At 43.3% G+C, this 144179-nt stretch overlaps 1 protein-coding gene and 2 non-coding genes across 3 annotated transcripts; 1 reads left to right on the top strand and 2 right to left on the bottom strand.

The window, feature by feature from the left end:
- Positions 1 to 9767: 9767 nt before the first annotated feature.
- LOC126235482 (nuclear receptor subfamily 2 group E member 1) lies at positions 9768 to 95039 on the bottom strand. The gene is made up of 7 exons (XM_049944203.1): positions 94619 to 95039; positions 58155 to 58236; positions 55416 to 55570; positions 48986 to 49095; positions 45858 to 45986; positions 43610 to 43835; positions 9768 to 10069 (listed from the first exon to the last, which is right to left on the bottom strand). Exons 1-7 carry the CDS (start codon positions 95037 to 95039, stop codon positions 9768 to 9770), a joined length of 1425 nt encoding a protein of 474 aa, XP_049800160.1.
- On the bottom strand, positions 69832 to 69903 carry Trnah-gug (transfer RNA histidin (anticodon GUG)). The gene has a single exon. It is a non-coding gene; the product is annotated as a tRNA-His (tRNA).
- A 41096-nt stretch (positions 95040 to 136135) lies between the features above and the next one.
- Positions 136136 to 136207, top strand: Trnah-gug (transfer RNA histidin (anticodon GUG)). Its single transcript has one exon. It is a non-coding gene; the product is annotated as a tRNA-His (tRNA).
- The last annotated feature ends 7972 nt before the right edge of the window (positions 136208 to 144179 follow it).

A 144179-nucleotide genomic window follows, 5' to 3' on the forward strand; every position in this document is an offset into this window, starting at 1 on the left:
GTGTACATTCAGTTCGGTATCCCGTGGTAGACAGTCGTAGGCCGACAGCTCATCACCCCTGGCTGGCCGCACTACCTTGGTAACAGATCTCCCTAAAACAAACGCACTTCATTTCCATTATTATCGCACAGAGTCACTGGCAATCTACTGACTTTTTTTCATGCTGATAAATGTATTACTTACTTAGAACAACCGTCGCACGGAGTGGCCGCGCAGTTTGAGGCGTCATGTCACGGTTCACGCGGCTCCCTCCGGCGGAGATTCGATTCCTCCCTCGGGCATGGGTGTGTGTGTGTGTGTTTGTTCTTAGCATAAGTTAGTTTAAGTAGTGTGTAAGTCGTGTGTAAGTCTAGGGACCGATGACCACAGCGGTTTGATCCCTTAGGAATTCACACACATCTGAACATTTAGAACAACCAAAGCATATTACACAAATATAAGGCTAATTGAATGGATGTTATTTTTATGTTCTTGGGTGGTGTTGAAATCTCTACGTTAAGATGTGCTCACCGGTGGGAAAGAACTGATCAGTAGGCTCGAGTCTATCCTGTTACCTGAGTGACTGGCGAGTTTGACTGCCACGCAATGCTCCCGGGTACGATTACCGGCCGCTCGGGGTAGCCGTGCAGTCTGATCGCCTTGTCACGGTTCGCGCGGCTCCCCTCGTCGGAGGTTCGAGTCGTCCCTCGGGCATGGGTGTGTGTGTTCCCCTTAGCGTAAGTTAGTTTAATTAGGGACCGATGACCTCAGCAGTTTGGTCCTTACCCCTAATTTACGATTACCGGCAGCGTCTGAAATTTTCTCCAACCGGAAGCTGGGTGTTGTGCTGTCCTGGTGATCATTACATCATCATCGACAAGCAAGTTGTCCAGTGTGCCTTCAACTGAAAAGACTCGCAACTCAGCAGCCGTACTTCCCCATCTCGTGGCTCCGGCCTACAGTGCCATACGATCATTTCATTTCATGTCAGTCCCCGGTAGCTGCGTGGTCAGCGCGACAGAATGTCAGTCCTAAGGGATTGCCGACACGGTAACTCAACGTGTTCGCTCAGAGGGTTAGCTGCCCTCTGTAATAAAAAAAAGCTGGGTTAATGCGTCAACGACGAAGTGAAACGCATGTCTTGCGACGTCCGCCACGAGCAGATACAACGAACGAAAACGAACAAAATGAGATTAAAAAAATATGGGGGGGGGGGGCGGATTCGATTCCCGGCTGGGTCGGAGATTTTCTCTGCTCAGGGACTGGGTGTTGTGTTGTCGTAATCATCATCATTTCATCCCCATCGACGCTCATGTCGCCGAAGTGGCGTCAAATCGAAAGACTTGCATCCGGCGAACGGTCTAACCGATGGGAGGCCCCAGTCACACGACATTTACATATCATTTCATTACGCCTCGACCTCATTTTTTAAACGAAAGACGTCGGAGAGGAGCTTCACTCTAATTCAGCTGAAGCATCCTGTGATCCTTTTAGCCTTCTATTTTAATGTCACTCACTAAAAGTGTGACTTGTGGTTGTTACTTGGCCAACGGAACCAAGCTCTATTATGTCTAGTGTTAGGCAGTTGCGCCCCAAGGAGCAATACTTAAAAAACTAACTTTCATTCCTTTATCTTAAAGAACAGAATGAACGTGCCAGGACATATTCGTAGCTGAGAATTTTCAGGTTTTGGAGGAATATTGTTAAAAACGCACTACATTTGTAAATTCTCTCTGTGTTATGTATTTAATTTTCGACTGCCCTTATTTGTGGATAGAACTGTGAATTGTGGATTCTGCATAGAATACATCTACAGTGATGTCAGATTTGGTACTAACAGCTTATAAAACCAACTGTGCTAACGAGCCCAGGTTTATAAATGTACCTTTAGTGAAAAGTTGATTTATCATTTTTCACATACCACAACATTCTCTTTCATCAACGACCTCGCCGTCCAACAGGCTTTAAAATGTGTAGAATGGAAATCACGTAAGACCACCAGCTGCTGCGAGTAGTCCACTGTACTCTCGGTGGTTAGTTATGTCAGGTAATTGCACCGCAAGAAACAACCACAACAACAATAATAATAATAAAAGGTCTCAATGGCATCCAGATTCTGTAAAAAAAAACAAAAAACAAAAAATCCATGTCTTCGCTTGTAAGAGCTGCATAGCCGCTGTGGTCTAGCGGTTCTAGGCGCGCAGTCCGGAACCGCGCGACTGCTACGGTCGCAGGTTCGAATCCTGCCTTGGGCATGGATGTGTGTGATGTCCTTAGGTTAGTTAGGTTTAAGTAGTTCTTAGTTCTAGGGGACTGATGACCACAGATGTTAAATCCCATAGTGCTCAGAGCCATTTGAACCATTTTTGAAGAGCTGCATACCATGCCCGCGGAGAGTTTTCATTGCAGAAATCCTATGATGCTTTTACTTCTACAACAAGAGTGCGATATCTTTAGTTTCATTAGCCGCTACTGTAGCAGAACAGCATATCCGATTATGTTTTCCTCTGCATTATGGACCATGTGTCATATGGAAAAAATGCATTGGAAATGAATTTTGGAATTCGCAATTCTAAGATTATCTGAATAAAATCACATGTTATGACGAAATAGATATAAGATGATGTTGAAATAGTTTTCAATAGTTTTCAAACAAGGTACTGGTATTGTGACTACATGGTGTTCGATGGCCTTGTATACTGCTTCAGCTGCTCAATGCTACTTCGACACCTAACATTAAACTACAAGGTGTTTATAAAGTCTCTTACCATTTCTGTCTCAACGTCAAAGTTTTTCTAAATTTTTGAAGATAATATAAAAGAATATGCACAGTAGAAAGAAAAACAGCTGTTACTGACCGATTGCGTCCAGGACTACATTTCCTGGGAGACGGATTGGCCGTGCATATCCAACTCTTTGGGCTTTTCTCTCTCCCCATTTGACCCCAAGGAACTTTTTCGTCTCGGAATTTATCGAGTCCGAGGTGTATCGAGTGAAAATAGATAAATTTTCAACAACAGAAAAAGCGCAGTTTTCCCTATGTGGAACAAATAACACTACTTATGTTAGAGAGAGTGTTTCGGGCTACACTGCAATGATGGGACTTGGTGCTTAGGCCCTTCATCTGCAGGGACATAACACTGAAATTTAGTAATTTGCATCAAGACGTGTCTCAAAGTATGCTCATGTTTTTAATTATCCATAACAAGTTCAAGCGGAAAATTTAAGTGACTTTGGAAATACATTGTATTTCCGTGACTAACATACACCCTTGTCTGTCCTATATCTCACCAATTCGTTAATTAAGACATACGTTACTTGGATGATTCATCTAGATTATTTTTGTTGTTTAGAGTGGCGAGTACAATATGATTTTCACTTCGACATTCTAGTCCCACAAAGTTAATGAAACTAATTCACGATATCGTTCCATTTTAATGTCCCTTCGTATTTGTCCCTGTCAGTAATTACTATCTGACTTAATTTCTCATGATTCTGGTTCAGATTTCGCGTTGAATTTGAGCTCCACCTGTAACTGGCAGGATGGACAAGTACTCAGGTGAGGGGTAGACAAGGGCATACCTTACCTGCAAAAGGAGCATGTTTAATAAGGATCTGTGCTGTCGATGACAGCTTACCTAATTACTAATTTATTTAGTACATTGTACGCATAGTTCTTTCCAGACATTCATATGACATTACTCACAGAGCAAAACAAATGAATCCTAAGAAAAATGATAAAAATCAGCCTCAATTCTGGACATAATGATGCATTACTCGCGATAATATCAATGGAACAATCCGAGGCACAGCAGGTTATAAATGGAACTATTGATTCATTTCGTTTCAGGGCTGTAAAATGCTGTTAGTTTTACCTCTTGACATCTCTCATAAATTACGTAATCACTTACTAGTATATTTAGTCATGATGTGATCCCTGAACGCAGGAGATTACCTTTCCTTCTGTGTTTAAAGAACGTCAGTTGGTATTGCCTACAGCATGACTGTTCTGTTTAGGCTAGTTGATTTTTCAAATTTTATAAAGGCAAGTCCCTTCTTAAAGTACTCAAGAATTTGCTACCTCACCAAAACTACTTTAGGTTTATTTGGGGAAAGAAAGTTGTTGCCACAGATTAACGTAGAAAAAAGTATCAATACTTTATTTAAAAATTTACGTAATATTATTTACAAAATAGAGATCCATATAAAATATATATTTATGTGTGTATATGTGCCAAATATAGTATTTTCTTACATCAGTGATACTAAACATTAAAATCTGTAGGTAGTGCATATTGTATATAAGAAGGCACATTGCATTTATCACACAAAACTGCGGTGCACAATAACTTACAAAAAATATAGTGGCTTCTTATTTGTGCTGACACATTACGTTCAAATACAGTAATATACATAATTACACAAAATATAATATTTCTATTCCTATCGGTTCTGAGGTTGAAGGAGTTCTTAGCGAGCTACTTGTATGAATAGCAGATCTTTGTAGAAATTCATTATTACAAATACTGCATTAAGAAACTTTTGAAGGCGACATGATCACTTCGGGAACATTCATTTCATGTGTGAAGGAGGAACGAAAGCGAATTTGTTATTCGATACTACTAACTCGCAAACTTTTCTCAGAACATGGGATACTACGCAGGAGATCAAAGCGAACTATCGGTGTACACTCCATGGATGCTGACAAAACGAAAGTGTAATTTTGGTTGGAGGAACACTTGGGCGTTTTAAGATCACCTGCTACTCTTAACTGTGTGAAAATGTGAATCTTTTTCACTTTAACTTAAGTCAAATCCGCCCTTTACTACTTATTGTTAGCGGTAGAAATAACTGATACTACTAGTGTCAAACATAAGGCAACAGAATCCTCTATGGCCTATTTCTCAATGGTAAACGTGACGTAGCAACGAAATAAGTTACGGCTCAATCGTGGAACTGAACTTCAAAATTAAATTTAGCACCATTTGATCTCTCCATTAGCTTACACATATAAGTTTGAGTGGCCTAAATTTTTCGCCTCAAATAATTCTAATTTATTTCTATCGGTACGAATACTGACGGAGTCTAGAAACAAAGACCAAAACGCTTTCGCAGCTTCATTTATCACTGAGATACGGACAGCAGTATTAAAGTTATTATTATTATTATTATTATTATTATTATTATTATTATTCACTGCAAGGTTTAGGTAGACTTCCTATTCCGACTTCAGTTTTAAGACCGTTTTTATTATTATTATTATTATTATTATTATTAAATGGAACTATGGTATATTTTGGGCCAGAACAGTGGAACTGTATGAGACAAATTTGTTCGCTCCTTTAGCTAAGTAGGAGGTGTGTCTGACTTCTATGCGGAGGACCCAGGTTCAATTCCCTGTAATGCCAGAAATTTTCTAATTTTTCCTCGTTGGGAGGATTGGTACAATGTGCACTCAGGCTCGTGATTTCAATTGAGGAGCTACTGAAGCGAACAGTAGCAGTTGGAAAGTGTGGGAAGTTGCAACGGCGGGATGAGCAGTGTGCTGGCCCACTTCATAGCTATTTGAGTGATGTCATTGCAGAGGATGACATGGCGGCCAGTCGGTCCTCAGTGAATCATCGGGGCTAGTACGTGGTGTAATATGAGTATTTTTTACGGAGTAAAATAAACTGAATGTGAGGTTTCCTGTACTGTCATAGCGGCCGTCGAGTGACGCGCCACCATTACGTCACTGTCCATGCAAATTATGGCAAGTGCTACGTGATATTTACGCCACTCAGAATGGAAGGAAGATTAGGTTTCAAAGTCCAGTTGCCGACAAGGCCATTAGTACGTGGTAGAAGAGGGAAGGAAGCGATTCAGACAAAATATCTGTATGTTGGGAAAAGTGACAATTGACCCTAAATAATGAAAAGCCATCCACGCGAGTACTAAAAAGAGACCGTTAAATTTCGGTTACACGATAAATCACACAAATCTAACAGCTGTCAATTCAACCAAATACCTAAGGATAACAGTTACAATTAATTTCAAATGGAACGATGATGTAGATGATGATGTAGTGAAGGCGAACCAAAGACTGCCTTTTATTGGCAGAACACCTAGACGATGCAACAGGCCCAGAATATTGACGTGCGTTATGTGATCCTCTACCATATAGGACTGACGGAGGACATCGAAGACGTGCAGTACGTTTTGTGTTATCGCGATATAGGGAAGAAAAGATTTGAAAACAAATAAATCACCGGGTCCCAGTTCGATTTTACAAAGAGTATTCTACGGCAGTGACCCCTTACCTAGCTTGCATTTATTGTGAATCTCTCCTAGCATAAAGTCCCAAGCCACGGGAAAAGAAGCGCAGGTGACTCCAGTACAGAACAAAGGTAAAAAAACGAACCCGCAAAATTACAGACCAATATCCCTAACTTCTGTTTGCTGCAGAATCTTTGAACATATTCTCATTTCGAATATAATAAACTCTTTTGAGACTAAGAAGCTGATGTCCACGAATCAGCATGGTTTTAAAACACATCACTCGTGCTCAACTCAGTTTGTCCTTTTCTCACGTGATATACTAAAACTATGGATGAATGGCAACAGGTAAATTTCATATTTATAGATTTCGGAAAACATTTGACACGATTCCCCATTACAAGCTGTTAACGAAGGTACGAGCATATGGAATAAGTTCACAGATATGTGAGTGGCCCGAAGACTTCTTAAATAACAGAACCCAGTATGTTGTCCTGGGGTATCATCAGGAGTGTCCCAGGGAAGTGTGACAGGACCACTGTTGTTCTCCATATACATAAATGATTTAGCGAACAGGATGGGCAGCAATCTGCGGTCATTTGCTGATGATGCTGTGGTGTAGGGTAAGGTGTCAAAGTTGAGTGACTGTACGAAGATACAAGACGACTCGGCTGGTCCCGGTGGAGGTTCAACTCCTCCCTCGGGCATGGTTGTGTGTGTTTGTCCTTAGGATAATTTGGGTTAAGTAGTGTGTAAGCATAGGGACTGATGACTTTAGCTGTTAAGTCCCATAAGATTTCACACACATTTGAACAAGACGACTTAGACAAAATATCCGGTTGGTGCGGTGAATGGCAGCTAGCTCTAAATGCGGAAAAATATAAGTTAATGCGGATGAGTAGGAAGAAAAATCCTGTAACGTTCGGATACGGTATTACCAGTATACTGCTTGACACAGTCAAGTCGGTTAAATATCTGGCCGTAACGTTGCAAAGCGATAAGAAGTGGAACGAGCATGCGAAAGCTTTGACAGGGAAACAAACGGTCAAGGAAGTGTAGTCCATCTGTAAGGGAGACTGCAAATAGGACGCTGGTGGACCTATTCTTTAGTTCTAGTTGAGTGTTTGGGATCCGTACCTGGTCGGATTGAAGGGTGACTTCGAAGCAATTCAGAGGCGGGCTGCTAGAGTTGTTACCAGTGCGTTCGAACTACACACAAATGTTACGGAGATGCTTCGGGAACTAAAATGGGAATCCCCCCGGAGGGAAGGCGACGTTCTTTCCGGAAAACGCTATTGAGAAAATTTGGAGAACCGGCTTATGACACTGACTGCCGCCAACACACGAAGATAAGATATGAGAAATTAGGGTTAATACGGAGGCGTACAGACAGTCGTTTTTCCCCCGCTCTATTTTCGAGTGAAGCAGGAAGGGAAATGACAAGTAGTGGAAAAATGTATCCTCCGCCACGCATCGGACGGTGGCTTCCGGAATATCTATATACATGTGGATGTAGATGTAGAAAATGTTTCTGATATGGACGGCCAATAGTTAAAACAAAGGCGTTTTTCGTTGCGATGAGATTTTTTAACGAAATTTCAATCTCGAATTTTCTCCTTCGGATGCCAAAATATTTTGTTGATCCCCACATAAGCGGGGAGAAATCATCGTCTTAGTAAGAGTTATCAGAGCTCGCACACAAATACTGAAGTGTTCGATTTCTCCGCATGATGTTTGAAAGTCGAGTGGCAGAGAAATAGTATGAGACATGTTTCGGTGAAATTAGAATTATGTTAATACCTGCAGCTGTTGACGGGCTTTGATATATATCAGCGGGGACAGGTGAAAATGTGTGCCCCGACCAGGACTCGAACCCGGGATCTCCTACCTGCATGGCAGACGCTCTATCCATCTGAGCCACCGAGGGCACAGAAGATAGTGCTACTGCAGGAACTATCTCGCGCACGCCTCCAGCGACACCCACATTCTCACCTTGTATGTCCACACACTACATTCGTAGTGTCCCACACCAACACACTCATTACTCGTGGAAGACATTCTTCCAAGTCCTGTAAGAGTTCGGGGAATATGTGTGCAACCGCACAGAAGAAGAAGGTCATGGCCTGTATTGCCAGAACTATATACTTATATGGATACGGTTTCTGTTCTTTCAGAAGTATATGTTTCGGTGAATCCTGTGCCAGGCACTAAAGTGGGAAATGCAAAGTAGTCATATAGATACAAACGTAGAAACCGGCCGTGATCTTTCAAAGGAACCACTCTAGAGATTTAGGAAAATCACAAGGAAATTAAGTCTGGAAGGTTGAACGGGTAGTTTTCTTTTTCTTTGGCGTTTGGTTTTGAGTCTGAAGGCCATTTTAGGAACTGTCTACAATTCTACAGTGTAAGGCTGCAAGAACCAAGAGGCAGTAATAAAAAAGGAAGACGAAGAGCGAAGTGGTCACATTAAAAAGGATGTAAGACAGGGGTAGTGTCTTTCACTCCTATTGTCCGATACATTGAATGACACACAAAAATTAGCTTCCAGTGTGAGACACTCATGCTGAAAGGATATCAATGATAACATTCGTTAATGACGCAGCTATCATCAGTGAAAGTGAAGAATAATTACAGGGCGCAGTGACTGGAACGAACAATCTTACGAGTACAGAATAAAGATTGAGAGTAAATCGAAGAAAGACGAAAGCTGTGAGGAGTAGCAAAACTGAGATTAGCGACCAACCTAACGTCAAAACTGGGGACCACAAACCAGACAAAGTTTAGGATTTCCACCACGTTGGAAGCCAAATGATGCACAACCGGACGAAACATGCAGGACAGTTAAGCCCCAAAGTGCTCAGAGCCATTTGAACGATGCAGGACATAACAAGCAGAGTGGTTTTACGCCGCTCTGGACGGAGAGAAATCGCGATCTTTAAAGAGCATTTTTTGAAATAAATTTCCGCCATTTGATTGTAAATTACAATTCATTTATTTCACACAACCATAACATCGTCTTTACGGCTAATTTCAGGTGCAATTTGAAATGTTACACAATATCCGACCTGTCCAAATGACATGTCGTCGTCAAATTTAACGATTCAAAATTTACTTGATGCGAATAATTTAGGCGCCTCACTCTGTCTAAAGGAGAGCGTTAATCGGACGGTATGAGTTTTTCTTTGTAGTAGTATAAGATGTAAAGACAAAATTTTTTCATTAAGTAGTTCTTGGAAGGCACTATCTTCAGAAATATATTGTTCGGCTTATACTTTCTTGGAGCTTCGATTGCAATGCACATCCGCGTAACATCAGTAGTTTGATGACCGCGTGAGGAAAGTTTACACATTATATCGAGTAGCGGTGGTAAAGTGCACCTGGGTCAACTGTTTACGCACGAAGCACATCCTGTAGTATCGTGGTCCACAGGACCGATCCATTTACAGTCTTGGGATGGAGGCGAGATGCTAGCCTCTAGCGCCATGGTGGCGTCGCTGCAAGTGGTACGGGATTCCCCACTGCGGCGGCTGACGTCAGAGCTCCGGAGAGGCTGCGGGCAGAGTGTGTGGGACGGCGGGGTCGGCGCCGGTGCGGTACATGTCGCAGATGATGCGGTGGATGGGGATGTTGCCGATGGTGGAGCGGAAGAAAAGTTCCTCGATGGTGTCGGGCGCCACCTGGCGGACGGCGGGCAGCAGCAGCAGTAGCTTCCCCAGCCGGAAGGGCTGCTGCGGCCTGGCAAGGGCGGTGTAGCGGCCCAGCGCGCGCTGCTGCGCCTCCTGCTGCGCGCACACCGCCTCTGGAGCCTCCAGCCGCCGGCCCGGGGTCTCCAGCACTGCAACACACACGCGGACCACTGCTTACACTCACAATCGACTACTGGTGGCTTATGTCTAAACTGACAAGGGCATAGCGGTGTCGTAGATCGGCATCGCAGAACGAATTGAAAGATGCAAGGTCTCTGACCCTAAAGTCTCTGAACCTAAAACTTGTCACCGCGGTGGACTTTTATTGAGGAGGTATTGTGACGCTACAACTCAGTCCTTGCTATGAATTTTTTCGCTTACTTAACACATGAAACTGTTTGTATACGATGTATTGTCTAGTGTAAATATGTATTGTAAATACTATATTTAACACTGGCAAGTCAGGGCATATTTAGTTAACGTTGAAGTCAGAGAGATTGTTTTATCGTGCCTCTGGGCGCGGGAGCGCGCCAGCGGGTAGTACTAGCAGTAACGCCGTGCTCGGAGTAAGACGTGCAGTCGAGTGCTGCTAGTCCTAGCTGTGTTACATCTACCGTCTAGTGTGTGGATCTAAGTACGACGGGAAAGTAAAGGTCGCCATATCTGGAAGCATGGCCGGGCAAGATATTATGGGTTAATGGGCATAGTGCTGAAGAAACGAGGACTTAAATGTGAAGCGCACTGTGGGCCCAAGTCGCAACAGTAAAAGCCCGATGCCACATTGTGTCGCTGCCGTGGACTTCCGTCGATCCACCGACAACGAGGGAAGTAAGATCTACGTAATTTACGTAGGATAAAATTGTAGAAGGCTTGCCAGTGACTGTGCTTTTCTCTGAAGTTGAACAATGAATAACAAGCACTTTATAATCGAAGTGTTGCAGTTACATTCCACCTGACAATAACACCAAGTAGGTTCCTTCCAATCCTTACCTTATTGAACCGAGTGTGTCACGCCATTATCAAGAGAAAATATGTTAATTATCAAATTATTTGCATAGACGGTGAAGAGTAAATTTCAGACTGGTTATCGTAGTTAGTTGTTGCACTTAATAAGCATACGCCAACCGTAGTTACTTAATAATAGACCGAAGTAATAAATTTGATTATTAAGATTTATTTCAATGCATATTCAGCTGAAGTTAATTCAAGGATATTTCATGAAACTATAAAGCTTATTCCACCTGACAATCCCCCATTTAATGACTTATTATCATTCAAAACATAGTTAATCAATTATTGGCAATATATTTCATTATCAGTAGATTAAACTGTGCAAAGTACCTAATTTTAAAGACAGAATGACAGTCCATTATTCAAAATCTCGATAGATAATTATCTGTGTTGTCAGCATAGCACTTGGCTGACAAATTATGAACAAAATAAGTGTAGTTAGATTGTTATGACATTGTTTTATATGACTACTGAGCCTGACACAGCACTTACGTAAAAGTTCCCGTTCCACTTGCTACGCTACAAACAGGTAAACTTTATTTTTGACACAATTATTCACGTACTTAACAGTACTGTCGCTCACCTGTTGAGCTGGCGACCGATTTTTTAATTGCTTTTACAACTTAATCATTTCTTTCGGCAAAATTTGCACTGGCAAAATTTATTTCCAAATTATTTCTGTGGTGTCACCGCTAGACACCACACTTGCTAGGTGGTAACTTAAATCGGCCGCGGTCCTGTAGTACATGTCGGACCCGCGTGTCGCCACTGTGTATTCGCAAACGTAGCGCCACCACAGGGCAGGTCACAAGACACGGACATGACCTCGCCCCAGTTGTACGGACGACATAGCTTGCGACTAGACCTACCAAGTATTCCTCTCATTTGCCGAGAGACAGATTAAATAGCCTTCAGCTAGTCCATCGCTACTACCTAGCAAGGCGCCATGTGTATCATTGCTAATTGCTTACTACTATGCAAGAGATGTATTTCAACAAGAACAAGACTACATTAAAGTTAAGTATATTAAAATCTCTCTTCTTTTCTTTATAGTTTTCATCCAGTCTCCTGTTTCAGAATTTACGCCCGTCTGCGTTAGTTTCGCGTGCACCTAGCCACTCATTGTGTCGAGACCTTAGGGAATCGACACAACAATTTCATTTACCGATCGTTATTGAATGAAATTACTCATTCAATAACGATCAAGTTATAACGTCTCCTGTTTCCCGCGGAATAATCATTATTTACTTCGGATTCGAATGCCTTATCCCGACGCGGGTCAAAATTCATAATTCACGGTCCCTGTCAACTTGTAATTTCGCAAATCCCGGGAAGCAGGGGGGTGTTATAGTATCATCCTTGGGAAGCACTGGAATCGGAGAAAGGACTGGGTGGTGACGTAGCTTAAAGTGGGAGGTATCTCTCTGGGATGGGGTTTCTTTCGGGAATAGACTGAATGGTGATGTAGTGTAATGTGCCAGGGATCACACCCTAAAGCGGTACACACTTCGTTCAGGAGATATCGTTCTTTGTGTTGTGTAGTGAACAGACGTAGCACTGGCGAGTACTGTCGACACCGTGAAGATGGTTCTTGCTGTCGGAGCATCGCTGGCTACACCAATGCGACGGAAGTAACAACACACGCCTACAGAAGTTGTCCGCGCCACCGTCGGCGGCCTGTCGAGAATTTGTCCGACACACAGACACGAGATGTCGGTTCTGCACCAGGCTACGTTCTAGTCACCGCCTACTCCACAGCAAGTAGAGAGAAACGTACCGCGTCCGGCGGCAACAGAGTTACAGAAAACCAGTTAGACTCTTCAAGTTGATCTGCAAGTCCTTGCATATGTCAGTGAACTTTGTCTTTGAACAGTGCTACGAGATAGAGTTTCTATTGAGCAGTGCTTCGACGTGTATTCTCTATGACAGTCTTTTTCGTCAGAAGTGCTTGACTGGCTCTATCAATGTACCGGGTGATCAAAAAGTCAGTCTAAATTTGAAAACTGAATAAATCACGGAATAATGCAGATAGATAGGTACAAATTGACACACAGGCTTGGAATGACATGGGGTTTCATTAGAACCAAACAAATACAAAACTTCAAACAATGTTCGACAGATGGCGCTTCATCTGATCAGAATAGCAATAATTAGCATAACAAAGTAAGACAAAGCAAAGATGATGTTCTTTACAGGAAATGCTCAATATGTCCACCATCATTCCTCAACAATAGCTGTAGTCGAGGAATAATGTTGTGAACAGCACTGTAAAGCATGTCCTGAGTTATGGTGAGGCATTGGCGTCGGATGTTGTCTTTCAACATCCCTACAGATGTTGGTCGATCACGACACACTTGCGACTTCAGGTAACCCCAAAGCCAATAATCGCAAGGACTGAGGTCTGGGACCTGGAAGGCCAAGCATGATGAAATGGCGGCTGAGCACACGATCATCACCAAACGACGCGCGCAAGAGATCTTTCACGCGTCTAGCAATATGGGGTATTTTTTTTGTTCTAAAAAAACCCCATGTCATTCCAAGCATGTGTATCAATTTTTACCTCTCTATCTACATTATTTCGTGGTTTATTAAGTTTTCAAATTTATACTGACTTTTTGATCACCCGGTATATAAATGTATCTAAGCTCTGACCCACTGTCACAACAAAGAAGTTGTATCACAAAAGATAGCCGTTGACTGTAAATACATTGCAATTCTTACATTTTGCGTGTGCAGTAATCATATCATTTATCACCTGCTGAGAAGTCCATTTGTGACAACCTGTCACAATACTTGGGCACTGAAAGCGAAGAATGACAGTTGAGATGCAGTTCCAGCCGTGACACTCTGTCTGTTCACCCTAGTGGTTCATTCAGGAGATGTCGTCCACGGGAAGCGCGGGGCTCAACCAACTGATTGACTGACAACATAATTTGAGGTGGCTGATATCTCTGCTCGCAGCCGTTTACACTTGTGTGCGTTCATCAAGAGCATACTGTGGTAAATAAATGGTGATGAAGTTTACCGTGCATGGTTTCTCATCCTTGATAAGTTCACGCTGATATGTCTTTCTTTGGCAGATATCGTCCTTGGACAGTTCTTACCGGACCTAAATGCGACATAGTTCAAGGTGCCAGATATCTCAGTGAGCTTTCTGCAACAGATATCCCCCTCGGAAAATGGACGGAATGAATTAATCGTCCACCGAAATTTTATCGATTTTCGTGGTGGTGACACGTCCTTCCTATATGGTGATAGACTGGAAAACTTAGCCTTCGGTTCCATACATTTCGTGTGCTTCTTCTGTTTATTTTTGTCGGTGTGAAAATGCGTTTGCGTATACGTCCAAAAATAGTGGAGAATTTCAGCTACAGACTACAAAATTAACAGATGAAAAACCACTGTTAACCAAATATTATTTTACTGTATAAAAAAAGCACTCCGTCTTCAGGCTACGAGTGGCCTACCGGGACCATCCGACCGCCGTGTCATCCTCAGGGGAGGATGCGAATAGGAGGGGCGTGGCGTCAGCACACCGCTCTCCCAGTCGTTATGATGGTATTTTTGACCGAAGCCGCTACTATTCGGTCGAGTAGCTCCTCAATTGGCATTACAAGGCTGAGTGCACCCCGAAAAATGGCAACAGCTCATGGCGGCCTGGATGGTCACCCACCCAAGTGCCGGCCACGCCCGACAGCGCTTAACTTCGGTGATCGAACTTGAACCCGTTAGCCACTGCGGCAAGGCATTTTTTTGCTGTACAGGAAATTAAATGTCAACGTGTTCAAACAACCGTCATTCAACTTGGTGAAACAACAATTTATGGTGTGGGTGACAATGATAGTTCATATAAAGCACTGATGATAGCTGCTCTGTTAGCTGAAATCTACACTACTGGCCATTAAAATTGCTACACCAAGAAGAAATGCAGATGATAAACGGGTATTCATCGACAAATATATTATACTAGAACTGACATGTGATTACATTTTCACGCAATTTGGGTGCATAGATCCTGAGAAATCAGTACCCAGAACAACCACCTCTGGCCGTAATAACGGCGTTGATACGCCTGGGCATTGAGTCAAACAGAGCCAGGATGGCGTGTACAGGTACAGTTGCACATGCAGCTTCAACACGATACCACAGTTCATCAAGAGTAGTGACTGGCGTATTATGACGAGCCAGTTGATCGGCCACCATTGACCAGACGTTTTCAATTGGTGAGAGATCTGAAGAATGTGCTGGCCAGGGCAGCAGTCGAACATTTTCTGTATCCAAAAAGGCCCGTACAGGACCTGCAACATGCGGTCGTGCATTATCCTGCTGAAATGTAGGGTTTCGTAGGGATCGAATGAAGGGTAGAGCCACAGGTCGTAACACATCTGAAATGTAACGTCCACTGTTCAAAGTGCCATCAATGCAAACAAGAGGTGACCGAGACGTGTAACCAATGGCACCCCATAGCATCACGCCAGGTGATACGCCAGTATGGTGATGACGAATACACGCTTCCCATGTGCATTCACCGCGATGTCGCCAAACACGGATGCGACCATCATGATGCTGTAAACAGAACCTGGATTCATCCGAGTAAATGATGTTTTGCCATTCATGCACCCAGGTTCGTCGTTGAGTACACTATCGCAGGCGCTCCTGTCTGTGATGCAGCGTCAAGGGTAAGCGCAGCCATGGTCTTCGAGCTGATAGTCCATGCTGCTGCAAACGTCATCGAACTGTTCGTGCAGATGGTTGTTGTCTGTTGACGCAGGGATCGAGATATGGCTGCACGATCCGTTACAGCCATGCAGATAAGATGCCTATCATCTCGACTGCTAGTGAGGTCTGTAATAAAACACAGCTGATACTACGACCAACACCGACCACCTTTCTGTCCTCGATTACATCACGGTCGTGGAGTACAGTTATTCGGATGGAATAATTTGCACGGAATCAATCCTCATGAATTCTGGATTCGTTAAGGTGATTACTGATAACTGGAATGACAGTCCACCATTGGGGGTGTATCGGGGCGGAGGAAACTTCCACTTAATGTGTCCTGTAACTGAAAAACTTTCGTGATCATGTCTCAATTGGCAAAAGATTCCGATTAGTCCAACATTCCGATCTCCGTTAGCAGACATGGAAAAAAGATTGAAAAGCCGATGAAAGGGTGACATTCAATGAATCGAAGGGCAGAGTGTGGTAGCGAATCTAGGAAAGCAGGAAAGGGAAATGCAAAGGCTCAATCTGGACATAGTATGGGGCACTGAAATGTAATGGAAGGAAGTTAAGGACTTCTGGTTAGATTTAAACAGGCTAATATCAGCAGTAGGACAAAGTGATAAAACGGAAGTAGGGTTCGTTATGAATAGGGCGGCACGGTTGAGAACGACATAATGTGAACCGTTTAGTGACTGGGTTGTTCTCGTTCGATTCGACAGCAAATGAACGCCAACAACAATAGTTCAGGTATACATTACAACACCGGAAGCAGAACAAGCAGGATGGAAAATATGACATTAAACGAGTAATTCAAGAGATATAAAAGGAGATGGTAATCTAGTAACTGTGGGGGTTGGAACGCGGATGGTAGTAGGGGAAGGAAAAGAAAAAAAAGATATGGGAGAATATGGGCTTGGTACTAGGGATGAGAAAAGAGGACGAGTAATTGTGTTATGCAATAAATTTGAGCTGTTCAGAACTTGTTGGCGGAGGAGGAGGGGGAGGAAGAGGAGATATACTTGTAAGAGTCCTGGAGACACAGGAAGATTGCAGCTGATTACATCTTGGTCAGATACAGGTTTCGAAATAAAATAGGCCGTACTCGATTGTAAGGCGTACCCAGGATTTGATAAACACTCAGATCACAGTTTAGTAATAAAGCCATGGCCACAATGATGTAAGTTACTGTGTATTCTAAAGAGAACCGGAGTAGACGCGACTGTGATTTGGCACTGTTCAAAAAAGAAAAAAAAATTATTGCCGAGGAATGCTGAAGACCAAAGACTGAAAGGTGCTTAGTTCAAAAGAGGATTATTGTGGAGCTCCGGATGACGCTGGCTTAAAAAGAATGTCGGACTGACTCAGCCTTAGAAGAGGACGATAAAGTAAGAGAAGTTGAATTTCTAAAAGCGCAAGGGGAGATCAAAAAGTTTCCGTTTGAGGGTGTTGCTGCACCGTATATGCAACGTAGCGAGAGTACGATGCGCGTATATAAGCACCTACATATAGGTAAGGGATCAGTACGCCATTCGTGCGGATACGTCAACTAAGGGGAAGTTATTACCAAATGCGTCGATACAGGACGAACGTGCTCTGCTGAAGTACAGACACCCGTAGACTTTGAGCGGAGAATGAAGATTCAGCATGTCTATCGAAAACCATCGGTGTGGAATGGTACGCCTGTTTCCGTGCTGGTCACGATTCGACACAAGACGCCGGTCAGTGTAGGAGCGTAGCCTCATCCACTGAAGAAACCTGCAGTCTCCATCACTGGCGAACGACAACGCGCAACTCTGCACACAATTAAGGCGAAATGTTCGAGAAAACTGCATAAGGGATGCTGCTGCTTCATGATAACGCACTTCCCATATCGCGAATGTCGTAACACAGAAGTTACGTAAACTCGATTAGGTGACACTCGAGTACCCGGCCTGTAGTGCTGACCTCCCCCCCATGCGACTGTCAAGCCTTCGGTTCCTTAAAAAGGGTCTTGAAGGATTGGCGATTCCTGTCGGACGAGGGTGTCTAGCAGGCAGTTCGGTCTTCTTCACACAGAAGGGCATGGTGCTCTACCAAGCAGGTATCTCCAGCGTGAGGTGTTGACGGGATGATTGCCTCAACGCTCACGGCTATTTTGCCAGATTGGCTTACTGACTGTAGACTGCAAGTCCTTTGAATTAAAACTTTTTGCTCGTCCGTTACACAGTGTGGCCGGAAATAGTCTGCAAAGCTTGTACGGGTGCCTTAGGATACGTTGTGCGCAGAAATAACTCTTAAGAAAAACAGTCGATACTTTCAGCCGTTTCGGAGCTTAGCTTTGAAGTTAGACAATCATGTCGTTGCGCGCGCAAATTCAATCGGCTCGCCAGATACAATAATCAGTGTCAGTTATTCTCTTAGCGTTGATGATAGCACACGAGACTGTTCAGCCTTTGGCTCGAGTTCGATCCTTAGTGCCATCCCATGACCAATTTTTCCATCGCTCTCTCGTTCGGTTTTAGGAAACCGAACGAAGAACAAGTTTGGCGACACTGTCTCTGGAGGCCAGACGAATTTTTGCGCGCAGCGACTTGGCGGGCTAACTTCAATGCTGATTAACTCTGAAACAGCGCAGCGCATCAGATGTCTTTCTTAAGAATTACATATTAGCAAAATCAAAGCCGCAACACCCTTAGAAGTTTACTGTTTCTGACCACCCTGTATATCCCCAGTGTGTTCTATCTCTGGAGGGGAGGGGGGGGGGGGCAAGTTGTGGAGCTCGAACAGGAAGAGTTAATGCATCTTTCCTCGACATTTTCTAGGCGCAAATTTCACAGGGCGTGGTTTGCAGGACGCCGTTTTGGTCACATCGCTGTGTTAGTGTGTTGAGCAAGTAAAAATCGCGGAGGTGGTGTGAGGCGGGAGGTCGTAAGATGGTAGCCCGCATCGCGTCACGTCCCACTTGTGCCCTCCTGGAGTAGCTCCGGGCGCGGTGCTTGTCGGCCGACGGTGAGGACCCTCACTGGCACAGAGCAGGCAGCTGGTGAGCTGGTGGGCTCTCAGGGCGAGGAAACAAGCCGCCTCGGGCTGTAGCGAGTAACGGTCCCCTGAGACAAGTGCCCGCCGCCAGCAAACACAATGGGCCACACTCACGCTCTGCTACACTGTGCACTGCCCGCCTAACGATATCTGCTTCGAACGACGCGCCACAGGTCTGCCTGCCGTGCAAGTGATTTAATCGGTCAGCAGCCGCATGAGTGAGTCGAAACTGCAGATCACATTAGAGTTGCTATAGCCCTACGACTTACCTTGGACAATAGACTGAAAGAGGTCAGACCTACATTTACTGCACTTGTAAATTTAGACAAACCATTTGACAGTGTCGACTGGAATACAGTCTTTGAAATTCTGAAGGTAGAAGACATAAAACAAATAGCAAAAAGCTTCTTGTAGAAATAGTAAACAGCCAATCACTTGCAAATTCGAAGATTTTAATAAACATCCCCCCCCCCCCCCCGACTATTCGTAATTCAAATCTCCGAAACATACACTACTGGCCATTAAAATTGCTACACCACAAAGATGACGTGCTGCAGACGCGAATTTTAACAGACAGGAAGAAGTGTGATATGCAAATGATTAGCTTTTCAGAGCATTCATACAAGGTTGGCTCCGGTGGCGACATCTACAACGTGCTGACACGAGGAAAGTTTCCAACCGACTTCTCATACTCAAACACCAGTTGGCCGGCGTTACCTGGTGAAACGTTGTTGTGACGCCTCGTGTAAGGAGGAAAAATGCGTAGCATCACGTTTCCGACTTTGATAAAGGTCAGATTGTAGCCTATCGCGATTGCGGTTTATCGTATCGCGACATTGCTTCTCGCGTTGGTCGAGATCCAATGACTGTTAGCAGAATATGGAATCGGTGGGTTCAGGAGGGTAATACGGAAGGCCGTACTGGATCGCAACGGCCTCGTATGACTAGCAGTCGAGATGACAGGCATCTTATCCGCATGGCTGTAACGGATCGTGCAGCCACGTCTCGATCCCTGAGTCAACAAATGGGTACGTTTGCAAGACAAAAACCATCTACACGAACAGTTCGACGACGTTTGCAGCAGCATGGACTATCAGCTCGGAGACCATGGCTGCGGTTACCCTTGACAGACAGGACCACCTGCGATAGTGTACTCAACGACGAACCTGGGTGCACGAATGGCAAATGTCATTTTTTCGGATGAATCCAGATTCTGTTTACAGCATCATGATGGTCGCACCCGTGTTTGGCGACATCGTTGTGAATGCACATTGGAAGCGTGTATTCGTCATCGCCATACTGGCGTATCACCCGGCGTGATGGTATTGGGTGCCATTGGTTACGCGTCTCGGTCACCTCTTGTTCGCATTGTTGGCAGTTTGAACAGTACACGTTACATTTCAGATGTGTTACGACCCGTGGTTCTACCCTTCATTCGATCCCTACGAAACCCTACATTTCAGCAGGATAATGCATGACCGCATGTTGCAGGTCCTGTACGGGCCTTTGTGGATACAGAAAATGTTCGACTGCTGCGCTGGCCAGCACATTCTTCAGATCTCTCACCAATTGAAAACGTCTGGTCAATGGTGGCTGAGCAGCTGGTTCGTCACAATACGCCAGTCACTACTGTTGATGAACTGTGGTATAGTGTTGGAAGCTGCATTGGCAGCTGTACCTGTACACGCCATCCTTGCTCCGTTTGACTCAATGCCCAGGCGTATCAACGCAGTTATTGCGGCCAGAGGTGGTTGTTCTGGGTACTGATTTCTCGGGATCTATGCGCCCAAATTGCTTGAAAATGTAATCACATGTCAGTTCTAGTACAATATATTTGTTCAATGAATACCCGTTTATCATTTGCATTTCTTCTTGGTGTAGTAATTTCAATGGCCAGTAGTATATAAATATTCTGGCCTCAAAACTGTACTGTAGAGTCCTATCTTGGCTGCATTGCTCACCGACTTTACCATATATTACTGTACTTTTATGTCTGAATATTTATCTCTGTTGAAAATGACGTGCTCTGTTTTACGAGTAGCTACCCTTCCCTGCACTCATGAAGCTCGTATTACTTAATAAACGAGCCGCGTTTAATAAGTAGTCCAACACATTTTTTTTCTAAAATCAGATTGGTATTATTTAGGATCCCAACACCCCATATTATTCCCCATTCTTTTCGGTATAAGACCCCATTTTTGGTCATAATCCCCGTTCAAAGCGAGGCGTTACTGGAAGGGCCTGTATGCCGGTATGATACCACTCTATATGGCTACGTCTGAGGGAACGTCTCGGTCCATCAGTAACCTCCCCATCGTCAACGGGGAGTGCATCTTCCGTTGGGCCAAACAGATGGAAATCGGAAAGTGCGAGATCCAGGCTGTAGGGTGGATGAGGAGGAATAGTCCAATGAAGTTTTGTGAGCTTTTCTCGGTCACGCAGGCTTCTGTGGGGCCTAGCGTTGTCATGGAAAGGGAAAAGTTCGTTTGCATCTTTGTGGCGACCAAGAGGCTGAATTCGTTTCTTCAATTTGCAAATTTCCTGAGGATAGCACAATAGACTTGAGAAGTGATTGTTGTACCATGAGGGACGATATCAAACAGAACAACCCTTTCAGACTCCCAAGAAACCATAGCCATGAATTTACCGGCAGAGGGTGCGACTGTGAACTACTTCTTCGGATGAGAAGTGATACGGCGCCGCTTCATAGCTTGCTGTTTTGTTTCCGGTTCTAATTAATGAACCGAGGTATTTGATAGTGATCCGTCGATCACCTCGAATGAGAGTGTCCACACGTTCGAGCATTGCAGGAGTCACAGGAGTGTGCGGCCGGCCAGCGCGCTACAACGACTCAACGTGCTTTTGTTCACTGCCAGACATTCTGAAAGGGCCTATGAATATCTGCTGTGCTCTGGTTTTCCGATGAAAGAAACTCAGTGACAAGTCTGTGCTTGGAACGCACCTGCATTGCAGACGCCATTTAGCAGGCTACTTATAGCACCCACACCCACGTGAACTTCATGAAACCATAGGGGCTGAAGCGGGAATATTCCGCCACATCTTACAACCAATTCTGCCTTTTTTAAAACTGTAACTCGCCGGAAAAAAGGTGTTGGATTACTTATCGAACGCTCCCGATGTATACCCATAGCCGGCCGCGGTGGTCTAGCGGTTCTGGCGCTGCAGTCCGGAACCGCGGGACTGCTACGGTCGCAGGTTCGAATCCTGCCTCGGGCATGGGTGTGTGTGCTGTCCTTAGGTTAGTTAGGTTTAAGTAGTTCTAAGTTCTAGGGGACTTATGACCTAAGATGTTGAGTCCCATAGTGCTCAGAGCCACTTTGTATACCCATATATCGCCAATAGCAGCGGAACGATCAAAGTACCCTGAAGCGACGAGTCGTCGGTTGGAGGAGTATTTTTGTATTCGTGTGTGTGTGTGTGTGTGTGTGCGTGTGCAGACCCCCTGTGACGTGGAGGCACGGAGTTGCTGCAGAGCAGACGGCCCGAGTTGGCGGCGAGGCGGCAGGTAGGGGCCTGGCTGGCCATTAGCGAGAGCGGCAATCGGGCAGATCTGTCGGCCGCGGCCTTGGGCGGGGCTTTGACCACCGACGCGTCTGCTAATCCGACCCGCAGCAAAAGGCGCGCCGACGCTGTTTTTCGCAAACAAGCAGCGCCGGCAGCGGGCCCTGGAATTCCCTCGACGGACCCGCGTCTGGCTGGCTGGCTCTCAGCTCCTACTTGCGCCGACACTCGGCTAGCTTTGTGAACGCGTGTGTCAGGGTCCGCAGGGGGCAGGCCGGCCTCCTCGCGGTCAGGACAATGCCGAGTGTCAAAATAAGCTGGCGCGCGATGACGGCTCCGCGCGGTCGCACAGCGGTTGTCCACTGAACCAACGCGAGGACCAAGTCTGGCAAGGTCTGATCATCTGCGCTGCTATAAAAAAAATCGCAACACTAAAAAAATTAATGTAGAGTAATGAAATTTTCTCAATACATTAGTCTAGGTAAAATATGCACGTGGTTAACACTGCAAGATCACAGGTTAATTTAAGTCCGACATAAGTCACTGTAAATGTGAAATTCTGGTAAATTAATAACCGGTGTAACAGTGAGACTGTTGAATGCCAGCATGCAAACGTGTATGCATTGTGCTGTAAGGTTTCGGTTGTCAGTTTGTGGGATAGTGTTCCATGCCTGCAGCACATGGTGGCCAGTACAGGGACGGTCAACGCTGTTCGTCGATGACCCAGGAGTTGTCGTTTGATAGTGTCAAATGGTTCAAATGGCTCTTAGCATTATGGGACTTAACATCTATGGTCATCAGTCCCTAGAACTTAGAACTACTTAAACCTAACTAACCTAAGGACATCACACACATCCATGCCCGAGGCAGGATTCGAACCTGCGACCGTAGCGGTCACGCGGTTCCAGACTGAAGCGCCTAGAACCGCACGGCCACACCGGCCGGCCATTGATGGTCTCGCATATGTGCTCGATTGTAAACAGATCTGGTGACCGAGCAGGCCAATGTATCATGTCGACACTCTCTACAGCACGATGGGTTCAAAAATGGCTCTGAGCACTATGGGACTTAACATCTTTGGTCATGAGCCCCCTAGAACTTAGAACTACTTAAACCTAACTAACCTAAGGACAGCACACAACACCCAGCCATCACGAGGCAGAGAAAATCCCTGACCCCGCCGGGAATCGAACCCGGGAACACGGGCGTGGGAAGCGAGAACGCTACCGCACGACCACGAGATGCGGGCAGCACGATGGGTTATAACAGTGGCTTGTGAGCCGGCGTCGGCCAGAGTGGCCGAGCGGTTATAGGCGCTACAGTCTGGAACCGGGCGACTGCTACGGTCGCAGGTTCGAATCCTGCCTCGGGCATGGATGTGTGTGATGTCCTTAGGTTAGTTAGGTTTAAGTAGTTCTAAGTTCTAGGGGACTGATGACCTCAGAAGTTAAGTCCCATAGTGCTCAGAGCCATTTTGTGAGCCGGCGTTATCTTTTTGGGAAACACCCCCGGAAGGCTGTTCATGAATGGCAGCACAACAGGTCCGATACACTGTCGTACAGTTTTGCTGTCAGGGTGCGTAGGGTAACAACGAAAGTATTGCTACTGTCAGACGAAATTGTACCCCAGACCGTAGCTGAAGGGGGAGGTCTAGCGTGTCTAGCACACAGACAGGTTGGTTGGAGGCCTTCAGCCGGCTGCCTCCTAGCCAACACACGGCCGTCAGCTTTCACCAGAAAGCACCAACAGACCTCCACCATGCCCTCTAGTGATCTCGCGATTGACATCATCGAAGTCGAAGTGGCTGTCGTTTGGGGTCAGTAGAATGCACGCTACAGGGCGTCTGTCTCGGAGCTGTTCTTGAAGTAATCGATTTGTAACAGTCCGTTTTGTTACTGTGGTGCCAACTGCTGCTCAAATTGCTGCTGCAGATGCTCTACTATGCGTCAGAGCCACACGCCGAACAATACGGTCTACCCTCTCGGTAGTGCCACGTGCCCGTCCGGGGTCACGCGATCTTGTGACCATACATTCTCATGACCACCGCTGCCAGCAGTCATCTACAGTGACTCATTCCTGCCAAGTCCTTTTCCAGTATCGGACAAGGAACATCTAACATTTCGTAACCCTATTAAACGACCTCGTTCAAACTCAGTGATGTGTTGGTATGGCGTCTTTGTGGCCTTAAAGACATTCTTAAAAACTTTCAAAACCTTTACAGCGTGTATTTAAAGAACACCTGATATGCATCCTCATAGTGGCGCTACTAGCACCATTCTTATTCGACTAGGCCGGCCGCTGTGGCCGAGTGGTTCTAGCCGCTTCAGTCTGGAACCGCGCGACCGCTACGGTCGAAGGTTCGAATCCTGCCTCGGGCATGGATGTGTCTGGTGTCCTTATGTTAGTTAGGTTTAAGTAGTTCTAAGTTCTAGGGGACTGATGACCTCAGAGGGTAAGTCCCACAGTGCTCAGAGCCATTGGAACCAGTTTTGAAGTCTTGGAAGCGAAAGCTGATACTCTTTTTCCCATTCGTTTAATTTGCAGCTATACGAATGTTTGGTTTGAGTACTTAGGTAAAGAAGTTTACATCTAGATGACTACTCTGCAATTCACGCATTAGTGCCTGGGAAGGGGTTCATAGAATCAGTTTCATATCATTTCTCGACCGTTCCACTCTCCAATAGCAAATGGGATAAATGAACGTGTGAATCTTTCCAAGTGAGAGCCAGTCTCTGTTATTTTGTTACGACGGTGATTTCTCCAGGACTCAAGAAAATATTTTGCATTCGGAGAAGCAAACTGATGAGTGCACTGTCATGAAAAGATATCATCCGCAACGAAAAACGCCTTTGTTTTGAAGATTTTCATCCTAACTCGCTTATCGCTTGCATAACACTCTCTCCGTTATTTGGTGATAATACAAAAGGAGCCGACCTTCTTTGAAATTTTTCGATGTCCTTTGTCGATCTTATCCGTTAAGGATCACTCACGGCGAAGCCATAGTCCAGAAGAGGACTATGTAGGCCGCCTCTTCCGTAGACTTTTTATATCTTCTAAATGTTCTTCCAGTAAAGCGCAGTCTTTGGTTCGTCTTCCCCACAGCATTTTCTATGCGACTATTCCAGCTTAAGTTGCCGCTCGGAGTAGCCGCGCTGTCTACGGCGTTTTGTCACGGTCCGCGTGGCTCCCCCAGTCGGAGGTTCGAGTCCTCCATCGGGCATGGGTGTGTGTCTTGTCCTTAGCGTAAGTTAGATTAAGTTAGATCAAGTAGTGTGTAAGCTTAGGGAACGATGACCTCAGCAGTTTGGTCCCATAAGACATTACCACAAATTTCCAAAAATTCCACTTTAAGTTGTTCGTAATCGTAATACCGATTTTTTCGTAATCGTGTGTTGCATTGCATATGTTTTTGTATTTCAAGGACAATCGCCATTTTTCATACCATATAGATATTTCGCCTAAACCAGTTTGAATTCGTTTTCATCTTCGGATAACTTTATTGGACCCCAAACGACGGTATCATCTGCAGACAGTCTAAGAGAGCTGCTCAGATGGTCTCGTAAATAATTTTCATTAATTAAGAACAAAAGAGGACCAATAACACTTCCCTGGAAAAACCTACATATTGCTTCGGTTTCACTAGAAGGATTCCCGTCAGTTACTGCGAACTGCTACGATTCTCACAGAGTATCACGAATTCATAGAAGAACTGAGTCGGTGTTCCATAGGAACGCAGATTCATTAGAAGCACGTGTCAGGAAATGTGTCAAATGCCTCCTGGAAACCTAGAAATATGGAATCAATTAGAGATGGCCTGTGAATAAAGAGCGAGTTATGCTCGACAAGAACGATATTTTCTGAATCCGCGCTACTTATGTTTCAGTACAACATTTTCTTCGACGTGTTTGGTAATTTTGGGCGTGTCTGTTTACTTTTCGCATTTAGATGGAGCAGTGGTAAATACTCCGAAACCGTATTCGAAAGAAAAAAAAAAAAAAAAAAATTGGCTCTGAGCACTATGGGACTCAACATCTGAGGTCATCAGTCCCCTAGAACTTAGAACTACTTAAACCTAACTAACCTAAGGACATCACACACATCCATGCCCGAGGCAGGATTCGAACCTGCGACCGTAGCGGTCACGCGGTTCCAGACTGAAGCGCCTAGAACCGCTCGGTCACACAGCGGCCGGCTATTCGAAAGCAATGAGGCTCAGTATCCACCTTGGTAATCTGATTTAAAAACTGAATTTAAAACAGTCTATATCGCTTTATATTTTCATTTCTTCAATGGTTTCAAGTGTACAGTTCCTTATATGTTCCCAGTTGGCGTAAAAGAATTCCAACGCAGACATTAGCTGTAAACAATAATCTTTATTTAAAATGTGACCGTTCCTTTACGCTTACAGAAAGTCATATACACACGATTTCTTACAACAAAGGTTACATATTTTACTTCACTTTGAACAAGATCGTTTTTCTCCGGTTCATCACCGGCAATTAGCAATCCAACATAAAATGGATTAGTACCTTGAAATAATTTGTTTTTGCATTTACATTGATTTTCCAATTCACCCCAATTTCTGACCTTAGTTATGTCTGCACTTGTTTCAGGTTTTGAATATGTTACAAACTTAAAGTGACTACGTCTACTATATTACTTTCTGTAAGCGTAAAGGAACGGTCACATTTTAAATAAAGATTATTGTTTACAGCTAATGTCTGCGTTGGAATAAGTTGGGACCTTTTAGTTTGAAGCCCGATAAATCATCTGGCGTACCGTGGAGGAAATATAGTAGACGTAGTCACTTTAAGTTTGTAACATATTCAAAACCTGAAACAAGTGCAGACATAACTAAGGGCAGAAATTGGGGTGAATTGGAAAATCAATGTAAATGCAAAAACAAATTATTTCAAGGTACTAATCCATTTTATGTTGGATTGCTAATTGCCGGTGATGAACCGGAGAAAAACGATCTTGTTCAAAGTGAAGTAAAATATGTAACCTTTGTTGTAAGAAATCGTGTGTATATGACTTTCTGTACGCGTAAAGGAACGGTCACATTTTAAATAAAGATTATTGTTTACAGCTAATGTCTGCGTTGGAATTCGTTTACGCCAACTGGGAACATATAAGGAACTATCCCGACGACCTGCTGTAAGACGACATCTCACCCACCAATACGGTTCAATGCGGATGGATCTATTAGTGCTTGTACTTCGGCTTGCAGGATCATCTGAACCTAATTCTTGATTAATCTATTTCTAATCATTCCTCAGGGAAGGTGTACAGCATTCCCGTCGAAACGGTTAAATAACTGGAGTAGCGAATTATCCGGTTCTTTCAAGATTAGGACGTGACACGGTTGTGTTTCAAAAAATTCGTAACTTGCTACAGACACGACGGTAGTATTGCGTCAAAATACGAGGACCACACGTGGAACATTTTAATATGTACCTGTGTGCAGTAAATCGTACCTTGTAACTTGTTGACGCAGTAGTGTACTCCTTTTTAACCGCGGACATGGGTAATATTTGATCCTAATTAGAAGGGGATGTGATTAAAAAGTTTACATTTCAAATACATTTGCACCAACTACGATTATATTTCATACTGACGTCTTTGGTTGAATACACTTCTCGTATTTCTCCTTAACGGCTCGTTTGTTAGTGCATATTTAAGGGGCTCCGGAACGCCCTATACTTGCAATGTTAAAATAACGCTTATAAATTACATATTTCCTCACAAAGTATTTGAGGTAGGGAGTTGAACTTTTTACAGATTATTTATTGGAATATGGGCTACAACTTAACACAGGGATTTTACAAAATTTTAGTTCAGTTATTAAAGATGATTTTTTTCAATTGTAATGAAAATTTACAACATTTTTTTGCAATTTTTTAATTATACACTCCTGGAAATTGAAATAAGAACACCGTGAATTCATTGTCCCAGGAAGGGGAAACTTTATTGACACATTCCTGGGGTCAGATACATCACATGATCACACTGACAGAACCACAGGCACATAGACACAGGCAACAGAGCATGCACAATATCGGCACTAGTACAGTGTATATCCACCTTTCGCAGCAATGCAGGCTGCTATTCTCCCATGGAGACGATCGTAGAGATGCTGGATGTAGTCCTGTGGAACGGTTTGCCATGCCATTTCCACCTGGCGCCTCAGTTGGACCAGCGTTCGTGCTGGACGTGCAGACCGCGTGAGACGACGCTTCATCCAGTCCCAAACATGCTCAATGGGGGACAGATCCGGAGATCTTGCTGGCCAGGGTAGTTGACTTACACCTTCTAGAGCACGTTGGGTGGCACGGGATACATGCGGACGTGCATTGTCCTGTTAGAACAGCAAGTTCCCTTGCCGGTCTAGGAATGGTAGAACGATGGGTTCGATGACGGTTTGGATGTACCGTGCACTATTCAGTGTCCCCTCGACGATCACCAGTGGTGTACGGCCAGTGTAGGAGATCGCTCCCCACACCATGATGCCGGGTGTTGGCCCTGTGTGCCTCGGTCGTATGCAGTCCTGATTGTGGCGCTCACCTGCACGGCGCCAAACACGCATACGACCATCATTGGCACCAAGGCAGAAGCGACTCTCATCGCTGAAGACGACACGTCTCCATTCGTCCCTCCATTCACGCTTGTCGCGACACCACTGGAGGCGGGCTGCACGATGTTGGGGCGTGAGCGGAAGACGGCCTAACGGTGTGCGGGACCGTAGCCCAGCTTCATGGAGACGGTTGCGAATGGTCCTCGCCGATACCCCAGGAGCAACAGTGTCCCTAATTTGCTGGGAAGTGGCGGTGCGGTCCCCTACGGCACTGCGTACGATCCTACGGTCTTGGCGTGCATCCGTGCGTCGCTGCGGTCCGGTCCCAGGTCGACGGGTACGTGCACCTTCCGCCGACCACTGGCGACAACATCGATGTACTGTGGAGACCTCACGCCCCACGTGTTGAGCAATTCGGCGGTACGTCCACCCGGCCTCCCGCATGCCCACTATACGCCCTCGCTCAAAGTCCGTCAACTGCACATACGGTTCACGTCCACGCTGTCGCGGCATGCTACCAGTGTTAAAGACTGCTTTGGAGCGCCGTATGCCACGGCAAACTGGCTGACACCGACGGCGGCGGTGCACAAACGCTGCGCAGCTAGCGCCATTCGACGGCCAACACCGCGGTTCCTGGTGTGTCCGCTGTGCCGTGCGTGTGATCATTGCTTGTACAGCCCTCTCGCAGTGTCCGGAGCAAGTATGGTGGGTCTGACACACCGGTGTCAATGTGTTCTTTTTTCCATTTCCAGGAGTGTATATTCAAAAATATACAGTTTTTTGGAAAAAGGCTGTGTTAAATTATGCAGAAGGTACTGTGTAACATTTACTGAAAGTTTGAAACAAATATGTTTGGAAGATCCTTAGAAAACATGTAATTAGTATGAGAAAATAAAAGTTTTGGGAATCGAGCGACAAAGATTGGATTAACTTTTTAGTGCATTCCAGGTCCATAGGATGGATTATCTTCATCCTCTGCAAACTCCTCCTCCAGCTTCCTCTTGTTCCTCCTCCTGTTTACTCTTGCTTGTATTTCTAGACTCTTTACAGCCCTGTCTGCAGCCCGAAGGCGTTCCTTGTCTAAAGCAAGCATCGCTCGTACCATGTTAGAACCTATCTTCATTCCCATATTTCTAAATACCTTGCACCTTACAATGTTGCCATCATTGAAAGTCGCAACAGCATCATCCACACCAAAGTGAAGTGTTTCTATTCCAACAAATACAGTCTTGGGGATTCTCGAGCATATAACACTATTTACACTTTCATTGGGGTTTTGAGTTTTTCCTTGAATACACTTTTTCAACAGTTCAGGTGCTGGTAAGTCTCTGAAAATAGGTTTTATCACCTCATTGAACCAAGCTTCTTCTGTGAAGTATTTTCTTTCCCACTTTGACTGCTATGGGCAGGTGTACTTGGGAGGTTAGGTTCACTCACTTGGTTATCGTCTCTATTGTTTACAGTAATAACACATACCTTTGGCTTTCCAACATTTCTCCTTTTCTTAAAAGCCTTCAGAGGATTTCTAATAACTTTACTTTTACTCATTATTATACTTCAACAAAACAGAGACTCAAGAAACAGAATTAATTACGAATATTTTCGAGATAACGACAGAGTAAATAAACATGAAACAATCGACAATCACACCAGCGATATATATTGAACCATCACAGGTTAGCCACAACACATACTTTATCTCACATCACTAAAATGTACCTGATGAACACGGACGTTAATAACAACACTATTTGACAGCAGTTTAACAGCGCCACAGTGGGTCACGCCCATGTAGAACACATTTCAAAAAAAATTTAAAAATAGTTGTAGTCTTCGGAATTGAATAAATTATATATCTATTAAAAGGTAATAGTCTGCAGATTCAGAAAACGCAAAAAAGTAAAAATTGAACTTTTCATGATTTTGAGCCTTTCTGGAGCCCCTTAATGGAAGGCCTTTGCTTATGTTATCGTATACTTTTACCTGCATCAGTTTTCGCTGTTAATTACTGTAAACTCTGTATAACCATGTTAAAAGGCACCAGTGTAGGCACCATTAATGATAGTGACTTCCTATACAATTTACTGATACATAGTACACAGTGTCAAAAATGGTATGGTTCAAAAATGGCTCTGAGCACTATGGGACTCAACTTCTGAGGTCATTAGTCCCCTAGAACTTAGAACTAGTTAAACCTAACTAACCTAAGGACATCACACACATCCATGCCCGAGGCAGGATTCGAACCTTCGACCGTAGCGGTCGCGCGGTTCCAGACTGTAGCGCCTAGAACCACTTGGCCACACTGGCCGGCAGTAGTTTAAGAGAAAATGTGCAACGTGCATAGATACAATGAATTAACGCTGTTTCTAGAATGTCTTTCTGCTCATCAAATGTTTTTATTACATACATATGAAAACAAAAGTTGCAGAAATACTCTAAAATTAACCATTTGGTAACTGTTTTAGTATGCAAGCAATAATAATCGCTTGGTGAGCAGCAACACATTCTGGAAAGGTATAATATCATGTTAAATGAATATTGTGACTGGCAGCGTTAAAAAATAAACAACTTTCTGCTGCAGTCACTGCACCAACACATAATCACAATGGCCACAGTCAATTTTAGGTACAGCTTCCGTAAATCTGTCACTGCAGCTTATTAGACGGCAAGTCTCAAATAACTAATCCGATTTAAATTCTCTGTTCTTTTCCTAAGCCATTTGACCTGAAAGTTGGTTTGGTTCCTTCCGTAACACCACAGTTTCCTACTAGGTTTTTGCGCTTTTGTTTTATGCCTAATGAACACAATGTTGACTCAATTGTTAAGGCATTCGTGGCCACTTGTTGACAAACTGCCTATTGGCTTCTGTCTCGGGTTCTTCGGCCGACGTTCATCTAATGATTTTTCTGACGTTTCGCCAGCACGAGTGGATGGCATTGTCAAAGCTGCCGGTGGTGAACTGGAGGCGAGCTCGCGGCCGCAGACTACATGTACCTGGCGCGCCAACGTCCGAGGGCTTCTCCGCGGTCATTTCCGGTGCGGTTCTCCTCTTGCTACCTGCGACGGTCGTTCGCTGCAGTACGGGAAGCCAGGATCCGTTTACCTTAAGGCTTTCCTCTTTCTTGTTGAAACTGTTCGCGTGTTTTTGGATTTCTACAGCTTCTCTGAACAAGCGCATGTGATAGTGCTTCTCTACAGCCAGAACTTCCGTGTCGGCGAATTTTATTACGTGGTCGGTCTCATTCAGTGCGTGCTCTGCCACGGCCGATTTCTCCACCTGCCCCAACCTGCAATGTCGCTTACGCTCTTTGGTCCTGGTGTTAATTGATCGTCCCGTCATTCCGACATAAACTTTTCCGCATGTGCATGGTATACGGTATATTCCCGACATTGCAAGTGAGTCTCTTTTCTCCTTCGCCGATCTAAGACACTCTTTGATCTTCCTTGTCGGTTTGAAAATCGTCTTTACTCCGTGTTTGCGCAATATACGGCCGATTCTGTCTGTCACTCTGGGAATGTATGGCAGAAAGGCCGTACCCGACATTTCTTTTTCAGGTTCCTTACTTCGCCGAGTGTTTAGCTCTGTTACACTTCTAATGTAATTTGTGGAGTACCCATTGCTCCTCAGAACAGTTTCCAGGTGTTGCATTTCTCGTTTGAGGTGTTGAGGCTCACATATTCGTCCTGCTCTCGTTACGAGCGTACTAATCATGCCTCTTTTCTGGCTCGAGTGGTGGTTTGACAGTTTGTGCAGGCATCAGTCCGTGTGTGTCGGTTTTTGATACACACTGTGTCCCAGGTTTTCGCCGTCCCTTGTGACCAGCACATCTAGAAATGGCAGTTTCTTGTCCTTTTCTACTTCCATGGTAAATGTTATGTTTTCATGGAGACTGTTCAAGTGTCTCAGGAATTCACCGAGCTGTTCTTCACCATGGCTCCACACCACGAAAGTATCATCGACGTATCTGTACCACACCTTAGGTTTGCAAGTCGCCGAGTCCAGTGCCTGTGCTTCGAATTGTTCCATGAAGAAGTTGGCCACCACTGGACTGAGAGGACTACCCATGGCGACGCCTTCCAGCTGTTCGTAGAAATCGCCATTCCACGTGAAATAGCTCGTGGTGAGACATGCATGGAAGAGCTTTTTGATGTCTTGCGGGAACATGGAATCGATGTGCTCAGGAGCGTCACTGAGTGGCACTTTCGTAAATAACGAAACAACATCAAAATTGACCAGGATGTCGTTTGGCGCAAGTTTCAGTTTCTTCAGCTTCTCAATGAAATGTCCCGAGTCCTTAATGTATGTGTCGGTCTTCCCCACGTGTGGCTGGAGCAGAGAGGCCAAGTGTTTCGCCAGTTTATACGTTGGTAAGCCAGGAGCGCTAACGATCGGTCTCAGTGGAACATTGTTCTTATGGATCTTGGGTAATCCATACAGCCGAGGTGGTAGATCTTCTGTGTTGCGCAGGTTTCTCTGTGTGTCCGCCGGCAGAGAAGACGCCTTGATTAATCGATTCGTATTCCGAGTGATACGCTGCGTAGGATCTGCGCTTAGTTTTCGGTACGTCGTCGGATCTAATAGGTCTCGGATCTTTTGCTCATAATCTTCGGTCTTCATTACGACGGTCGCATTCCCCTTATCGGCAGGCAGTACCAATATACTCTTGTCGGCGTTGAGATTCTTAATGGCTTGTACCTCTTCTTTCTTCAGGTTGCAAGCTGGTGGTTTTGCTCGGCGCAGTATCCTGGCTGTTTCGGTGCGTATTTCCTCTGCCCTTTCACAAGGAAGGGTCCGAATGGCTGCTTCGGTGTTGGCAATGATGTCCTCCATAGGTAAAGTTCTCGGGATGATAGCGAAATTCCCTCCTTTCTGAAGAACAGACACTTCCTCTTCGGTCAATTGTCGTTCAGTGAGGTTGACCACTGTGTGTGACATGTCGGGAATCGCCTTGTCGGTCTGCTTCCGGCATCTTTCAAACTTTTTCTTTTGCCGCTCGGTGCAGCGCTCAAGTTCGTTCTGCATGCTCCTGTGAGTGATGCTGTCGATCTTGCCCCAGTCGTCCGGATGCATTCTGCTACTTAGTTGATAGAAAATGTCCAGAAGTTCCTGATCCGTTCTTGCCAAGTCTCTCCGTGTTGTATGTATTCGCTCACGAAGAAAAGCTCGTTCCATTCTGTCGTAGATACGATGTGCTTGGGCGGTGGTGAATAGGCGCTTGCATCTCAAGAACTTCGGTGTAGCACATTCATCTCGGCACCGTGACAGAAAGGCGAGAGAGGACATCAGTCGCGCTTTCTTCTTCCGTCGTTGGTCAAGGCGTCGGTACAATCTGCAAATCTCCTCCCCGTAGAGGCGTAATACAGAATTGTTAAGGCTATCGTGGCCACTTGTTGACAAACTGCCTATTGGCTTCTGTCTCGGGTTCTTCGGCCGACGTTCAGCTAATGATTTTTCTGACGTTTCGCCAGCACGAGTGGCTGGCATTGCAAAGCTTCACCCTCCATTGCCGGTGGTGAACTGGAGGCGAGCTCGCGGCCGCAGACTATACGTACCTGGCGCGCCAACGTCCGAGGGCTTCTCCGCGGTCATTTCCGGTGCGGTTCTCCTCTTGCTACCTGCGACGGTCGTTCGCTGCAGTACGGGAAGCCAGGATCCGTTTACCTTAAGGCTTTCCTCTTTCTTGTTGAAACTGTTCGCGTGTTTTTGGATTTCTACAGCTTCTCTGAACAAGCGCATGTGATAGTGCTTCTCTACAGCCAGAACTTCCGTGTCGGCGAATTTTATTACGTGGTCGGTCTCATTCAGTGCGTGCTCTGCCACGGCCGATTTCTCCACCTGCCCCAACCTGCAATGTCGCTTACGCTCTTTGGTCCTGGTGTTAATTGATCGTCCCGTCATTCCGACATAAACTTTTCCGCATGTGCATGGTGTAAGGTATATTCCCGACATTGCAAGTGGGTCTCTTTTCTCCTTCGCCGATCTAAGATACTCTTTGACCTTCCTTGTCGGTTTGAAGATCGTCTTTACTCCGTGTTTGCGCAATATACGGCCGATTCTGTCTGTCACTCTGGGAATGTATGGCAGAAAGGCCGTACCCGACATTTCTTTTTCAGGTTCCTTACTTCGCCGAGTGTTTGGCTCTGTTACACTTCTAATGTAATTTGTGGAGTACCCATTGCTCCTCAGAACAGTTTCCAGGTGTTGCATTTCTCGTTTGAGGTGTTGAGGCTCTCGTTACGAGCGTACTAATCATGCCTCTTTTCTGGCTCGGGTGGTGGTTTGACAGTTTGTGCAGGTATCGGTCCGTGTGTGTCGGTTTTCGATACAAGAAAAAAAAAATCATTAGATGAACGTCGGCCGAAGAACCCGAGACAGAATCCAATAGGCAGATTGTCACAATGTTGACTGTATTCTGAAATCAAATTATCCCTTTCTCTACGTCCTCTTTAGTTGCTGCTCCAAATCAGAACTTTTCACGTCAAGGGAATTGATTGTGCGATGTATCCGGCTCGGATCCCGCCGTCTGCCGGCCTTGTCGCTTCTGGAAACAAACATTCCACTGGGCTTCTTCCGCGATAAATCATAACTACCGCTAGCCGAAACACGAACTCCCGAAACATCTGGCGCAGCTGCTGCAACCGCACAAGAATGAGACGAATGCGTTCAGAATGAACTGAAAAGTTGTGCCGAACAACAACCTGGTCAGTTCAGATGTTTCGCTATTTATAAGGCTACACTACCAAGGGTGCATTCGTCCTCTTTTCGCAGATGAAGTAATCAAGTTGTTCCCATGCATGGAGCATGTCAGGTTACTTTTATGTGAAATGGTAATTTCTAGGAACAGCTGCAAGGAACTGCGTAGCAAGTCTGTCAAATCCAGTGACTGCCAATTTTTTTAAGGAGTAATTCGATAAGCGGACACTATATTCAGTACTCCGTAAAACGACAGTCGCTAAGGTACATGGATCACACCCTCGTCGTATGGAACCATGGTAACAGGTAAGCGCCTTCCTAAGACATCCGCACGGTCTCCATGCCAACATCAAATTTTCTAGAAAAAATATCTGATAATGAGGATGAGGAGAACCTGGACCACAGCTTGTATTGAAAATCGACACAAGGGGAAATAATTGTACAATTCCTCAAATCATTTCCAAGAAACACAAGAAAATGAATAAATGTCTCAGATCGGTAAGGGACGAAATGAACCCACTCGCAATGTCGGGAATACACCGCATACCGCGTACGCGTGGAAAAGTCTGTGGGCGAATGACCGAATGCTCCATCAGTACCAGGATCATAGATATAAAGATTTTTGCAGTCTGGGACAGAATTAAGACGTGACGGAGCATGCCCATTGTGAGGCAGACCACGTAGTAATATTCGCTCTTATGCAGGTTTTCGCTGTGGATGAGAGCTATCGCTCCCGTTTGTTCCGGGAAGGCACACAAATTCATTAACATGACAATAGTTTCAACGAGAAAGAAGAAAAGTTCATGGTAAACGGATCCTGAATTCCCGTATCGCAAGAAACGATCGTTGCAGGTAACAAGGGGAGAATCACAGCGGTAATGACAATGGAAAATCCCTGAGACTTTGGTGCTACAGGCAGATACACTCTCAGCCCGGGGACTCGACTGCAGTCCGTCACCAGCAATTGAGAGGGAATCTTCAACAATGCCAGCCAGCTGTGCTGGTGGAATGCCACAAAAATCAATAAACGTCCGCCGAACATCTTGGGACAATAGCCGGCAGGTAATATGTCAACAAATGGCTACGATGTCCTCAGCGCCTTTGTATAAAGTTGGCCGAAATCCCCGTTCTATCTGCGGAAAGGGCTCACCACAATCGTTCGTTCTGAGAAGCCGTGTAGATCTACAAGTGCGATAACCTCTCGAACAAGACAGAGGAATGCCTGAGGCTGAACGGTAGCTGGATTCATGTCTTACGGAGAACAACGGCCGCAGGTAGCGTGCTATTAGGCTAGCGGCTAACGGCAGTGGAAAACCCCTGTGTCAAGGTCGCTGCGAGTACATAATGACGACCGCCGGTTTGCACAACTTTTGTCCACAGGGAGCTACGGAGGGGAACGTTTAGACCACTGGCCATCAGTTAAACGGTCTTCTGCTCAGGTGTGGATCCAGGATTCGCTTCAGTGCGGGGGTTACCCTTTGCTGCTTCCCTCCCCCCCCCCCCCCAAGCCCTCCTTCCCCCAAACACGCTAATATAACTTCCTGTGAGGCACTCTTATAGCTGCTCCAGATTCTCCGATTTTAATAATAATAAGAACAACAACAAAATATATTAAATATTTAATATGACAATAATAATAATAATTTTTTCATGACTGGTTACTACATCGCTTTACCATAATGTCGAAGAAACTGTTTCCGGAAAACACATCATTTGACAGGCATTCTGCCGAAAATTTGAGAGAAGCGTGTCATGCTATTGATTTAAGAACTATAATAGTAAAAACACTCTCACAACATTGACATTAGTATGATTTACAACATATAAAATCGAAGTATCGTATAACCGTCATCGCCCACTAAGCACTAGGAGTGAACACAGCCGTGCAGACAGTAACTATGCGAGCCTGTAAATGATGGGAACGCTGTTTCCTTCAGTCGTTTCCTCCTGGGTTTGATAAACTCAGCTTTCATTTTTCTTGTTGGAGGTTCATTCCCTTCTGTCTTCTCTGACACAACTTCCTCTGGTTTGCCGGTTACACCTGTGGACTCACGAACTGTGCCGTACTGGTTATTGATAACAGATACGCTAGGGAGACGTGGGGTTCACAGCGGTGATATGATCTGTACGTGCCCAGTTCCGAGCGTTATGATGTCAGTTGACTTTAGTGGTCATATAGAGTCTGAGGGCAACGAGCCTCCCACGTAACGAAGCTCACATCACGTATAATTGCTGCCGTGAATTAATGATACTTAGAAATATTGTGACTGGTTGTTGTATAAAACATTCTTGGACTTCTTCCCGCGTCATTTCAGGGTAAAACCTAGAAACTTTCGACGATTACCTCCATCATCTTCGTCAGGAGCAACTGACGGTCAAAACTTTTGCTGTGGTGGCCTTATGTAGCCCATAGACGGTTTCTGATTGGTCGGTAATTACGTACAGCTGCATTTAGGAACAAGGATGGTGATGAAAAGTGAAGGAAGCTTAGAATACCCCATCGATATCGCGGACATTAGGAACTGAGCGTCATCTCAGTTTGGAAATGGTGATTAAGGACATCGGAAGGGCTGTTTCTGAAAGTAGAGAACGAATGATGTAGTTTGTAGAATCCTAAACGGCGTCTCTAATCTATTTTTTCTGGTTAGCGGCGTCTGAGTAGCAATGCGAGCATGAGAAACGAGGTGAATGTCTCGTGTTGGAACTTCCTGGCACTGCTCTGATTAACACCGAAACGTTGGCTACATCCATAATGTTATCTAGGGTGCAAAACGAGTGCAAGTCAGGAATTGACAACGTTACAGAAGCTCGTGTGGTCTGTGAGCTAGGAGAGAGATACACTATGCAGACAAGAAGCTCCTGAGGCCTCAAAGAACGGGTTTTGTTGCCATTGGCCTATGTAGCCGCCAGCGGTACGCATCTCCTGTTCGCCAGCATTTTGTAGCTGTCTCCTGTATGGATCAAAGGTGAGAACTGAGTTGAAACGGGCCGTAGTTGGTCCCAGGTTCGAGCATTCCGCAACAGACACTGCGCTGGAGCTACATTTAGAACACACACGATATTTGTGAATAAGGAACGATACGGAAGCTCTGCACGCATACATCGCCCTGGAGGATGTACATACATATTTGATAGGTTCCAGAAACTTTAAAGCGTACTCCACGTACATCCTCGACAACTGTCGCATAGGATTTCCAACGTAATTCAGATGAAGAGGTCTGTGATAAAACGGTTCATCGAGGGGCAATCACGCTTATTTCTTTATGGCCAAAATGCTGCCCAGAATTCGATGATCACAAAAAAGTAATGTCGGTTAGAGTGGTACAAAGAAAGTCGCCGTTGATTATTTCCCTGCGAAACATCCCAACCGATTTCCTTTTCCATTACATTTATAATAGCCTCAGTGTCGATGGAGCATTAAATATTAACCTTCCATCCTTCTGCCTAATACTCCTTGTTTGTGAACTTCAAGTTTATATCATGTATATCCTATCACAAGGTTATCATCGTGCCCAGACTCACAACCAATTAAGCTCCGGACACAAAAAACCACTGGCACGAACAACTACGGGCTTGTTATCGCATAACGCAGCACCAGCACTGAAGAGTGAAAGTAAACAAGTGGAAGGTAGTTACAGATTATGCATCTTTCCTCAAGGAATAATTAGTAAACGACTTTTGATTACTTGCTTCGTGAAATCATCGTAGGGAACATTTATTTCTAGTTTAGAACTTCGGGTCTTTGTTATGAGACGTGCTGCTCACGAGACGTGCTGATATGCGCAAAGTAATTCCAACTGATATTAGGAAATGAACATGTACAACAAATGTTAAGGGAAGGTAACAGTTTTACAATATCGAAATAACATTAAAAAATTATACAAGTTTCTGAACTTGCCTTTATCCACTTTTCGGGCGCAACAAATAGGATAAGCAAAAACTGCCAATCGTGAATCAAAAAATGGTTCAAATGGCTCTGAGCACTATGGGACTCAACTGCTGAGGTCATAAGTCCCCTAGAACTAAGAACTACTTAAAGCTAACTAACCTAAGGACATCACACACATCCATGCCCGAGGCAGGATTCGAACCTGCGACCGTAGCGGTCGCGCGGTTCCAGACTGTAGCGCCTAGAACCGCTCGGCAATCGTGAATATCAACTGGTGTTGGCGTTTAGAGTCTTTTTAATAAGCTTAGAAAAATCACTATTACAAAACTAACAGTAAGCACATTGATTTTATTAGTGCACATTGACCAACATGGCTGCGAAAAAGATTCAGATTTATTTCAGGTACGTTATCAAGAGACATTTCGTCATATACTGTCCCTGAGTGTAGTACTAGGCTAACTCTTGCCTTCAGTCTTGTATTTTATTTATCTGTCTGAGTTGAACGCGTTTCCCACTTTCAAAGACCACATTGGCGTTTTTGACTGTTACATCTACTTTAATATGCCACTATCATTTGGTCACAGATGTTATACACGGATGAAAAGTTTTCACATGTGATCATACACTTCGTATGTATAGTACCCATTTCCAGTACCCCTTCTTCCTACTTGAACCGAAGTATTGCTTGAATTGCAAGATGACAGTCTTTGCTTTCCATTCTCACACAGATTGTAATAGGAAGCTTGGAAAGAACAGACACAGGATGTGTTATCAAGTTTTGCGGCAGCTGATGTAAGGTAGGAAATTTTCGTAAGGACTCTATCTGTACGATGTTCTTTAACTCCCAAGGACATCTATTTTTATAGCGTGCGGTGCTGATGTCACACATTTAGTAATAAACACTTCCGTAGTGAAGCGAACACTTTTCGACAATAGTAAATAATGTGTCGTTATCTGATTTTAACGTATCGCTCCCTTTTATTAAACGCGTTCATTCAACTGTACGGTAAGTCACAACCGTTGAATGCAAACTATCGAAGCAGAAATCAGTAAGGAAATAATTCAGTATTTTTAGTGTGAACAATGTGCGACTCCCGTCACCGAGACAGTCCACCTGAAGAGAGAACTGCAATGCAAAATAGTTTGAATCAAAAATTGAAGAGCTCAGTTTCGTGATTTATTCTGCATGTATATGGCGGGTGGATGTGTTCTTTGTTTCAGAAGCTACAAACGTAATTCCCATGTGTTTTGTTTTTGGTGGTGGAAAATGTTGAGGAACAAAGCTCTCTCGTACTCTGAGAGGTCGTACAATGCCCTAACCGTGGCAGACACGCGATTCCTCGCCCCTCTCGGTGTAGCGCGGCTCTGCTACGAAGGTTCGGTCGTCTCATGAATTTCAAACCAGACCATTAGTTCGGCGAAGACCTTCGGCCTGGCCGGTAGTGGTTCTTTGAAATTGCCGGACCGCATCGTTGTGTGGCCGCGCATTAATTCTTCCCGGACCCTCGTTCTGGTTGTCGGAACACGCACGGAAAATTTACTTTTAATCAATTTGCGTCCTTACTCTTAGCAGTTACCGGGAAAATGGCGTTATAATCGGTACGTTTCCGAGGAAAACGGTAACCGCTATGTATTTTTATAGTCACTGAGTCAGAACGTGTTAGGTGTGGCACTTACGTGATTCTTTCCCTGCGTAGGTTAAGTGATCGGTATTCCACTTAAAAAACCGCAGTATCTATGGAAAAATGTTGATTGTCAGATTCGTTGTATTTCGTGAAATGGCGGAAAAGTCGAAGAGCTCGAAATTATATCTTACGGGATCTGTGTATTGAAAGGAGTCGGGCATTTCATTTCCTGCTCCTGACGTCCATAGTAAATAGTCTGTGTAAGTGAGTTCAGTTAATGGACTTACGGGTACTATAAGCCGAAAGCATTTCGACAGCCTGAGGGCGAACGGCAAAACTAACAGTGGAAACATCCCACATTTGCCCCACCAAAGAAATACTAAGTTATTTCACAAGTTCCGGTAAGGGCACATTGACATCCTTCGACTACAGGGGCGCGCGCGCCTAGAGCATGGAGCCGCAATCAGTGCACAGCGCTATGAAGACACTTTGCAGAATCTGCGACGCACCACAAAGTGAAAACGCCTGGTATTGCTGTCTGGCGGAATCATTATACAGCACGATCACGCCCTCACCACCCTGCCAATCGAACAAAGGCTGCGCTTCAGCCATTGGGTTAGGGAACACTGCAGCAAGCCCCGTACACCCGGGATCTTGCACCGTGAGATTTTCAAATCTTTCGTGATCTGCAGAAAGATATGCATGGAGGTCGGTCTCACTCGGGAGGAAGTACAATTGTGGGTGCGATTGTGGATCCGTCAGTGGCCTGCCACATTCTACGAAACAGGAATTGATCGTCTCTTGTCCCAGTGAGACAAATGTCTTAACGCCCCTTGACAACCAAACACCCACCAAAACTTACACTAATGTCAAGTTAAAACACTAGGCTCACATTGGCAAAGACAGTGATTCCATCCCCGTCTGGCAATCCAGATGTAGGTTTCCATTTTCTTCCAAAATATACACTACTGGCCATTAAAATTGCTACACCAAGTAGAAATGCAGATGATAAATGGATATTCATTGGTCAAATATATTATACTAGAACTAACATGTGATTACATTTTTACGCAATTTGGGTGCATAGATCCTTTGAAAACAGTACCCTGAACAACCACCTCTGGCCATAATAACGGCCTTGATACGCCTGGGCATTCCGTCCAACAGAGCTTGGATGGCGTGTACAGGTACAGCTGCCCATGCAGCTTCAACACGATACCACAGTTCATAAAGAGTAGTGACTGGCGTATTGTGACGAGCCAGTTGCTGGGCCACAATTGACAAGACGTTTTAAATTGGTGAGAGATCTGGAGAATGTGCTGGCCAGGGCAGCAGTCGAACATTTTCTGTATCCAGAATGGCCCGTACAGGAACTTCAACATGCGGTCGTGCATTATCCTGCTGAAATGTGGGGTTTCGCGGGGATCAATGAAGGGTAGAGCCACGGGTCGTAACATATCTGAAATGTAACGTCCACTGTTCAAAGTGCCGTCAATGCGAACAAGAGATGACCGAGACGGGTAACCGATGGCCGAGTGATACGCCAGTATGGCGATGAGAATACACGCTTCCAATGTGCGTTCACCGCGATGTCGCCAAACACGGATGCGACCATCATGATGCTGTGAACAGAACCTGGATTCATTCAAAAAAATGACGTTTTGCCATTCGTGCACCCAGGTTCGTCGTCGAGTACACCATCGCAGGCGCTCCTGTCTGTGATGCAGCGTCAAGGGTAACCGCAGCCATGGTCTCCGAGTTGATAGCCCATGCTGCTGCAAGCGTCGTCGAACTGTTCGTGCATATGGTTGTTGTCTTGCAAACGTCTCCATCTGTTGACTCAGGAATCGAGACGTGGCTGCACGATCCGTTACAGCAATGCGGATAAGATGACTGTCATCTCGACTGCTAGTGATACGAGGCCGCTGGGATCCAGCACGGTGTTCCGTATTGCCCTCCTGAACCCACCGATTCCATATTCTGCTAACAGTCATTGGATCTTGACCAACGCGAGCAGCAATGTCGCGATATGATAAACCGCAATCGCGATAGGCTGCAATCCGACGTTTACCAAAGTCGGAAACGTGATGGTACGCATTTGTCCTCCTTACACGAGGCATCACAACAACGTTTCATCAGGCAACGCCGGTCAACTGCTGTTTGTGTATGAGAAATCGGTTGGAAACGTTCCTCATGTTAGCACGTTGTAGGTGTCGCCACCGGCGCCAACCTTCTGTGAATGCTCTGAAAAGCTAATCATTTGCATATCTCAGCATCTTTTTCTGTCGGTTAAATTTCGCGTCTGTAGCACGTCATCTTCGTGGTGTAGCAATTTTAATGGCCAGTAGTGTACCAAGGCAATCGTCGGGATTGTCCATTTCAGGAAGACGTGGCAGATTTCCTTCTCGATCCTTCCCCAATCCGAGCTATGGCTCCATGAGCATCGATGTGACGTTAAACCCAATCTTCATTCTTTCCTTCTTTCTCAGTCTATATATGATTGACCCTGTACCCGAGGTTCGAACCCGTCCTCGAAAGGGTAATGTTGCATTCAGGGCGGAAGCCGGACTGGACACAACAACAGTATCGACTAATTTATTATGACCGCGGGAGTGTCAAGTGGCTGACCTGTCTTGAAGAGTACGATGGCCCTGAGGCAGGCGTACTCGTGCGCGTCGACAGCCATGTGGGCGAACCTGAGGAGAGCCTCCTGGAAGAGCCTGAGCTGGTGCAGCAGCGCCAGGGACCTGCTGGAGCCCAGTAGCGCCGCGAGCTGCGACACGTCCAGTGGCAGCATGAGCTGCGCCGCGCCCACCACGAACAGGTCTCGCCAGCTCTCCTCCAGCAGCAGCAGCTGTCGACACACCACAGAACGCGTCTCAGAACTACTGCCCGCCTCGCCGCCTTTTTGGTCGCCATCTAGTGAACCCTTCAGTCCAAAGGGTCAAGAGCCCAGGTTACATCCAAATATCTAGGTTCTCGAGAGAAGAGTGACGTCTATGGAAGTAATGATGTGCGAGCAAAGGTCAAAGCGACCTGGATGAGATTCAGAGGCACCACTGGCGTTCTTCGTGGTCAGAAGATGCCTATCCACCTGAAATCGAAGACATACCACATAATGGTAAGGGCAGTTGCATTATATGGTACCGAGTGCTGGCCCATACCTGAACACTCACTACATGCCATGGAAATGCTTATGCTGAGAAGATCATTGGGCTTTTCCCTGCTCGACCATATCAACAATATAAGGATCTGACAATGAGAATGAAGACTTTGACAGTATGGACACTCCATATGGTTACCACCTACTTCATTCATCAGCTCAGCCTACCAATCTGTTGAAGGCCAGAGACACCACAGAAGATCACGATGGCGTGACTCACTGAAAGAGTTAGAGTGTAAGAAATGGTGTGCACTGACCGAAAAGCGCACCTACGCCAGTGAGAATGTGCTATTAATAATAATAATAATAAGAAGAAGAAGAAGAAGAAGAAACTGCTACCATTCTTATGAGTTACTGTTCTTCAGTCATAACCACTGGACCTGCCACAGTATTCACTCATCTAAAGAACAGTGACACTTGAGGAAAATACCAGCACTGGACCTGAAACTGTTCAGTCCTGTAATCGGCATTTTCCTGGGGAATCGCTATTATTGATATGGATAACCCAGAACCTATAGCATTATTTAGCCATTTGGAGAATGATGGCTCCTGAGGAAATCCCCAGCACTTGATCTGAAACGTTTCAGATCTGGTATCATCGGTCCACAGATAGATAAATGCTAGGCCCATCAAACACCGAGCCATTTGAGTAGCATCACGAAAATGATCCCAAGACTGAACCAGAAATACAAGTTTTCTTTAATTTACGTGTATGGCCACAAACTTTTTGTCAACAGATTAGCGGTTTCGGTCTATAATGACCATCAGATCTGTTTTGTAATAACAAAGTCCTAAAATTTACAAAACATATCTGATGATGGACATTATACAGCGAAACCGGGAAACCGGTAATCTCTTAACAAAACGTTTGTGCCCATAGACGTAAATTAAACGAAACTTATTGTATATACGGGTCACTGTTTTATTCGCGTCAATGTCGCAGCTTGTGGAACCAGAAATAATTCACTCGTGAGGTTGGTATTTTGTTGACAGTCACTTCTTCACTGAAAGAAGCACTGGGCTATCACAACATCCATCCATGTGAAGAAATGTGATTGCTGAGGAATATCACAAAACTGGACCTAAATGTGGCACTTCCTCAAGCGATGTCTTCTTCTGGAGTTGATGTTCTTCAGGCTGATAAGCGTAGCACCAGACACAGTTTCAGCCATTTGAAGACTGGTGATTCCTGAGGAAGCTCTCTACTACGAACCTCTTTGTATTATCCTCAGGCGTCGCTGTTCTTCAGAGGGTTAAGCACTGTGTTCAGCCACCTGAAGAATAGTGAATTCCGAGGAAGGTCACAAAACATTTCACTTTCAAGTCAGTAACTTCTTCAGGAGCCACTGCTCTTCAGACGCAGTATCGCTGGACTTATCAGTGTTCAGCCGTCCAAAGAATAGTGACTCTTGTGGAAGCACTGGACCTGAAACTTTGAGTGTCTCAAGATGGCGCGCAGCTACGTGTATTATTAAGGTTTACCGGCAATATAAGCCTCCAGAACTTCTTAAATAACTTAAAGAACCTTTCATTTTCATCATTTTATTATACTCACAAGACTATTGATAAGTACAGGTATAATGGAGAACCCATAAAAACCGTGTGAATAATATAGGACTTTCAAATCTGCAGTGTTGTTGACGCAGTCTTCAGTCCCAACATGGGTGGGCCGAGCAGTGTACTGGCTGGGAGACCACCAGCTGTGTCTCTTACCTGGTCATTCATGGGCAGCGCAGTGAAGCCGGTGACGCTCTTGGCCCACTGAACGTTCATGAAGAGCAGACGCGCCGCGGACTCGCAGACAGCCTCCACAGAGCGCAGGGGGAACGTCGGCGGCAGCAGCTGAGCAACACACAAGGAAAAGGGGCGTCTCACTGGTCTGGAGATCACGAGACTAACGGGATCAATTCTAGCGGTAGAGGAAGATGGTGAACGGATATGTAGCTTCAGCATCTATCTCAGAATATAGGCTAACCTCTCAAAAATATGGACTGGGACCGGAATATTGGCATTGTTTATATTAATAGACGGCTAAAATATTGGAAGTTTGTGGCAAGTTCCTATGGGACCAAACTGCTGAGGCCATTGGTCCCTAGGTTTACACACTACTTAATCTAAGTTAAACTAACTTACGCTAAGGACAACACAAACACCCATGCCCGAGGGAGGACTCGAACCTCCAACGGGGAGGGGGCGGGGGGGGGGGGGGGGGAATTGCGTGAACCGTGGCAAGGCGCTTGAGACCGCGCGGCACACAGCGCAGCCAGACGGCTATAACGAGATACTTTCCAGTGGCAGCAGATTATCTACCCAACGGCTTTCAGATGCAACAGAAATCTGATTTTAAATAATTCATATAATTATCGACTGAATTTGAAAATTTAAAATACTGTCATAATATACTCATTAAGAGCTATAACCTTACACTGATAATTCATCAGAATAATCTGGTCTATAAAGACAGGTTTTTAACATTGTTACCAAAATTCTGCAGAAGTACCTGACCCACTTATTTCAAATTTTGACACCATACTCTTATCAGCTCAGCAGCACGTGGTCTTGCGGTAGTGTTCTCGCTTCCCGCGCACGGGGTCCGGATTCAATTCCCGACGGGGTCAGGGATTTTTCCCTGCCTCGTGATGACTGGGTGTTGTGTCGTCTTCATCATCATTCATCCCCATTACGGTCGGAGAAAGGCAACGGTAAACCACCTCCGCTAGGACCTCGCCTAATCAGCGGTGCGGGTCTCCCGGAGTATGGGGTCTCATCATCATCACCCGTATCATCATTACAAAGGACATAGGCTACATATTTTTTTAATATGTAAAATACGAGGGACCTTCAATAAGTAATGCAACACCTCTTCTCCTCAGCCAATTTCAGCTTTAAAAAAAACGCAGAATTTGTTGTAATACTTTCATGAAGTTCTAATATGTGGCGTAGGTCTCTCAGTGATTTTCTTTTGGAACAAAACCAGAGTAGCACAGATATTCATAGGCGCTCGCAGAATGTCTACGGAGGTCTGGCAGTGAACAAAAGCACGGTGAGTCCGTTATCTTCGCACGAGGTCGCGCAAACCTGTCCCATCTCCCGCGTACCGGCCGGCCGCACACAACTGTTACTCTTGGAGTGCTGGAACGTGCGGACGCACTCATTCGCGGTGATCGGCGGATCACAATCAGACACCTCGCTGCTCAACTGGACGTCTCTGTTGGTAGTGCCGACAAACGCGTCCACCTGTTCGGATACTCAAATGCTTTTGCCCGCTGGGTTCCTGGCAGCCTAACAGAAGAGCAGCGAAGAACCGTCTGTGTGGAGTTGCTCTGCGGGAACTAGTACGCTAATAAAGCAACAGGGCAGATCTCCTAAAAAAAATTTGCAATACACGGCGTCTGAGATGTACGAGGCCTGTTCAGAAGGTAAGCTCCGATTGATTGCCAAACTGAAACCACAGTGAACATCAGAAATGTTTTACTTGTAACAATTAGCTACACCTTTCAGCTACTTCTCTACGTAGTCGCCGTTCTGACTTAGACTTTTGTCATAGCGTTGTACCAACTTTTCAATAGCCTCATCATAGAAGGCAGCCGCCAGTGCTTTCCGCCAATTCTCCACGCTGGCCTACACCTCGTTGTCTGTGTCAAAATGTTGTCTTCAAAGACAGCGGTTCATGTGACCAGAGATGAAACTCAGGGGGAGACAATTGCGGACTGTATTGTGGGTAATGTCACATTTCCATTTGAAAACGATGCAGGAGCATCTTCATTGCCCCTGCAGAATGCGGCTGAGAATTGTCTTGAAGAAGAAACAGCACGACAGTTATGTAATGTTAGCTGCATAGCTTCAGGCGAAATTTCTCACCAGGCCCTCGTACTTGGCGGCAGACACTATTTTCTGGACATCTTTACGCACTCACTGCGAGCTCAGAAATGAGAAGAGCGACGTGATGCTAACTGGGGTTATACTAGAGGCACTACCCAACACATCTGTGCAAAGCTTTATCGGATTTTCATAGTCGTTTCCATTTCGCGACCGATCGGAGCTTACTTTCTGAACGCCCCTCGTATAAGCGCTGATTTTTGATCATCGGTTTCTTAATATGTACGCATTTCAGTGTATTAGTTTAATGGCTAAATGTAATCCAGTCAGATTTAGCCTGAAGATGTGATTCGTTATCGCGAAACTATTTGTAACTGAATTCGGCAATAAACGAAAATTATCAACTACAAGCAGACTCTACAATCTTTTTGAAGATTTTAACACAACATTTTTAAGTTTTTTGAAGTGATCCATGAATGTAGATGATGCTGACGATAATGCCGATAATGATGGCAATAATAAAGGCGGTTAAGTATTTCTCTTAGACAAATTGACCCGGTGAGCGGCCAAAGCGGCAGGTTTAGGAAGCCGTAGGCCGGCGAGGCGCGAGAACGCGACCGGATTAGCGTGGTCTCGCGAGCCGACGGGGGTGTTCTGTATACCGTATGGTGCGGGCTGCGAGACACGGAGTGGTTGGCTACAACCAGCACCGGGCACGACTACAGCCACGCGCAGTTGGTGTGGACAGGGAATCGCTCGTGTAAAAAGAGCTTCACGAAGGCGGTGTCTACGGTATGCTGGACTGTGTAAATGGGTGCAAGGGGGAAGTGGGTGAGAAAGAGTAAGATACGTTAGCAATCAAAGAAGCTGGCAGTTACTTTACAAGGGCGCCGTGCGGCAGCCAGTCAGCACCTCACCTTCATGGGCGCGACGTGGGAGGAATGGAGGGCAGCGGCGGTGGCGGCGGCTGCGGCCGCAGCGGCGGCGGCGGCCATGTCTGCGTGGGCGGCTGCCGGCATGGCGGGAGGCGGGGGCGGCGGGGGCGAGCACTGCCCCTGGGCCGGCTCCTTGAGGTAGAGCGCCAGCTGGCGCCGCAGCGTCGAGTTGCGCGGCCCGCGCTCGTGCTGCACAGCTGCGGGCAGACACAACAGATTCACACTCAGCTTTCTGTCAGCTCAGCATCGTCTCGGGCTGGTACGTGCGCAAAAATGGAAACTTCTCCGGCCGACCAGTGAATGTCTCCGGCCGAGACCTGCTCGTGTAGCTTAAGGGGGGTAGGACGCGAAACGGGCCGACTAGGAACAGGAGAGGCACCACAGGACATTTTATTTTCTACTGTCTATACGTTTACAAATAAATTCATAAAACTTTGTCAGCATGACCAGGAAGGATTCAGGATTCACACTCATAGCAGTGAAAGTGCGAAAACATAACCAAATAATTTTTATGTCCGAAAGTAGGTAAATTCCGGGCTATTTCATTATTTTAAGGTCATGTAACTATTTCGAACATTTGGCTGGAATTAAAATTTTCGAAAATTATCTAATGTGTAGCAAATAAACAGTTTTCTTTTGGAGCCACTGCAAATAGTGAAATGCTAGTAAGAAAATTTGAATATGATTAGTAACAAGGAATATACTGTCAGGGTCAACGATTCTTTAGCAAATTGCTTTCCTTAATGCAACACTCAAACGGTGCTCCGAATTCTCAAGATTACTAGTCCTTTTATCTTCGGTTTCTGTAAAATAAATGACGATGGTATTAAACGAGACACTTAAACGACTGTTTACAGTCATCTGAAATTGTCCCGGCTTAAGTGAGTGATATTGCATCATGTAGCAGATTGGGGAGGGGACTGTCAAGGGGGAGGTTACCATGAGAAAAAGATTGAATAATCTACGAAAGGATAACGTTCTACGAGTCGGGGCGTGGAATGTCAGAAACTTGAACGTGGTAGGGAAACTAGAAAATCTGAAAAGGGAAATGCAAATGCTCAATCTAGATATAGTAGGGGTCAGTGAAGTGAAGTGGAAGGAAGACAAGGATTTCTGGTCAGATGAGTATCGGGTAATATCAACAGCAGCAGAAAATGGTATAACAGGTGTAGGATTCGTTATGAATAGGAAGGTAGGGCAGAGGGTGTGTTACTGTGAACAGTTCAGTGACCGGGTTGTTCTAATCAGAATCGACAGCAGACCAACACCGACAACGATAGTTCAGGTATACATGCCGACGTCGAAGCTGAAGATGAACAGATAGAGAAAGTGTATGAGGATATTGAAAGGGTAATGCAGTATGTAAAAGGGGACGAAAATCTAATAGTCATGGGCGACTGGAATGCAGTTGTAGGGGAAGGAGTAGAAGAAAAGGTTACAGGAGAATATGGGCTTCGGACAAGGAATGAAAGAGGAGAAAGACTAATTTAGTTCTGTAACAAGTTTCAGCTAGTAATAGCGAATACGCTGTTCAAGAATCACAAGAGGAGGATGTATACTTGGAAAATGCCGGGAGATACGGGAAGATTTCAATTAGATTACATCATGGTCAGACAGAGATTCCGAAATCAGATACTGGATTGTAAGGCGTACCCAGGAGCACATATAGACTCAGATCACAATATAGTAGTCGTGAAGAGTAGGCTGAAGTTCAAGACATTAGTCAGGAAGAATCAGTACGCAAAGAAGTGGGATACGGAAGTACTAAGGAATGACGAGATACGTTTGAAGTTCTCTAACGCTATAGATACAGCAATAAGGAATAGCGCAGTAGGCAGTACAGTTGAAGAGGAATGGTCATCTCTAAAAAGGGCCATCACAGAAGTTGGGAAGGAAAACATAGGTACAAAGAAGGTAGCTGCGAAGAAACCATGGGTAACAGAAGAAATACTTCAGTTGATTGATGAAAGGAGGAAGTACAAACATGTTCCGGGAAAATCAGGAATACAGAAATACAAGTCGCTGAGGAATGAAATAAATAGGAAGTGCAGGGAAGCTAAGACGAAATGGCTGAAGGAAAAATGTGAAGACATCGAAAAAGATATGATTGTCGGAAGGACAGACTCAGCATACAGGAAAGTCAAAACAACCTTTGGTGACATTAAAAGCAACGGTGGTAACATTAAGAGTGCAACGGAAATTCCACTGTCAAATGCAGAGGAGAGAGCAGATAGGTGGAAAGAATACATTGAAAGCCTCTATGGGCGTGAAGATTTGTCTGATGTGATAGAAGGGAAACAGGAGTCGATTTAGAAGAGATAGGGGATCCAGTATTAGAATCGGAATTTAAAAGAGCTTTGGAGGACTTACGGTCAAATAAGGCAGAAGGGATAAATAACATTCCATCAGAATTTCTAAAATAATTGGGGGAAGTGGCAACAAAACGACTATACACGTTGGTGTGTAGAATATATGAGTCTGGCGATATACCATCTGACTTTCGGAAAAGCATCATCCACGCAATTCCAAAGACGGCATGAGCTGACAAGTGCGAGAATTATCGCACAATCAGCTTAACAGCTCATGCATCGAAGCTGCTTACAAGAATAATATACAGAAGAATGGAAAAGAAAATTGAGAATGCGCTAGGTGACGATCAGTTTGGCTTTAGGAAAAGTAAAGGGACGAGAGAGGCAATTCTGACGTTACGGCTAATAATGGAAGCAAGGCTAAAGAAAAATCAAGACACTTTCATAGGATTTGTCGACCTGGAAAAAGCGTTCGACAATATAAAATGGTGCAAGCTGTTCGAGATTCTGAAAAAAGTAGGGGTAAGCTATAGGGAGAGACGGGTCATATACAATATGTACATTAACCAAGAGAGAATAATAAGAGTGGACGATCAAGAACGAAGTGCTCGTATTAAGAAGGGTGTAAGACAAGGCTGTAGCCTTTCGCCCCTACTCTTCAATCTGTACATCGAAGAAGCAATGATGGAAATAAAAGAAAGGTTCAGGAGTGGAATTAAAATACAAGGTGAAAGGATATCAATGATACGATTCGCTGATGACATTGCTATCCTGAGTGAAAGTGAAGAAGAATTAAATGATCTGCTGAACGGAATGAACAGTCTAATGAGTACACAGTATGGTTTGAGAGTAAATCGGAGAAAGACGAAGATAATGAGAAGTAGTAGAAATGAGAACAGCGAGAAACTTAACATCAGGATTGATGGTCACGAAGTCAATGAAGTTAAGGAATTCTGCTACCTAGGCTGTAAAATAACCAATGACGGACGGAGCAAAGAGGACATCAAAAGCAGACTCGCTATGGCAAAAAAGGCATTTCTGGCCAAGAGAAGTCTACTAATATCAAATACCGGCCTTAATTTGAGGAAGAAATTTCTGAGGATGTACGTCTGGAGTACAGCATTGTATGGTAGTGAAACATGGACTGTGGGAAAACCGGAACAGAAGAGAATCTAAGCATTTGATATGTGGTGCTATAGACGAATGTTGAAAATTAGGTGGACTGATAAGGTAAGGAATGAGGAGGTTCTACGCAGAATCGGAGAGGAAAGGAATATGTGGAAAACACTGTTAAGGAGAAGGGACAGGATGATAGGACATCTGCTAAGACATGAGGGAATGACTTCCATGGTACTAGAGGGAGCTGTAGAGGGCAAAAACTGTAGAGGAAGACAGAGATTGGAATACGTCAAGCAAATAATTGAGGACGTAGGTTGCAAGTGCTACTCTGAGATGAAGGGGTTAGCACAGGAAAGGAATTCGTGGCGGGCCGCATCAAACCAGTCAGTAGACGGATGACTAAAAAAAAAAAGCAGATTGCATCTGGTTTTTCCCGAAACTGTCACAGAAAAACCATCAGTAACATTGCAATGATAGCGACATACTAACTTGGAAGAGGTGCTGCTTAAGGCAACGTGTATAAGCGTGCGTGAGCGGCCTTCGCAGCGAATGGAGAACAGGGTTGTCTACCAGGGGGGAGTGGATCGTCCTTTTGTCCGAATTGCCTCCGCCAGCCAGCAGCCGCCGAGGTGTTGTCTGGTTACCCCGTGAGCCACAGGGGGCACGCAAAGTACTACCCAGCTGCCACCGGAATCTCGTTAAGTATCTCTCACCACTGTCTACGTGGTGTCCCACACTTTGGTGCCACGTGCTGTCGGCTGTCATCCTTTTCGAGGAATACGTGCACATTCAGTGGCCTATGCAGCAGTATGAAAGTGTCGTGTGTGACTGAGGATACGTCAGCAGACATCAGCACCGCATGGCGTCTGCAGCAGTCAGCTAACGCTGTACGAGTGATAACTTTTAGCCCAAGCGCGCAGGGACTACAGAGTCAGTCGAAAAATTTTGGCACACTTTTTTTGTTTTTTGGAATATCAGTTTGTTAACGCGATGGTGCGACCGTCTTTTGACAGTCTGGTCTGCTATTTTAGGCCACTCATCTATACAGGTTCTGTCTAGACGCCCACAGGATATTCACTATGGAGATGGTATCCTGAACAGCAAATCTTCGATTAAGAGAAATATTGGATATTAAACAAACTGCCACGATGAATTTCAGTGTCAACGAATTGTAAATTAATATTTATGATTTGTTGTTTTAATTTCTTCTTCTTCTTCTTCTTCTTCTTCTTCTTCTTCTTCAAGTACCTCTTCCCCCAAAACATTGACGATCAGTAGCATGGTCTCCTGTTTGTTCATGATTTTCTGAAGAATGATTCCGTGCTCAGTTCAAACCACTGGCTAAATATTTTTAGGCAGGGCAACATTCTACGTGCTAGATCACATCCTCTGTCAGTCTTTCATCGGAAGTATTTTTCGTTGCGCATTCTGTGGCCAAATTGTTCTAGTTTTATAATGTTGGTGGTATTGACAATTTCTAAATCTTTGTTCGTACTCCACAATACCGTTACATTTGTGACTATCTGTCCATGGTATCCTTTGTTTTAAGGTCTACCTAAAGTGGTTCAAACAGCAGTGTAAATGGTGGACATAAGTTTCAGTTTCATATTGAGCTTTGAAAAGGCGAAAAGTGTTTCACTATCTAGAATGTAAATGAGTAGCACATCTGGCGCATTCACTGTCTCATCTGAATGAAGTTGTAATCCGCATTACTTACAATTAATAGTTACACAATGATTTGAAAGAAATTTAGCTTTTCTTTCCAAATTTTTAAATAGTGTCAGCTATGGTTATTATTCCCGAAAGATATTACAACTTAATTATATTGTTGTAGTACCGTTCCTTCTAAGAGCAGCTATGCAGATGCTCCCTACAGTCTGAATAAAGTGAAGCAATACAGTTTTACACGGAAGTAACATTTCAGGAAAGCAATTGTCTACGGGTTACCGATATAGTCTTATCAGCGTACTGTACTAGAGCTAGAAGTATACCTATCGAATGTTCTTCCGTGGGAGTGTGATCTGCCATGTAATATCCCATTCCGAAGAAAAATTCTTCTCAGTTCGCGGAGTCACGAAGACAGAAATAAATAGGTTTCAAATTTCATATGACAAAAATTAAAAGTAATCTGGAATGTACAAAAAAAGAAAGTTTTGGTAAGGCGATATCACTCAACAGACAAAGGGAGTTGGTTATCAGTGTCATCGGACCGCTATGATAAACTGTTCATGCTAGTTTATAACGTTTTGTAACGAAGAGGAGCTAAGGCATCCTCAAGACAGTACTCCTCCGGATCGGAAAAGATGTTGTCTAGACGAATACTTTCGGCTGTTTCGTACTACGCCACCCTTGTTAGAAAAATCCTGAAATATATTCCGTATTTTTCTTAAAGAGTAAATTCTATTAAGTAATTACAATGCAACTAATATAAGGAAACACAATTGCATCTAATATGCTTTGGTGAACAGGTGAAAGTCGGACTCGTAGGTTTAGCCGTAACAACGTAAGGAAGTGAGTCACCCTCAGACGCTTCAATCCATGACTCAGAGCTCCGGACTGATAATTCCTCTCTTTTCGTTTCCAGATGCCGTAAAAGCCAGATCAGGAAATGAGTGACTGAAAGTAACATTCGAGTTTCGTTGTTTGGGCAGCAAAGTAACTGACATTGAAAGAAGTAAGTAGGATATAAAATGAGTACCGTTAACAGCAAGGAAGGCTTTTATGTATCCATAAGAAATCGTAGAAGCAGTTGAAATGTAGTGTCACGACACAATGCAGGAGATTAGATGCGTAGATCGTATGACTTAGTAACCAATACGGCGAAAAAATTTGGCACGGCGGAGGGGTGGAGTAATTTTACGCATCTTGAGAGATCCAATAACAGTTGTTTCAATAAACTGACCGCGAAGAGGGGTTGGGGGGTGGGGAGGAGGGTGGTTAAATACAGGCTTGAATATAACATCAGGAACAAGTGGGCGTGGGTGACACTGAAAGTAGTTATGGAGATATGGGGAACCTTACGCAAGACAGATGACTAAGACAACAGTAAGTACAGCTTCCATGTTGAGGTGCGTGTTGCGGAAACTTACCGTCCTTGTTCATGCCGGCCTGGAGACACTTGTGGAGTCGGCAGGCGCGGCACTGGTTGCGGCGCGTCTTATCCACGACGCAGGAACCTTCCGCCTTTGCCTTGCAGACGTACTGCCGCGCGCGCCGGATCGACCGCTTGAAGAAACCGGCGCACCTGCACACGCACACACAAATACATAAATACATACTTAAAATACTGCGGTGGCCCAGCTTGCGTCCTAAGCTCATGTCTTGCCGCCTCTGGTGATAGCGACCGCTTTTAATAACAAGCTCCGTTTGTTACACTAACTCCCCTCCTTTTGAACCCGAATACCAGTGGCAACCAAACATAAAGTTACACGATCCACTTCCTGTACGCCAACAGTCTGGCCATCACAGCTCAAGGAAAGAGTTTTTAGGAAGTAGAACAAAATCTGTAACGTGCTCTAAGCACCATGTCAGAATACTACCGGGGAAACTCCCGTCAATCAGATCCCTCAAACACACAAGTCAGTACCTTCGACTTTGCTCAAAACAGATCGAATGCTGAATGTAACCTGGAATGGCGTCACCATGGAACTCACAGTAAAACTTACATAACTGGGAGCCACGCTGGACGAGTCACTCACGAAGAAATATCACCGTGAGAAGATCCACCATAAACTCACAGCAGGGAATAATTACTGAGAAAATTAGCTATAGCAAATGGGGAGCTAGTTCAAAAAAATCTGAGAGCCATAGCCCAGACACTGTGCTTCTCGGTGGCAGACCGCTTAATCATACTTTCCATGAACGTCATAATTTATTTGCAGATTTCTGTGGAAGGCTCAAAGAACTCACAGAGCGTCCACACGACTACCCTCTAGTACAGAAGATACTCACCTGTGACAACTCTGGGAGGCCTGAACCGCATCGGAACGGGCGCAGCACCAGTTAAGGCAAGCCTGATATTATGAGTATGTAAACATAGTCCGAGTAGACTGTGATTTGTTTATTATGTGTGCAATTAGCCAGTTTCAGCCGTGGGTAATTTTCGAGCACATATTTTAAGCGCCACACTTCATTTCAAGCTTAAAATACGTTCTTGACAACAACCCATAGTTGAAACTGTCTAATCGGACAGATAAACTGATTACAACCTACTTGTAGCATGTTACCACTCTTAAAACACACTTTTAAAAACATGATAAAATCGTGCCTTGCAGATGACCGCGGCGACAGACGTGATTGTGATGAATTTCAGATATGGAGCATCTCTCTACATGTCACAACTGTCCCAGTAATGTGTGGCTGCGAAGCAAGGAAATGTTTGACGTAGCCCAGGTTTGCAATGAAAAACTATGATCTCCTCACAAGAAAATGTAATGCAGAGTATCTCTAGAGAATGTGATTAGGTTATTATAAGGCTGAAGTATAAAAAAAAAAAGAATAAGTGTACCACGGATGAGTCATCCACCGTTTCGGATTTCTTCATGACTACATACATTATGTAAAGTAAAACTGCCCTCACACCGACTGCTAGTTGGAATACCAAAGCACTCTACTAGGTATGGCTCTATTGGGGTGATACAGCCTTTCCTTTCTCCGACATTTAAGTGGAGTTAAAAACCAGCTGATAGAGGAGTAGTCGAAGTTTTAGCTATCACTTGAAAAAGACAATTACGTAATTATATATTCAAATTTCCCATTGTTGATGAAACTTGGGAACGCAGTCGTATTAAGATTAGGAATCAATTTACATCTGACTGGAAAAATGACAGTAGCTGTCATCACCGGCCAACAGTAGCGTGGACGGTAAAACTTGTGGCCACAGCACCACTCGGGAAGCGACCATCTTAGTGGTCGGCAGCAGATTACGTTTGCAGAAAGGCGATTTATGTTACTGTACCATCCTAAAGACTCTAGGGTCTTTAACTCAGAGCGTACGAACGGACTGAAAAAGGCTGTTGGTCTTCTTGTGCTTTGTTGAAGAATTTCAGGCTGAAAGTGTACCAGTCAGCCGGCTACGGTTCGCTAAAGTGCTAGATCAGTAGACGAATATTAAGGAATCTGTGTGAATACTGTACAAATTATTCTTCAAGAGGCAGCTATTTGTGAAAAGGAGGAAGCAATGAAGGACTTACCCAGAAAGAAGCTGAGAATCAATTTCAGCGGTAACGCAACACGCTTTTTAAAAATAGACATGTAAGGGAAATTTATTAGGAATATGGGCAGCAAAAGTTGTGAGAATTTATGTGATACGCCAGACGATAGCTAACGGTGTTAGGGAGGAAGGTGTGATGACTCAAACACCAAGTCTCAGACTGCAAAACCAAATCCATGGGTTCTATGACCTGTATGTTTTATGTGTGTGTAATGTGTGAAGCTCATCTGTGATTGGAATTCCGTGTTAAAATATTTGTGGACCCCGTAATTGGCGTGGTGAACCGAATAGAGTCTTATCTTTACGAGAACCGTACACTGTAGTGTTCAAAGCAACGTTTCGTTTTCGCAGCTGCTATTCTTAGGTTCCTTTGCTTTCAAAACTATCGTTCAGGTCGAGAAATAAAGACTGAAGGAATACACGTTTTTCCTATATCTGGTGGTGGCTCTAAACAGCAAAACAGGAATTAGTTGGGATCACTATTTGCTACCGGTTAAATCTTAGGTTTTAGCATTAGATTTTCTAGATATTTTATAGGAATAAAATTTTGCACTATCTTCTTCCTGGCAACAGTGAGGCAGTGAGAGAATGAAAACGTAATACACGAGCAACTCACCCATCACAGGCGAAGATCCCGTAGTGTTTTCCCGACGAGTGGTCCTGGCACACCTTGCAAGGAATGTCGTACAGAATGCGGCCTGCAACATAAATAGAGTTAACTGTTACTGATGACTGAATGTCACGGGCGAAAGAAGAAACGAAGAAGGGGTGAATATGCTAACGTATTTATGGTGTTATCAGCGAAGCTTGTTGACAGATTTCTGTAAAACATATCTCCATACAACTTACACTGTCTGGAAAGCAGTTTGGAATCAAATATTTTCCCGATACTACCGTATCATTTGCATTCTAGAATTTTTTTTACTCCTCTGAACACACATCAAACAGAAGTTGTCCCCGTAGCTGTTACTAGTGCTATGCCGCCTTTCGCAGGGGATGCTACGAGCATAAGCAGATGATCCCATCCTAGCTCATGAGCTGCTGCCGGGGAGGAGACGTGTAGAGGAAACAAGTCACGCCTCTTTCTCGCAGTGCGAGCAGCATACTAGAATCAGAATGCTATTCACGACAACCACACTGCATATTACTTTTATCACAAATGTAAGGCATTCATGTTTACGCCAACATTAAAAAATCAGTCAAAATTTAAAGACATCTGTTTAGTCAGTCTACTTCCACTTCTAGTGCAAAAGTAATCGGTAAAATCATTTGGCACTTCCTTCACTGACTGTCCAGTTGTGTATGTTTACGGTTCCATTGGTACATCTGTTTCGATTCATCTGTTTTTGCACCGTTCTCCTTTTCGACACATTTATTTTCGTACCGGTACAGAGGACAGAAATCCAGCACAGGTTTCAAATGGTTCAAATGGCTCTGAGCACTATGGGAACTAACACCTGAGGTCATCAGACCCATAGACTTAGAACTATTTAAACCTAACTAATCTAAGGACATCACACACATCCATGCCCGAGGCACAATTCGAACCTGCGACCGCATCAGCAGCGCGGTTCCGGACTGATGCGCCTAGAACCACTCGGCCACAGCGGCCGGCCGCAAAAGTTTCAGTTAGACTTAGAGCAACTGGCAATTTCGGCCAGTAATTGCAGAAACTGTATCCACAAACTTCTGGAAGTCAGTTCTGGGAGTTCAAGAAATTTGTGGATGTTTCCACATCAAAGAAATTGCAGAAGTAGCTTCCATAGGAAACTTGCGGAAGTTTATTAGCTAGTATTATTTAATAACAAAGAATGGATAAAATTTTTAAAGACAAATTATGTAAAAGTAAAAAAATGTGTATAAATGTAAATGTTACATATAATATTATAGAGCTATGAAATTTTGGACCAAAAGCTGGCCACATTAGCGCATTTGGGGCAGTCTTCAAGAGCTCAACAGTGCAGATGCTTGGACATGGCTCACACTGCATAAGGTGGGCAGTAGTCTGCTCTTGTCCTCAGCTGCACAGAATCGGTACATCTGATAATTTACATGTGCTCCTGTTACTTTTGGTTCTTGCTACTCCGGAGCGTAATCTGTTCAAAGATCTCCGTAAGTCTAACTTCTCTGTGTCTCTCGAGGGAAGTTGTTCCCTTGGTATAGACCAATCTCGGAGATGGATGTTCTTTTCTACACTGGTTTGCTGCGGTGTATTAACGAGATTTTCTGATGTGTAATATAATCCTGACGAGGACAATTTGAAGGCGGTCTGCAATGTATGGCAACTGAAGAAGCCTTCACAAGCTGAGATCGCTAAATATAGCTAAAAAAGCATTTTACTGGATGACTGGTTTCAATAGAGCTATGCTGTCATCGTAAGATCCGACGATGACACCATAACTGGTCGAAACCGGTCATCCAGTAAAATGATTTTTTAGCGATTTTTATCCATCTCGGCTTGTGAAGGCTTCTAAAGTTGCCATGTGTTAGAAACTACTTGCCGAGTTAAGTGGGCGGCGGGCTGGTCGATATATAAGGTCTTGGGACGTAGATGTAAGAGATGCAGTTTTTTTCCTTCTTGGCTGCCATTTCGGGTTTGATGCTAGGGGTAACGACACCTGATAGGCATTGTAGCTCATCAGTCAGTGTCGGCCTCAAACAGCCTGCGATGATATACCATGATCCCATGAGCGGTATGTGCAGTATATAAACATGGCTGGAGTTACACGACACGAGACATGCGTACTCCGCAGCTGAGTAATGTGGCACAAGACTGTCCTGGGCTGTTCGCCCAATTTAGTACCTGCTGATTCGCACACAGTGTTGTTCCTAGCAGTTACTTTATGCTTCGTGTAATATTTTCTGTAACTCAGTACTCTGTCAAATGTGACACTCAATGATTTAGCGGTATTCCATTGCGTGGTACTTGTTTCTTTGATACCTTCGAGGGGTTAGGTTCGAGCTGGTTTTTCTTGTAGTAGGGAGCCAGTTGTTCAAGCAAGCGCTTCTGGTAGTTTATTTTAAACGGTGTCAAAGTTATTTGCTTGGGATATAACAGTACAGTCATCTACGGGTATATAACTTAGGACCTTTTGGGAGTCGCTGGTCACTGGTATATACTGAAAATCAGAGGAGCCAGCACACTATCTTCCGCGTTTTTAAATAGTTTTTTCGACCTTGAAAACAGACAACGCATCTTTCGCTTCGGGGGAGATCAGCAATCGTTTGCGTCATACAATGATCTTTACTACACAACTGGCCATTAAAATTGCTACACCACAAAGATGACGTGCTACAGACGCGAAATTTAACCGACAGGAAGAAGATGCTGTGATATGCAAATGATAAGCTTTTCAGAGCATTCACACAAGGTTGGCGCCGGTGGCGACACCTACAACGTCCTGACATGAGGAACGTTTCCAGCCGATTTCTCATACACAAACAGCAGTTGACCGGCGTTGCCTGGTGAAACGTTGTTGTGATGCCTCGTGTAAGGAAGAGAAATGCGTACCATCACGATTCCGACCTTGATAAAGGTCGGATTGTAGCCTGTCGCGATTGCGGTTTATCGTATCGCGACATTGCTGCTCGCGTTGGTCGAGATCCAATGACTGTTAGCAGAATATGAAATCGGTGGGTTCAGGAGGGTAATACGGAACACCGTACTGGATCCGAACGGCCTCGTATCACTAGCAGTAAAGATGACAGGCATCTTATCCGCATGGCTGTAACGGATCGTGGAGCCACGTCTCGATCTCTGAGTCAACAGATGGGGATGTTTGCACGACAAAAACCATCTGCACGAACTGTTCGACGAAGTTTACAGCAGCATGGACTATCAGCTCGGAGACCATGGTTGCGGTAACTCTTGACGCTGCATCACAGACAGGAGCGCCTGCGATGGTGTACTCAACGACGAACCTGGGTACACGAATAGAAAAACGACATTTTTTCGGATGAATCCAGGTTCTGTTTACATCATCAAGATGGTCGCATCCGTGTTTGGCGACAGCGCGGTGAACGCACATTGGAAGCGTGTATTTGTCATCGCCATACTGGCGTATCACCCGGCGTGATGGTATGGGGTGCTATTGTTTACACGTCTCGGTCACCTCTTGTTCGCATTGACGGCACTTTGAACAGTGGACGTTACATTTCAGATGTGTTACGACCCGTGGCTCTACTATTCATTCGATCGCTGTGAAACCCTACATTTCAGCAGGATAATGCACGACCGCGTGTTGCAGGTCCTGTACGGGCCTTTCTGGATAAAGTAAGTGCTCGACTGCTGCCCTGGCCAGCACATTCTCCAGATCGCTCACCAATTGAAAACGTGCCGGCCGAAGTGGCCGCGCGGTTCTGGCGCTGCAGTCTGGAACGGCGAGATCGCTACGGTCGCCGGTTCGAATCCTGCCTCGGGCATGGATGTGTGTGATGTCCTTAGGTTAGTTAGGTTTAACTAGTTCTAAGTTCTAGGGGACTAATGACCTCAGCAGTTGAGTCCCATAGTGCTCAGAGCCATTTGAATTGAAAACGTCTGGTCAATGGTGGCCGAGCAACTGGCTCGTTGCAATACGTCAGTCACTACTGTTGATGAACTGTGGTATCGTGTTGAAGCTGTACGGGCAGCTGTACCTGTACACGCCATCCAAGCTCTGTTTGAGTCAATGCCCAGGTGTATCAAGGTCGTTATTACGGCCAGAGGTGGTTGTTCTGGGTACTGATTTCTCAGGATCTATGCATCCAAACTGCGTGAAAATCATGTCAGTTCTAGTATAATATATTAGTCCAATGAATACCCGTCTATCATCTGCATTTCTTCTTGGTGTAGCAATTTTAATGGTCAGTAGTGTAAGTCACATACTCTCCGTTATTGCAGCCTGTGGTTGGCTGTGCTGTCAACAGATGATAATTCTATGAACACATCCCCAATGATTCTTCTTGCCTCGAATCCATCCTCAATGTGTCAGTTTGAGAATCTGCGATGTGCACTATTTGTCTGCTCTGCAGTACGCTTTTGTGGAATCAGGAGAGGTTTGCTACTGCACTCACGCCTTTGGGCCTTTGGGTAGCAGAGCGCCTGGCGAGGGCGTTGCAGGTAGCTGGGAGGGTCATGAGGCTCCCCTGCCAGCCGAAGGGCGAGCAGCAACAAGTGGGCGCGGCCGGCCCGCGCTCCGTGTCTGGGTGGGCGTAGCCGCCGCTACGAAATGGCGAGCGGCGCGCTGCCGCGAGGCGGTCCATTATGGCACTTCCTGCTGCCTGCCTACCCGCGCCTCAATGGGCTGCGAGAGGCGCGCGGCTACCGACAGCAAAGTCCTCGCTTCCGGGACGCAAGAGGGAAGCGGAAGGTGCCATTGTGGGCCGGAAGCTGCAGGTCCACCCAGGGAGCGCCGCGCCGTTTAAAGACTACTCGCTCGTCGCTCGGGGTCCGCGGCTCCACTTACGTAGCCGCCGGTGGGACACGCAGCGGTCCGTGACAGCGCTCTCTTTCCGGTGCCAGCGGAATCCGATCGGGATGCGGTAGCGGTAGACGTGCTACGGAAACATATCACGTTACTCTGGACTGCGATAACATTTTGCACAGCGTAAACAACGCCCTGAGTGGCAGAGATGTTTCCTGGCGGAAGGAAATCTTGTACCGAATCGGAGGCATAGTCTCTGCTCTGGGTCAACCGGTTTTCACTTAGCTCATCCGCAAAACAAAGATTTATAACTATGCTGATTCCGTTACAGTTGTACGGAAGCCAGAGTTGGATAATTAAAAAGAAACATGACAGTAAAGTATAAGCAGTGCAGACGATACTCTGCAGGAAAGAGAAGGGATGTTACTAAAAATAGAAATTTTGGGAATGAGCAAAATGTACACGCTGTTCGTTAATGAGGATATAACTGAACACAGAGAAACAACATCGCAATTGAAAGAGCGACTATTCAGTGAAATTCTTGACACTAAAATGTAGACTTTCACGGCCGGAAATGTCATGTCCATTATGATTATCCAGGCTGTTATGGCGTGGTCAGTTGATGAATTTTGTCTCCATTCCCAACGTTTCGTCCCCGTCTGCGGGAGACATCTTCAAGGGGGTCTGCAGCTCGATGGAAGGTCCAACACACCCGCTGGCTCGCTAGTCAGTAGCGAGAAAATTATAAAGGAGAAAATGAACAAGTGATAAAATTCTGTTTATAAATGTAATATTCACTTTTTGGAAGTAGTCGCACTGTGTTTCAAACACATATTTTCTGTTTGTACAGCCTTCAGCATACAGCCGTCTCTCTAGCACATACCTGCTCGGAACAGCGCAGTAATGGGGGGAAGCGCGATTGCGGTATGGGAGCACGAATTTTGGCTTAGTCTGGTTTAAAGTGAGTCATTCCACTGTGCCGTCGATTTTGTAGTGGACCTTTCAAATAAATGTATCATACTAAATCTGGATAGAGTCCAGCAAGGAAAACTCTGAAAAATAAAGCAAGTACGTCGGTGTCTTTTCATCAGCACGTACTAAGTAGTGGTTAAGTTGAGTCACTTCTAATATCATGTGAAACTGAGTGAAAGGCAGTGACGCAACGGGCAGGAGAATTGTCGCCGTGTGGCTCCACCACGCCCCTTTCCGCCTCCACCACGTTTCGCCGCCCCCGCGCTCGTGGTCCAGCTACAGGGGTGCCCCCTGACCTGGGAGCTCACGGACGCCGGGGTGGCCGGCCACACATGTCGGCGGCGCACATCCTGTGGGAACCCACCGGCGCCCGTGGGAATGCCGCGCATCTGTCGCGTGGCACGGCGTCGGTACGCCCGCACACCACATCCGTCCGCCGCCGAGATAACAGCGCCACTGCTGCTGCTGTTTGTTACTGCTGGCCCACCTCCGCCTCGTTAATCAGTCCGCCGCGCTTCCCCTGCTATTGTTCTCTAATGAACGCCTTGAGCTGCCGCCTACGCAGCGTTACGCTGATGCGTGTCGATTGCGTGATATTGGTTAAAGTGGGGTAAGCGACAGAAAACTTTTTTCCGGAGCACTGGGTATCTCCACACGTCATAGCTGATTGTCTGTGGATGAGAGTGCGTTTTTTTTTTTTTTTCTCCTTCGTCTCTCGGGGAGTACAGCGTTCAGTTGAGCGCATTAAATAGAGGGGTTATTTTCATGATGGGGCTTTCAAATGGCTCTAAGCACTACGGGACTTAACAGCTGAGGTCATCAGTCCCCTAAACTTAGAACTACTTAAACCTAGCTAACCTAAGGACATCACACACATCCATATCCGAGGCAGGATTCGAACCTACGATCGTAGCAGCCGCATGGTTCCGGACTGAAGCGCCTAGAACCGCTCGTCCACTGCGGCCGGCTCATGATGGGACACACTACTATGATTATGTCACTTTAATTTCCACCTCGTTGCTTCCTCGATGAATATTTGACTAATAGAACGCTGCGCTGGACGACGAACGTTCTGCAGAAACGAAAGTAACATCGGATTAGTCCCAAAGAATATTAATAGGACCTGTAATGTTCTCAACTGTGTAATACGGAATTGACCACTAACTGTAACGACAGGCGGAGTCGCCAAGATAAAAGGAGGCAGGTAGAGAAGCGGATCCGTCAGGAGAGCTCAGTCACTTCCAACGTGGACTAGTCATTGGATGTCACGTGAGTAACAAATCCAGCTGAGACATTTAGAAACCCCTGAAACTGGCCAGTTCGACTGTTTGTGAAGTGACTATGAAGTGGAAGCGTGAAGAAACTACAGCTGAACCAAGACCAGACAGAACTCATGTACTGACAGAAAGGAACCGTCCAGCATTGCGTCGGGTCGTTGTTACACGTAGAAATCCCGAGTGCTGCCAGCAGTCTAGTTAGCACAATGCCTCAGGGTAGGGAGTTAAAAAATTGGTCGAGCAGTTGCTTATAAGCCACGTATTTCTGTAGTTAGTGCTCAGCGACGACCCTGGACATTGGACGACTGGAAACAGGTTATGTGGAGTGGCGAATCATGCTATACCACGTGGCAATCCGATGGATGCGTTTGGGGTTGGCGAATGTCTCGAGACAGTTGCCTGTCATCATGTATAGTGTCTACATGTAGATCGATACTCCGGAAGCCACCGTACGGTGCGTGGTGGAGTGTCAGCAGTGAAGTAAGGAGGAGATCGTCTTTTTCTTTCGGGAGGGGGAGCGTGTTCTTCGTGGTTAGGGTGTGGTCCTGTTATTGTGGCTAAGAAAACACTAAATACGAAAACCTATGAATACATTTTACGGGCCAGCCGTTGTGGCCGAGCGGTTCTAGGCGCTTCAGTCCGGAACCACGCTGCTGCTACGGTCGCAGACTCGAATCCTGCCTCGGGCATGAATGCGTGTGATGTCCTAAGGTTAGTTAGGTTGAAGTAGTTCTAAGTCTAGGAGACGGATGACCTCGGATGTTAAGTCCCATAGCGCTCAGAGCCATTTGAACATTTTACGGCATTGTGTATTCCAAAGAGCAGACGAACAGTTCCAAGATGATGATTATGTGAGCATGGCAATACATCCTGTGAAGAAAGCAGCATCTTTAATACAATGGCTTTTGGAGAATAACATTTGTGAAATGGCCCGATCTGAACCTATTGGAACATCTTTGTTATGAGTTGGGCGCTAGAAAGTAGACTTCGCTCCAGAACCCAGTGGCTAACATTACTACCTTCTCCAGTTTTGGCTCTTGAGGGAGAATGGGCAGACAAACCTCCACACACATTCAGACACGTCATTGAAACCGTCACTAGCAGAGTTCAAGTCCTCACAAAGGCGAAGTATGGACACACCATCACATTAATGTCCAGTAATAGATGTCCGGATACATTTGATGAGCTAGTGTAGGATTAGCAACAGTGACCATATACAGAATGAGTTGGTCAAAATTTGCGTTTGGTGTGACAAATGACAGCTCTCTGTAACTGTAAGTCCACTACAATGTCTATAACAATGAGAGAGAACACGATAGTAATATTAACAGTCCGCAGCTCGTGGTCGTGCGGTAGCGTCCCGCTTCCCACGCCCGGGTTCCCGGGTTCGATTCCCGGCGGGGTCAGGGACTTTCTGTGCCTCGTGATGACTGGGTGTTGTGTGCTGTCCTTAGGTTAGTTAGGTTTAAGTAGTTCTAAGTCCTAGGGGACTAATGACCATAGCTGTTAAGTCCCATAGTGCTCAGAGCCATTTGACCCAAGTAATATTAACAAGTGGTATGACACGGGACCATCACGGAAAATCAATATTAGGTATCCGTATGAAAGACGCATTTGTTAGAATGAATCTGCGAAATTGGAATGCGTCTGTATATTAAATCGCGAACAAGACACAAGCGTGACAAATTCTGTTTTTCCATTTTTTGGGGGCCTCATTAAGCAGGCGTGACCAGAAGCATCTATTACATGAACGCTGAAAAAAACAGACACCACGCGTTCATGTAATTGATCCACCTCGATGGGCTATGAATCCACCACCTTCATTGCGAATGGACAATCAAATTCGACCTCCTGAGCGAATTTCAAAATAGCGAGCGACGGGGACATGGGCGGAAACTGTGTGGCTAGGTGGGAATGTGGTTTGGTCGAGATGGGTACCGAGATGGTCCGCGCAATTGCGGTAAACACTTGCAGGTGGTAGAATGGTTAACGCAACTGCCTAGTAAGTGGGAGATCCCAGGTTCGAATTCTAGTCCGGCAGACATTTTCACTCGTCGCCGCTGACTCCGCATAAAATCCCAGTGCAGCTGACGTCATGAATCCCTTTTCCTCCTTAGTTCCCGTCCACAAACAATCAATTTTCATTAAATCGTCTAATTCAGAGATCCGCCACTGGATTTAATAGAGGTCGGACTAGCGCATGGTAATGTCTAATAGAAGTGCTCTGGGAACTTGAATAGGAATCCTTGTAAGAAAGACGATGTAGCTCTTGTGAAAACCTTTTGGGTAAATTCAGAAAACCTATATCGGAAGAAGAATGTAAGACCGTTGTTATGTTGCTATCATCGCATACCTCGTGTAGGCATTATGATGATAATGTGAGAGAGATTAGGGTGCATATTGAGGCATATAGTCCGTCACTTTTTCTGACTCAATACACGGAAGGAATAGGAAAGAGTATCGATAATACTGGAGCGATGTACGCCACGCCATGCACTGTGCAGTGGCTTACGAAGTATTTGTATAGATGATGATCAGAAGCTTACAGAGGACAGCAGAGCTTAGACGTTATTAAAAGTGATTGCAACAAGTTCCTGAATCTCAAATTCGGTAAATACTTTGGATCGAGCGTAGTACCGCAGTGTTTAATCTCCTTTCGACCGAAGTTTCAAACCTGATCTGACCCTCAGAAGAAGACGTGCGCTTATTGTGCTAATTAAGAGTTCTCTCAAGAGGAGATTTCCTAAAACATTAATGGAATACCTTCAATGCATAATGTTAATTTGCGTGATGGAATGTACAAGGGCATGCCGAAAAATAATCCCTCCAAATTTTTTATCTGAAAATTCTTAAAACATTTTAAATAAAACAAACGTTATTAACATTGTACGTCTTTATTCTTCGTGTCTATATATTGGCAGCAATTTGCGGCTAGACGATTCCGAATTGTAGCTTGTAACATGGCGGCGAATAACCGAAATGTCAGTGCGTGAGACTCATCGTGCTGTAATCGAGTTTCGAATTCAAAGAGTTCATCCACAAATGGAATACCTTCTCCTTCAGAATGACAACATCAAATCACAAACGACCGCTGCGACTTCTGCAACAATCCGACGCTTTGGATTCGCTGACATCGATCACCCTGCATGCAGTCCCGACTTGGCCTCATCCCATTTTCATCTCTTCTCAAAACTTAAAACCACCTTCGAGGATTTCACTTTGCTAGGGATGGAGCGTTGCAAGCAGATGTGAGGTTGTGCCCCGTCAACAAAGTCAAACATTCTACAGTGATGGTATCGACCAACTGGTATCTCGTTGGAAGACATTCATCGCCAGCATGATGACTAAATTGAGAAATAAATGTATACAGATGAAGAATGAAGAAAAATTTGGAAATTTGTGGTAAGGACTACGGGACCAAATTGCTGAGGCCATCGGTCGCTAGGATTACGCACTACTTAACCTATCTTACACTAAGGACAACACACATTTAAACTAAATTATGCTAAGAACACACAAACACACACACACACACACACACCCGTGCCCGAGGGAGTACTCGAACCTCCCACGGGGGGAGCCGCGCGAACCGTGACCAGACGCCTAGACCGCACGGCTACCCCGCGCGGCTCAACAATGAAGATTTATGATGCTAACAACGTTTGTTTTATTTAAAAAGCTGTAAGAGTTTTCACATAAAAAAAATCCGAAGCATTATTTTTCACTACGCCTTCGTAGATTGGTTTGCAGTCGAAAGATATCACAACTACCTAAGTCGTTATTCGATTAAAATGCAATTGGATGAAGTATACTTCGCCCGCATCTTTACAGTTCCAAAGACGGACAACCACCATTCCGTTTCTACTCTTTTGTCACTGCTATCCAACACGCATCTTCCTCATACCCGAAGACAAACAACTCTGCTAAGAGACTGGTAGAAATGTCGCAGTAAGCTTAGGCTGGCGTTGCATCAGGACTGCAGTCGCCAGATAAAACCAGATTTAAATCCAGGTACCCTTCATGGAAAACTGGTGACAAACTCATCAAATGATGTTATCGGGACTGATTAGACCTGGGATGAAGAACGGACGTCTGCAAATCCCGATTACCTAAATTTAATTCAAGCAGACATCGGCCAGGCTTTAATTTACCAAGAAACGAATGGGTACCATAAACAGAACTAGGACAAATCGTGGAAGACGTAGATCATGGCCTCATCAGTGGCGAAAAACTGAAAACTTGTTCTGGTACTGTGATAAATGTGCCACAGACCATCCAGAACGTGGCCACGGAGTGTCCAGGGAGGAGATTGGGGAAGTTTGCGAGATGTAGAAAGAGCCACCCGTGCCGTAGCGAATTGGCTGAAAACATTGGGCCTTGCATTTTAACTTACCGATATGTTAGCTACAATGTATTCTGTAAATACTGTGTACACATTTTTGTAAAATATTCATATTTACAATACACTCTTTTGTACAGTTGGCGCCAGTACGATAGAAAAATTTTGCATATACCTCTAAATACATTGGTGACCTCTTCTGTACAAATTTTGTTCTATATCCTACTACGCTCTGCACATGAAAACAATGCAGAATCGGCGGTAAGCATTGCTTTCTGCCGCATGACATAAAAAATTTCCGCTTGCCGTGACCAGGATTCGAACCTGGGTTCTTGCGGCCACAACGCAATGTCCTAACCACTATACTATCACGGCTGGTGTCAGAAATCGCGGCAGAAAGCCAAGAAGTGTTCTGCCCGGTAAGAGCTGCTGACTCACGACGCGCTATCGCTGCTGTAATCGCCGCGGCACGGCCTTTCGCCGTGGCAACGCCGGGAGTCCGGTGTCGCGTGGAGTAGCCGGCGGCGGCATAACAACAGCACGCGGTGCGCTTTCAGGAAATCCCCGTCCCCGCCGCATCACAAAGGATAATGGGTTCGAAGGGGAAACATCTATACCCAGACTGTGGCAGTATAAAGGGAAGGGTGGGAGGCGGACAGCATTTCAGAGAAGGCAGGCCGTGGAATACGGTTTGTGTCTTTGATGCCAATGTTCGTCCCGTCTTCAGTTCACGGAAATGCTGTGTTGTTGCGGTGTCAATTTCTCGTCGCCAATAAATTGACCAATGTGAACAAGATGACGGAAGGACTCGGTATCTGCCGCACAGGAAACACTCCGCAGCGTTCGTACTGTGGCATAAAAAAAAAAAAAAAAAAAAAAAGGATAAGCGCAATCGGTTTTGGTTTATAGCTACAATTTGTCATACTAGCCCAGCTATATTGCTTCCTAAGGGCATCGTCACTTGTAACACGAAACTGGCACACAGATTTTTCCGAAAAAAAAAACAGAAAAATTAAATGGCGCAATTTCTGTTTTATTCACACTAGAAAAGGAAACATTGCCCGTTGCAGACTGTGAAAGCTATCGTTTATTTGTTGCACTATTGGCCAGTTTCCACTGTGAAGTCATTTTCCAGCACAACTGGCCAATAATACAACAAATAAATCAATTTTACAGCCTACAACGAACAACTATTTTTTTTTTTTTCGAATTACATCGAAGCTGTGGGACCGCACGTTATATAAACTGCTTACAACACAGCCTTGCTAAGAAATTCTATTGAGCAAGTAATATCTCAAATTTATTGCGTCTAAGGAATTTCTCTACGCATCTGCGGGCTTTCGTTACTTCGCGAGTCTCTTTGCTCATGAAATAACACTGCCTTTTTGTGATGCCTAGCCGGCCGCTGTGGCCGAGCGGTTCTAGGCGGTTCAGCCCGGAACCACGCTGCTGCTACGGTTGCAGGTTCGAATCCTGCCTCGGGCATGGATGTGTGTGATGTCCTTAGGTTAGTTAGGTTTAAGTTCTAAGTTCTAGGAGACTGATGACCTCAGAAGTTAAGTCCCATAGTGCTCAGAACCATCTGAATCATTTTTTGTCATTAAGCTATTACAGGGATCACACCAAGTACAAACACCAGGAAATCGGGTATTTTTCTCTGGCTTCAAAATAAAAATATTTCTTTCAGTATAAACTAGACTCGTGCCGAAGTCCTGTAGCTCGATAGTTTTTTACAACAGTTTTTTCTACCAGTATGTTTTTTTCCGCAGAATAATCACAACGACAGTCAAACACGCCCCAGTCTAGGGTACTGATGACCTCAGATCTTAACTCCCATAGTGCTTAGAGCCATATGAACCACTTGTGATGCCTATGTGAACATTCACCTGGCCTAAGTAGAACCAGTCTGCTAAGGGAATCACTGACCTAACGAGTGCACCTCTGTGGTGGACAAGCTGCTCTATCACGATGTGTTTCTCAAGTGTTTTCGAGCTTGCTGAGTACCATACTAGGGCGCCATTCTTTGAATGCAGAACGTCCGCACTGGAGCTACTTTCACCCGTTGTAAAAACAGCTCAAAAAGTATCCGGAGCAAAAATGGCTCAAATGGCTCTGAGCACTATGGGACTTAACATCTATGGTCATCAGTCCCCTAGAACTTAGAACTACTTAAACCTAACTAACCTAAGGACATCACACAACACCCAGTCATCACGAGGCATAGAAAATCCCTGACCCCGCCGGGAATCGAACCCGGGCGTAGGAAGCAAGAACGGTACCGCACGACCACGAGCTGCGGACTATCCGGAGCACTTTTTCAGACATTTCTATAAGTCGCAACATTACCGAGCGAGAAATAGTTCAACTTATAAAGATTCGGGCCAGTACTAGTAATGAAATTTCTGCGGTAGAGAAGTAGGCAGAGATAACACTTCGTCAGGTTTTCTGCACGTCTCCCCTGTATACTAGAGCTCGCATGCAGATTTTCGCCTTGATATTTTGCCGATTATAAATGATAATTCGTGAAAGAAAATTTCTGAAACTTATCCAGTAGTGATCTGTATGACATTGGTACCAGCTATTTGCGTAATTACGTTGAAACAGGTGCCTGTTGAAAATTGCCGCTTGTAGCTACCTGTCTTGAAATTATTTCCTAAGCCCACAACTTATCATTAGTGGCTGCGTATGGCGATTTTCTTGATACGATACTGAAAAAATGGAGTGACTGTAAGAAGTAGACTATTTACAAAACACGCGTGTTACGCACCCTGTTGCTCAAGAAGGTGGATACCGCATGAAAATATCAGCGGACAAAATGGTTCTGAGCACTATGGGACTCAACTGCTGAGGTCATAAGTCCCCTAGAACTTAGAACTACTTAAACCTAACTAACCTAAGGACAACACAAACATCCATGCCCGAAGCAGGATTCGAACCTGCGACCGTAGCGGTCGCGCGGTTCTAGACTGTAGCGCCAGAACCGCTCGGCCACCAGCGGCCGGCTATCAGCGGACATTGAACGTTTACAAAGAAGGGTCGCACGAAGAGTCACAGCTTCGTTTGATCCACGGTCAACGGCAGAGCATCACGAAAACGCTGAAAAACGTCAACTGGCAGACGTCTGAAGACAGACGCTAACCATCTCGCGCTCCATAATCAAATGTACCGGGAGAAACCCTAGCACGTTGTACAATGGGAAGAACCTTCTGCCATAAAAGTTACTGTAGTTTGCAGTGTATGGATGTAGATGTAGGTGTAAGGCGTTCAAGAAATCGCGCAAACGAGGAGCAGCCCTTTAAAAAATAGCGCCGATGTAGCGACCTTAAAGCAGGCAACCGCAGCTAAAGTTTCAGGACGCACGGCGCTGCTCCAAACACAAAGCAACTTCATATCCTCGCCTGACGAGGATCGTAGCGAGCAGTAACTCTGCAGGCTAAATGCTCCGGGTAAGACCCAGTAGGTCATGGCGGTTACGTACTAGCAGGGATACTGCAGCACAAACGAGCCCTAAGTTATCGAAACCCAGTACCACTTTATTCTACGGCTGTTAAACAAGTTGTAGAGTGCCAGTCGGGGGGTTGTGTGGGGTGGGAGTGGCTATCGCCGCGGAAGCGCCAGACGGGCGCGGGTCACGGACCAGCGGATGGATACACGGGGAGTCTGCGAACATCGCACCAGCCACGGCCATATGGCGCGCTCCGGTCCACCCGCATATGCCACCGCGGGCCCAGAATTCCCACGCACAGCATATGGTACAGCTATAGGGCCTTACAGGTGCGGCGGAAGCTCACACCGGCGGATTATTCGCGGTGCCTTACCGTCTGGCGTTCTCCGAGCATCCGGCCCTCTGGCGAAGGGCTCGCTACGGCGCATTCTTTATAAGCTATCACGCGCGACGAGCTACAATTAGCGCGACTCTAACCGGTTGAACGATCATTCATGAATGCGGCACCAAAGGTACACGTATTTTATTCGAATATTTTTTGAAAAAGATTTTTATTGCAGTCTACCGCCACATTCGTCTTCACAATGATTACCAATATTGAACGTCCTCAGATCTGTAAAAAAAAAAACACGAGAGACAGAGAGATGCGAAATTTGATCTAACATTGTTAATATGAAACACAAATATAAATCCAGGTTGATTCACCTGCCCCCAGCTATGGGTTTTACGCAACACACGACGCCTTCGCATACCTCACACATGATTTTCATATCCTCTCACTCACTACGCGTAAATTATTAGTCCTACAAAAGAAAATGAATAGGATCTTTTTGTAGGAAATTGAATGCAATTTAATTTAGTACTGGGATACGTTTCCGCTAGAGGCCGTAATTTTCGAATTATTTAAGAATAACGTACAAAAGTGAGCTTCAAACGCGTTCGTCTTGAATAACTCGAAAACCGTGGCCTCCAGCAAAAACGTATCAGTATACAAAATTTAACTCCTTTAAATTTCCTACCAGAAGGTCATGTTCGTTTTTTCCTGCAGGAATAGTAGTTTTCGCTTAGCGAGCGAGAGAATATGAAAATCTCGCACGTGGTTTTTGAAGGCGTTGCGGGTTCCATAAAACGCAATTGGAGTGGCAGCTGGATCGTCCTGTATAGTACACAATACCCACTGTCGGTGCATAGCAACCCGTCAGTTTTATACGCTGTGCGCAACCTGAACAAATCCTTAATGTACGTAAATTACAATGTCAGTAATTACAAAGGTCCCTAAACACGTACTAATTTATCGGCTGACCGACCAACTTAGACACGTCCCTCCCGACTGCACTGAGTAATTACAGCGCCGCCTTGTCGAGTCACCAAGTTAATGTCCTACGAGATACCGCTTGGTTTTACACAGAAACAAAGATGGGGGTTTGGCTTGACTGTTTTAGAGGTAACAGAAGAAAAATGCCGAAAGAAAGCTTTGAGCAAAGAAGTGGCAATGCAAGGAAAGAAATTTGGTAAATTTCTGTTACTCAAGCGATTAGGAGCTGATAATTTTCCAAATTTTACTAATTACCTAAGAGTTGATGAATCATTTATTTCGGAGCTGCTGAACATCATCAAACTATTCTTAGCGAAAAAAATAAATATATAGTCTTGAGAGAGGTTGTAAGCCTCGAGGAAAGGCTGTTACTTACATTACGATTTCTAGCAACTGAGAGAATTTTAAGTGGACCTCAAATTCAGTGCTATTGTACCCCACAGCAATTAACTAAAATGAATCCTGAAACCAGCAACGTGATTTATAGCTGACTGAGGAAATACATCATAGTAAACCAAATTAAATAAAACAAACGACGTCATTGTAAACGCTATTAATTTATTTATACGAGGGTAATCCGAAAAGTAAGGTCTCCTATTTTTTTATAAGTTCATAGACCTGTTTATTTTTACAATGGTTTACATCAGTTTACAGCTTGAACATTTAGCTATTTTTTAAAACATAATCACCATTTCTGTCGACGCATTTTTGTAGACGCTGTGGCAGTTTTTGTATGCCCATGTCATACCATCTCGCCGCCATGCTGTTCAGAAAGTTGCGAACCTCTTCTTTCGTCTCGTCGTCGGAGCTGCATCGCTGGGACAACAGTTAACGCTGACAGGTACCGTGAGAGTCTGGAAAAACTCAAACGGGCAATTCAAAACCGGAGAAGAGGAATGTTGAGCAAGGGCGTACACATTCTCCATGACAACGCTCGCCCACACATCGCTCGGCAAACCGTTGCTCTCCTGTAACAGTTTCAGTGGAACATAATCACCCACCCACCCTATAGTCCTGACTTGGCGCCCAGTGACTATCACCTGTTCCATAGATTAAAAGAACATTTGGCCGGAAAGCGATTCAGCTCCGACGACGAGGTGAAAGAAGAGGTTCATAACTTTCTGAACAGCATGCCGGCGAGCTAGTATGACATGGGCATACAAAAACTGCCACAGCGTCTACAAAAATGCATCGACATAAATGGTGATTATGTCGAAGAATAGCTAAATGTTCAAGCTGTAAACTGATGTAAACCATTGTAGAAATTAATAGATCTATGTACTTATAAAAAATAGGAGACTTTACTTTTCGGATTACCATCGTATATGTAACATAGAAGAGGACCTGTAAGTTTAAGAAACTAATTTAAAATTCGAAGAAGAAAGGCTAGGCATGGTGGTGTTGCACATCATGTAATAGATACCATAGATACCTAAAAAAATGAAGCATTTAATGACTGTTAGAACCATAAAAAGTCACCCACTTTGCTCTCCATAAGCAAACCTATAACCATAGGCTGGACTTTCTTAAGGCTTATAAGAATGAAGCAAGTGTATTTTATCAGCTGACGTCCATTTAATTTCAGTTTTTCGGTTTTTAGATTTCATTTCCGGTAAGTATCGGAAATAAACTCTAAAAACAGATCTACAGAAGAGCAGAGGATTTTTATTCGGTCTATGTGCCACATGGATCTATTACGGAATCGTAAAACAATTAAAAAAAGTGCTTCATTTCTTGCATCTACTCGTATATTGATGTACCCCTCGCACCACGTGCCAAAAACATACGAAGTCTATATATTTCTCCAGAGTCCGCCCCTGGTAGCTGAGTGTTCAGCGGGACGGAATGTCATACCTAACGGCCCGGGTTCGATTCCTGGCTGGGTCGGACATTTTCTCCGCTCAGGGACTGGGTGTTGTGTTGTCCTAGTCATCATCATTTCATCCCCTTCGACACGCAAGTCACCGAAGTAGCGTCAACTCGAAAAATTTGGACCAGGCGAACGGTTCAAATGGTTCTGAGCACTATGGGACTTAACATCTATGGTCATCAGTCCCCTAGAACTTAAAACTACTTAAACCTAACTAACCTAAGGACAGCACACAACACCCAGTCACCACGAGCCAGAGAAAATCCCTGACCCCGCCGGGAATCGAACCCGGGAACCCGGGGGTAGGAAGCGAGAACGCTACCGCACGACCACGAGCTGCGGACAGGCGAACGGTCTGCCGGCCGGGAGGCCCTAGCCACAACGCATTTCCATTTCTCCAGAAACTCTGTCCTTGAAGTTTCGCCCGTCTCGCACACTGTCATGTGTATTAGAACAGCATTTAATCCTGTGAGCAGTGTGAAAAGACGAACATTTGTCAGGCGGTTGGCATTTGTTTATCCTTAGTTCACCGAGTCACCGAATTAATGTTCTACGAGATCATGCATGGTTTTACACAGATCCAAACATTAGGATTTGCCTTGGCTGTTCTAGAGGTAATAAGTTCTTGGCCTCGTGGCTGGGGTTGGTTGTTGAATTGTCCTAGCCGCCCGACGTACCGACAAGGAACGATCGCCGTTCGGTCGGTCAAAAGGTCTGAACTCGTCCAATTTGTCGGTCGGTCGGTCGGTGCGTTTGTAGAGCCCTTAAAGTGGAGAGGGTAAGTTTCATAGGGCGTGTCGCACTCTACACGTAGTACAGCAAAATGATAAAGTCATTGTGTTGAAACAAAACAGTTACGAAGGCAAACTAAAATTCTGGCCAGTGTCTGCACCTGATATCCAACGGAAGGGATTCCCGCAGTTCGCACCTCGAACAGCCGGCCGCGGTGGTCTAGCGGTTGTGGCGCTGCAGTCCGGAACCGCGGGACTGCTACGGTCGGAGGTTCGAATCCTGCCTCGGGCATGGGTGTGTGTGATGTCCTTAGGTTAGTTAGGTTTAAGTAGTTCTAAGTTCTAGGGGACTTATGACCTAAGATGTTGAGTCCCATAGTGCTCAGAGCCATTTGAACCATTTTTTTTGCACCTCGAACATATTGTCTTCAGTCTTGCACACCGGGTGGTTCTTTTTGCGAGCATTCCAAGAGAGGGTGTTATTTTCCGTTGCTCGCTACGCATAGCGAGCAGTTTGCTTCCACTCCTAGGCTGGTCTCGTCGGCTGGCGCAAACGTTTTAGCGGCCAACCCTTTCAGTGCGTATGTTGCGGTACGTGCCTCTGGAAGTGTCTTTGGAAAGTTCAAACAAACTATGCATCTGTTAATTGTTTTGTTTTTTGAGCAGTTTGTGTGACTGCTTCAAGTGATGTGCGAAAATTACAAGTGCCTCCAGTAGATTAAGGAAACGACTCAGTGGGCCTGTATGCGTTACGTCCAAGTGCTGGGCCTTGCGTTTCGTATGATGTGTGCATGTGCGTGTGTATCGAACGCTGTTTTGATATTTATACCTGTGAGTTCCTTGAGTGAAGTATGGAAACTGCGTCTCGTCTGTCCCACGTAGAACTTATCAGACCTTGCGCATTTTCCTTTATACAAACTTACTCCTGATCTAAATTTCCTTGCAGAGTCGTCGACCTTGCCTCGTAGACGTATTTATTCTCTCTTTGCTCGACGACTGGCAAATTGTATGTATACACTTCTGTTCTGGCTGATACAATTTATACAAAGGCTTTAAAATATGGTTCAAAAATGGCTCTGAGCACTATGGGACTCAACATCTTAGGTCATAAGTCCCCTAGAACTTAGAACTACTTAAACCTAACTAACCTAAGGACATCACACACACCCATGCCCGAGGCAGGATTCGAACCTGCGACCGTAGCAGTCCCGCGGTTAAAATATGGTAATTTAGGTGTTAGGCCCTACTCTTTCGTATATTCACCAACAAGACCCAAATGTAACTTGAACCAACAACGACTTAGTAAATAAATGTCAGATTTGATTGAAACTGCGGAGATGTTAGAAGGTTCGATTTTCTGTTTCTTTTCCAGTGAACTCGTATACAGTTAGATAACCGACTTTTCTGAAAAGCCAACCAAATTTATTAACGCAGTTGTTGTAAGAAAGCTGGTTTTTAAATTCTTACAAAGAAAAGAAAAATTTTTCGGCAAAGTACACTTACGGTGTCTGCGACTCTTCCATTCAATTCCACTGTTGCCAATTCGTTAACTTTGCTCGTAGCCTGTCTGATGATCTACACGTTAGCCAACGAGAATAGCTGAATATGATATCTTTTGGTGGAAGGTACGAAGTTATTACTTTTCTTTACAATATGGAAGCAATTTGCAAAGTTTCTTTTTTGTTCCACTTTCTTCCTTCTAGTTACTACTTCACCAACACCTGTTTATATCAGTTTATTGACATTCACAATCATTTTTTTCCGAATACGTGACGATCGATACCCGAGGTTGTGCCTAGGGTGGGACCTAATACCACAGCTGAAATTATTTTGTGTGAAACAAAATAGCAGCCAACTCCTTTTACGATGCACAGTAAATTACGGAGTAATGTGATGCTATACTAAAATTTATGACTTGACGCTTCACCACCGATCACTCGAACCATTACTAACTGCAGCAGCCAACGGAAAAGACGCCGGTACTGCAAGTGCTTTTTTACCTTAAAAATTGGTTTTGACAGTTTTCTACCGCGTGGTAACATAGGAGAGACGACATCTAAATACAGGAGTATGATATATGCACAGTTTAAAGTAGTGTTAGAACACGCAATCTGAAAATGTAATTTCCCCTCGTTTCAGACAATATACGTAGTTACTTGTACGTCATATAATCGTCCTATTAAATTTTCCTTCAACACTGTACTATTTATTTGGGTTCAGCCCCCAAAAGCATTTATGCGTGCAGCATAATAAAAATCTGTTAACGACCAATGAACATTCCCGACGAAATAAGTTACCGTATTTGTTTAAATGATAAGTTTGTGTTATCTCCCGGCAACAGTAGGCTTCACCGTGAAACTATCTTTCAAACAAATCACTTCAAGAAATTTTTTTTCTGACGCAACGAGTTTGGTGTAGTGGTTATGACACTGAGTTAATATTGGGGACCGGCCGCAGTGGTCGAGCAGTTCTAGGCGCTACAGTCCGGAACCGCGCGACCGTTAAGGTCACAGGTTCGAATCCTTCCTCGGGCATGGATGTGTGTGATGTCCTTAGGTTAGTTAGGTTTAAGTAGTTCTAAGTTCTAGGGGACTGATGACCTTAGAAGTTACGTCCCATAGTGCTCAGAGCCATTTGAATTTTAAAATTGGGGAGGAATGGACTTTACGTCTGCTCCGAGTGCGATTTAGGTTTCCAGTGGTTTCCGTGAATGTGAATAAATATTTTCATCAGGTGTCAAGATACACTGGTCGACTCCTTGCGGTAAACCTGTCCAGGCTGAACTAATGCTGCGTCTCAAATGAGCACAATTTTGACGGGGCCTATATAGGATAGCTTTGTATTCGAGGTTTTCCTTCCTCTAGGGGTGTCCCTAATTATTACCTACTTATCCTGGTGTAAGAATCATTGCGACATTATTTGTTATGATAATATGCCGAGAATATTTCTCCCAGATTTTTATCTGTGTTCCCCATTAATACGACTATTATTTTCTACAAACGCCTTGTTAGATTTAACGACAGTAACCACCAACATTGTCTGCTCAGAGCAGCTCAGTGGCTGGTCTGTCACTAGACACGATTGATTCTAGACAGTTTGATCTCACTACAGTTTCGGCGTTACAAGAGTCCGTTACCTGTGAAGCTGAGCGTTTTATTCTATCTATCACAAACGGAGATGGAAGTTAGGATCTCTCCCTCTGTTTCATTTGACTGACTTCAGTAAGCTAAGGCCGTCCATGCGTCTAAGATGGCTGAACATCTGGCTTTAAAACGAAAGAAATGGTAACGTCTCGACAACCCCAACATCAGTGTGGTGCTGTATTGGTAGTCTCCTTTGTAACTTCCGAAAGAATGCAGCAAAAATACAAGTGTACGAAGTAACGTAAACTGTGCTGAGTTTGGTAACATTTCAAATATGCCAGCTTAACCTACATGAAAAATTCTTTGAGACTGTGATAATCTAAGGATTTTGCTGCACAGCTAAAGGAAAGGAAATTTGCTGCCCATTTCCGAGAGCCTTAATACCTATTTTTTCGTAATTTTAGCCCAAAAAAGCTGCTGACTTTTTTTCCTGTACCTTTGATTCGTACCACGTAGAGAGAACGAGACGCTTTAACCTTAAATGCGTTCAGACCATCGTCTTGCGAGATCTGTACATACTATGGAAATTCAAAAGCTTAGTCACTGGACCAGTAGAGAAACTAGAGGAGGAAAACTGTAATTTAACAGCATAGAGAAATTACTAAAGTTGCACCAGCTCTGTCGGCTAAGACAGCGGAAAATGAGTCAGTCGCGGTTTTGTTCGCGGTGACGTCAGCCAGGAGCTGAAGTAATTTAGGAAAACTATGGGACGCCTGTGGGGAATTGAACCCCGGCCACTCCCAAGATGAGACTAGCCCTTAAATTCCGTACCATATTGCCCAGCAGACAGAAACTGAACTCTAATTAAATATTATGCTGTATCGTTCGCCAGCGAAACTTTTCGTTTCCGCCCACACCACCTCAATGCAGCTCACTTACTCTACGTATTTCATTATCAGAGATTCGTCTTTTTATTGGTTTTATGTAGGTGTATATGTTCGGCCAGTTGAAGAAAGAGTGGTGTACAGACAGAGAGGAGTGCCATGTTACAGCTTTTGGGGACGGAATTTTTTCCTTGAGGGACGTCCGCAGTCGATTAAAATTTTTTCAATATCTTGTTGTCAGCTTAAATGGTAAAATTGGTTTTTAAAACACACAACTGAAATTTCCGCTATCATCTTCAAATGGAACACTGAGAAGATTACTTGCTTTAGCACACAGAAGAACTTTAAAATACTAGCCATGTGATAATGACATATACGCCCGCATGTCTAATATTTTTAAGTTTTCACATGTGCTACAGCACAAAAATGGATGGAGATCGAAATAGCAACTGCGGATATTAAAAATAAATAATTTTCATGCTAAGGTTGACAATATCTTTTTAAAAGTTTTACAAAATAAACCACGACAAAGAGGTGTCACAAGTCACTTTTATTGATGTGGACATCACAATTTTTTCAAGAGTTCGAACATCAACTCTCCATGTTATGCACGAAACCAATATAAAAATAAATTTCTGAGATATACATAGATAAAATTCATGGATTTATGTGCCAGCGAACACATAATTTTGATAGGCGAAGAACCACGACTTCTTTGATTAAAGATTAGTAAGTTCCGTTAGCCGTAATGGCCGCGGTCAGGCCTAAGGCAAAATGATAGGATTGAAAGTTAATATTTGGAAGCTGACATGCCTGTCAAGCAAAGATACTAATATACCTTAATGAGTAATTTATCTAACAATGTTATACTGAACATTGGGAAATGTGGAACGCTCAGTGAACCTGATAATACCAGCGGAGTAGGAGTGAAGAATAACTCCTTGTTCTTCTTACCGACGCCATAATTCGAATGAAACGTTCCCATGCCCTAGGCGAACTTCACAAACATGGAACACACCCACGTCATCTTCAAGAGCTCTAAAAAGTATTTATCAAGACAACGTTCTCTCTTTTGTATATTATGTAGCTATGTAGAGTAATAAGCAGAATTTCTTTATTGGCGGCAAGAAGTTAATTTTTATCTACGTATGGATTCAATTTCACTGTTCTGGTTAGCTGGTCTGAAAACATAGAAGCTGTTAGCACAATTTCTTATCCATGGTTACTGAATTCATTAACGATCAGTGTAGTCTACTTGTACAGATATTAGATAAAATTTAGCTCTGAGTGCATCATGCGGAAAAGTAGCAGCTGATGTCAGAGAACCAGTACCTCAAGTTTACAACGCAAAGGTTTATGGAGAACATAAATCAGTATTAATGAAATACAGGTGAATGCATAATGCAGAACATTTAAAAAGAACTGTTACTTGTGTAAGGTGATGCAGAAACTGAAAACTGCAAGTGCGTATTGCTATTTCGTTTGTTTATAAATAACTTATGAGGTACCAGCCACAATTTTCTTTTATTCCCATTTTACAGGACGCGTTTCGTGAAATGATTCCCATTTTCAAGTGTGCATTTCTCGAAACGAGTTGTGTAAAATATGAATAAAAGAAAATCGTAACTGGTTGCAAAAAATTGTATGTAAACAAATCCACCTATCTTCACAGCTGCAGGTTTTCAAACAGACCATTTATGATGGAGAAAATAATCGAATTATTATTATTATTATCATCATCTGCTACTATTTTCTTAAAGGGATATTACGCAATTTTGCACGCTAACCTTGCCAATTAGCTGCATAAACTCATGAGAGAATAAAATACTCGTTCAAGACACACGTTTACAGCCCGAGTGTGTGTTTTATTTTAATTAACAATTACGGGATTAGTCCCAGAGACAGACTCATCTCTGAATTCCTGTGTCGATTCTGACAACGTGTTTTGACTGCAGGACTAGTCTCATACACAACTTAATCCCGACTGAATTCTCCTTTGGTCTCTTTGAGAACGTGTGTGGTAACTGATGATCATCAATAAGGTAAAAATTTGAAGATAAACAACGAATAGAAAAGTAATTTTATCAGTCTCAATTCGATATCTGCTCCGCAACTAGTCGCTGGAAGTTGTGCCTGTTTTTCGAACCAAAAGGCGTCAAATTGAATCTTGCAAAAATGTTGTGAAATCTTTGTATCAGGCCCATTACAAAAGCTATTTCGAACGCTATGAATAGCAATGGGTGACAACATAAGGTTTTTCTGAAGATTGTAGAAACTTTTATGAGTGTTTAATTGCCCAACAGTGTCACAATCAGAAATTATCATACCCCCAATGTGAGAATAATTGGAAAATAAATCTGAATCGTGGTTTCAGAGTGTTTAGAAGATACACGCGAAGTGTACATCTGCATGAGTCTCCAAAAACCGTGTTTTTAGACGTCGGCTATTGATCCAAAGCACAGCTACAATGAGTCATGTTTGAGGCACAACAGTCGTTTCTGGATCCCGTATAGCTTTGATTGTTTGACGTTGGAGAAATTAAGCAGGTTATTGAGGCCGTGGAATGCGAGGTGAGCGAAAAGGATGTAGCGAAAAGTTTCAGGGTTCTGTCAACAGTGATCAACGTAGTAGAAAATCCTGAAGCGTAAAGAGAAGGTTGCTGAAAATGTCGGGTATTCAGGGAACAAGCGTACCTGGGAGGTGAGGTTCGGTGTCTTGCAGAATGCTTACTGAAATGTCAAATGTCAAAAATAAACACTTCTGAGCAAAGTAACCGGACACCGACACGTAATGCGGAGTTGACCACGATAAGCGGACCCGCCAGTATAAAAGGAGGCGGTGAGTATATGCGTTGTCAGCACAGAGGCAGTAACTGCGGAATGGGTCGTTAGGGAGCGCTCAGTGATTTCGTACGTGAGCTAACCATTGGATGTTACCCGAATAAAAAATGTCAGCAACATTTCAACACTTCTAAAGCTGCCCAAGTCGACCGTTAGTGATGTGATTGTGAACTGTAAACGCGAACAGCCGCCTCAGCCAAAAGAAGACCAGGTAGACCTTAGGTGCTGATGACCAGGGACCATCGAGCAGGCCGGCCGGTGTGGCCCAACGGTACTAGGCGCTTGAGTCTGGAGCCGCGCGACTGCTCCGGTCGCAGGTTCGAATCCTGCCTCGGGCATGGATGTGTGTGATGTCCTTAGGTTAGTTAGGTTTAAGTAGTTCTAGGGGTCTGATGACCTCAGATGTTAAGTCCCATAGTGCTCAGAGTCATTTGAACCATTTGAACCGTTGAGCACCGCGGAGGGTGAATGTACAAAAATAAAAAATAAAGAAAAACATGAAATCAGCGGAAGGAATCACTCTCTATTGAGTTTCAAAGTAATACCAGCACGCTAGGTAGCACAAATATTGTGCGTAGGGAGTTACAAAGAATGGGTACAATGACTGAGCAGCTCCTCATAAGCTGCACATTTCCGTAGTCAATAATAAGCGACACTCGACGTACTGTAAATAGCGACGCCACCGCACAGATGATGACTGGAAACTACGGTTTTGAACTGATCAGTCACGCTGAACCTTATGGATGTCCGTGTCGTCCCCTTATTGTGCCTGATAAACAGGTAACTGATGAAGGATATGAACACATTTTACAGTTAAAATTTTTAATATGGCTGCGTTTCAGCAACGGTGCACTTGGAAACCTGATAGGATTGGAACTAATAGCCATCCTGTTGCAGAATTAAAGATTTATTAGCCCTTTACTGTAGTTTCGACAAATATAAATTCGTCTTCTTCAGAAAGAAAATGGACTAGTAAAATCACATACTAACAAAAACGGATGTTGAAGCCATAAGGCCTAGTAAAACGTACATATTTCTGGGTGGCACACACATTGTACTAGACAAAAAGCATTACAGTTTCAACATCCGTTTACGTCAGTTTCTGATTTTACGAGTTCATTTTCCTTCCGAAAAAGGGCTAATAAACCTTTAATTTGGCAGTTATTACCAATCCTATCAAGTTTCACCTTTAACAGGATTGTGTACGCCGCGCGGGATTAGCCGAGCGGTCTCAGGCGCTGCAGTCATGGACTGAGCGGCTGGTCCCGGCGAAGGTTCGAGTCCTCCCTCGGGCATGGGTGTGTGGGTTTGTCCTTAGGATAATTTAGGTTAAGTAGTGTGTAAGCTTAGGGATTGATGACCTTAGCAGTTAAGTCCCATAAGACTTCACACACATTTGAACATTTTTTGGATTGTGTACTGCGTATCGTGACTTACGTTGGGAGACGATGGCTGTTTTTATCGGCACCTTATCATAAAGCAGTGTATGTGAGTCAACGGTTTGTGGGCAATAACATTCCTGAAATGGACTGGCCTGCCCAGACTCCCGGTGTGAGCCACGTGGAACACCTTTGGGATGAGTCAGAACGCAGACTTCGCTTCAGATCCCAACTCCCCAACACCATTGTCTATGGTTTCCGATCTTAAAGAATTGACTGCCATTCCTCCACGGACACAGACACCTCATTGAATACCCCCAGGACAGTTCAAGACGTCATAAAGGCGAAGTGTGGCCACACCCATATTAATGTCCACTAATAAGTGTCCAGATACTACTGATAAAATAGTGTACGTGTCCCTGTTGGTCTTGGCATAGAAAATAAGGCTAATTTAATAAAAAAAATATAACTCCGTTTTTGGGAAGAAAAAATGCGTATGTTGACAGATTTTTTCGTTGTTTTTATGGTCTTCAGTCCAGAGACTGGTTTGATGCAGCTCTCCATGCTACTCTATCCCGTGCAAGGTCCTTCATTTCCCAGTACCTATTGCAACATACATCCTTCTGAATCTGTTTACTGTATTCATCTCTTGGCCTCCCTCTACGATTTTTACCCTCCATGCTGCCCTCCAATACTAAATTGGTGATCCCTTGATGCCTCAGAATATGCCCTACCAACCGATCCCTTCTTCTCTCCAATTCTGTTCAATACCTCCTCATTATTTATGTGATCTACCCATCTAATTTTCAGCATTCTTCTGTAGCACCACATTTCGAAAGCTTCTATTCTCTTCTTGTCTAAACTATTTATCGTCCATGTTTCACTTCCATACATGGCTACACTCCATACAAATACTTTCAGAAACGACTTCCTAACACTTAGACCGAGCGAGGTGGCGCAGTGGTTAGACACTGGACTCGCATTCGGGTGGACGACGGTTCAATCCCGCGTCCCGCCATCCTGATTTAGGTTTTCCGTGATTTCCCTAAATCGCTCCAGGCAAATGCCGGGATGGTTCCTTTCAAAGGGCACGGCCGACTTCCTTCCCCGTCCTTCCCTAATCCGATGAGACCGATGACCTCGCTGTCTGGTCTCCTTCCCCGAAACAACCAACCAACCAACACTTAAATCTACACTCGATGTTAACAAATTTCTCTTCTTCAGGAACGCTTTCCTTGCCATTGCCAGTCTACATTTTATATCCTCTTATCTTCGACCATCATAAGTTATTTTGCTCCCCAAATAGCAAAACTCATTTACTACTTTAAGCATTTTTAAGATTTTGTTCAACATGCAAAATGAATAAAAGTGAAATTTTCTTATGCATTCTCGGATGCTTTTATATTTAGTTTGTTAAATAAATAAAAACAAGTAGGCAAAGAATTAAATTTGAGATCTGATTGTTATTTTCTGCCTACTTTTGTAAAGAAATACTTATGTTGTTGAAAGTAGAATACCATTTCTTGACCTAGGGCCTGCTCGTATTTCGACTTTTTCCTGATTCTGTCTTGATCAGTCGATCTTCCGTAGATTCGAAGTCTCAGTTATTCGAACTTTTTGTTACGTCCCTTGAAGTTCGAATTATTGAGAGTATGCATATATATTACATTTTCTATTTTTTAGCTGGATAAGGGTTGGTCCTCTGTCCGATGTTGTAGGCGAATGTGGAAGCACAAAAATTGCAAACGGTTCCCACGGAACCGTTGGTCGGCCATCCGGAAGCGACCACTGCTGTGCGTCGTGAATCTTCCCCGTGGATCGATGCCGGGCTGCGGTTTGCTGTTGGGGCGACGCGCTTGTGCGTGAATCACGCCGACAACATGGAGGGCGCTTGCCGGCTGCGTCATGGCGGACTCCAGAGCGGCGTTGTCGACTCCAGCTCCAGCGATACGCGCGCTGCCGAAACCTACCCCACTGCGGTTAAAGCATTCATCACAGGCGACCGGCACTCCCTTCCGATTATGCCGTCCGTAAAACAGCACATCAAAGGCGTATCAACATTTGTCTTGGGCAAACAGGTATTATTCTGGCGGAGGCCACGACAACTTAATAATAGTGTTGTCAAGAAGCTCTGTATCATGGATTCCATTGCGCACATTAAATTATAAGCTGTCAAATGGCGGCATTACAGCACGTACGGAAGGAGAACCTATCACATTCTTCGCCCATGATACCAGAAGACTTCATAGATGAAACACTATATGCAAACCAGTTACTGATCGCTGTTGGGCATTAAACTTTCGTCACTTCGCCTCAAAGTTACGTTATACTTAGCGTGATGGTAGCAGTCAAGATATTCTGACGAACAGTTGTCATACAACGAACATTCAAAGGCAAAGGCATTAAAATTGCGCGATCTCGTTGCTTCACTAGCTACGTATAAAGCAAACAACGTACCTGACGCTAGAGGCAGGTCAACAGTTTCTGACTTCCTGTCAGTCTTATATTTTAGAGGCCTATAAACCATTTTTCCCGTTCCTCTCGCTACATTAATGTATTTTCTCCATACTAAATCCATATACAAAGACAGAAAGGCAGCACACGGGCCACAATGGAGAGTGCCTTTTACCATTGCTAATCGTTGACTTTCCTGTTCCAGTCGCGCATGGAGCGACGGAAAAACGACTATTTATATATCTCTTTATGGGCCCTAATTTGACTTGTCTTCCCATTCTTTACACAAGATGCACGTCGGTGTCAGTAAAATCATTCTGCAGTGTGTCAAATGGCGGTTCTCTAAACTTCTGAACAGTTGCGGAAAAAGAAAATAGTCTTCCCTTCAGCGACTCCTATTTGAGTTTGCGGAGTGTTACCGTAACACGTGCGTGTCGGTCGAACCCACCGGTAACAAATCTAACAGCACGCCTCTGAATTGCTTCGATGTCTACTTTCCATCTGATCTGGTGAGTATCCCGAACACTGGAGCACTACTCAAGAATAGATCGCACAAGTGTTCTGTTACCCCTATCCTATTTTGTCGAGCCACAGATGAAGTTAAAAGTATTTTATCTGCGGTCAGAACAACAGAAGCAGCAGTTCTTTTACCTCGTTTAATTATTCGTACAATAATAAACCATATCTATAATGGAAATGTTTGGATATTGTGGCCAAGTCGACTCGTTGCGATTTATAGTGAATGTGAAGACAAAATGAAGGGAGATAAAGTATTGTTTGCTTAACGGAATCCAACATGGCGGACGCTCGTTTATCTTTGTAAAAACTTTTGGAACATTGATGTCTTCGAGTGAGTGCTGGGATATCCCGATGAATTTGCTTGCTGACGGTTCCTCCTCCACCATAACTGTTAATCAGTGCAAGCGGAGACGCTTAAGTGAGAAACAGCTAAAGTGTTGGATTGTGGATCAAAGACCGATTGCGAAATATCAGTACGGTGCACAGCATTACTGCCCATAGATAATGCTAAGACCTCAACGAAGATTTAGCCGACATGTCTCACGGTTGGTTCCGATGAAAGTAAGGAAATAACATTTCAGACATTGGGTGCTAATAGCTCGTCGTTGAAAAGAGCGATTTCTGTTAACGTAACAAATTCTATATCTGGACTAGTATTTAGGTAATTCAAGTTTTAAGTGAACTTTGTACAGTCAGAATTTAAGTCCTCCGTGTGTTCCCTAAAATCATTCCCGTCGTGTGATGCGATGGTTCCTCTGCAAGGCTTGTTGATCCACACCGTCAAACCTGAGCTTGCGCTCCGTCTATAACAACTTTGTCATTGACTACACGATAAACCTTAAACTTCCTTCCTTTTTCCATCATTCTCTTCTAGTGCACACGTTGATTCCTTCGAAGGGACTGAAGCAATGAATTTAAGTCAGCATTCTGACCAACGCATAACGTCACTGTGTGTGGGACCACTAAATGGTATGACAGATGGTAGTGTATCAGAAGGTTGCCAAAAGCATCTGCTGAGAGCACGAGGTGTGATATAAACTTATTGATTTTGCGTTTGCGAATTGAACAGAAACTCGTAGCTGACTCAGCTTCCTTCATAAGAACGCGGAACGTAAATGATCAATATGGAAGGGGAGAAAATGATGAATGCATGGATTGGCCGAGTTGTTGGAGGTAGAGGAGTAACCGAGAGGGTGTTGCAATATAGGTGACCTACAGTGCGAAGTTCTCGCCCGCTTCCCCTGTGGTAATCCTCCGCTCTGCTTTAACCTTCGTCGTACACAGATGCAGACACTACAGAACTGCATAACGATCTATTACGTAGAATGTCTTTTTCTTGTCTTAAGCTTAAATGCTACATGATAGAAAAGATCGTCCATAGAAACTTCTATTTGTTTATATATTGTATTGCCAATTCATTAAACAGACAGTATTATCTAATGGACTATTCTTTTTAGATACGTGTTGCTTATTGACGCAGTCAGCTCACGCGTTCTAGGGATTAATATATACCATAGTATTAACGCTGTAACTCATTTCAGTGACGCTGTTTTTAAGTATGAGAGGAAATAATTTCTCCTTCTATTGCAAATTTCTGGTCGCGTTGCATAAAAAAACATCTTTTCATTGTGTGACGTTATGATTCCCTAAGAATATGTGAAACACCTTGTTACGAACAGTATCCTGGCTCATGGCGTACGTTTACTGTGAAATTAAAATCGTTTAGGAGCAGCGTGGTAAAAGGGTTGGTTGTAATAGTAAGTGCACCTTCCAGTTGAATATTTTGGGGGTCTTTTGGATGCTGTATCATTACCTCACGACAAGCGTATGTGTGCACATTAGTGTAGTGCATGACTGAGCCATAAGCTGCGCGTTGTCGCAAACGATCGGAACTGCTGCAGTTTTGACATCTGTTACAGAGAAATTAACTTTTCGGTTTCCCGATTTTTGTTTCATTTTTTTATTTTAGCAAGTAACTACTGCACCACTACTAGTTATTGCCTGGAGAGTTTAAGGCGAAACAATAACAATGAACGCTAGGGTCGATATGCTGCGAATGTAGGCTTTCTGTGCTAATATCGATGATTAAATATTTCCGATTATCAGCTGAGTAGAAACAGATTTGTCCTGATGGTACGATTCGAAATTTTCCAACGCAGTAACGATATATTTGCAGTAAATGACACGTCAGAACATGTCACTTCAAAACATATAATTCAAACGGCAGCGAAACATCAGTTATTGCCGTTCTAGAAATACATATCCCATGTGGGATTCTCTCTGAAAATTGTTTGAAACTAGGAGACGGCGGTGTCAAATGGCCTTCTGATCCATTTCCGACGCTATCTGAAGTTATTTTTACACGTATTCTTGCCGTGGTTATTTATGTTGATAAATGTGTCCTTCTGTTAGCGTATGTTTCTCTTGCTGCTTACGATGGTTACGTCGGAAGTTAAGTTTTTCCTCGAGAGCGTGAAGCAGTGCACGAAAGGATATTTTGTGCCTTTTAGAATACATGGACCACGAGAACATTCAACTATAATACGGAAGCAGAACTTTTTTGAACATATTTAACAATTAGGAAGTAGATAACACAAAGAGCAAAGCAAAAGTTCTTTTTCTTGGGGTACTTTGTATATAATCTTCTTCCGACAGGTACTTGCAGTGTTTATTGTTTGCGATTCCAGTTTTAGCACGGGGATCCACGATAAATTTTTGTTTTTGCTTTTTATCTAATTTCGTTGCAAGTTGTTTAGTAACGAGGCTATTCTTGCAAAGCGGACGAACTCTCGTAATACGACTTCGCCGTTCAGCACTCTTACTGTGGCGTGGCAAAGATGTTCCGTCTGGTGCGAAGAAACTACGGTTTGTCGGGACATCGTTTCGTGATTCAATGATACACAAAATCGACATTTTGGACGAAGTCTTTGCTTCAATTAGATAAACCTATGTTCTTTAGAGGAAAATAAGACCATGCAGTTGCCGAGAATCAAAATTATTCGAACACGCACCTGGAAAGACATACGTATTCGTTAAGTTCAAGGGTCTTTATCTACTGTGCCTACACCCACAATGAGTGATTTCTTGTTGTGTTTTCCTCTAAACAAGGCAGTTTTACGTAACTGGAGCAACACCACATCTATTTCTACATTTAGTTTGTTGAATAACATTTTACCGTAAAAATAAATAACCGCTGATATGTAAAAAAAATACTCTTTCGTACTCTCATTCATTATTGTATTTCGAAGAATATGCAGTGAAAAATATAATCGCTGGAGACAAACGGAAACGGATGCACAACCGAGGAAACAGCTATTACGGTGACAACCATCAACCTGGTGATGGCGACATAAGTCTATTCGCAACGTGAAAGAGGCCGTCTTGTTCGGGGGTATGTTATTCGAATACTGGACAGCAGTTCTCCGGAACAGAGAGGAAACGCTGGAATCGAGAACTTCGTCCTCGAATGGCCCGACTCGACAACGACGCGATATTTCATTTCCGCGCAGTGTCAATAGCTCTAATAGGTTCGTACTAAGCCACGTACAAACGAATTTAATGTTTTGTCTCGAAGATGAAGCGTATGCAAACAGTCGAAATGTCGTCCCAGAACAATGCCGTCACTCGACTGATAAAACGAGACGATTTCGCTGTCAGTGCTGTAGTACAGGTTTCACGGGAAATAGGCTACATTTTGTTTGTATAGTACGTCTTTTAACTATTTACAAAAACGTAAACAAATCTAAATACAAACGATCGACGAACTTTTATTGATAAGATGTATATTCTTCATTCTCCCCTCTTCCATGTAAAACTATAGCGAATTCGAAAAGAAAAAGATACTGGGTATCTTTCTTCTAACGTCTTGCAGTTTAGGCTTTGGAGCATTTCTGCGAAGTTCTGCCGCTAATCAACGGAACCGGTCAAATATCCTATGTGATATGGGTTCCACACGCTTGAGCAGTATGCAGCGCTCGTAATCTCACATCGTACACAGACACACACGCACACAAACACATACATCAATTTTGTCGTGGACTGTGGAGAACATTGTCGTAGGAAGAAATTAAAATAGTTCCCACCCCTCCGTTCTGACCAATACTTTAGGGAGGATTGCTTCGGTTATCAACCGGAGCTAGAAACCTTCTCGCAGGTACTGCTTCCCAGGACCTGCAGTTCCAGGTTGTTGGGATATTTGACTGAAAGGAAGAAAGTTCTAAGACAGTCAGCCCAGTTCTCACGAGTGGGGAACGAAAGACGTAAAATTTAAGAAAGGACATCGTTTCTACCAGTCTGCTTTAAAATAGTAGTACTGCACTATTGCCTAGTTCGAATTTTTTTATTTTCAAGCGCTTAACAAATGTGGATATATTATCCTCGTTAGTTGTATCCACACATATTATGGTATTCAGCTTGATCAACACTCGAAAGTATGTAGCAGTGCTTAAGATGCATTACTATTTTAAAACAACCTGGTACCAAAGACGTCGTTAATTAAATTGATCGAGACTGTGGTGCGCAACACAAGAATACAAAATGTAATAATAAACAATGTAGGAGAATTTTTGAACATGTCGGCTGGTGCAAATGGTTTCAAGAAATGCAAAGTGATTCGAAGGAAATAAAGGTTGTAGAAAAAGAAATTTTGGAGAGAGATAAGTCTCGAAACAAGATTTTTGATCCCCATCTCCAGAAGCAACCGAAAAAGAAAACTGGATAATGTGGCTATGTGTCGGAAACAACAACACTCCGATCGAACGAAAAATTATTGCGAAAACCGCAAGTCAAATCGTAAGTTCTTTTTTCGCAACCTATAGCAGAGGCCGAAATCGAGTAAAAAAGTTAAGAACTAGATAAAACTACATTGAAAACTGAAATAACAGTATTAATGCTCGACAATAATATATCATTTTTTTGTCCTGAACCGGGTTTCAGCTGTCTAGGTCGCCAGTGTGCTTAAAACTGAACACAGACATCGCAACATCAGCCAGATTTTCTAGCTGTAAAGCCATCATTTCCATAAATATGTGACATTTACATGTCATGCATCTATATGAAAAACGAGGAAATGGATTGCGGCGGTTTGACATGGGTACAAAACAAGTAATGTTCTGTAATGATCAGATGAATGTCTTTGTCTGTAAACACATGGATACAAATTCGTTAACTCAGTGCTCCACTGAGACACAAAAAACACCGGACTGCAATGTTGCAGATTGACACTGATATAAAACAAGAAATATTGTGTGGGGATATACTGAATGTTTGTGTATGGATACACAATTTTTAAATTTCACGTCTTTGGAAATAATAATCTTCGTAATTTACAGGTAGAAACTCTCACTGATGTTTTGTCGACTGTCCAGTGTGCGATTTGCAGGGGGAGGGGGGGATAGGGGGGATTTCCTCCCCTCTGCATCAGACCATCCCCTCCTCTGGTTTTAGTTTATGCATCCCAACCTGGGATGTTTATTTCCCACGCACTGGAGTAAAACTTTACATATAATTTAAATTTGTGGAGCCCAACACTGAATGTTTTTAATACAGTCTTACTATTAATATGTTTGCTTATTAATTTTTAAAACGTGTTATGTAGTAGGTAAGCATTTCAAAACATTTAGAACTAAATGACGCACGCCACATTTCTGTAGCATGCCACAATGTTGCAAGACGTCGCCCCAGCGTAAACGAGGCTTTAGAGCCATGCCTGTATTGTATGGCGGATGTGATGTGTTGCGTACGAAACTAAAACCTGCAATCAGATCCAAACGTCGTGGGAAACTGTGAAGAGGTGTCATCCCGCAGCAAGATAACGTTCGCCCACATTCTGCCAAACGGACAGCCGACGCAATAAAGGAGTTGTGATTCAAGGTGCTGGAACATCCACCATACAGTCCAGACCTGGCTCCAAGCGATTTTCACATGTTTGGACCCTTAACGGAAGCACTACAGGGAAGAAGATTTGAAAGTGATGAAGACGTCATTGGTTACAGATGCAACCGATAAACGTATTTTCTGATGAAATGAAAAAAAAAAAAACTCGTAAAACGTCGGGAAAACTGCATTGAAGTCCAGGGAGGTTACGTGGAAAAATAGCGCATGTTTCAGTTTTCGGTCATCAGAATAAGTACAGCTTTTCACAAATGTGCCTTTAGTTTTTGAATTCCCCTCGTATACCTGTATGTAGATTTTTACCTATAATGTACTTTTAAAGATATAAAAAGGGATGGCTTTTCTGATAGTGTATGCGCGTAAATAGTGAGTTTCGGCATTAACATCTATTTATAAATAACTGTTTAACCATGGGTAACGCCACGGTCCAAGCTAGTAACATATATAATTATACTAACCCTCTAAGACACCTCCCCCCCCCCCCCCCCCCCCACTGGTAAAAGCACAAATCGCACACTGCGACTGCCTGTACAGTCTAAGTTGTCTATCGATGGCCGAGAGAGACGGTTAAGAACGAAATGAAAAATAAATGTTGACGAACATTAACTTCAGTTTCTAATGCATCTGTGACCCAGCAAGTACACACGGAATAGTGCACGAAAGATGAAAATAACTTACTGGAGGCGCCGGGCGATATCTTGGGCGACACCCTGGGGTCGAAGGGGTGCATCGCGGCCAGTGGCTGGGGCGACTCCTGCTGCGGCTGCTGCATCTCGCGGTGCCCGAGCCCTGCTCCTGCTGGCTGACTGCGTGACTGACTGACTGACTGCGGGGGCTGCGGGCCGGGGGCCGGGGCTGCCCCGGCGGCGGCGCGACCCGGGGTGGCCGGCCGCAGCGCGGCTCGCCATTGGCTGGCGGGAGCCCCGCCCTGCGCGCGCACCCCCAGCCGCCCTTTGTGCTTCCCCGCTTTGTGGAGCCCATTGGCCGCGCCGCACTTGACGCCGCCGACGGGACGCCGCTGGCTTACGGACATTTGCATCGCCGCCGACAATGGGAGAAATGGGCCCGCGGGACTCGTTCGGGGCCCCCTCGCCTGCATGTGGCGTCGCCCGGTAGGAAGAATAGGCAGAGCCAGTTTGTCCGAGAGGGTCGCCGGCGGATTTGCGATTTGTGCGCGTTGACGGGCGTCGGTCAGCGGCCGGGGCTTCAATTACGACGTCGAGTCAGCAGCCCCCGTGGCTGCCAGATGCGGGGGGTTTCGTGAAAAGGGGTGGACGCCGGCGCTACCGGAGTGCAGCGTGGCAAAACTGATGGCGAGCAGGTCAATTGATTGTCGGTATTGTCAACCGGAGCGGCGCTGCACGACTCGAGTTTCCCCAGGGGCTTGGATCGGGAACGAATTAAAAGTGGAACTTGATGACGCAGTGTTGGGATCTCAAAGCCAAAGTACAATCCTTGTACGGAGAAATAATTACAACCCAATCACTGAGTTAATTAAAGTAGCTGTTCTGGTCTGTATGCCGTCTCAGTTGCAACAGGCCTAACAAAAAGCAATTAGCATTCAGCTATACCCCGTAGCAACCCTATCGTTGTCGTTCGTGAGGTTTCTTTCCGCTATACTAAGGCATTTACAGCAACGTGTTTTATCAAAGGAAGGGAGGGGAATACTTCATCACCACCAAAAATTAAGATCTAGTTCACTGCTGACTAACTCATAATATACTTTTTAAAGAAATGTTGCTCTGTATGAAGGGTCTTAAACCTGAAAGCCGGCCGGGATGGCCGAGCGGTTTTAGGCGCTACAGTCTGGAACCGCGCGACCACTACGGTCGCAGGTTCGAATCCTGCCTCGGGCATGGATGTGTGTGATGTCCTTAGGTTAGTTAGGTTTAAGTAGTTCTAAGTTCTAGGGGACTGATGACCACAACAGTTAAGTCCCATAGTGCTCAGAGCCATTTGAACCAAACCTAAAAAGTATTGAGTGAGATATTCATTGTGAAAAGTCACATCTACTTCTAACATTTAAATTTTGGTTTAAGTTCAAGCCAAAAATTTAAAACATTTATTGATTCTGCTAGAAATTTCGTGAAAAACAGTAAATATTATTTCAAAATATAAATTACCTGACTAAATTACATTATTTTCAAAAGGTGGGCATCACGCAACTTCACCTCCTTGGTATTGCGACGGTTTACCATACTTGGACGTGGAGACTATTTTCACACCATGGTTTGAGAATGGATTACCCTCGATCTATAACACTAGAACATCACAGTTTTTTTTGTCGAAGATGCATAACATTAGAGAAGCCAGTATTAGAAATTATATTTGTTTTGCTATGGTATTTTATTACGACAGTTTGTGAAAGAGATGAATTTAGAATGCGTCTTAAATTTTCGGTGCCTTTATCTGCAGTGTCATGCGTGTAATATAGTGTGGCAGGCATGTCTCAAGTTCAACAGAAAGGTTATCTTGCAGTTGAGAGTAAAACTGAGAAATTAATTTATTTCATGTAAGGGTTGCATTGTTCAGGAATTACCTTCAACAATGATACACGGTATAGCCACACAACACAAGATTTGAGGTACAACATTTTTATGGACGTTTGTAGTAAACAAAGTAAACAATATTGAAGGCCAGTGATATATGTATTAACCAATGGCATTTACAGTGGTAACGCAATTGCCGGCATGGTTACTTTGAAAACAAGGACGATGTGCTCCCGCAATTCGAACTTGCGCTCCTCCACTGACGAGCTGGACTTCGACGGGAAGACAAACACTAAACTTACTCCCTCTCCGGTTGTTTTCAGTTAATAGACATAGACTTGTTTGAAAATCACGGAAAACATTTGTTTTCTCATTCATTCTTAAAAAAAAAGACATCCGTGTTAATTATAGTAGATCGTACGCATAATTAACGTTCTATATTGTTTTATAATTAGTGCTTTTCCATTACATATGATCGGTATTAATACCAGGATTTACAACAGGGAATTGAAGTGGTTCTTCTCAGAAGCCAGTGTTTTTCCGTACGAAATATTTTCTTTCACTGTTAATTATGAAATGTTATAAAAAATAAGTATTTTGAATCGGTAATGCTTTAGTTTTACAGCAATAAGGAGCTTAGTATCTTCACAGATTTAGGGCAGCCACGCCAAGCTTATTAAAACTGTCACGGCCGGACCTATTTATAGAACCAAGACTATCGATTGTGAACCAGTTTTACTTGTCGACTCTGTAGGAAGTGTCGTGAATAGAAGATGGAACCTCCGCTACAGTCGTCTGAAACTCAGAAATCTGGGGTTGCAGTGGCAATCATAACTCTAACATCTGATTTAATAATATCCCGTTGACGCTAAGGGTCGTTTAGTATTTGCAGGTTCTCGGACTACGATATTTCACAGAAATAGTAGGGTCTAGTAAGTAGATGTGCTGCATACTTCCTACTCCAGTAAATTGATAGTGGCTTCAAAAAGAAAACGATAAGTATATTTCTAGGTGGAGGATGACACTTCAGACGGGAATCAGTAACTTTATTTTTCCTCCCCAGCCCGTTTCACGTAGAGCAGATGACTGGATTATAGGCAACACACACGGCATACGCACAAAGCAGAGTACGATGTCCTGCCACATTTCAGAGGCATAACCAATACAGAACAACACCTAGAGCCAAAGGAAAGGATCAGCGAACATTTTGTCTGTAACAGAAGTTGTTCCCTCACATCCCTACACGTTTGATGCAGACACCCTGGGTATATAAAATGACATCTGATTTCGCATGAACATGACATGGTGAGCGTAGTATATTAACGGAGCAGAGACTAACGGGGAGTCATTGTAGTAACGACACGGGCCGCAAATGAGGAAATCCTCTGACATAGGCAATTTCCGCAAAGGGCAGATAATTACGGTCCAGCGTCTGGGAACGAACATCTCTGAAAAGGAGAACCAGGTCCACACTTCATTAGACTCGCAGTCTGAGAGGACGTCGGTTCTGATCTCCGTCCAGCCATCCCGTGACTTCCCTAAGTTTTCTACACTGATTTCAAAGCTGCTCTTAGTTTTGTTCTATCCACCTCTCCCCAGGGTGCTGTCGACTTTGAGGGAATCCGGGCACGTAGGAGAATCACTGTCTTAACCAATATAAAATTTATTCATATGAAAGGTACCTTTTCTCAGAAACTATTGGGAACAAAACTATCAAAAATATGACTTTTGGGTTGCCCATTTCTAACTGCTTTAACAGAGAAATTCTGAAAATATGAGTTAGTTTTGAGACAATATTTATTTTTGTAAAAAATATAAAAATAATCTGTCCACATTTTTCCACATATGCAAAGCCCTAACTTCTTTGAGATCTACAAAATAAGAAAACTCCTGTGATATAATATAAACAGTACCTCAGTGAGTATACTCCGTAATTTTGAACAAATCCTGGCAGTTAGAAGATGAGAAAAAGTACAGTTCACTCTTAAAAAATACAACTTACAGGAGACAGCCATTAAAGTAGTCTACGCATCCCAGCTCCATACGACGGGTTGGCTTCATCCTCTTCCACCTCATCTTGCAAGCTCTATAACAGCTATATCTCTCTCTCTCTCTCTCTCTCTCTCTCTCTCTCTCTCTCTCTCTCTCTCTCTCTCGTGCTCTAAGGCTCTAAGTCCTTATTTATATCAATTTGTTTCACCGTGAAACGACCAACAGTTTGTAGCAGTCTTTTCAGGACTTCACACCTTGCAAAATTTCTTTCACTAAACGTTGCCAGAGCATCAAAGAGACGAAAATGCAGTATACTAATTGATCCAAACACTGTTTTGGGAATTCTGATCCACATTATGCTGTTGATGAACTCACTAGGATTCAGGATGCAGTCATGAAGACATTTCTTCAATAGTCTTCCATCTGACAAATCTTCAAAGGTTTCTTTCAAGACATCCACTATGGTAAAAAGCTGGCTTGTGAATACATTTCTTGACATTTTGCTCTTCTCTGTTGTATTTGCGCCATGAATCACTTCGTAGAGGGCACAGGCAAGGGGTGGGTTTACCGTTTGTTGAAGAGAGAGGAAACAAGATTGCACAGACAGCTTTTCTCATGTCACCTATGCTGCTGACATTTTTCCTGACGGCCACTATAGAATATTCTTGAATTTCATCTACGACATATTCTGTGAGTTTTTCCTTACCATTTAATCTTCCGCCAATTTATAATTTCTCGCCCTGAACGCAGTTTTCAGTCGTCACAGTCTCGTACCCATTCGCTATTCTACATGACCTATGCACTCCAGTTTAGCGATGGTTACATTTTCTCCACATGGCTTATCTTCCTGAGCTGTTTTGAAACCTCTTGAATACCTATGTCCTAAATAATTTCCCTCAGAGACGGATGACTCAAAAATGTCAGAACTGTTAAGTGTACGTGATCACGCCGGCAGGGCATTTTTTTAATGAATAAATAAACCAGACATTAGGCAATTATATATTGTGTGTGATCGCGCGCACGCATTTGTCGTCTATTTTTGACAAAGGCCTTGTTAGCCGAAAGCTTATTTGTAACAGACTTTTTGTTGAGCCTATGTGCGACTCAGCGTATCCACTATATGGTGAGTAGCAACTTCCCTCTTTATTCCATAGATCAAGAACAAAGAAAAAACCAAAAATCGAAACTATGAAGATTTCAACCTGTCAGGAACCACTTCGGCGCAGCCTCTGGGTTTTTCCTTGACCGCTGTTGACTAATGGTACCTCCTTGCTGTCCCCTGAGCGCAAATGGCCAGCATCGTTCATTTGAAAAGGACACGAGAGGTTTAACTGCTCATCTATAGCTAATATGAGCTTGTGTTCCGTCTCTTGTGACCTCGACGCCCATTATGTGCTAATGGTCCTTCCTAGCTTCTGGTTATTGATATCCTATGTCAGTATTCTCAAGTGAGAATCTGTAGTCTATATAATTTGGTTTGACACATCCTCTAGACAACACCAGTCTGTATGATACCAGAAGTGAGTTCATAACTTTTTCGTACTGATTTTAAAACTACTCTTAGTTTCCTTCTGTCACGTACAAATAGAGTAAAGTTTATTTCCATAGGAAAATTATTAGGGCAGGAAACGAAGTACACGAAAATGGGGGCATGGTACCTGAGCAAAGCAAAAGCGTTGGAGTGCAAAGGTTTGCTCAAAATGGAGACATTTTGTTTATGATACTAAAAAAAATCCTGCATAATGTGTATGTAGACCATAGAAGTCTTTTTTTTCGATTACACACCAAAATGAGCTTGACAAAACATTCTATTAGGGCTCCTCCACAGAGTGGATGATGGTTGAAGTAACTTTCTATGAAATTTCCCTTCATCAATCAATAAAAACTCAAAGCTGGAATTATTATTGCTTCCCAAGCTCACAATGTGGTTCAGGATCACGAATCTGAAAATACAATGTAACAGTGAGAAATAGAAACTGACTACTCTTTAGGTCTGTTACTGAAAACGTTCTAGGGTATAAACAAGTTCCAGTAACAACAACGTTGTGAAAAATTTCAGTTCTGCTACCTACACTCGCATCTTGACAACTGGGAATTAAATATTTCGAGATGCACAGGGTCAAGGCATGCTGACAACAAGACGTAGCCTGCAGCGCCTCCCCTGGGCTCGTGGCCATGTCGGTTGGACAGTAGACGACTGGGAAACTGTGGCCTGGACAGATGTGTCCCAACTTCAGTTGATAAGAGCGCATTGAAATGTTGGAATGTGACGCAGACTCCTCGAAGTCACGGACCCGAGTTGTCAACAACGCACTGTGCAAGTTGGTTGCGGTTCTATAGTCGTAATGGCGTGAGCTTTGTTAAGATGAAATGGACTGGTTCTTCTTGTCCCACTGTACCGACGATTGAATGGTTATAGTCGGCTACTTGGAGACCACTTGCAGCCCTTCATGGACTTCCTGTTCCCACGGCAACGCGTCATATCAGCGGGCCACAGTTGTCAGCTACTGGTTTGAAGAACATTCTGTACAATTCGAAAGAGTGGTTTTGCCTCCCAGAACGCTCGACATGAATCCCATCGAACATGTATGGAAGAGGTCAATTCGTGCACAAAATTCTGTACCGGAAACACTCTCACAGTTGTGGACGGCTGTAGAGGCAGCATAGCTCAGTATTTCTGCAGGGGACTTCCAACAACGTGTTGAGTCCATACCACTTCGAATTGCTGCACTACGGCTGGTAAAAGATCTGACAAGATATTAGGTGGTATCCCGTGACTTGTCAACCTCAGTGTAATTTATCCACACAAAAATAAAACAAAAATTATGAATCATAAAATGTATTCACAATTTTCGAAAACATTTTCCGTTAACAGTGTCTGTTCGATCGGACATGCATGCACGTATCGCCGAAGAAACAGCGCATCGAACTTTACAGACACTGTCAAATGTAGACACTGCACTAATCTAATAATTACGATATAGATGTTGACTGAAAACTGGCTCTGAGCACTATGGGACTCAACTGCTGTGGTTATCAGTCCCCTAGAACTTAGAACTACTTAAACCTAACTAACCTAAGGACACCACACACATCCATGCCCGAGGCAGGATTCGAACCTGCGACCGTAGCAGTCGCACGGTTCCGGACTGCGCGCCTAGAACCGCGAGACCACCGCGGCCGGCTATGTTGACTGAAATTTTAATATTTGTGCTTCAGTTGGTTAAGTCTATGAAGTATGAGTCCTTATGATGTGAAAAATCCTTCAGTTATGAGGCTAGAATATTTAAAATTAACGTCCTATTTTTTTTAACTAATCCATAATGGTTTCGTGTGACACAGGGATAACATAAAAGGCCGTCGGCCTTCTGCACTTCTGTTTTCAGGTTTTATTTCAGATGCTTATCGGAAATGAAATCTGAAAATCGAAATATCGACATTCCATGGACGTTAATTCCTAAAACAAACATGGTTCACTGTAGTAAGTGTTAAAGGAGGTCAGAGTATATATAAGCCATCGGCTATGGAGAATGAAGTGCGTTTTTTTTTCTAAAAAAAGATGCTTCTGACAGTTGCGAAATACTTCATTTCTTATCTATCTGTTGTATGTATTAGATGGTGTGTGCCAATCACCATGAGTAGTCTTTCTTCTTCGAATCTGAAATGAGTTTCTTAAACTTACAAATGGCTCTGAGCACTATGGGACTCAACTGCTGAGGTCATTAGTCCCCTAGAACTTAGAACTAGTTAAACCTAACTAACCTAAGGACATCACAAACATCCATGCCCGAGGCAGGATTCGAACCTGCGACCGTAGCGGTCTTGCGGTTCCAGACTGCAGCGCCTTTAACCGCACGGCCACTTCGGCCGGCCTTAAACTTACAGGTCATCTTTTATGCTACATACATAAATTAATAACATTCAAATGAATGTCTTATGTGTTATTTATTTTGCTTTACCGTGGTGTACTTCAGTCAACTATAAATTCCTTTGCAGCTTTCAGGTATGATTTTAGTTAATAATTATGGGGCTTTCTTTACGTGAAATTAAAATATGGTATAAAGATATTACGACAGTAACGGCTTCTCAAAGTGTTTGGATGCAGTCAAAGGGGTTAAGTTTTCGTAGACTGCATTATTTACATTAAGCTGTCGCTTATAACTTCTCCCATAACTCTAGTGACGATTTTAATATCGGTTGTCCTTTATATTTTATCTTTGCTGTTTTGTTGCAAAATGTATGAGAGGCAGAACATATATGGATTTGCTATAGTTATTATACGCAAGGGAAACATCTGAAGAAATTAATCGATTCACTACCTGTTATATTGTAGAGAATTTTTCCTCCTCGCTTTTTGTGATACACAGAAATTTGCAGCTCCATTATTTTCACTGTATGTGATTTCTGGAAGTCAACCACAAAAAGACAACTGCAGGGCAAGAGAGCTAGAATACCACGCACGCAAACATCACATACTCTGATAACCCAAAACATTATGACCACTGTCCCCTGCGAGACTGGATGCCGTTTTGTGGCGTTGCGGATTCGTGACGCGGTAACAAAAGTATTTAAGCGCAGCAAACACGGACGGGGATCACCCTAACGAAGGGCTGCGACGGGCAAATCCACTGAATCTGAGATCCTTTTAACACCTGCCAGTGGCTGGAAATCGTAATATGGCTAACAGCCTCTCTCATGACCGTATTCTTTTTCGTTAAGAATGGCTTGATCATGTTTAGCAATTCCGAAATGTACGATTCATCCATTCTTAGATAGTTACGAAAATCATCGGTTCCCGGCTGCAGTAACAGAACGTGAGTGATTTTTTTTCCCTTGCATTAGCCACTTCTTTGCCCAAAGCTTTCTGTCGGCATTTTTGCCATTGTTGCCTCTAAAACAGCAAAGGCAAATCAATGTTTTGGTCTATATGTAAAACTATGTGGAATCTTGTAGAACATAAACTCAATTAACTAAAATATAAACAAATCACAGGCCGGCCGGAGTGGCCGTGCGGTTCTAGGCGCTACAGTCTGGAGCCGAGCGACCGCTACGCTCGCAGGTTCGAATCCTGCCTCGGGCATGGACGTGTGTGATGTCCTTAGGTTAGTTAGGTTTAATTAGTTCTAAGTTCTAGGCGACTGATGACCTCAGAAGTTAAGTCGCATAGCGCTCAGAGCCATTTGAACAAATCACAACAGAGCGGCGTTGTAATTGCGGAGTTCAGTCGGTCGGGATATGTGTACACTAGCCCGAATTGGTCGGTCGATCGATTGCTTGCTTGGTTGACTGGTCGGTCGCTCGTCCGGCCAACAAATAAATTGATGCTGTTAGTGGCCTCTATATACGCTTGTGTGCATAAAATTAAGCATATGATGACAGTCGTTAATGATTCCAACAGCGGTCGAGATAGATACAGCAAAAAGTAAGAAACTAATACGTCTCAATACTAAGGCGATAACTAATAATGAAACAGAGAAACGGCCTAGATGAAGATACGTGGTATAAGAGCCAAATCATTTACGTGAGTGCTGCGACCCCTAGTGCCGCGAGAACGGTTAGGGCGGAGACAGCAAGAGAGCGCAGAGCACGGAGCGACGCGCGCAAAAGAGGAGGCTGAGTTGGTAAACATCGGTGTGACGATACTACGGCCATCTGTTGAAGACGACTGGAAGTGAATAGCATAAGACCGACCAGCCCGTAAGTGTTCTGGTTTTTATCTTATACCATGGCTCTTCACCTAGGCGGTTTCTCTGTTCTATTATTAGTTGTCGCCATGGTATTCCGACGTACTCCTTTCCCACTTTTCAACGTATCTAGCGCAAATGCTGTTAGAATCATGTAAATGATAGTCCTCCTTTGATTTATTTTACGCATACGAACCTTGCAGAACTGGCACTCCTGAAAGAAAGGTTCGCAGGAGGCGTGAGTCGTGCTTGTGTAGCTCAGATGATAGAACACTTGCCCGCGAAAGGCAAAAGCCCCGAGTTCGAGTCTCGGTCCGGCACACAGTTTTAGTCTGCCAGGAAGTTTCACGATTGTATACAGCTGTGTACGTCTTTGTCGAAGCAAATCGACGGCCACGAATGTCTGTGTTATTGGGGTCCAAAAATATGGAAATCGCATGGGGAGAGATCAGGGACTGTATGGAGTATGTGTAAGGGCTCCCTAGTCAAACTTCTGCAGTGCAGCCGAAACAAGAAACAAGCTTGGCAACATGAGGGAAGACCCACATCAATGTCGATCTCTCACCATCCGATTTCCGTACCTTTGGAACCATGAAGAATGATATTTGAGACCGTATAGAATCGTGGTTCTGCTGGCGACGCAAACGTTTTTCCATGAAGGTATTAAGCGTCTTGTCTCATAATGGAATAACCTTAAGAGTATTAACAGCTACAGCGATTACTTTTGAAACAATAAAAAGAGTACTTACTTTTTCCGTCCGTCTCACTTTCATTTGACTGCTCCATATAATATTATTTCTTAAATCGTTTGAAACCAACTGGGAGACAAGTCAAGGTAATTAAGTATTTCTCTTTTGCTTCACCCCTATTTAGAAACTATTTCACTTTCTCGAAATGATATCTTTTCCTTTCATCTGACCATTAAACGCAAGTTGTTTATCAGTTTGTTCTAGTTTTCACATAAACCTTTAAATTTCTTGAGTTACAGTCTGAATTTTTGCGGTGAGTTAGGTCTCCTGTTCAACTGAATTCCTTTAAAGTCCTTCATTTGTCTTGACTGCCCACCGTTTTTTTCTGTTTCCTATTTTGGAAGAATGTGTGTATATTCTTCGTAATACGTTTTGTTTCATTCTCTATAGGCGTCCATAAAGTGTAGCATGTTTTTCCTGATGTAGTGTGTTATTTTACGGCAGTTTGAGCATATTTCCTCATCTGGCCTCAAAACCTAGTTGACACCTTTGTTCTTGATAGGACCTAATATTTTACACGTGATACGAAAAGCATATGTCCAAAAAATTGAGAAGTACCTGTGTCTTGCAATTGTATTAGGAACTATAATAGCAACAAACTGTCGCAGTTTCATCTGCATCAAAATTCACGCCATGTGAAATAGAAGTGTGCGTTCAGCATTGTCCATCTTTCACTTGGCTCCAGGGCTGCGCAGACAGCTCAGCAGACCACGGCTGTGAGAGCATACAAATGGGAGGAACGCTGTATTTCTGTCGATTCCACCCGTGTTTAGGGAAAGCAAGCTTGGTTTTTTTATGGTGGAGCATCTCTCCCCTTGTATCCTTCTTTCTACTTCCTATGGTATGCCGGTTGGTGAATCCTCGAAGCGGTGTTTGTTGTTGATAGGTGTAGTAAGCCTATGTAGAGCTTACTTTTCCTGGCCGGAATACTTTCTGCACTGAAGCGCTATAGAAACTGGTATAGGCATGCGTATTTAAATACAGAGATACGTAAACTGGCAGAATACGACGCTGCGGACGGCAATACCCATATAAAACATGTCTGGCGCAGTTGTCAGATCGGTCATTGCTGCTACAATGGCAGGTCATAAAGATTCAAGTGAGTTTGAACGTGGTGTTACAGTCGGTCCACGAGCGACGGTACACAGCATCTCCGAGGTAGCGATGAAGTGGGGATTTTCCCGTACGACCATTTCACGAGTGTACCGTGAATATCAGGAATCCGGTAACACGTCAAGTCTCCGACATCGCTGTGGCCGGAAAAGATCCTGCATGAACGGGACCAACGACGACTGAACACAATCGTTCAACGTGACAGAAGTGGAACCTTTCCGCAATTTGCTTCAGATTTCAATGCTGAGCCGTCAGCAAGTGACAGCATGCGAACCATTCAGCGAAACATCATCGAAATGGGCTTTCTGAGCCGAAGGGGTGTACCCTTGATGACTGCGCGACACAAAGCTTTCCACCTTGCCTGGGCCCGTCAACATCGACATTGGACTGTTGATGACTGGGAACATGTTGCCTAGTCGGACGAGTCTCTCTTCAGATTGTATCACTCGGATGCACGTGTACGGGTATGGAGACAACCTAATGAAACCATGGGCCCTGCGTGTCAGCTGGGGACTGTGAAGCAGGTGGAGGCTCTGTAATGTTGTGGGGCGTGTGAAGTTGGAGTGATATGCTACCCCTGATACGTCTAGATACGACTCTGACAGGTGACACGTACGTAAACATCCTGTCTGATCACCCGCATGCATTCATGTACACTCTTTGACATAAAACTTGACCGGCGGCCGGCCGCTTCAGAGGCTAAGTCCGCGCCGATCGCGACATGGGACAAAAAAACTGGCCAACTCGCTAATTCTCTAAGTCCGGTTATCTGCACAATCTGGCAACACTGTAGACTGCGGCACTTCCTGGAGGAAAACTTGTCCCATGATAGAGTAACTCTAGCCTGATTACGTCTGTGGTCTAGCGGTAGCGTGCGTTGTTTCTGTTCATAATGTCAGTGGATCGAGAGCAGCTGGCATAAAATATTTTTATAGCCTCTTCTGTCTGAATGCTGCAGACGTGAATGTAATGGTAGCGCAGATTCAATCTATTTCGCTTTGTGACACACCGATATCAAAATTTTATCCAGTAGCGATTTTGCGGCAGATTTCCTGCAGACTGTCCTCCTCTGGACGCCGTATGCGGCAAAGCTCCGTGATCCATTTGCTGGCTACTGGCAGCGGCCGTGGCGACAGCAGCGGCGCTGCACTCCCCCGTTCTTTATCGAAAGCGCCTGCTACCGCTCATCGCTTTTGATGATTTAAAACGCTTTATTATTAAATGTTGCTCCACAGAAAATTTCTACAATTTCCATTCACGCTCAAAAGCAACGGAGACAGACGCCCTGATTAGTAGGCGCGTATTATATTACATTAATCGGCAAGAGCTGAGTATGGCCCGAAATTAATTTTATAGACTGGGACGAAATTAAACCACCTCACTACATTCGATGAATTTATAAATGCTTCATACCTCGTTTCTTTTCCTTTCAAACTCAATTATTTGTGCAACTTTTGGTCAATGTTTGGATGTTTTCGTCAAGCCAGAGTGAGCGTCTGTGGTGTAAAGTGTATTACAGTTCTTGTTTCATTCCTTATGGTAAGTCTATGCGATAAACTGTGTGAATACCTTGCAATGCATGCTCTGTAGCAGTGCAGGAACACTGCACATTTGGAGTTCCATGTATGGGTTCATGAAGTATTTATTGTTGATCGGAAGTGATAGTTAAGGTCATCAGATTTAAACCAGAAAAATTTGTCGTTTTGAAGGTTGCAGAGAACGGAAAGGAATTGCTAGCGCCGGTGTTAGAAAACGTCTACAGTTAAATGCTATTGCAAAAATTTAGAAGAAGGGAACTACATTAATGAACATGTGCACTTCATAAACAACCTTCTGACATGTTAGACCTATATGACGAACAAAGCTCAAATTTATATCGTTGACAGTCGGTTTGAATCTTTTCCTCCTTGAAATCTGTATGCCCTATTATATACTAAGTAGCCCGATCATTGTTTCAGTAATGTTACCCTCTTGTTTGACCCCGTAACGATGAACAGATTCCAAATGCATGTCTCCCTTCCTGGGCTGTTTTTTGTGTTTTATTGCTTGGAATTCCTGAAGCAGACCACTGTGCCTTCCCCCCTCGTGGGTTAGGTCTCAAAACTAAACCGCTTTGTATCCAATGGCATAATTTATTTAGACAGCATCAGCATAAGACTATCAAACAAAGCCTTCCGTTTACAGTTGCAGCACTCTAACCAGCACTGACCAAAGTGTAATCCACGGTCATGGTCCTAAATTACCAGCTGTCTGCTACTGTGGCAAAGTCCGTACTAAACTGTTGATTCCGCAGCACCATTTTGTCTGGTAACACTGTGTAGTTGCACAGTTGTGCTACCAGGTCTGTCCTCACACTGTCAACTTTATGTATCTCACTTCTCCTGTAGCGTAGATCACGAGGAGCCGAAGTAAATGAGTGTATTCTGCATGACGTAACATTCAGTATTCCCTTCTTTCATAGCCACTCTTCATGTGCATCGATACCAAATAGGAATGCGAAAACTCTTGCGAGTGAGAGAATGACAATAACAATCGTAACAAGAACAAGCAAATAATGAATGATGTTTATTCCAATGCAGAACGAGAATGGCTTTAAATATAAAAATCTGTATCTATATCTATATCCATATCTATTGATCTTTGAGTTGGCACAATGCAAATATATTCTTAGCATTTAGTTACTGAATTTAGTTCTGGATGTTTGCAGAGAAAAGGAAACGTCGGTACTTCTCGCTAGTGTAATATAATGTGAACCAGCAACTACCCTTTCCTTAGAACACGAATCAAGCAGGTCCTCAAGTAGGTAGCAAGGCACTGCTGCATTCTGTTCCCTGACATTGCTCTGATGACGGTTAATGCAGATAGCTCCGATTATGAAATACGAAACGTATTGCAGGTTAGTTCCTAGGATAGTAACATTAAAATTGCGTTGTAGACGGCACATGAACGTGACGACTATCCATATTACTCATCAATATAAAAAGTCAATATTTTGGGAATTTAGCAGGATTACTCAAAATAAATTCTGAAATTGGGTGACTGACTGCACAGGTGCTAAACGTAGTCAAGAGTATACGATGTCCTAATCGCATTAGGAATATGAAGATCGTCTTCGACAGCTCGCAACTTTCACATTGCTATCTCCACCCTACTCCAGACAGCCCTCGGTGGAGTTGCACTACGTTGCCGATGTTATGGAAGGCCTTCAAACCGACAACAGACCACATATTGAAAAATACAAGCGAATTCTCTTGCAGCGTAAGCTTATCGTAACTAATCTAAAAATTATTGGAGAGGAACATTGTCCTATTGAAAAAAAGTAAAATGTTACACACTGTTGACCTCAAACGGACATTATCTATGTCCTGTCTTGTGTCCTACTCATCTATAATATCAAGTGTACTATGAAAATGATTATATATAATGGATGATAGGGTAATGCATTGATACCAGATGGTGGGGGCCGGCCGGTGTGGCCGTGCGGTTCTAGGCGCTTCAGTCTGGAACCGCGTGACCGCTACGGTCGCAGGTTCGAATCCTGCCTCGGACATGGATGTGAGTGATGTCCTTAGGTTAGTTAGGTTTAAGTAGTTCTATGTTCTAGGGGACTGATGACCTTAGAAGTTAAGTCCCATAGTGCTCAGAGCCATTTGAACCATTTGAACTATTTAACACAAAATGACATTAAAAATTAAAGTTATTCACGAGCAGCTAGTTGAGAATGTGTATGAACATTAAATGACACGGCGAACTGAAATAATATGACGAAGAGTTCAGCGCTCACTGGGAATAGAGCCCCACACATATCGTTGTTGACTACACACAAAGAGACGTCAGCTACCGAATTTTTCTCCACCAGCTGCTCAGAATAGCATCTTGAACTTACAGTCATCTCGCAAATAGTTCTGTGTCTCACTGGGAGGTAAAAAAGTCAGATATCGTTAGCGCTGACAACGAATGAAAATACATTAAAAATCAAAATTTTTACCCACCAGCAGATAGGTGTTCTCATGATAGAGCTTGATAATACATAATTAAATCTTTAGTGCCGGGCCAGGATTCGATCCCATTCACGCGTAATATGTGAAGGTGTTGAGGAATCTGCAGTTTTGAACAAACAACCAATTGTAGCCGAGCTGTATTGCCACGAAGGGATCAAATTCCGCGTTAAGGGCGGTCTGAGTTGCATTCCCAGTTTAGAACCGATTTTATCGACATACAGAAGCTCAAATAAAAGATGGAATAAGTGTCCTGTGACCATACATAGCGTTTGTGTCGTCACTTGAAATAAATAACTAGTATAAGAAAGGTTACTGGTGATAGAGTTTCTACATGTCGCCACTCCAGACTTTATTGTGGTTCAACCTACCGTCTACTTGGTAAAGAAGGAATATCATCTTTAATGTGAATTTTCAGACCACGCAGCCATTATATCTCCTTCACTTGGTGTAGCCAGGAGAGAATGGAATCTGTCTCTCCCTATCTAAAATCATTGACGGAAGTGGGAATCGAACCCAGACCATTGGTATAACAACCTACCATCCGTCCAACAGACCACGAAATCCTCTTCTCTGCGAGTCATTTTTCTATCGTAACGCAGTTGCGCCACGCTGGATGAGAATTCTGACACACAGGCTCCCTGTAGTAATTTGCAGCATGTTCAGTAAATTCATTTACTTGGTTGACCGAATCACCATGAACTAGCTGCCTCGGCTACCCAGTGCATACATTCGACTATTTTGTAATCACAGAAATAAAATCACGTAACTGCCACCTACACACAACTGTCAACAGTGTAGGATGCAGAAGTTTAAATAGGAAGTGTTCCTTTCCACTTGAGCTATTCTATTGCGCTATCTGTTACTAGAAAACGTCGTTCAGTCCAAAAGAAAAGCTGTAACTGTTTGTCTCTCAGAAGTCAAGACCTGGCCATATGCATAATCTCACAGTGCTGTGGAATCCAAAAGTTCTGGAGGAATAGTTGCCGAGCTCTGGAGCTGCTGTAGCTACGTGTCAGCTTGTAGCATAGATAAGATGTCGCGAGTTCGAATACATTCAGTGCTACATTTTTTAAAACGCAATTCTGCTCTCTGCTGAAGGGATCAATCTAATGGAAGTTTGAACATAATTCCCTTCACTTCTCAACCCAAAGTAGTCGCATGTGGAAAAAGGGCTTACTACTGTGACATTTTGTTCTATTCAGGTTTAATAGACAGCAGGCAGCAGATGCATCTCGAAGATGTGCAGGGAGAGCGCATCGTGCCATAATATGTCAGAAAAGTATTTTCTACATTAGCCGTCGTGTGGTAGTGATATTTTATTCTTCTTCAAACTTTGTTTGACAGCTTTAACTCAGAACAAGTTTTCTACATGCATGTAATCAATAAACTGCATGTGCATTGTCAGACTGTCATAGGTAACATCAGAGAATTCGCATATATCGTTGATGATTAATTTCTCTCTCATGTTTACTACTGTTTTAACAACACTAAAGGAAACCTTACGAAAATTGTGCACTGTATTATAAGAAAAGAAATAAAACTAACCATGATAACCTTACGACGAAAGTATCTGTACACAAGCATGCCTCTATCGACACGAATTAGTAAAATACTACTCACTTAGATTTTGATTGGGTCTGTGTTTAATTGGTATGCTGTGTCATACTCAAGAGGTATGCAAATGTGGCATTTCATAAACATAGTTACGTATTCCTAGAAACCCAAAATTCGCTTGTCAGCAGCGGAAAGAGGCCTTACCTGTTGTGCAGCATTGTAAGTTTTTCAACATTGCACTATGAGCTGAAAGCATTTTCTTGCGATTTCCTTATTGATGTTTGATCTGACTGCTTGTAGCTCTTTCACAGAATGGATAAAAACGTTACACTCAGTGAGACTGGAACTGCGAACCGTAACAGACGCTTTTTCACAGGTCAGCACGTTACCACAGAGCTGGCGAGGAGGTATGGGTCTTAGCTTCCTATTACGAGGGCAATAGTAACTAGAACTCGTAAACCGCTATTTGAAGGTCGAGATTAGTTGCGGTTTCCACCTGCAACGACTTTCCTGGGCTGAAAACCGTAAATTTTCAATCTTTTGTTACCCTTCAAGCGATAATAACTCAGATTATTCAATGGAAATGACAGGTAAAATCAAGTGAACTTTGAGGCTTAATTCCGTGCACACCAGGAAGTAACTCGTCGATCACAGAGTTGCCAAACATACGTTGCCTTGTTGCCAAATCTCAGTTACAGTACCAGCAGGAAGAAGACGAACCGATGTGATCCTACAGCGGTCTGGGAAGTGACCATAGCTGGTGTCTCCAAGTCGCGGCTGCTACGGCCTGGAATACGTAATGCGTCTGATTCGCTTTCTGTAACTAGGTTTAGGGACTGGAGCGTAGTTACTAATAATACTCAGAACTGAATGCAAACTGAGCATCATAAATCAGTAACTCTCATTGTTGTTTTCATATTTCTTTCGTAAGTGTACTCAAAACTAAGAAAGTCATTCACAGGCGTTTTCGTGCCTCGCCGATAGTCGAGCACAACATACAAATAAAAATAAAAAAGAATGTGTGTGTGTGTGTGTGTGTGTGTGTTTGTGTGAGAGAGAGAGAAAGATAAATAAAAAGCAATGAGAGAGAGTGTAAAAAATTGTTGTAAAGAAATTGAATCATGGTATTTAAAGAAATCTTTCATTAAAATGACACGTTCCACATCATTACGAAATGACGTATTCATGATCTATGGAACAAGAGTTAATCTAATGTAATCTAATCTAATCTAATCACATCGTATTGATGATTAGCCATGAAGAGTCATGAATTACCGAAATTTTGGCCAATACCAGTAACCAAATCTAAACTTGAAAATAAAAGACGACAATTTTTGTAATAAACCGTGACTCCTATCAAGACCCTTTCGTCCCTGTTATCTAACCACGAAAGATGTCTGATATACCTCCATTCTGAAGTAACAAAGTGTGCATGCATTTAAAGATGAAGTGCATGATGTGAAGTTCTGTGACGGAGATACGAACCCAACACGTAATCCGATTGTTAACTAAGAAAAATCAAATGTTACGTATCGGTTTTTCTTACGAGCCGCTAGGTGTCTGAATCTAAAATAAGGATACAAACTTTTGTGCCTAAGCGACAATCGAACTGCACACCTACCGTGCATCCACGAATATAGCTTAAGTATCAGTTGCTTACTCATGAACAGTAAGATGTGTGCGTGTTTGACCAGAAATAACGACACCTGTTGCGATTGTTGGAAACACATGAACAGACACTGAAATTGCGCGTTAATTTTCACTAGCAGGTGGGTGTGCACTTGATAAAGCTAGAAATGAAATTATGAATATTTTTGTACTGGATCAGATTTCAGACCCACATACTTACCTTTGGAGGAGACCTAGAGAAGATTGCAGTCTTGGGAAAAGGAACGAAATGACTGAACTATACCGTTCCGAGAGATTCAGATCCTCGAAAGAGGAGATACGAATTCGAATCACAGTCCAGCGCCAAATTTTTAAACGTCTCTAGTTCAATCAAGTACAAGTAAAATAAGAGCCCTGTCCCTTTAAATGGCTATCGGTTCATCAAATAAAATAAAATTTTCTAATGTAAGTAAGCTTACTGGCGACTGTATTTCTGTTTACCATGACTTCCGCTGTGTCATTTCCCAACGTAAACCGGCTCTGCCCAGTTGGTAATGAAGGAACGTGATGTTTAATGCGGATTCTGGATTATAACGTCTTTCTCTTGAGGTTACCAGAGGTAAAATAAATCTGTTTGTGCCTCTTAAAAGTAAATGCCTGAACCCACGCATTGCACCTGTGATAGCTCGTTCCACCATACCATTGTGGCCACATTACCCAGCCCCAAGAGTGTGCTGTAACGGATGATGTGCTTAGCTTACAAAATTAGTCACGGTGGAAAAAATGCGAGTCTATTAAATGGTCAAGTAGAAGCAAGCTTCTGACGCAGAGATTATGCTATTCTCATGTCAGCAGGATGTAAAGACTCTTCTAGGCATCATAGGCTGGATGTGAAGCCATTTTGATTTTTCACAAATTCAGCAAATTTCTTAGTTCGAGAAAATCCACTGTGAAGTGTGAAGTTGCCGGATAATTCGATTACTACTGTTATTATTAATATCATTTTATTCATACCGCTGCTGGAACACGACCGTAGTCTTCAGGTAAAACGCGAGACCAGCTAATATGACGTCTGGCGACCGAAAGCACATATCGACAAAATTGGTGTTTGATATTAACATGAAAAGGATTCCGTAGACAGGGAAAGAACCTGTTCTTGGGAAACTACATCTATAGTGACGAAAAGGCATTAAATGATGTTCATGAACTTGTGTTACAGCAGCAATATGAATAAAATGATATTAATAATAACAGTAATAATCGAATTATCCGGCAACTTCACACTTCACAGTGGATTTTCTCGAACTAAGAAATTTGCTGAATTTGTGAAAAATCAAAATGGCTTCACATCCAGCCTATGATGCCTAGAAGAGTCTTTACATCCTGCTGACATGAGAATAGCATAATCTCTGCGTCAGAAGCTTGCTTCTACTTGACCATTTAATAGACTCGCATTTTTTCCACCGTGACTAATTTTGTAAGCTAAGCACATCATCCGTTACAGCACACTCTTGGGGCTGGGTAATGTGGCCACAATGGTATGGTGGAACGAGCTATCACAGGTGCAATGCGTGGGTTCAGGCATTTACTTTTAAGAGGCACAAACAGATTTATTTTACCTCTGGTAACCTCAAGAGAAAGACGTTATAATCCAGAATCCGCATTAAACATCACGTTCCTTCATTACCAACTGGGCAGAGCCGGCTTACGTTGGGAAATGACACAGCGGAAGTCATGGTAAACAGAAATACAGTCGCCAGTAAGCTTACTTACATTAGAAAATTTTATTTTATTTGATGAACCGATAGCCATTTAAAGGGACAGGGCTCTTATTTTACTTGTACTTGATTGAACTAGAGACGTTTAAAAATTTGGCGCTGGACTGTGATTCGAATTCGTATCTCCTCTTTCGAGGATCTGAATCTCTCGGAACGGTATAGGTCAGTCATTTCGTTCCTTTTCCCAAGACTGCAATCTTCTCTAGGTCTCCTCCAAAGGTAAGTATGTGGGTCTGAAATCTGATCCAGTACAAAAATATTCATAATTTCATTTCTAGCTTTATCAAGTGCACACCCACCTGCTAGTGAAAATTAACGCGCAATTTCAATGTCTGTTCATGTGTTTCCAACAATCGCAACAGGTGTCGTTATTTCTGGTCAAACACGCACACATCTTACTGTTCATGAGTAAGCAACTGATACTTAAGCTATATTCGTGGATGCACGGTAGGTGTGCAGTTCGATTGTCGCTTAGGCACAAAAGTTTGTATCCTTATTTTAGATTCAGACACCTAGCGGCTCGTAAGAAAAACCGATACGTAACATTTGATTTTTCTTAGTTAACAATCGGATTACGTGTTGGGTTCGTATCTCCGTCACAGAACTTCACATCATGCACTTCATCTTTAAATGCATGCACACTTTGTTACTTCAGAATGGAGGTATATCAGACATCTTTCGTGGTTAGATAACAGGGACGAAAGGGTCTTGATAGGAGTCACGGTTTATTACAAAAATTGTCGTCTTTTATTTTCAAGTTTAGATTTGGTTACTGGTATTGGCCAAAATTTCGGTAATTCATGACTCTTCATGGCTAATCATCAATACGATGTGATTAGATTAGATTAGATTACATTAGATTAACTCTTGTTCCATAGATCATGAATACGTCATTTCGTAATGATGTGGAACGTGTCATTTTAATGAAAGATTTCTTTAAATACCATGATTCAATTTCTTTACAACAATTTTTTACACTCTCTCTCATTGCTTTTTATTTATCTTTCTCTCTCTCTCTCACAAACACACACACACACATTCTTTTTTATTTTTATTTGTATGTTGTGCTCGACTATCGGCGAGGCACGAAAACGCCTGTGAATAACTTTCTTAGTTTTGAGTACACTTACGAAAGAAATATAAAAACAACAATGAGAGTTACTGATTTATGATGCTCAGTTTGCATTCAGTTCTGAGTATTATTAGTAACTACGCTCCAGTCCCTAAACCTAGTTACAGAAAGCGAATCAGACGCATTACGTATTCCAGGCCGTAGCAGCCGCGACTTGGAGACACCAGCTGTGGTCACTTCCCAGACCGCTGTAGGATCACATCGGTTCGTCTTCTTCCTGCTGGTACTGTAACTGAGATTTGGCAACAAGGCAACGTATGTTTGGCAACTCTGTGATCGACGAGTTACTTCCTGGTGTGCACGGAATTAAGCCTCAAAGTTCACTTGATTTTACCTGTCATTTCCATTGAATAATCTGAGTTATTATCGCTTGAAGGGTAACAAAAGATTGAAAATTTACGGTTTTCAGCCCAGGAAAGTCGTTGCAGGTGGAAACCGCAACTAATCTCGACCTTCAAATAGCGGTTTACGAGTTCTAGTTACTATTGCCCTCGTAATAGGAAGCTAAGACCCATACCTCCTCGCCAGCTCTGTGGTAACGTGCTGACCTGTGAAAAAGCGTCTGTTACGGTTCGCAGTTCCAGTCTCACTGAGTGTAACGTTTTTATCCATTCTGTGAAAGAGCTACAAGCAGTCAGATCAAACATCAATAAGGAAATCGCAAGAAAATGCTTTCAGCTCATAGTGCAATGTTGAAAAACTTACAATGCTGCACAACAGGTAAGGCCTCTTTCCGCTGCTGACAAGCGAATTTTGGGTTTCTAGGAATACGTCACTATGTTTATGAAATGCCACATTTGCATACCTCTTGAGTATGACACAGCATACCAATTAAACACAGACCCAATCAAAATCTAAGTGAGTAGTATTTTACTAATTCGTGTCGATAGAGGCATGCTTGTGTACAGATACTTTCGTCGTAAGGTTATCATGGTTAGTTTTATTTCTTTTCTTATAATACAGTGCACAATTTTCGTAAGGTTTCCTTTAGTGTTGTTAAAACAGTAGTAAACATGAGAGAAAAATTAATCATCAACGATATATGCGAATTCTCTGATGTTACCTATGACAGTCTGACAATGCACATGCAGTTTATTGATTACATGCATGTAGAAAACTTGTTCTGAGTTAAAGCTGTCAAACAAAGTTTGAAGAAGAATAAAATATCACTACCACACGACGGCTAATGTAGAAAATACTTTTCTGACATATTATGGCACGATGCGCTCTCCCTGCACATCTTCGAGATGCATCTGCTGCCTGCTGTCTATTAAACCTGAATAGAACAAAATGTCACAGTAGTAAGCCCTTTTTCCACATGCGACTACTTTGGGTTGAGAAGTGAAGGGAATTATGTTCAAACTTCCATTAGATTGATCCCTTCAGCAGAGAGCAGAATTGCGTTTTAAAAAATGTAGCACTGAATGTATTCGAACTCGCGACATCTTATCTATGCTACAAGCTGACACGTAGCTACAGCAGCTCCAGAGCTCGGCAACTATTCCTCCAGAACTTTTGGATTCCACAGCACTGTGAGATTATGCATATGGCCAGGTCTTGACTTCTGAGAGACAAACAGTTACAGCTTTTCTTTTGGACTGAACGACGTTTTCTAGTAACAGATAGCGCAATAGAATAGCTCAAGTGGAAAGGAACACTTCCTATTTAAACTTCTGCATCCTACACTGTTGACAGTTGTGTGTAGGTGGCAGTTACGTGATTTTATTTCTGTGATTACAAAATAGTCGAATGTATGCACTGGGTAGCCGAGGCAGCTAGTTCATGGTGATTCGGTCAACCAAGTAAATGAATTTACTGAACATGCTGCAAATTACTACAGGGAGCCTGTGTGTCAGAATTCTCATCCAGCGTGGCGCAACTGCGTTACGATAGAAAAATGACTCGCAGAGAAGAGGATTTCGTGGTCTGTTGGACGGATGGTATGTTGTTATGCCAATGGTCTGGGTTCGATTCCCACTTCCGTCAATGATTTTAGATAGGGAGAGACAGATTCCATTCTCTCCTGGCTACACCAAGTGAAGGAGATATAATGGCTGCGTGGTCTGAAAATTCACATTAAAGATGATATTCCTTCTTTACCAAGTAGACGGTAGGTTGAACCACAATAAAGTCTGGAGTGGCGACATGTAGAAACTCTATCACCAGTAACCTTTCTTATATTAGTTATTTATTTCAAGTGACGACACAAACGCTATGTATGGTCACAGGACACTTATTCCATCTTTTATTTGAGCTTCTGTATGTCGATAAAATTGGTTCTAAACTGGGAATGCAACTCAGACCGCCCTTAACGCGGAATTTGATCCCTTCGTGGCAATACAGCTCGGCTACAATTGGTTGTTTGTTCAAAACTGCAGATTCCTCAACACCTTCACATATTACGCGTGAATGGGATCGAATCCTGGCCCGGCACTAAAGATTTAATTATGTATTATCAAGCTCTATCATGAGAACACCTATCTGCTGGTGGGTAAAAATTTTGATTTTTAATGTATTTTCATTCGTTGTCAGCGCTAACGATATCTGACTTTTTTACCTCCCAGTGAGACACAGAACTATTTGCGAGATGACTGTAAGTTCAAGATGCTATTCTGAGCAGCTGGTGGAGAAAAATTCGGTAGCTGACGTCTCTTTGTGTGTAGTCAACAACGATATGTGTGGGGCTCTATTCCCAGTGAGCGCTGAACTCTTCGTCATATTATTTCAGTTCGCCGTGTCATTTAATGTTCATACACATTCTCAACTAGCTGCTCGTGAATAACTTTAATTTTTAATGTCATTTTGTGTTAAATAGTTCAAATGGTTCAAATGGCTCTGAGCACTATGGGACTTAACTTCTAAGGTCATCAGTCCCCTAGAACTACTTAAACCTAACTAACCTAAGGACATCACTCACATCCATGTCCGAGGCAGGATTCGAACCTGCGACCGTAGCGGTCACGCGGTTCCAGACTGAAGCGCCTAGAACTGCAGCGCCTAGAACTGCACGGCCACAACGGCCGGCCCCCACCATCTGGTATCAATGCATTACCCTATCATCCATTATATATAGTGATTTCCCTAAATCACTGCAGGCAAATGCCGGGATGGTTCCTCTGAAAGGGCACGGCCGACTTCCTTCTCCATCCTTCCCTAATCCGATGAGACCGATGACCACGCTGTCTGGTCTCCTTCCCCAAACAACCAACCAACCATTTTATATAATCATTTTCATAGTACACTTGATATTATAGACGAGTAGGACCCAAGACATGACATAGATAATGTCCGTTTGACGTCAACAGTATGTAACATTTTACTTTTTTTGAATAGGACAATGTTCCTCTCCAATAATTTTTAGATTAGTTACGATAAGCTTACGCTGCAAGAGAATTCGCTTGTATTTTTCAATATGTGGTCTGTTGTCGGTCTGAAGGCCTTCCATAACATCGGCAACGTAGTGCAACTCCACCGAGGGCTGTCTGGAGTAGGGTGGAGATAGCAATGTGAAAGTTGCGAGCTGTCGAAGACGATCTTCATATTCCTAATGCGATTAGGACATCGTATACTCTTGACTACGTTTAGCACCTGTGCAGTCAGTCACCCAATTTCAGAATTTATTTTGAGTAATCCTGCTAAATTCCCAAAATATTGTCTTTTTATATTGATGAGTAATATGGATAATCGTCACGTTCATGTGCCGTCTACAACGCAAATTTAATGTTACTATCCTAGGAACTAACCTGCAATACGTTTTGTATTTCATAATCGGAACTATCTGCATTAACCGTCATCAGAGCAATGTCAGGGAACAGAATGCAGCAGTGCCTTGCTACCTACTTGAGGACCTGCTTGAGTCGTGTTCTAAGGAAAGGGTAGTTGCTGGTTCACATTATATTACACTAGCGAGAAGTACCGACGTTTCCTTTTCTCTGCAAACATCCAGAACTAAATTCAGTAACTAAATGCTAAGAATATATTTGCATTGTGCCAACTCAAAGATCAATAGATATGGATATAGATATAGATACAGATTTTTATATTTAAAGCCATTCTCGTTCTGCATTGGAATAAACATCATTCATTATTTGCTTGTTCTTGTTACGATTGTTATTGTCATTCTCTCACTCGCAAGAGTTTTCGCATTCCTATTTGGTATCGATGCACATGAAGAGTGGCTATGAAAGAAGGGAATACTGAATGTTACGTCATGCAGAATACACTCATTTACTTCGGCTCCTCGTGATCTACGCTACAGGAGAAGTGAGATACATAAAGTTGACAGTGTGAGGACAGACCTGGTAGCACAACTGTGCAACTACACAGTGTTACCAGACAAAATGGTGCTGCGGAATCGACAGTTTAGTACGGACTTTGCCACAGTAGCAGACAGCTGGTAATTTAGGACCATGACCGTGGATTACACTTTGGTCAGTGCTGGTTAGAGTGCTGCAACTGTAAATGGAAGGCTTTGTTTGATAGTCTTATGCTGATGCTGTCTGAATAAATTATGCCATTGGATACAAAGCGGTTTAGTTTTGAGACCTAACCCACGAGGGGGGAAGGCACAGTGGTCTGCTTCAGGAATTCCAAGCAATAAAACACAAAAAACAACCCAGGAAGGGAGACATGCATTTGGAATCTGTTCATCGTTACGGGGTCAAACAAGAGGGTAACATTACTGAAACAATGATCGGGCTACTTAGTATATAATAGAGCATACAGATTTCAAGGAGGAAAAGATTCAAACCGACTGTCAACGATATAAATTTGAGCTTTGTTCGTCATATAGGTCTAACATGTCAGAAGGTTGTTTATGAAGTGCACATGTTCATTAATGTAGTTCCCTTCTTCTAAATTTTTGCAATAGCATTTAACTGTAGACGTTTTCTAACACCGGCGTTAGCAATTCCTTTCCGTTCTCTGCAACCTTCAAAACGACAAATTTTTCTGGTTTAAATCTGATGACCTTAACTATCACTTCCGATCAACAATAAATACTTCATGAACCCATACATGGAACTCCAAATGTGCAGTGTTCCTGCACTGCTACAGAGCATGCATTGCAAGGTATTCACACAGTTTATCGCATAGACTTACCATAAGGAATGAAACAAGAACTGTAATACACTTTACACCACAGACGCTCACTCTGGCTTGACGAAAACATCCAAACATTGACCAAAAGTTGCACAAATAATTGAGTTTGAAAGGAAAAGAAACGAGGTATGAAGCATTTATAAATTCATCGAATGTAGTGAGGTGGTTTAATTTCGTCCCAGTCTATAAAATTAATTTCGGGCCATACTCAGCTCTTGCCGATTAATGTAATATAATACGCGCCTACTAATCAGGGCGTCTGTCTCCGTTGCTTTTGAGCGTGAATGGAAATTGTAGAAATTTTCTGTGGAGCAACATTTAATAATAAAGCGTTTTAAATCATCAAAAGCGATGAGCGGTAGCAGGCGCTTTCGATAAAGAACGGGGGAGTGCAGCGCCGCTGCTGTCGCCACGGCCGCTGCCAGTAGCCAGCAAATGGATCCCGGAGCTTTGCCGCATACGGCGTCCAGAGGAGGACAGTCTGCAGGAAATCTGCCGCAAAATCGCTACTGGATAAAATTTTGATATCGGTGTGTCACAAAGCGAAATAGATTGAATCTGCACTACCATTACATTCACGTCTTCAGCATTCAGACAGAAGAGGCTATAAAAATATTTTATGCCAGCTGCTCTCGATCCACTGACATTATGAACAGAAACAACGCACGCTACCGCTAGACCACAGACGTAATCAGCCTAGAGTTTCTCTATCATGGGACAAGTTTTCCTCCAGGAAGTGCCGCAGTCTACAGTGTTGCCAGATTGTGCAGATAACCGGACTTAGAGAATTAGCGAGTTGGCCAGTTTTTTTGTCCCATGTCGCGATCGGCGCGGACTTAGCCTCTGAAGCGGCCGGCCGCCGGTCAAGTTTTATGTCAAAGAGTGTACATTGTGCATTTCCAGCAGGACAATGCGACACATCGTACGTTCAGAATTGCTACGGAGTGGCTCCAAGTACTCTTCTGAGTTTAAACATTATTGAGCATATCTGGGATGCCTTGCAACGTGCTGTTCGGATGAAATCTCCACCCCCTGGTACTCTTACGGATTTATGGACAGCCCTGCAGGATTCATGATGTCAATTCCCTCCAGCGCTACTTTAGACATTAGCCGAGTCCAAGCCACGTCGTGTTGCGGCACTTCTGCGTGCTCGAGGCAGGTGTACGAGTTTCTCTGGGTCTTCAGTGTATATCCAGTCAGTCTGTAAACCAATCCACGTGGACCGACGCTCGCAAACGCAGCTATAAGTATCCCGTGTTAAACGAAATTTGTAATTTCTCAGAATTTCTTTCCCTTTTTATTGAATCTCTTAGTTCCCAATATTTTTACGAAAGTTACAGCGGTACAATTACATACGATTTTTTTATTCCCCAGTGAAATGTTAATTTCTAATACGACAGGTACTTCGAAAAGTAAGTTACACATTATTAAGGCAGACCAAGTAACCCTTACTGAATGCTGCTCTACACTTCAAAGTGACATTGATACACAACAACATTTGTCAACATAGTCGCTAAGTCTCTGTAAACAACGGTCAGAGCGTTCTGCGAATCGATCAATTCCTCAACGACACAAATCCGCTTTCGGTCACGGTGCCATTAGAGGACGGCTGTGAGAACGTCTGCACCGAGGACAATTTCCTTCGCCGTCAGCGTTATGAAAGCCAGTGGAGCCTTGGTCAAATTGTTGCCACCATTTCAGTACGGCTGGACATGACTTTGCATATGTTCTAGGTACTACCAGAGTGTCACGGCGAACCTGTGTGCAACTTAGACGTCTGTCTGTAAGAATCTTACTCTCCCACATACTTCAACTTTGGTTTCCCGTAACTGCCTCTTGTCGCTGTCACACTGTGGTGCAACTGTTATCCGTACCACAGCATAACTCTGTCTGCGGGAAACCCGGAACATGTACTATCGTTTGACAATGCACCATGCATGGGGGCTTAATTGAAAAGAAAAGACTAACGTGCATGTGGGATTAATTAAAAAGAAGGGACTAATATTAATGAATAAATGCAGTAATTTTAGTAGCTGTGTGACCGGTTACGAAGTCTCGTGACAATGCACTACATGTCCATTTTAAAGGTATGCGATTTTGATTCACGTTAGTGCTCCATCCAACGAGTCGACCGGCAATGTCTAGTACCTACGAGTTGAACTCGGCGATAAGCGCCTTCCGGCGACAGAAATCCGACCGCCGGCTCGCCGTGTCGTCTCGTCTCGTCTCTTCTCCCACCTCTAGCGTCGAAGATTAACGCGGAGAATAGTGCCCTGCTGTGTGAAAGAGAGCGAGCTACGTACAGCTTCACAGCTGCAGCTAAAAGCTCTGCGCTCGGAGGGGAGCGAACACAGGCTTTAGGTCGCACTCTGACACACATTCAGCGCACGCCGGCGAGTAACTCTACAAACAGCTGACGATCGCTGCTGATCCACGGCCTCTGCCTGCGAGCGGTATCTCGGATCAGTGCGTTGACTGCGCAGCCCCGGGTAAGGGTTGGAACTCGTTCTGCGTCGCGGCTGACTGGAAAGAACAACTTACAGCGGTGGGGGTTACCCAGGTTTCTTTGACTTGGCGCCCTGCTCCCTATTAGCTAGATGCAAATATTCAGCGCAGGAGCATTTAAGTCTTAAATTGATAAGCAACCTTATTGTAGGCACACTCGTAACGACTGTCTCAGTTTAGTCTTCTATTTCTCTCCGAGTGATCTTCTTTACATATTTGATTCACCGGAATATTTTATTTTTATGCACTACAAATTTAAAGACCTGTTGCCAGATGTTTTAAAACGGATCGTCTGTATTACAGTTTCGGTTTGTCACCTTTTTCGCAGTTTTTTGTTTTGTTTTTATCTGCAAAATTTGACGCAGAATAAATAATTTTTTAAAATAATGAATAATTTGAGATTGAAATACAAATAAAATCTTGTTGTTTTAAGAATGTAAAAAGATGATAGGACAAAAGAGAGATTTGTTTGTGCCATCATTCATTGTGACTGGCGGTGAATACCTCGGAACGTTTCCTTTTAGCTGTTGATCGCCACTCACAACATAATACTGTATAGTTACTAGTAGAGAAATGGTACTGCTAAAGCTATGCTTCGAAATTACGATTCTTAACTATTATTTGACAGATACATACAATTTCAGTGCATTTTGGTATGTTACGTTTGATTCACAATTCTAGGTATCTTATTTACTATTACATCTCGTCGTCGTCGTCGTCGTCGTCGTCGTCGTCATCATCATCATCATCATCATCATCATCATCATCATCATCATCATCCACTTCAGTGTCAGTGTTGTCACTGCCACTTAGGGGGTACTGTCCACCCTCTGGAGATTTTTGTTACGTTCCATATAGGCATGTCTGTTATGTCGCGTCCGCAGGAACTCTTCATGTGGTGTTTTTGAAATACTGTCTGTTAATGCTTTAAAGTGCGCCCACTGTTCTTGGTCTCTTGTTCAAGTCTGTATGAAAATCTACGTCACTCCGTGACATTTTTCTTCATTTCGTGAAAGCACAAACATTTCTTGCCCCTAAGTATGGCAGGCCTTCTACACACAATTCCAACCGTCATAAAAAGGGCAGGAATGTCTTCTACAGGAAAGGGAATAAACGCTGTCTGCGGAACAAGCAGTTTATTGTTTTTTAGGGGGCCAATACGTCGTTTGCTCAGTTGATGCTGTAATAGAATTTCATTCAGTAAGTTGTTCAACTAATTAGTCAGACTCTTATATGCAGTTCTATTACCAATGGAAAATATTTATAATATTAGTCGTCATAATTGGATTTAATGCCTCATTACAGAATCATTCGCTTAAGAAAACGACAACAACGCTTGAGTTTGGTGTCCATTTCAGAAACAATGGCTCCATTTCCAAGCAAATGTGCGAAGACTAAATTATAAACAATCCTGTTCAACTGATGACTTTCATGGAACACATGAGGATGTTCTGCAAGAAAAGGGATCGATATACAAAGTATCTAAGTATTTCTCCATTCCATGGAGAACTTCAAAAAACCCTGTAGGTCACAATAATGGTGACAGACAATGTGACAATCGGCAAAACGGATAGACTGTTTGCTCTTACGAGTGAACTGGAAGTCAGTTTTATATTCCAAGTGCAGGAAATAGGGCTTGGCCTCGACGTTAGCTGGATAATCCGGTAACCATTGCAGCACAGTGAAATCAGTGTCTAAGAGAAGACAGAAGTCAAAGAACAAAAGAGATATGCAGAAGGAAACTGTCACGAAATTAAGCACATTATCAAGAAATTAAGTATATAGTGTCAGAGAATTACTGGAGGTATGCAATAACGGATTTAGGTAGCATGCACGTTTTGTTTGCTACATTTTATTACTTCAATAGTTTTTCATTTCTTAAATGTTCTTAATTACGGGTTTGTAGATCAATGCACTGGTTTCTTACATGTAAAATATATAATTTATAGATGGACTATTTGTTTTGCTGTTCTTCTACAACCTTAATATTACGACGTTAGGTAGGTTTACCCTATGTATTTCTTTTTCTGTCTAGTCTAAGTGTACTGTAAGTCTATTGTATGCGTACTGCTCACAGAAGAAGAATCCGGGAACCCTCTCCCCCGCATCAGTATGTAGGTATCTGTCTTAAACACAAGTGGTTTATGCGTGGGGTATAAGATTCATGGGCAGTTAAGAAGTGCGCCATACGGTGGATGGGGTCGATAGGAAGGGTTCGATCTTAACCGCTCCTTCGTATCAGAGTGGAAGCCGTACAGTCTATGTCCACTATCAGTTATATCCCACTCACATTGCCATGTATCTAAACGACAACTTTTAAGATGACGTGTCGTCTATGCCGGTACACCATTTACTGTGTATACCTTGTGTGTCCCCATCCTTAACCAGTACCTTGTAGTGCAGTATTTGATCGTAGTATCTACGGGGCATATTCAGAGCACCACACACAATGCATCAACTGAGGTGGTGCCGAAGGCTCCACATATCCCAAGTGGCACACTTCTCTGCCCTCTTCTGACTCGTGCTTTGTTGGTGACCAGGTTCAGTGTGTGTGCCCACGTGCTAGCTGCGAAACTGAGTACTGATTCGAAGAGCCTACGGTGGTACGTCCGTACTGTTCGTAGAGGTAGTGTGTACTGTATTTAATTTAGCCTCAACAATTCTTGTAGTACTTTTTCTGCTTCGTCTGTTACTAGCTTATATGTTCGCGGAAATTCATTTTCTGATCTATGTGCATCACAAGATAGCGTGCTACATACGCTCATTTGATGTCCCTTATTTTAACTGAGGGGTTCCTCTGGAGTGATCCTTTCAGTAATACGTGTGTTATTTTGTTTTCAGCAATCCACCGGAATAACAGAGCGCATTAAAGCGCCGCTTCTGAAATAAAGGGAGGCGACCCTGCTCCTCATCAAATCCGATTCGCCGATTAACGACGAGGGCTGGTGTGCTTGCTAGTTTGAATGTGGTTTCACACATCTAAGTGAATTCCGGATTTGTTCGCTCCAGATAAACGCTACGGAAATGTTCAAAACATATTCTCAAACTTGAACATGAGATTTGCTCTAGACGCAGACAGATCGGGTAAACGGGTTCTGTACCCAGAGTGTGTGTGTGGGGGGATGGGAAGGGGGGGGGGTGAGTGGCGGCATCAGGAATTGTATCCCGCGGCGACAGCCTACCACTAATATTGCCTCAGCCCATATGACAATGCCTGCCGCGTAAAATATACGAGGACGAGGAGGTGAGCATCGTTTACGTATTTCTTTCTACAATGCGACTGCCATTTTCACAATGTTATGTTGGAGCTAATGTATGTGCCTGATAAGTCGTGCAAAAACTAAGAGTATATAAAATATTGAACCTATTTTACAAGGCAGACTGAAGAGAGGAAAACCTATGTTTTACTGACATGTGTAGATTTAGAGAAAGATTTTGACATTTTTGACTGAAATACATCTTCGAAATTCCGAAACTTACAGGGGTAAAATACAATGAACAAATCATAAATCATAACTTGATCAGAATGCAGGCTGCAGTCATTATTAATTAAAGAATGTGAAAGTTAGTAACTGAGACAAAAATTGTGCTAAAATCCAAAGAACTGTAGAGTCCACTTCTAGCTGCTAATCCTCGTTTATTGTGGAATCAACGTACAACCGGTTTCACGATAATGAATCGCATCTTCAGGTTAAATGTACGTACGAATTGGTGGTCGTTATGTGACAGACTAATAGTGCCTACTATGAAGGAGATAGGAAAGTACTCACTTGACTTGATTACTTTAAGCCATTAAACCAACACAATCTCCTAACGTCCTATAAGGCACATATCCTGGCATCATTAAGTGCAATGGATGTTGAAAGATCTCAGATAATTAGATTTTTCAACATCGATTGAATTTGATGATATCAGGATACGTCCCTTATCGAACGTTGGGAAATTGTATTGGTTTAATGGCTTAACGTAATCCAGCCGAATGAGTATTTCTTTGTTTCCTTCATAAGTGAGCACTAATATTCTGTTCACTTAACGGCCTCTAATTCCTATGTTTTTTGTGTAGACTGAACCTGATGATGCGATTCATTATCGTGAAACCAGTTGTACCTTGATTCCACTATAAACGAGGATTAGCAGTTATAATCGAACTCTACAATTGTTTGGAATGTTTCACCACAAATTTCTGATTTTTTTTTTAACTATGCGTAGATTAAACTGCCGTTGCTCATATTCTAGAGTATGAACAACTCAGTTTTACTTATCAACGGTATATTTTCTCGGGGTACTGCTTTACTTCATAACTTAAACGATCTTCGAAGAGATTATATAAAAACGAGAATATTTCAGAAAATATCAAGGTGTGAACGCTAAAACATTTTTCGTTTTATAACAACACTTTCTACAAGAGCAAAAATGAAAAATTAGTCAAATAAATAACGAGTTACTGCTTGACTTCCTGCGCACCAAACTCGGCACGCAGCAAATTAAAGCGAACTCGCTAAAGTAGCTTCACCAGAAGGTTAGTCAACTGGTTCTTTCCTTAAATATGGCCGCGCCTTGTCACGGTCCGCGCGACTAACCCCGTAGGAGGTTCGAGTCCTCCCTCGGGCATGGGTGTGTCTGTTGTCCTTACCGTAAGTTTTTTTAAGTTAGGTTAATTAGTGCGTAAGCTTAGGGACCGACGACCTCAGCAGTTTGGTCCCATAAGACGTTACCACAAATTTCCAAATGCCTTAAGTATGTTCCACCATAATTTCGCCATTCAGAAATCATTCAAGAACATGAGAATGACGGACGTCAACATGTTTTTATTGGCGATGATATTCAGAGTTTTTTGCTAATTTTAATGCACTGGCATAGTCAATATAAAGTGTTGGAGATAGTCCCGGCATTTCAACCAATTCGCTTAATAAAAGAAATAACCAAATTACGAGTAATTCTTTGGCTCCTTCACTTGCTGAAATAATTTATTTCAGTGGTAGATGTAACCACAACCATCTGCAGCTGGCTTGTCCATGATATTGTCCCATCAGAGTACTTTGCCACAATACCGGTTGTTGAACGTATTGTCCGCTTGTCCCCAGCGAAATCAGTATCACTGTAAATTCTCAAATTTTCTTCCCTATCTTAGATAGTTCCATAATTAAATGTACCTTTGAGATACAAAATTATGCATTTCACTCGATTCCATTTCTCGAGCAGCTTTGTTCACAGCAAAAGTTATGTCTGGACGAGTTGCTGTTGAGAGATACATTAAACACAGGGGACAGAGGACGAAACTGCTTCATTTTGATCATTTTCTTCATATCCCACGGGAGTTGAAATCGTCTTGGGTTTTGCCATTCGAAATTGTTCCAAATTTATTTCGTGTATTTTTCTTGATGTATCGTAATCGCTCCATTTTAATTTTCTTTATTTTTATGCCAAGGAAATTGTTATATCAAGTTCATGTTCTAAAGTGTCCAAAAAAGCTGTAACTACTTCTTTGTCATTGCCAACAATCAGACTATCATCAATGTAAATTGCTAAATAACGTCTGCTGCTATTGTATTTACGGTAAAACAAAGAAGGATCTGCAGCAGTGTTTCGAAAACTCGCTTTGTTCATGACTCCCATAAAACGTTTGTTCCAGTGGTACGGTGCTTGTCTGAGTCCGTAGAGACTCAGTTTCAAGAGACACACTCGATGCGCATTATCTTCGAAGCCTGCTGGTTGTTCAATATACACTTCATCTTGAAGCATTCCATTCAAGAAAGGCCGCCTTCAACACCATCTTCTTTGAAGCAGCTACCGCTAGCAAAACTCGAATTGTTTCATAACGTGCAACAGGCCTATATGCACCTTCATAATAAATTCCTACTTGCTGAATATACCCTTCAGCAAGCAATAGGGGTTCGAAGTGAGTGCTTCTGTCAGCTGCTACTTTTCAACGTAGAACCCAGCGATTTTGCAATACTTCGGCATTCGTGGGACATCCTACTAACATCCATGTACAGTTTCTGTTTAGTAGTTCTATTTCTTCATGAATACCTTGCATCCATTTTTCCTTTTCACTTGACTGCAAAACGTCAGTAAGACAGTTTGGATCCTTATGTTCGCCAACACTAACTTTTGCTAGCTTCAAGAACTCGCCACTTTCTATCCAGGCTGATTTTCTTCATTGTGTTCTACTTACCAATTTATCTTCAGCAAGAAATTCATGTGTTTCGGCTTTCAGGAATTCCGTTGACTATATATTACTGTCATCTGATACTTGACTTCCTTCAGAATCAAGTGCGTTAAAGTTTTGTTCACTTTGACTTCCTCCAGAAGCAGAATGCCAAGGAATGTCAAATGTGACATGACCGCTACGTAAATTACAAACTATTTCTGGCTTAAATTTTAAATCACGACTCAAAACCACTTTCTTTATGGAAGGAATCCAGACTCTAAATCCATCTTTGTCATTTACATACCCAACAAATTGACCAAAAACAAATTAATCATCAAACTTTGGACGAAAATGTTTGTTTATGTGAGCATAGTAACCTGTACCAATAATTCCGAGGTGATCAAGTTTTCCTACTGGTCGATTGTACCCACAGCTCATAAGGAAATTTGTCTGGAATGATTTAAAATATAGGCTGCTGTATTCCAAGCTTCTGCCCACAGTCTGCTTGGTAGGTTGCTTGCATTCAGCATCGAACGTGCAGCTTGAACAGTTGTTTTATTTTCACATTCGGCCAAACCATTTTGTTCAGGAGTATAGGGTGGGGGAATCAGTAATTCTGTTCCCTTATCTATGAGAATTGCTTAACTCCGCAGTCATTAAATTCTTCACCGCCATTACATCTTAACCGTTTAACAGCGTGACCTTTGGTTTTGGCTTCATTTAAAAATTGGTTGGTTGGTTGGTTGGTTTTGGGGAAGGAGACCAGACAGCGTGGTCATCGGTCTCATCGGATTAGGGAAGGATGGGGAAGGAAGTCGGCCGTGCCCTTTCAGAGGAACCATCCCGGCATTTGCCTGGAGTGATTTAGGGAAATCACGGAAAACCTAAATCAGGATGGCCGGACGCGGGATTGAACCGTCGTCCTCCCGAATGCGAGTCCAGTGTCTTACCACTGCGCCACCTCGCTCGGTTTTAAAAATTGTTAAAGTACATTGTACACCTCATTTTTTTTTGCTTCAAAAAGAAAATTCGACGAAATTTACTGGAATCGTCTTTAGAATATCCATAATATCGAGCATCTCGAAGATACTCTGTACTCATTGTCCGCTGGAATCTGCATGGATCAATTCGTCAGTAACGATGGAGCGATTTACTCGTTGTCTGAATGATAGTCTGTGCATCTTTCCCAATGCACAATCATCACAAAATTATTCCTCACAGCCTTCTACATTGATTTTAAGTTTCTGTAAGATGTTCTTGGTTTATTATTTATTCTGGTGACCTAATCTTTCGTGGTACATTTGTAATGTTTCAGAAGATATCACTAAGTTCACCTGATTACCTTTTTCTGGCCTAACAACACGCGTATTCAACATGTGGAGCTCATCTTCCACATAGACTGTCGTGACGATGTCGCCGTTGGCTTTTTCCCGAATCCTAACACTTTCGCTATCAAACGTTGTCTCGTAGCTGTTACATGCAGCAGCTCTGGCTGAGGGCAAGTGAGCTCTTGCATCGGGGGGCATATAAAACATTTTCCATTCTAGCACTGTACCAATTATTCCTTCGTCTTAATTCGATACGGATAGTTCCTTGACCAAATGCACGCATATTTGTACCTTGCTTTCCTTATGAAACCGCTTCAGGAACATCACATTCGCTGAACAAAACGAGTGATATGCTTCGTAGCACCACTATCACAATACCATTAATTTACGTCAATACAATTTCTACTAGACGAACCCATGCCGCATGAAGTAAATACAATGACACCACTCACCTTTTCCTCTTGCCACGCACTATTTTATTCAGGAGCATTCAGTGGACGCTCTTCTGCCCAGTGACCTAGTTGTTTACATTTATCGCAAGGAAATTTTTGTTTTGCTCGACCTTTCGACATCTTCTTTTTCGGTGTGTTAGAAACGACAGATACAGTTACGTCCGGTGCATTTTGATCACGCAGTTCAATGGTGCAAAGTTTTCCAATGTGTAAATTCAGCCGGCCGTTGTGGCCGAGCGGTTCTAGGCGCGTCAGTCCGGAACCACGCGGCTGCTACGGTCGCAGGTTCGAATCCTGCCTCTGACATGGATGTGTGTGATGTCCTTAGGTTAGTTAGGTTTACTTACAAGGGAACCTCCCCATCGCACCCCCCTCAGATTTAGTTATAAGTTGGCACAGTGGATAGGCCTTGATAAACTGAACACAGATCAATTGAGAAAACATGAAGAAGTTTGGAACTGCGAAAAAATAAGCAAAATATACAAACTGAGTAGTCCATGGGACACATAGGCAACATCATGGAGAATGTGAGCTCAGGAGCGCCGTGGTCCCATGGTAGCGTGAGCAACTGCAGAACGAGAGGTCCTTGGTTCTAGTCTTCCCTCGAGTGAAAATTTTACTTTCTTTATTTTTGCATAGTTATTATCTGTCCGTTCGTTCATTGACGTCTCTGTTCACTGTAATAAGTTTAGTGTCTGTGTTTTGCGACCGCATCACAAAACCGTGCGATTAGTAGACGAAAGGACGTGCCTCTCCAATGGGAACCGAAAACATTTGATCGCAAGGTCATAGGTCAACCGATTCCTCCACAGGAAAACGCATCTGATATATTCTATACGACACTGGTGACGGCATGTGCGTCACATGACAGGAATATGTTGTCGACCCACCTAACTTGTACACTTGGCGAATGGGTAAAAAGATTCTTCTACCTTGCCTGATTTAGGTTTTCTTGTGGATGCGATAATCACTCCCAAAAAAGTGATGAAAACATAAGAGTTTGTCACATAAACTGAAAACAAAAAGTTAAATTTTCCACTCGAGGGAAGACTTGAACCAAGGACCTTTAATTCCGCAGCTCGTTAGGCTAACCACGGGACCATGGCGCTCCTGAGCGCGCAATGTCCTTGATGTTGCATATCTTGCACATGGACTACCCAGTTTGTATATTTTGCTTATTTTTTCATAGTTCCACACAATTTCTTCCTGTTTTCTCGATCGATCAGTGTTCAGTTTTTCAAGGCCTATCCACTGTGCCAACTTACAACTAAATCTGAGGGGGGTGCGATGGGGAGCTTCCCTTGTTAGTTGTAGGTCTAGGGGACTGATGACCTCAGATGTTAAATCCCATAGTGCTTAGAGCCATCTGAACTATTTGTTCAAACTCTGATTTTCCGCTGATATTGTCTCCCACAGATCTTTAAAGTTATCATATTTCTTTTCTTGGGTAGATAAAATTCGACCATTTCATGTTCTTTCAGACAACATGTTCTCTTCATGCTCCGTTAATTCATCATTTAGATCTACAAAAAACTTCTGCAGCTTAACCACATGCATGCTAATATCTTCTGTTTCATCGCGTTTAGCCCGAAAAAAGTTTTCAGTTAACATGTTCAAACGTTGCATGCTGCGACGTTCAAATCGGGTATAGTTTCTCCCATATTTCTTTAGCATGTTTGCACGTAAACACAAGTTCACCAAATGGTTTGCTTAGCGCACTTACTATTAGAATTAGTGGTTTCGCGTCATTCTTTTGCCATTCTGCATACGCTGCCTTCTGTTCAGCAGTAGAACCTCGAGGCAACATAACAGATTCGTGCATATTGACAACAATGTCTTTGCTTCCATATGAACGGAGCACCATAGACAGTTTATCAGTATTCACTTTATAATCTCCATTTGTACCCAGGTTCTTACCGTACAACTCGTGTCAACAAAAAAATTCTTCTGCCAGCACACACTGGACTGAATCAATTTTTTACAGAAAAAATTTTTCTTGTTCTTTTTACGTGGTCTGGGTCCATACCTGTTGTAAATTATAAAGACTGAACAACACGGTTTCATTTATCAACGGTGTATTTTCTCAGAATACAGATTTGCTTCATAACTTAAATGAACTTCAAAGAGATCACATAAAAATTCAGAAAATATCAAGGAATAACACATTATAGTGAACGTTAAAAAATTTTCCTTTTATGACAATAGCTCACACAAAACTTACAACTTCTTCGTTTTCTCTGTCCACAAATGTGGACCCTCGTTGATTATTTTATTTCACCACAAATATGCAGATTTTTCCGCTTATAGAACGATGGTACCCAAGTGTGGACCACCTAGTTACTATTAGTGCTAAAATTAAAATGCAGAATCTTTTAAAGGACGATTCGTAGTTGGTTTAGTGTTTGTTGTACGCTGAAAATGGCTGCTCCTACAAACAGGATGGTGAGAGTTAGTTCACGTTTGCTTATATTTAGTTCATACTATAAATTACACATGTTTGACTGTCCTCGTACCTAGACCTCAGGTCATAATGCAGATAAGAGAAAAATAAGTTAATGTTCCACAACCATTGATATTGAAACTCTACAGTGATATCATGAGTCTTTTAATCATAAATAGAGAAAATACCGTCAGTGACAAACTACAAAATACATTTTGACAAAATTATAATTAATTACAAATACTTCACGATAGTTGGTAGGAGAGGAGGGCATCCTTGTATAGTGAATTTGTCTCACAGCGAAGATGATGTAGAAAATGTGAATAAATAGTCGAGAAGAGGTGTCTTGCAACAAACTGCAGAAATTAGGTTTGACAAAGTTGAAAATCTACCAAAATGTCTTGAAGCAAAAAATGTTTCAAAATACAGGAAGCCTAGCTGCAATTCCTAGACAACAGTCATACGAGTCAAATGTGAAATTTGTGTTCTGTGGAAAATAGTTTTGAAGCATATACTAAAAAGCAAATTCTTTTTACTGGCAGCATCAAATTATTACTTGCCAGAAATTATCGCTTGATTCTTATTTCTTTTCATTTATGAAGCTACTTTAGAGCATCAGCAAAAATTACTGTTGGAAATCATATATTTCGAAAATATAAGCATTAAGAAACCTATTTTCTATGTAGATAATACACAGTTGACTTTTTCAAATAAAGTAAATATTTTACTGTAATATTAAAAGAAAATACAAAGCAAAGTTCAGTACGTTTTCACGATAAGTGAGATTGTAGGTCCACACACGTGAACTACCATTTATACCTTAGTGAATCACAAAAAAAATATTTCTTCTGCATTGGTGTCAAGCTTGTGAGTTGGTTTGTTGGAAAATATGCAAAGCATTTTTCTGTGAATTTTTTTTTATCTCAGGAGTGAAGAGGTTATGTTGAGTGTTGTTGTGTGTCACCCATTTTGTTCAATCTATGCATCGACCAAGCAGTAAAGAAACCAAAGGGAGATTTCGAAACAGATTTAAAGTTCATGGAGACGTAATAAAAACTTTAATGTTTGCGGACGACATTGTTATTTTGTCAGAGAACTTGAATGGAATGGGTAGTGCCTTGAAAAGAGGTATAATTTGAATATCTAAAAAAGTAAAGAATAATAGTGTAGTCAAAGCAGGCGATGTAGCGTGAATACGATTAGGAAGTGAGACGCTAAAGGTAAGTTTGGTTTTTTGGGCAAAAAAGTAATCGACTACAGCTGAAATAGAGTGGATACCAAATGCAGACTGCCAATAGCAAGGAAAGCTTTCCCGGAAACGGAGACTATATTTATACTGCATGCAAATTATGTGTAGGGAAACATTTTCTAAAAGTAATTGTTTTGAGGCCAGATTTATATCCAAGAGAAATGTGGACGACGAGCGGTACAGACAAAACAATGAAGTTCTTTAATGTGGTGTTACTGAGGACTGATGAAGCTTTATAGGCTACATCGAATATAACTGATGAAGGGAGACTGATTCGAATTGGAGAGAGGTGGGGTATGTGGCACAACTTGACGGCAGATTGATAGAACACGTACTGATGGATAAAGGAATAGTTAATTTTGTAATGTAGAGAATTATTGATGTGTACTGGGGGACAGAGAGCTAACATTTTAGAGCGCCCAAGACTTGAATACAGTAAGCACATTAACATTAATATTAGGTTCAATGACTATCCAAATACGTGAAGATCTGCACGTGATTGACTAGCGTAAGAGATACAGCGAACCAGGATCAGACCTAAGAAACAACAACAACACTGGTTGCACGCGCGACTGCTACGGTCGCAGGTTCGAATCCTGCCTCGGGCATGGATGTGTGTGATGTCCTTAGGTTAGTTAGGTTTAAGTAGTTCTAAGTCAAGGGGACTGATGACCACAGATGTTAAGTCCCATAGTGCTCAGAGCCATTTGAACAGGTTGCACGATAAGCTTCTAACGATATTGTCTGACGTGGGGCACAGGCAGCTGTAGCAGCGACCTAGCGGTGCAGGGTGACGTAGGCAACACGTCAGCAGCTCTGCGGCTGCGGTGACGGAGCAAAGTTCGCCCACGCGCCACGACTCGCCGACCAGCCGTGATAGTCTAGTGGTTAGGACATTGCGTTGTGGCCGCAAGAACCCAGGTTCGAATCCTGGTCACGGCAAATGGCTATATTTTTGTAATGAGTGGATGGATCTAAACACGAAGACGTAAATATAGCAAACAACCAAAAGATGAGATCGAATCGGTGCAGTATGTGTATTACTAAACGGGTAAAGAGGTCACCTTCTTATCAAATCCTAGATGAAGGTTGTGTATCTAACGGCTTCCAACGGCATTAAAATTTGATTTTCAGTAGTACATGTAATTATTGATCAAATTAAAAAAATTAAAACGCTGTCATAATCTACTCGTTAAGCGATATAATCTTAAGTTAAAGATTTCACCCGATAAAATGAAGTATGAAAGTTAGGAGATGTGTACGTATCTTGAGGCAGTGAATTGCACAGCCTGCAAATTGCAGATTATATTCTTGCAATATTTGGGAATGAGAACATTTAGCGACTGCCAACAAACTTTACACCGCCGCCCCACAAATTACTGCAAGCAAAAAAAAAAAACTGTTTTTGCTTACTGCATTTCCACTGTTCATGCAGTAAAACTTCAGCATCAGGCATGATCTTTCACTTTGTTACTTCTTCACTATCCACAATACATTTTGCAAGTATTATCCACAAATGACACCTAACGTATGTGCAAATTATCGTTCTACGACTTGCGGTTCACAAGATATAACGTCATAAAGACTGAAACGATGTGAAAAACTCGGTCGTCTGAAAATGTAAATAGGCTGGCCCTGTGGCCGAGCGGTTCTAGGCGCTTTAGTCCGGAACCGCGCGACTGCTACGATCGCAGGTTCGAATCCTGCCTCGGGCATGAATGTGTGTGATGTCCTTAGGTTAGTTAGGTTTCAGTAGTTCAAAGTCAAGGGGACTGATGACCTCAGATGTTAAGTCCCTTAGTGCTGAGAGCCATTTGAAACATTTTCAAAATGGAACGCAAACGACGTAGACTATGCTAATCAAGTACTAGATAATGAGCTAGACCGGGGGGGGGGGGGGAAGAATGGGGGACGGGTGTTTAGTAGGAAATGCTAAATTGGTTATGTGATATTTTTAGTAATCTTAATAAGAGCAGTGTACCATGCATTATTGCTGTTCCATTTCACCTGTAGGAAGCATCTTCCAGGTGTGATCAAATTCCAGATTGTTTAAAATACTCGATAGTAAAGTAACTTTATAAAAACAGAGAAATAACGTAAAGCTTTCTGTTTTTTTTTTTTTTTTTTTTTTTTTTTTTTTTTGCGTTCGATGTGGTGTAGAATGGACCTTAGGCAGGCTATAAAAGCACTATCTTTTCATGGGCTTTTCTGAGAAAATCCCGAAAAAACTATGATTTTTGTGTACGAAAAGTATCAGTTGGTGTGGGGGGGGGGGGGGGGTGGCCACTAATAAGAATATCTGTTGTGGTGGCAGATCATTGAAATTATTACCGTACGTTCTCAGGGAACTTCAATTTTTTTTTATTTAATTTCTTTTTTATGTTACCGAGATCGAGAGGTTCAAAGTTACCGTACTTGTGGATGTAAAATATGCACGTAATATCCGGTCTGAGGCGTTCTGACTGACTTAGTGAAAACATGGAAAGGGTTCTATGTTCGTAACAAGGGTTCTGAGGTCACCAAGCTATGTTTTCAGTCAGCATATTATCACCAAATGAAGCGCACTCTCTGTACCAGATCACTTCACCCCTATACAATACCTAAGTGGTACTGCAGTGAGAAAAAGGGACTGATAAGGTTCTTAACATATCTCAAAAGAACATAAAAATGGCTCCCAAGACTTATGTGGTACGTGAAGGACTGAAAATTTAGTAAAATATTTATAATAACATTTTCAATCGAAGATTTGAATCATAAAAAAACCGGTCGTTTTCAATGAGTAGTTATTGACGGGCAATATATTCAGAAAATACCTGAAGCAAACAATTCTTTGTTGCCAGTATATTATGCGTACTTGTTTATATGTGTCAAAGTGTACTAATGTGTCGAAGTATGCAAATAAACTGTCAGAACTTAACTGAACTATAGAATTTGTTTTATATAAGCAGCACATACTGATGTAACAGGAAAAAGAAGGGAACCAGACGAAAAATGCTTGTGTCGGAGAAGGAAAGTTGAGTACGTTCCTTTTTAAAAGAACGACAGAAAAGTGGGAAACCAGCTCCCTCAGTCCTGTTTCCGCATTCCTCAGCAAAAGTTCTCGCGTGCGAACATATTAGAGTTTTTTGTGCTGAAAGAAGGTAGCAGAGAGACGGTAACGGTAGAAGAGAGAGGAGCCGATTAATGTTGAACGTCCCGTCGACAACGAGGTCATTAGAGACGGAGCACAGGCTTGGTTTAGGGGAGGATGGAGAAGCAAAGTTGCCATGTCCTTTCGAAGGAACCATCCCAGCCATACAGGGAAATCACTGAAAATTTATATCTGAATGACCGGATGTGGGTTTGAACTCGAAAAGAAAGAGAGAGAGGAGACAGTGAAAATGAAAAATGCGGTTGCTTGTGGATACCATAGATAGGCTTGGGGGTCTGGACCCGCCAACACTCGCGAACACGTAGATATAGGGTAGGGGACATTTCGGACCGAAATGTTGAACCTCGTGGGTATAAGTTGGAACCCACAGAAATTTTAAACCGTAGTGTTAAATGGACAGGATACAATGGCTGTGGCTTATTCTGTGAATCAATGGGAGACAGTGAGAGGGAGATGAATAATATGAAGGCTTAACTAAAAAAAGAAAGAGACAGCATAAAAGGATTCAGAATATTGTGTGCCCGACAGGAGCATTTTTCTCTGGTTTAATCTTTAATGCTCTGTGTCTCCACAGGTGAATAATGGGAATGTTAATAAAAATCAGCCAGCTGTATTTCAGGTATGTCCATTACTTTGCAACCGGCGTCGTTCTCAATGAGCATCTTCAGGTGGAAACGAAAATTAGATTTTTGAGTCACAACACCTGCACATTTAGGCCACATAGTGAGAGACTTAATCAAGAAGATCGCTGGGACTTTCGTTCTCACCTGAAGAAGCTAATTTAGTACGAAACCGGATTTGACATAGGAAAAGCACCGGAAATCCAGCTGTGGTGTACTCACATGATTCTTTTGAGTCTGTCCAAATTCCCTTTTACCGGAGACTGCAGACTTGTATTGCTTTAGACGGTGGGCATTTCCAATACCTAAAAACATAAGTTCAATTTTATGCAATGTGTTATCACCAGTCTATTGAGATTTCCCTTTAGTTGTAGTCGCTAATGAAAACATAACACTGTAAATGTAAATTGTATACTAATTATAGTGTAATTATTCAACCTTTACAACATGATTCCCTGTTTTACGTATCCATCGAGTTTGTGCCATTCATCTTTCAATCCTCTTACAGAAACAAATGCAGCACTGTAACCGCGGCTGACTAGCGTCTCCAGATGACGCGTTTTTTGCCTCTCAGCTGGTGAGTCGGGCCAGCCTGACGTAACCAAGAGTGATTAGTAACTTTTAAATCTTTTCCCCGTTGTGCTGAACCTGTAATCAGCCACACTTAGCAGCATTAAGCTCTAGAAACCTAGCAGTGTAGTATATCATCAGAGACTTCCTCATAAGGTAGCAATCAGATCGGTGTTCTAAATACAGCAACCACTTTCTGATCTACGATATTATCAGCAGAAATTTGTATATTTCTTAAAACAACAAACTTGATACGAATATTTCTTTAATCAATGATGATATGCCACGTGACTGTCATTTAGTAAGAACTTTCCGTGGTTTACCTCTGTGAAAAAAAGGACGATATTATGAGGCTTTCTTCGTATATCCATAATTGAAATGGACGATTTGGGACGTCAGCTAGTATAATATATGTTAAAAAATGACGAAATTCCCCAGCTGTATTAAGGTGCTGGTTTTATTGGCAACTAGTTTCGATGTTGTTACATCATCATCTTCAGGCCCATACTTGTTGACAGCAACCGTATGTATCTAACACTAGTAGTCAGTGGTGAGATGTGTTCCATGCGGAAGGCAGGTAGTTACTGATGGCCTGAGCAGTTTGGTCCCTTAGGTAGTTACTACCTGCCTTCCGCATGGAACACACCTACCTCACCACTGACTACTAGTGTTAGACACATACGGTTGCTGTCAACAAGTATGGGCCTGAAGATGATGTTGTAACAACATCGAAACTAGTCGCCAATAAAACCAACACCTTAATACAGCTGCAGGAATTTCTTCATTTTTTAACATATATTATGAGGCGGTTACGTAGGATAGCAGAAGATTCTCCCTATGTATTATTTTACACATATGTAGCTAAGCTCAAGTGAACTACAGAATTAAAACATGAATATATTACGCCGTTTACAAAAAGACGAAGTTGTTATTCATTAAGATAAGGCACATCAGGAAAATGCTTACTGTATGGAAAATTTACATTTTGAGCCGTTATTAGAGTATATTGTGAGGTATACGATAGCAATACAGCAGAACAAATCGTTATGAGTTGTTGATAATTTTTGTTACAGATTTTTTAACGTAGTATGGTAACTTTAGCGATCACTGGAAAGAAGTTGCGCGCGGAGTGGCCGTGCGATTTGAGGAGTCATATCACGGACTGCGCGCCCACTCCCGCCGGAGGTTGGAGTCCTCCCTCGGGCATGGATGTGTGTGTTGCTCTTAGTTTAAGTTACTGTAAGTTAGTTTAACTAGTGTGTAAGGGACCGATGGCCTGAGCAGTTTGGCCCCTTAGGAATTCACACTCATTTGAACATTTTTTGGAACGAAGTGTCTGAGTGGCAACAGTTTTAAAAACTGGCCAGGTTCGAGTAAGACTGTCACGCTGAGGGTAACGTACGATCTTAATTATGTATATAAACAGTTCATCCATTCCGGGAATCGAGGATATCTACCATTTACGCCTTTTTTTGACATCGATACTGGCAAGATATCGCTCACAGGGATTCAAAGATTTTCCATAATATTTTAATTTCAGTAATATACATGTAAAATAAAGTCATGCAGGACGCAGGCGACCTTTACTATAGTAATCAGTAGTTCTGAATTCAGTCCTACTCTGTCGCAATGATAAAAGCCGAAGATCAGGCAAGGAATGACTGTTGTTCACAGAATAGTCTGATAATGTTTGTTTCACATACTGCTTGAAACGCTATATTTACGTGCAACAGTCGGTGCTGGGAATCTAATCATGGATAAATTCCGAAACACGTCGTTTGAGCAATAAAGTCATCCCTTGCCTGATGTCTGCGATCCAGTTAGCCTGAATGCAGAACTACTGATTGTTTTAATTTCGAGTTTGACGTCGGATAACAAATGACGAAAGAAATATTTTTTCGTGTGATATAATTACAAATCAACAATTTTCGGAAATTTTCCTTTACCTGCAATGTGAAACCTTGCTTCTTGCCAAATTTTATGATCCTCGGTCACCGGGAAATACCTTGTACGTTTTGATGAATGAGTTTACGAGTGTCAAAATATTTGACATAAATGGGCGTATTTTTTGGTTGCATTAACTCACAAGCTTAAAAGTCTTACACCGACAAGAGAACATAGGCCTTAGCGACACGAATTTGTATTTGATACGTCTACCTGTTACTGAGGTTGGCTCTGAGCACTATGGGACTCAACTGCTGAGGTCATTAGTCCCCTAGAACTTAGAACTAGTTAAACCTAACTAACCTAAGGACATCACAAACATCCATGCCCGAGGCAGGATTCGAACCTGCGACCGTAGCGGTCTTGCGGTTCCAGACTGCAGCGCCTTTAACCGCACGGCCACTTCGGCCGGCCCCGTTACTGAAGAAAAGAGCTTTTAACAGACTGACAATCAGACAGACGGACAACAAAGAGTCCATATATCTGTTCCGTTTTTACAGTCGGAGGCACGGAAACCTAGAAACTGGTGACTATGTAGGTAGATGATACATGAAACTGTGACCGTGGGTAGACTCCTCATACCACTGTCATAGATACTTACGAGCATTACGTATATGTTACGTATAATGGGCAACAAGCTGTTCTTTAATCATGGCCATTAGTCATAAATATGCCACGCAAAGTTTACTTCGATCCGACCCCAAATCACAGCCGGAAAACTGTATCAGAGTACTATTTTCTCCTCTGAATTGTCAGATCGTCTGTCACGCCATAATTTCTCGATTCGTGCATTTTTCTTTGCTTTTAACTCGAGTGAAAGAAACTTTAGTGGTTTGTGGGTAACACATAATAAGAAATCGAAAAATAACGAGGCTTAATTAAAAGGTAGTTATATTTCAAGCTAGCAAAGGGGAAGGAACAGACAAAGTCTTAGAACATTTTTCACTTTCGGCCGTTTATTTCTAGAACCTCACTTTGTACTCCAGCCCGTGTGAACCACCCGAAAGCGGCAGAGAAATTGTGTCGCCATTACATTCATTAAATCCTTTAAAAGGGGCATAGATCTTTGCGGTGCGTGACGTCACGAGATCTAAAAAGGTACTGTATCGAGGAACTTGATGCACAGCGCTTCTCAGTCCACCAACGAAAAAGTGGTAGGAGTGCAATGATCCCTAGAGTTTATTTATTCACTTAGCTTTTCGTCGGGAGGAAAAATATTTGGAAGTATTTGCCTGTCGCCTGTGATTATCGCCGGAGCGAAAAATAAGTTAAGTTCATAACGAATTTGTCTGTCGCGCAACCGAAATGTTCTCCACTGCACTTTTGATTGAAGATTCAGTATTCGTTCGTCGGCGACGCCGTGCTAAGCAGAATAGATAATTAGAACGAAACGTGACTCCACTTTTCAGTCACGCAATTTTACCGCTGGCGATTCCCACGTCCCTGAAAGTTAAATGTTCTCTCCAAGAAATATTTACGAATTCTAAAGTGAGCGAAGAGCGGTCGTCGGCGAAGAAATGTTAAAGACCAATAATTATTGTTGCTAGCTGTCAATGAATGGAGAAAATTAACGATACGCTTCGCCTCGTTCGTAGCGGAGGATGCACCTATTGTAATGAATCATTGGGAAGTCTTAGTAAATTAAGAGCGAAATAAAATGTGAGAGAACGGAAAGGGTGCTTGTGGTTTCGAATACAATAATTTTTTCATTCTGCGTCGTTCTCGGAAGTGCTTCCTTTGACTTGTGTGTTTTATTGATTCCCGGAAAAGCTGTCACGACAGGCAGCTTCAAAAACTGATCTCCGTCCCTAGAATTAAAAGTGAACCAATTACGATACGTTAGCCTTGCGAGATTTCTCCTCAGACGGTGATAGATCTGCCCTGTCTCTTTAACCGTAGCTGTAGCGCAGAGTTACTCTGGCGGGTACGTCGCTCATGGACTCCGTTATGACAGTAAATGCAAGACAATAACACACATTCAACACACACACAAATTCAGAACATTAACCTCTTAATAACTCAATGAACGTCCAGACGAAAGACAAAAGCAAAAAATTAAGGAACTTCAGATGTATCTGAAACATTCAGAAGAGTACAGCCCTTGTCAGAAGCGTTGGTAGCTTCATGAAGATTCAGCTCATACCGGCACTGGCACGAAAAACAGTTAATCTTCGAATTATTAGCACAATGTTGTTGTGATGTGAATTCGCGACATTCGTCATTAAGGGCTTAATAGACAGCAGAATTGTCTTTCTTTTATTTATAAATTCAGTTTGATATATCTTAGTATGTATGTCAATGATTTGTAAACACATGAAGTAATGGTACCTTTTAGTGACGTGGGAACTATTTGCGTAATTATTTTTACTCTTGTTGATGCAAAGTTCTAATTTTATTTCTTATTATTTGTAATAATACATTTTTAAAGACTTAAATGCGAGGGTTGGAATGGTAATAGTGGCAACTATTTATTTACACCTCATAGAAAATAGATACGTGTTTCAAAGTTTTAATAACCTTCAAAGTAGTCACCAGCATTATGTATAACCCGTTGCCAGCGATATGGAAGTCGTAGGACACTCTTAGCAGTGCCAGTTGTGTTGACAGTTCGAGCGGCCCGGTCTATTGC

The sequence above is a fragment of the Schistocerca nitens genome, chromosome 2 (assembly GCF_023898315.1).
Source record: "Schistocerca nitens isolate TAMUIC-IGC-003100 chromosome 2, iqSchNite1.1, whole genome shotgun sequence".
Classification (NCBI taxonomy): domain Eukaryota; kingdom Metazoa; phylum Arthropoda; class Insecta; order Orthoptera; family Acrididae; genus Schistocerca; species Schistocerca nitens.

What these genes read in the sequence shown, in the direction of transcription:
- LOC126235482 (XM_049944203.1), bottom strand. Translation starts at nt 95,039, where the DNA reads ATGCAGGCGAGGGGGCCCCGAACGAGTCCCGCGGGCCCATTTCTCCCA. An exon ending in GATATCGCCCGGCGCCTCCA is followed by an intron (nt 58,237 to 94,618) that starts GTAAGTTATTTT and finishes TTTATGTTGCAG; the next exon opens with GCCGCATTCTGTACGACATT. An exon ending in GGCCGGCATGAACAAGGACG is followed by an intron (nt 49,096 to 55,415) that starts GTAAGTTTCCGC and finishes GTCTGCCCGCAG; the next exon opens with CTGTGCAGCACGAGCGCGGG.